Source organism: Pipistrellus kuhlii, unplaced genomic scaffold, assembly GCF_014108245.1.
Source record: "Pipistrellus kuhlii isolate mPipKuh1 unplaced genomic scaffold, mPipKuh1.p scaffold_m20_p_13, whole genome shotgun sequence".
In the NCBI taxonomy this organism is placed as follows: Eukaryota; Metazoa; Chordata; class Mammalia; order Chiroptera; family Vespertilionidae; genus Pipistrellus; species Pipistrellus kuhlii.
The window spans coordinates 46676778-46787297 of NW_023425438.1; the positions used below are offsets into that span (position 1 = coordinate 46676778).

At 48.4% G+C, this 110520-nt stretch overlaps 9 protein-coding genes and 1 pseudogene across 19 annotated transcripts in view; 5 read left to right on the forward strand and 5 right to left on the reverse strand.

Annotated features, from left to right (window-relative positions):
• Positions 1–1692: 1692 nt before the first annotated feature.
• Positions 1693–3243, reverse strand: LOC118717612 (annotated as a pseudogene).
• Positions 3244–10845: 7602 nt separating this feature from the next.
• MAT2A (methionine adenosyltransferase 2A) lies at positions 10846–29537 on the forward strand. 2 transcript variants are annotated; one of them, XM_045580959.1, is made up of 9 exons: positions 10846–11076; positions 13725–13802; positions 13897–14019; positions 14378–14490; positions 14576–14719; positions 14884–15102; positions 15318–15500; positions 15642–15775; positions 29081–29537. In XM_045580959.1, the coding sequence occupies exons 1-9, from the start codon at positions 10986–10988 to the stop codon at positions 29148–29150; spliced, it is 1155 nt and encodes a 384-aa protein (XP_045436915.1). In that variant the 5' UTR covers positions 10846–10985; the 3' UTR covers positions 29151–29537. The 2 variants fall into 2 exon arrangements, with proteins under 2 accessions (XP_045436915.1, XP_036291778.1); XM_036435885.2 differs by lacking the exon at positions 29081–29537 and adding an exon at positions 16425–18041 and having other exon boundaries at positions 10847–11076.
• GGCX (gamma-glutamyl carboxylase) lies at positions 20791–32413 on the reverse strand. 2 transcript variants are annotated; one of them, XM_036435882.2, is made up of 15 exons: positions 32270–32413; positions 31751–31921; positions 30312–30470; positions 29600–29765; positions 27761–27839; positions 26858–26964; positions 25408–25571; positions 24805–25070; positions 24539–24670; positions 24029–24180; positions 23423–23592; positions 23097–23227; positions 22682–22829; positions 22097–22292; positions 20791–21721 (listed from the first exon to the last, which is right to left on the reverse strand). In XM_036435882.2, exons 1-15 carry the CDS (start codon positions 32310–32312, stop codon positions 21529–21531), a joined length of 2277 nt encoding a protein of 758 aa, XP_036291775.1. In that variant the 5' UTR covers positions 32313–32413; the 3' UTR covers positions 20791–21528. The 2 variants fall into 2 exon arrangements, with proteins under 2 accessions (XP_036291775.1, XP_036291777.1); XM_036435884.2 differs by lacking the exon at positions 22097–22292 and having other exon boundaries at positions 21583–21721.
• A 7808-nt stretch (positions 32414–40221) lies between these two features.
• Positions 40222–43939, forward strand: VAMP8 (vesicle associated membrane protein 8). Its single transcript, XM_036435890.2, has 3 exons — positions 40222–40373; positions 42159–42317; positions 43488–43939. The coding sequence occupies exons 1-3, from the start codon at positions 40371–40373 to the stop codon at positions 43629–43631; spliced, it is 306 nt and encodes a 101-aa protein (XP_036291783.1). The 5' UTR covers positions 40222–40370; the 3' UTR covers positions 43632–43939.
• Positions 43940–45819: 1880 nt separating this feature from the next.
• Positions 45820–53848, forward strand: VAMP5 (vesicle associated membrane protein 5). 2 transcript variants are annotated; one of them, XM_045580963.1, is made up of 3 exons: positions 45820–45912; positions 52779–52916; positions 53406–53848. In XM_045580963.1, exons 1-3 carry the CDS (start codon positions 45835–45837, stop codon positions 53613–53615), a joined length of 426 nt encoding a protein of 141 aa, XP_045436919.1. In that variant the 5' UTR covers positions 45820–45834; the 3' UTR covers positions 53616–53848. The 2 variants fall into 2 exon arrangements, with proteins under 2 accessions (XP_045436919.1, XP_036291780.1); XM_036435887.2 differs by lacking the exon at positions 45820–45912 and adding an exon at positions 46299–46433.
• A 4042-nt stretch (positions 53849–57890) lies between these two features.
• RNF181 (ring finger protein 181) lies at positions 57891–59677 on the forward strand. The gene is made up of 5 exons (XM_036435889.2): positions 57891–58047; positions 58618–58745; positions 58952–59061; positions 59225–59299; positions 59540–59677. The coding sequence occupies exons 1-5, from the start codon at positions 57962–57964 to the stop codon at positions 59597–59599; spliced, it is 459 nt and encodes a 152-aa protein (XP_036291782.1). The 5' UTR covers positions 57891–57961; the 3' UTR covers positions 59600–59677.
• Positions 59678–60234: 557 nt separating this feature from the next.
• On the reverse strand, positions 60235–64658 carry TMEM150A (transmembrane protein 150A). 5 transcript variants are annotated; one of them, XM_045580960.1, is made up of 8 exons: positions 64511–64642; positions 63929–63965; positions 63153–63331; positions 62884–62974; positions 62007–62074; positions 61570–61697; positions 61190–61367; positions 60235–60984 (listed from the first exon to the last, which is right to left on the reverse strand). In XM_045580960.1, exons 3-8 carry the CDS (start codon positions 63322–63324, stop codon positions 60746–60748), a joined length of 876 nt encoding a protein of 291 aa, XP_045436916.1. In that variant the 5' UTR covers positions 63325–63331; positions 63929–63965; positions 64511–64642; the 3' UTR covers positions 60235–60745. The 5 variants fall into 5 exon arrangements, with proteins under 5 accessions (XP_045436916.1, XP_036291785.1, XP_036291787.1 ...); XM_036435892.2 differs by having other exon boundaries at positions 63784–63965; positions 64511–64640; XM_036435894.2 differs by having other exon boundaries at positions 62884–62970; positions 63284–63331; positions 63784–63965; positions 64511–64638.
• Positions 64659–67368: 2710 nt separating this feature from the next.
• CUNH2orf68 (chromosome unknown C2orf68 homolog) lies at positions 67369–71886 on the reverse strand. 2 transcript variants are annotated; one of them, XM_036435901.2, is made up of 5 exons: positions 71787–71886; positions 71619–71753; positions 71423–71541; positions 70439–70590; positions 67369–70081 (listed from the first exon to the last, which is right to left on the reverse strand). In XM_036435901.2, the coding sequence occupies exons 2-5, from the start codon at positions 71723–71725 to the stop codon at positions 69959–69961; spliced, it is 501 nt and encodes a 166-aa protein (XP_036291794.1). In that variant the 5' UTR covers positions 71726–71753; positions 71787–71886; the 3' UTR covers positions 67369–69958. The 2 variants fall into 2 exon arrangements, with proteins under 2 accessions (XP_036291794.1, XP_036291793.1); XM_036435900.2 differs by having other exon boundaries at positions 71619–71821.
• Positions 71887–74995: 3109 nt separating this feature from the next.
• On the forward strand, positions 74996–97884 carry USP39 (ubiquitin specific peptidase 39). Of its 3 annotated transcripts, XM_036435897.2 has the most exons (13): positions 74998–75328; positions 78155–78224; positions 78956–79050; positions 80427–80563; positions 81926–82078; positions 83128–83353; positions 84621–84698; positions 86708–86775; positions 87551–87739; positions 92249–92391; positions 94710–94845; positions 96563–96649; positions 97455–97884. In XM_036435897.2, exons 1-13 carry the CDS (start codon positions 75061–75063, stop codon positions 97500–97502), a joined length of 1698 nt encoding a protein of 565 aa, XP_036291790.1. In that variant the 5' UTR covers positions 74998–75060; the 3' UTR covers positions 97503–97884. The 3 variants fall into 3 exon arrangements, with proteins under 3 accessions (XP_036291792.1, XP_036291791.1, XP_036291790.1); XM_036435899.2 differs by lacking the exon at positions 81926–82078 and having other exon boundaries at positions 74996–75328; XM_036435898.2 differs by lacking the exon at positions 84621–84698 and having other exon boundaries at positions 74997–75328.
• A 6202-nt stretch (positions 97885–104086) lies between these two features.
• The window catches only part of SFTPB (surfactant protein B), a 21954-nt gene continuing 15520 nt past the window's right edge, over positions 104087–110520 (reverse strand). Inside the window, exons 5-10 of the mRNA XM_036436153.2 lie at positions 110091–110222; positions 109771–109860; positions 106282–106468; positions 105966–106126; positions 104646–104726; positions 104087–104172 (exon numbers count right to left, since the gene is read on the reverse strand). Coding sequence (XP_036292046.1) covers positions 104110–104172; positions 104646–104726; positions 105966–106126; positions 106282–106468; positions 109771–109860; positions 110091–110222 — 714 coding nt within the window. The 3' untranslated portion in view covers positions 104087–104109. The remainder of the gene's footprint in view (positions 104173–104645; positions 104727–105965; positions 106127–106281; positions 106469–109770; positions 109861–110090; positions 110223–110520) is intronic.

Sequence of the window (110520 nt, forward strand, 5' to 3'; positions counted from 1 at the left end):
CCCTGAATTGATTGAGTGAGTGGTGGGAGGGGGGAGAATGTAATTTCTTGTTTTGTTATAAAGCAAGTTGTTTATCATTTTTTAAATGTTAGAATATTTTACAAGCTACCAAATGTAAGAGAAGCTAAATACATTTATATTTTTTAAAATGTCATCTATATTGTAGTAACACTAGTTGATCCAACCTGTAGAAACCTAAAAAAAAATTAGAAACAATTCGGTTGATCTGGAGGTTAAGTTCTGAAAGTGCTTTAGTTCTGAAACTTATTTTAGAGAAAGAACTGCAGGTGGTCCCATGAGAGGTACATGCATGTACTTTGAAGCTGTGTACATCTTCCTAATTGCTTGCTGAGGTCAGTTGTTGGGAGCCATCAAAGTCGATACAAGCAACTCCATCTTAGAAAATACAACTCCATCTTGGGAGTTAAGTTTCCAACTCCTCTTACAACTCACAGTCACCAGAGATCACGTGGTGCCCTGTGATTTGGACAGAAGCTAAAGATAACCTATCGCTTAACAACACATCCTGCTCCTGAAGATCCCTACAACGTCCCCTCCCTGATCCTCCCTCCCATAGTTTGCCACGCCTTGGAATGTCCCCGCGGCAACCTCCCCCTACAGCCTGTGTGTGTGTGTGTGTATATATATATATATATATATATATATATATATATATATATATATATATTGCAGCTTCAACAATAAAATTCGGGGCTTGATCAGAACTCTGTCTTGCCTCCATTTCTTCACGTCTCCTGTCCTCTATCATTCCCTTCTAGGTGCCTCCTCACCCCCACGTTGATCTCCCACTGGTCGGGACAGTCAGTGGGGTATACAAGGCATGCTTTATGTAGCTCACTCAGGCAAGGCACAATTTCACCTAATGAACAGCCTGTAAATGCTGCAGGAGTGTTTGGCTAGAAGCAGCTGTTCATAGTACAGTTTGCCAGGCAATAAGCTGCTGCAGTTACCAAGTAGGAATATATTTCAAGAATGGGCCCCGGCTTGGCTCAGTGAATAGAGCACTGGCCTTCAGACTGAAGGTTCCATTCTGGTCAAGGGCACATGCCTGGGTTTCAGGCTCAAGCCCCAGTAGGGAGCATGCAGAAGGCAGCTGATCAATGATTCTCTCTCATCATTGATGTTTTTCTCTCTCTCTCACTCTCTCTTCCTCTCTGAAATCAATCATATATAGAATGGTTCATCTTCAAGTAGACTGTACTTGGCCAGATTCTCAGTTTGACACACACTCGTTGCCTCCTTAAGGAGAAACTGATTGATAGTTGGCACTTTTAGATCAAAAGCTAGGACTTTAGCTCAGGCCAGCGTGGTTCTGCTGCTTGGAATGTTGTCCCATAAACATAAGTCCAAAGTTCGATTCCCAGTCAGGGCACATACCCTGGTTATGTGTTTGATCCCAATTGGGGTACTTACTGGAGGCAGCCAATCGATGTTTCACTTTCCTTCTCCTTTCCTTTCTCTCTAAAATCAACTTTAAAAATAGTTTGCACCAAGCTGGTATTGCTCAGTGGTTGAGCATTGACCTTTTAATCAGGAGGTCATGTTCAATTCCCTGCCAGGGCATATGTCCAGTTGTTGGCTCTGTCCCCAGTGTGAGATGTGCAAGAGGCAGCCAATCTATGATTCTTTCTCGTCATTGATGTTTCTATCTCTCTCCTTCTATTTATTTTTTTAAAAATTAGGACTTTCAGGAGCAGTAAGGTGTCCCACAAAATAGTTCTCATTTTTAGTATCATCAGTTACACAAACTCATCTCCTTCAGGTAGATATTTCTTCATCTTTTGAAGTCAGAATAGCTGCTGTTCCTACAAGCTGCAATTTCCCTCTCAGAACAAACATGCACAAAAGAAACCTGTCCAGAAAGTTGACAGCCAGGTAGAGAATCTCAGCTCAAAGCTTATATTCTTCTCTGGCCTCAAATCAGCCTGTCCACCAGAATCATTCGAATGCCTTCTGGTTGTTTCCCTCATGAAGTACACTTTGGGCCTGTATCTTATTTTAGCTTCTCTAAGGCACTGATTAGTTTCTTCAGCATTTCCAGTTGCATTTATCACATCTATACCAAAATCTGCTGCATCTTCAGACTGAGAATGGAGAACTGAATCTACCAGCACAGGGGAAACTGTGCTAAAAATCCAGCAGGAAGTGAAGGTCTGACTTGAGAGTTTACTGTTGCCTACTTCATACACATCCTGAAATGCTATCCCATCTCTCCTGCAGCTGTTTCTGTCCTCCTGCTCAGGTTCATCCGTGTAGATATCCAATCCTTGCTTGGCTGACACATGGACCCCCCAGGCAGAGAGTGCTTTCTTTCCTGCTTGAGGGAAGACATTTTCTGATCAGAGAAACACCCGAGTGTTATGATCCCTGCCACAAGTCTTCCTGTGCTGCCCATTCTCAGTTAGCACGCCTGGCCTGGCACTGCTCTTTGCAGGGGGAATCCTGGCCGAGCTAGGCTCCTTTCATCATCTGACAAGCATCAGGACCTCAGGGCACTGGAGCCAGGACTACTCTGCTCATGGAGCTGCTGAAATGCGTTACTTTAGTCTCCACAGGCTGCTGCAGTCACCGAAGGAGAAACAGACAAACTGGATTAGTCAGCCTCTTCCACCCAGGGCTCCAAGGATGAGCGAACCTCCAGTAGGGAGAATACTAAGATGTAAGATCTTCCCTGTATTTAAGATTGAAAGGAAAGAATGTACTCTTTACTATAACAACTCTTAGCTTTTCTTTCTTCCTTGAAACATTCTGAGTATTGCCTAGTTGTGTCTCTGGTTTGCAAACAATAGTCCCTTGAATAAATCTTTGTCATTTATTTCTAGCCAAAGCCTGCAGATTCTTTTTGAGTTAGACAGTACAAATGTTAGGACAAGGGTCTCAAGGTCTAGGCAGTTCTTACTAAATACTATCTTGCTAAATGTTAAAATGTAGCAGAGCATTTTGCAGATGCAGCACAGGATGAGCTTGACAGGAACTCAGCAGGATGTAGCCAACTGCAAAGAAATCAATGTGCAATTGACCAAATAGTGTACTAGCATATAAGCAATGGCTAAGCCTCCCTTCAGGAAGGCAGAGCTTTGGATGTGGATTATGTTTTGTTTGTTTGTTGTTTTTTTTACTTACTAAATAAATAAAACTACCTTTCAACCCACCTCTCTTTCTTGAGTAGAACATCCCAGTGAACCCCTTGAGTACAGTACAAATCTGATAACTCAGTGGAACTCTTTTGGTGCTTTAATTCGTGTTTCTATTCCTCGCCTGGATATCAGGTTATCAGAAGCATACTTTATTTTTTTAAAATATATTTTATTGATTTTTAACAGAAAGGAAGGGAGAGAGATAGAGAGCTAGAAATGTCGATGAGAGAGAAACATCGGCCAGCTGCCTCTTGCACACCCCCTACCGGGGATGTGCCCGCAACCAATGTACATGCCCTTGACCGGAATCGAACCTGGGACCCTTCAGTCCGCAGACCGACGCTCTACCACTGAGCCAAACCAGCTTCGGCCAGAAGCATACTTTAATTTCTGGTGCTCTCTTGGTTTCAGGCTGGTTGTGTGACACTGATTTAGGCCCCCACCTAAGCCTCACTTGAAGGTTGAGGAATGCCTCCAGGAATGCCAAAATATCCTCGGGTGACAATCTCTGATCTGGTTGTCTGGCGTCAGGGAACGCTGGGCTAAAGGTTATGAGATCATAGTGTCTACCACACTTTAGTTTTTATCTTGCAGAGGTGAATTTTGTTCTTTGTGTGTATATTTGCATTTGCCTTGTCTTATATGTAAAAGTGCAGCTATGGGAAACTCAAATTCAATTCCCTAGATAGCCCCTTAGGGTGCACCCTCCAGAACTGGATAAAAAAAAAAGCTCTATTTATTTACTTAAAGAGACGAAGGGCTTATACAAATTAATATAAAAAATGGGTCAATTGTAGGAAACTGCCTGTCCTACCCAAGGTAGCCTTGCTTTATTTAGGCTGGGAGTCTATTGTGGGTTCAGGAGGGGCACTGTTTTTTAAGTGCAGCTTCTTTGCTTCCTAGGGCAGTGTTTTTCAACCTTTTTTGTGCAAAGGCACACTTGTTTCATGAAAAAAATCACGAGGCACACCACCATTAGAAAATGTTAAAAAATTTAACTCTGTGCCTATATTGACTATATATAAAGTAATTCTCTTGAATAGGAATCAAATAAACACAAAGAAAGTATTTTATAATTACTTTATTATGAAATATTAAGTAAACAAAATAGTGAAAAATTATAAAATTCTTGTCTTGTCTGCACCTACGGCACACCAGGAACAGCGGTTGAAAAACGCTGTCCTAGGGTTCAGCATTCCCATGATAGGATCATATACCTTACACACAAGGCTTCTCCCCTGCAACCTCCACCCTGCTTCCATCCAAGGAGCACCCAGAGCCAAGGTAGAACTCATGGGAAATAGGAATGGCACCCAGACCTTGCAGTTTCCTGAACAGTGAGGTTCCCTTCAGACTGACCTTGCTGAGGACAAGAAAATGAGCTCATCTTGCTGTGGAGGTAATCAGGGATAGAAGCAAGGATCTCTTATCTAGAAGATAAGCAAGATTGAGAGATAAAGGTTTGGCTGTAGGACTTGGGAGCGGGTCTATGGCTAATGGTGCAAAAGATATATGCTTGGGGATATATGGGAAGAATGACTAGTTTTATCTGAGCCAAAAAAAAAAAAAATGAAGCACATTCATATGCTGTTGTTTTGTTGTTGTTGTTGTTGTTTTAAATATTTTATTGATTTTGTGCAGAGAGGAAGGGAGAGAGATAGAGAGTTAGAAACATCGATGAGAGATAGACATCAATCAGCTGCCTCTTGCACACACACCCCCCCCCCCCCCACTGGGGATATGCCTGCAACCAAGGTACATGCCCTTGACCGAAATCGAACCCGGGATCCTTCAGTCCCCAAGCCGACGCTCTGTCCATTGAGCCAAACAGATCTTGGCTCGTATGCTATTATAATAAGACTCCCACTGCTTTCCTTTGTCTGAATGACAAAGGGGAAAAATTATTTGTAACATCTTTCAAAGAGTCTCATTGACATAGAGATGTTCTATGAGCAGAATTTTACCAAATGTGTCATAACATAGACCAGTGGTCGACAAACTCATTAACAGAGCCAAATATCAACAATACAATGATTGAAATTTCTTTTGAGAGCCAAATTTTTTAAACTTAAACTTCTTCTAATGCCACTTCTTCAAAATAGACTCACACAGGCCATGGTATTTTGTGGAAGAGCCACACTCATGGGCCAAAGAGCCGCATGTGGCTCTCGAGCCGCAGTTTGCCGACCACGGACATAAGACCAAATACCCTAGGAGTATTGAAAACTAAGATTACCTGACTGAATTTGTGTCAAAAAAGGAGAAAAGTCTGCTATGATTTAAAAATGTAGGTAGAATTAATCACCTGGATATATTTTGAGTAGCAGAAGCCTCAGATCAAAGCTCAAGTCACAGTTCCACTACTGATCTAACATGTGAATTACATGTTAGTTTCTTCATTTGTAAAACAGGGAAAGAATAGTACCTGCCTTATTAGAATTATTATGAGGTAAATATTAGAAGAGTGCCTATAACAATAAGTTATATTGTCATTGTATTATTGTCTCCTTCAGTGTCTTCTTTGTATCCTATGCATTCTTCCATCCCTCACTACTTTGTTGGGATCAACAAAAGATCTGATTAAGTACCAGGAGAAGAAAACAGAAGAAAAAAAATTACAAGAAGCCTAAAGTTGAGAGGATTCACAGAGTACTTGTTTCAGACCCACTACCGTGTTTCCCCGAAAATAAGACATCCTCTGAAAATAAGGCCAAGCACATGGAAAGATAAGACATCCCCTGAAAATAAGACCTAGTGCAACTTTGGGGGGAAAAATTAATATAAGACACTGTTTTATTTTTGGGGAAACAGGGTAGAACTAGCTTGCTTTTGAGGCTGAGATGCTTCTGAGGCCCTTATGGATTGGTACAATTTTAGAGCTACCTGGCCCAGATTTCTTTCTGCTTGGCCTGTATTCACCTAGAAGGTACTCTTACAACTCACAGCTTAGCTTTCTTCTGAGCACCTCCACACCTTCACTATTGCTCTTTGATATATCCAGTATCTTCCTCTTCTTCCTATCAATGGTTTCTTGCAGTGTAAATGCTTTCTTACTAACTAGAACTTTCTCCTTGATGGCAGACTGCGAAGACCTAGAGTTGTTATATTTGAGTTGAAAATACGTTTATCGAATCCCAACCTGGCCTCTTTCATAGGACTACCGCCACATTAATGTTATTTGGGTTGAGAAATCTGGAGTCTTTCATGTAGTGATTAAATTTTTCCTATGTATTTTATAACATTTCACATTCAACAAATCTCATTAATGTTAAATATGAAATAAACCAGTAACTTATCCTGGTTTATTTGACTCTAAGGGCACTAATGTGTGGAATAAAAAAACCATATTCCTGCCCTGCTGGTGTGGCCCAGTTGTTTAGCATCCACCTATGAACCAGAAGTTCACAGTTCAGGTACATTCCTGGGTTTCTGGTTCAATCCCCACTAGGGTGTGCAGGAGGCAGCCAATTGACGATTCTCTCTCATCATTGATGTTTCTTTCTCCCCCTCTCCCTTCCTCTCTCTGAAATCAATGGAAATATATTAAAATAAAAAGGAATTGGATTCCTTTCAGAATAGGATGGTGATGAGCTTCCCTGTTAGTAAAAAGCTCTCAATTAATGCTTGTGACTAAAACAAAGCAGTTCTTTTCATTGATTTTATATGATCTCCAGGGTTTCTCATCTCCTGTTCTTCTATCCCTTATATATATTTACTAGAGGCCTGTTGCACAAAGAGATTCGTGCAATAGGCCTTCCTTCTCTTGGCTTCCAGCACTTTTTCCTCTGGCACCCGGGACCCAGGCCTTTGCTCCAGCTAGAGTCTGCTGTCTTCGTCTTTACTGCAAACTCAGGTTGAAGTCTGCCATCTTCATCTTTGCTGCAGACTCAGTTTGTCTTTGCTGGGGTTTTCAGCTCCCGTAGATCCCTTCAAGCCCTACCCCCCCAGCCCCACCCTCCCTCTCATAGGAGGCATCCTGCCCAAACTGGCCACTCCATGCCTAGAGCAGCTGGATGGCACCATCTTTAGCCTTCTGATTTGCATACTCAATCTGATTGGCTGTGGGTACAGCAGAGGTACAATTTACATGTTTGTCTATTAGGTAAGATTCTTCTCATCTCCTTTCCTTCTCTACTCTCTCATTCTTTAAGCATCTTCTGTGTGACAGGCACTCAGCAACAAGGATTGAGCAAAACAGACCACCTTCTCATTGTCATGGAGTTTACACACGTAATGGGAATTGAGACATTCATTAAATAATCACCAAATATGTAATTTCAAACGGCACTTAGTGCCACCTAGGAAAACACAAAACCCTGTGAGAAACCCGTTCGTGTAGGCTTTATCCAGGAAATGGTAGCTGAAATGGGATAGTGTGGATGAAAGGGGCCACATGCTAACCTGGCCAGCTCAGGGAAGGCCTGCATGGCGGTTTTGCAAACTCAGAGACTTAAAGTAACCACAAAGGACGGTCTAAAATAAAACTTTAAGAGCAGTTATGGTGGATAGTTACGTCCTAGGCCGGTATCTTCACTGACAAGGCCAACCTTTACCTTAACTGAGCCTATTTGTCTTTTTGTATCTATGTAATAACATATCCTTGAAAAGTCTGGGTAACTTGTAACTTTCCTTTTTCTAGATCCCTTGGAGCACAACCGAATGTGCCTGGGCGGCAAGAAAGATACCACAAATTCTTTCATTGTTATTGTTATCATACTAATTGTTGGCTGTTAACTATCCTGAACCCACTTAAGTATGTATCATTTTATTTATCAAATCCCAGGGTCTCCCCCACCCCCCCCTCCTTTGTTTCCCGCCCCCCCTCCCTGCCTCTCTAATCTTATTATCAATGGATTTCATGTAACCATGTAACCCACTTACAAGCCCTCCTTTGATTGCAATGTATAAAAATAGATGAAAAACTGCCATTCTCTGGATCATTATCCCAATCTGTTGAGATACTGCTTCCTGGCAATTGTCGACGGATTGGCTCAAATCTCACAAAAATTCGTTACAGGTTTGCATGTTTTTACATTAACAGTAGGAAGGATGAGGAGGAGTTAGCTAGGCATGTTCTCCCTTTTAGGGCTACAAGTGGGCAGAGACCAGGACTGTCATAGCAATCTTAGGGGCAAAAATAGAAATTTGGGACTAGCTATGGTTATGGGAAATATTAATCATGCTGTTAAACCATGATTACCTTGTGTTGGTTAAAGAAAGGACATTCTGTCCTGGCTGAGAGTTGTATGACCCCGGGAACCTGGAAGTCAACCTTGTAATGAGGTCCATTCTCAAGGAAAGACTAACCGCCCAAACAATGGAGTCCCACCCCAGCCTCCTACTTCCCCATACATATAATCCATATTCTACCCATGTAATCTTTGTTTTACCCTGACTGTTGCTGAGGAAGTAGCAGCTACAACATATTCAGGCCTTTCAGGGTATTATAGAGATTTTAGTCTTTATCCTAACAGCAACTGGAAGCCACTGAAGGGTTATCACAGTTAACATTTAAAAAATACATATTACGTGTTACATACTATGCTAAAGATTATACTTGCATGATTTTATTTACTCCTTGAAGCAATCATATGTTATTATCCCAATTTTACAGACTGAGGACACTGAGGTACAAAATAAGTGGTAGAGGCTGGACTCCAAAATCCCTACTCTTCACCAGGATACATTACACTTGTTATGAGCAAGAGTGGGTAAGCAAGTATGCACAGCTGATTCTAATGTCCTTGGCAGGAACAGGCCCACTGTGGAGTTGGTAGCAGAGGTATCAGAGTTTAATGAGCTAATCATTGAATTTAACTAGTCCCTTTGTTCTGGCTCCATATTAAATCAAATAACTTGTAATTATATTCTGGCTTCCCATATAGATTTTTCTTCTGGGAGATAATGCATCTGACCAGCCTACACATGCCATGCGCTCCAGTTGGCAATTTTATTACTCATTGTAAGTTAATAAATTGGCATTCTGCTTTTTAAAAAAGGTGAAATACACTTAAAAAACAAAAAAAGGTGACATAGTCTTAAATCACTTTCCCCTAAAGTTAGTTTGAAAAACAAATCAAATAACATATACATTATCTCTTTTATATTGCCTGCTTTGAGTGAATACGGATATGGCCACGAAGCGTAGAGATGTGCCCTTTCTTTACCTTTGTCAAAGCTCCTAGGCACAGCCCAGATGTTTCCATTGTTTCCCAATCGCAAACTCTCCTCCCTCTTGCCGCTGGCAGGACTGTTCTGCATAATCTACCTAATTCTCTGAGGATTAGCAGCTGGAGGCTGCAAAAGCGGGTCTCCTTGGTTCCCCCGGGGGAAATGCACACCCCACCCTAGGAGCAGGCGGGTGCCTAATGACATCATTAAACCCGAGGTGAACGCATCCGGGGTCGCGACCTCAGCCGATGCCAAACCTGCCCCTGCCCCTGCCACAGCCACAGCCACAGCCCCTGCCCCTGCACGAGGCGGCGTGACGCCCGCCCTCCTTTCCACTCGCCCGCCCTCCTTTCCACTCGGCTGGCTGCTTCCTAACGGGGACTCGGCTCCTGACTCCCTGCTCCTTGTTGGCTCAAGTTTTGCTCTCTCCCCCCCCCCTCTTCTTCTCTCCCTAGAATTCCTTTAATGAGCAAAACTGGGACAATCGCAGGTGGGCTTTTTTAAAGTGAAAGCTGCATGAAACGGACCCTTTCACCTCGTCCGGGGGTCTGCTTAGTCACACAAAGGCTTTCCCCCAGAACAATGTCAGCAGTCTCTTCAACAGAATAGAGAAATGGCACTTCAACACCGACCCCACCGCCCCCTCCAGAAAAAATAAATAAAAGACGTAGGAAAAGTCAGCAAGCGCAAAGTCAGCCATGTGCGGGGCCTGTTTCTTAGAGGGAGAAGAAGCCGGAACTGAAGGATCAACAAAGGGGAGGAAGGGCCTCGTTCGGAGACTGGAGCGCGGGGTGTGGAGGGAGGACCGCAGTCGTTAACATCGATGACACAACTTTCACTCTTCTGCTTTTCCGCCATTTTCATCACGGAGGCTTTAACCAAGAAATCACATACAGGAATATATCTTTCTAGCCAGAAAAAAAACAAACGAACAAAAAAACAAAACAAAAAACCACTAGCAGCGGGACGTCCTCCTCAGGCCTGCCGGCCGGCCGCGACCCACATGGCGGGAAGAGGAAGGGGGTGCGGGACCCGAGGGCCGGCCAAGATGGCCACCGTCGCGGGGCTGCGGGCCACGCGCCGCCTGCCACCCGGGCATCCAGACGCGGGGCGGCCGGGGACGCACGGCCAAGGGCCAGAGGACAAAACCTGTCACGATTCCCGCCGCCACCGCTGGGGGACGCGACTTCGCGGACAGAGAGCCCGGCCAACGGTCGGGAGGGAGGTGCCATGTCACGGCACAGGGGAGCAGCCCCATCGGTTCCCGGTCGCCTTTCCTCTAGCGCCCCACGGGGAGGGCGCGGTGACCCCGTACGGCCGTGTCCCCACTCACGCCCGGTCAGGGGCGCTTCCTGCCGCCCGTGCGCGCCGCGGGGGAACCTCGCCCAGTGGTTCGGCCCGAGCGCCCGCGCGCGCCGCCCCGGCGCCCCCCGCGCGAGTGGCGCAGCGGCGCGCGGCGCCGGGGGCGGGGCCGGCGGGCGCGCGCCGGGCGCTCGCTATAAGTATTGGGCCGCGCCGCCCGCCGCCCAGTCCGCTCCGCACCGCCGGCCCGCGCCCTGTGGAACTCGGCCTTCTCCTTGCGCACGTCGCCGCCGTCGTCGCCGCGCCGCTCCTTCCTCAACGTCGCTGTCACTCACCGCCGCCGCCACCGCCACCATGAACGGGCAGCTCAACGGCTTCCACGATGCGTTCATCGAGGAGGGCACCTTCCTCTTCACCTCCGAGTCCGTGGGAGAAGGACACTCAGGTGAGGCGCCCGGGCCTGGCGCGGAGAGAGCGCGGGGCGGGGCGGGGCGAGGCGGGCCGTGGGGAGGGGGCCTGGCCCGGCCGGACCCGCAGACGGCGGCTCCCACAGGGGTGGCCCTAGCTCGCCGGGCGGTGAGAAGAGCGGCGGCGGCTGCGCGCCTTCCTCGTGGCGCCGCCGGTGCCCGGCGCGTGTACGCCGCTCCCCTCCCCCCTTCCTCTCCTCTCCTTTCCTCCTTCCTTCCCTCCCGGCCGCGCGCTCCGGCACGGAGAAGATTCCAGAAAAGCGAGAAGGGCGGGGGGCCGTGGCAGCTCGTGCTCTGCCCGGGGAGGGCACCATTTCCTCCTCTTCGCCATCCGGAGAGCGCACAGTGGGCGTCCCGCCCGGAGCGCGCCGCGCGCCCGGCCCTCGGGAGCGCGCGCCCCGCATTGCAGCCGCAACCACGTGTCCGCCGCGTGTGGCATCGGGGCCGGGGGAGCGGCCCGGCGCCCGTCCCCGGGGACGCGCGCGCTCTCCCGCGAATTCCTTGGCTTGGGTCGCTCCTCGCGGAGAAGGTGGACTTGCCCTTAGGCAGTATATGGTCTCCCCTCGGAGGCAACCGTCTCCAAGTAAATATAGCGCGCGTTGAAGGTTTGCCTTATTTGGGCCATGTTTGAAAAGGATGGGAAGCATAAATTAAAGCGCTAGCTGCCATTGTGTGTGTTTTTTTTTCTTCTAATATATTTTATTGCTTTTTTTTTTTATAGAGAGAGCTAGAGACATCAACCAGCTGCCTCCTGCACACCCCCCACCGGGGATGTGCCCACAACCAGTGTGCATGCCCTAGACCGGAATCGAACCTGGGATCTTTCGGTCCCGACGCTCTATCCACTAAGCCAAACCGGTTGTGGCTGCCATTGCGTTTTAAAGTACCTTTGGTGCTTTTACCGTTAGGCAGGGTTTACTTGACGCTTCCCTATCTGGGCTTTGTCCGCTGGTCCGCCATTACGGGGATCAGTTTACAGGTGAACCAGTGAAGCTATTTCAAGGAACTTGGCAATCAGTACTCAGAAACACCACCTGGTAAAGATTATTATTTTGCCGGACTACTGCTGCCCTGAGGTGTTGACCACGATGACACAGTTATCCAGTGGGGTGGTTTCAGGTCCCATTTCTCTAGTAAGTCTATTGTGCCTTTGGTTAAATTCCACAAGCACAACCTAGTATAGGAGAGGACAAAAACCCAAGGTCCTGATGAGTGAAGGTCAGGTATTTAAGTCACAGGCGTTTCTTTCTTTTTTTTTATATATATATATATATATATATATATATATATATATTGATTTTTTACAGAGAGGAAGGGAGAGAGAGAGCTAGAAACGTCGATGAGAGAGAAACACCGACAACATACATGCCCCTGACCGGAATCGAACCTGTGACCTTTCAGTCCGCAGACCGACGCTCTACCACTGAGCCAAACAGGTTTCGGCAAGTCACAGGCATTTCTAAGTTTGTAAGATTTAGTCGTGAGCTTTGGCCTTGAAATTCAGGAAAGGGGTATTGGGGGTGTTTTGTTCCTCCCTCTCCCAGTTTTTAATAAAGAGAAAATCAACAAGGATTCAGAATACATTTGGGCATTTCCCAGTATGTTCAGCTCTTGTTTCTGGACCACTCATAATAAAACTAAATAATTTGCCATTTTATTCCCTTTGTTCATAAAGTGCCCTTGCTTTCATTGTTTTAATTCTTTAATTGACATTTTTCATTGTCCTAATTGGTATTCTTCATAATCAGAAAAATGATTTTTTTAAAAAAACAACAATTTACCTTTTCTGGTTGGTTGGATTTACAATGCAAACTTTAAATTTGGGGAATAAAATGTTAAGTATTTGAAAATGAAAATCGATACTCCAAAGCTCTTTCCTAGATTTGCCTGTGAATTTGAAGATAAATCACTATTTCTGCCTTTCACTTGATTAATCTCGATTATGTGGCTATTCTGTTTAACAATGGAATTTATTTTGCTTGGTAACTTAATTTCTCAAAATGTCTGGTATACAGGAGAGACCCACTGACGTCCACAATGGGTATAAAATACATATGCAGTAACAAGTTTAAGTGTATTAATAAACACGCTGGATATTCTGCTGGCTTATCTGAATTGGTGAGCTGTGGTACAGCTATATTAAGACCATGGTGTCAAGTTTTCAAGTAACATTACATCCAGCATTTATTCTTCAGGCCAATGACTTTTGGTAAAACTGCTTTAATTATACAGCGGTTAAGATCTCCATATTTGGGATGCTACTGAATTGTACACTTGAAAATGTTTAAATTGGTAGGTCTTCTGTAGGTTTCAACCACAATTATAAAAGGAAGCTCTAGCAACGGATCTTTACAGCTGTGGGTTATAAGAAAAGGAGGCATGGCCCTCACTGGTCTGGCTCAGTGGATAGAGCATCTGCTGGGTGGCTGGGTTGTGGGCTTGATCCCCAGTAGGGGGTGTGCAGGAGGCAGCCAATCAATGATTCTCTCACATCATTGATGTTTCTATCTCCCTGTCCCTTTCTCTCTCTGAAATCAATAAAAATGTTTAAAAAGAAAAGGAGCCATAATAATGCTTATATTAACAGTAAAAGAAATTGAGCTTAGGAATTTTTTTTTTTTTCCAGATAAGATTTGTGATCAGATCAGTGATGCTGTCCTTGATGCTCACCTTCTACAGGATCCTGATGCCAAAGTGGCTTGTGGTAGGTTCACGCCATTGCTTATCAACTGATGAGAAAGTTAGCATTATGAAAATTTATAAAAGTGACATTTGAGTGTAAACCTCTCTTTTATTAGAAACTGTTGCTAAAACTGGAATGATCCTTCTTGCTGGGGAAATTACATCCAGAGCTGCTATCGACTACCAGAGAGTGGTTCGTGAAACCATTAAACACATTGGATATGACGATTCTTCCAAAGGTGTGTTTTAATGAGTTGGCTTTTCTAAGTTCTTCCCCCCCCAAAAAAAAATATTTTTTTCAACTCTAGCTCTATTCTTTAGGGTGTGTTAATCTTTAACTCCAGTTGTATAGTTTTACTATCCTTTGGTTCCAGCTCTATTTCATTCTCCAAAAGTACTAACTTTTAAGTATATTTGCCTTCTTTAACAGTACAGGTGACTCTTGAACAACATATAGGGAGTTAGGGCACTGACCTGACCAATGGCATCAGACCCCCTCACCCCCAAATAACTATCACCTATATACAGCCAAGTGGCAGATGTATTATTCAAGGATCACTGTGTTGCTATGGGCTTTTATGTTTGGTTTTGTTATAGGGTTTGACTACAAGACTTGTAATGTGCTAGTGGCCTTGGAGCAACAGTCACCAGATATTGCTCAAGGTGTCCACCTTGACCGGAATGAGGAAGACATTGGTGCTGGAGATCAGGTATTGACATAGGCACTATTTGCATATCTTCTAACATTAAATTCTGAGGTTTGGGTTGATGACATTGGTGACTTTGCTTTTTTAGGGTTTGATGTTTGGTTATGCCACTGATGAGACCGAAGAATGCATGCCTTTAACTATAGTCTTAGCACACAAGCTCAATGCCAAACTGGCTGAACTTCGCCGTAATGGCACTTTGCCTTGGTTACGCCCAGATTCTAAGACTCAAGTAAGTGGTAACACATGCTTATTACACTGGCCCAGAATATTAGTGATGTTCAATTAAAGCTAATTTTAAAAAGAATAGCATTTGTCTTTGTAACTTAGGGTAGAAAACCAAAAACAAAACTATTGTAGTAGACTGATATTCTGATGTCCTGTGTTGCCTTCAAGGTGACTGTGCAGTATATGCAGGATCGAGGTGCTGTGATTCCCATCAGAGTCCACACAATCGTTATATCTGTTCAGCATGATGAAGTTGTTTGTCTTGATGAGATGAGGGATGCCCTAAAGGAGAAAGTCATCAAAGCAGTTGTACCTGCAAAATACCTTGATGAGGATACAATCTATCATCTACAGCCAAGTGGCAGATTTGTTATTGGTGGGCCTCAGGTAAGGCATTAATGTCAGTCCAGTTCATTTTTCTGTGATGGTTACTGGTAAAAATTTGGCTACTACCACCTTATTTCTAGTTTTTGAATCCTACATGTGAATCTTCTGAGGATATTTGTTGAGTGATACAGAATATTCATATAACAAAGTTGATCTAGGACCACTTACTGGAAAGGATAAGATATAAACTGACTTAGAATCCTTAATAATTTCAGGGTGATGCTGGTTTGACTGGCCGGAAAATCATTGTGGATACTTACGGCGGTTGGGGAGCTCATGGAGGAGGTGCCTTTTCAGGAAAGGATTATACCAAGGTGGATCGTTCGGCAGCTTATGCTGCTCGTTGGGTGGCAAAATCCCTTGTGAAAGAAGGTCTATGCAGAAGGGTTCTTGTGCAGGTATACACTTTTTATGTAATGAGTGGTTAAAAGGCATGTTAGCGGGAGGGCACTCGGTAGTTATCTACTTGTCTTTTTTTATACAAATGTACTACACAAGTGTGTGAGTCTTGACTGATTCTTATATTTGAATCCTTCTAGGTCTCTTACGCAATTGGAGTTTCTCACCCATTGTCTATCTCCATTTTCCATTATGGCACTTCTCAGAAGAGTGAGAGAGAGCTATTAGAGATTGTGAAGAAGAATTTTGACCTCCGCCCTGGTGTCATTGTCAGGTAAAGATGGTAAAGCCTATTGCTAGTGAAAACTATTAAGGGGTGTGGGTGTTGTATACCAGAGATATATTTTGATCTGAGATGGTGAAGGAAGACTACTAAAGCGGGGAATACTTGAATTCCTAGAATGTGTTAGTGTTACCTTTTAAGTTGCCTTCAGGACAGGCTTATATTAAGGAAAAATCCAAAAGTGTAGTGCTCCATGGCTTGACCACCCTAGAGAGTCCTCCATACTTGATACTGGGCTTTGTGCTCATCTTACCTAAGATGTTTACTTAAGAGAAATTAGTATAGATAAACGGGATATTCAAGGCTATTGATACAATAACCATGGTAGGGGGTGGATATGTGACTTTGGTAAGTATTTCATGATCTCAGATGAGCTTTTGGTTCTTGAAATTTCTCAGAATAATGACAAGTTTTCGTATTTGTTGAGCCAGGGACCGAAAAACAATAGTTACTAATAAGGACTGTGCAAGGAGTTTGGACACCAGGGAAGTAACAAACACTTTTGCAACAAACTTTTTTCCTAGCATACACCAGAGAACTGAACTCATTTGCCAGGAGTCTTGAAAATGAGTCTTGCTGATTGTTTTGCTTAATTTTTAATTAATTGCTACATATTAAGTTACGGACTTGTATATTCCAGGGATCTGGATCTGAAGAAGCCAATTTATCAGAGGACTGCAGCCTATGGCCACTTTGGTAGGGACAGCTTCCCATGGGAAGTGCCCAGAAAGCTTAAATATTAAAAGTGTTAGCCTTTTTTCCCCAGACTTGTTGGCGTAGGCTACAGAGAAGCCTTCAAGCTCTGAGGGAAAGGGCCCTTCTTCCTAAAATTTCCTGTCCTCTTTCAGCTCCTGAGCAGTTGCAGTCACTCTAGTCAATGACATGAATTTTAGCTTGTGTGGGGGACTGACTGTAAGTTCGCTTGCTATTCTGTCCCTAGGTTTTTTTTTGTTCACCATTATAATGAATTTAGTGAGCATAGGTGATCCATGTAACTGCCTAGAAACAAACCAACAGCACTGTAGTAAATAATGCTTTGAAATTGAACCTTTGTGCCCTATCATCCAACCCCCTAAAATTCTAATTGCATTGACTTTCTCACCAAATGCTGAAAATGTCCTTGTAATGTGCACGTAAAGTACTAGTAGTACCATTATTATAGCTTCTGTCTGGCAATGCCACAGCCCTGTCAGCATGAATTTGTAATGTCTCCAACTCTATTATGGATGTGAAGCTTTTCCTTATCCTCCCTATAACATGATCCATTTCTAATTATGTAGCTTTTTGTCAGGGAGTGTTCCCTATTCAATCATTCTTGCATGTAACGCAAGTTCCAGATGGAGCTCTAGCCTGACGGGAAAAAAAGGCAGTTACCATTAAACCATCTCCCTGGTGCTTATGCTCTTAATTGCCATCTCTTAAACAGCACCAAATCAAATCTTTCTACTTACTCGGCTGTCTTGGAGGACGTACGTAATAAGGTTTTATTTAGTAAACCAATCCTATGCATGGTTTCAGCACTAGCCAAACCACCAACTCCTAGCTCTAGAAAAACAGGCACTTGGCACCCTTGTGATATACAGAGAAGTCATAGGGCAGTACCTGAGGGTCTGTAGGTTGCACACTTTGGTACCAGATAACTTTTTTTTTTTTCTTTCTAAGAAAGACTAAGTACTCCACACTGCACAATAATTCCTCCCAAGGTTTTAACTTTGTTTTGTTTTCAAAACCAGGTCCAATGAGCTTTCTGAACAGCTGGTGTAGCTACAGAGAAACCAGCTTCCTTCAGACAGCAGTGCTTTTGGCGGGGAGGAGGAAAATCCCTTCATACTTGAACATTTTCTAATTGCTTATTTATTGTATTCTGAGGTATGGCGTAAGTACAGAGAAGCCATCGCCTCAGATGGCAGCTTTTAAAAGATTTTTTTTTTTTCCTCAACACCATGATTCCTTTAATATGTTTCCAGCATTCCCAGGTAGGCCAAGGTGTCCTACAGAAAAACCTTGGGTTAGACCTACAGGGGTTCTGGCTGGTGTTAACAAGGGAGGGCAGAGCTGGTGCAGCTGGCCATGGAGAAAGCTGACTTGGCTGGTGTGGTACAGAGAAGCCAGCTTGTTTACATGCTTATTCCATGACTGCTTGCCCTAAGCAGAAAGTGCCTTTCAGGATCTATTTTTGGAGGTTTATTACGTATGTCTGGTTCTCAATTCCAACAGTTTAATGAAGATCTAAATAAAATGCTAGGTTCTACCTTAACTGTGTCCATCATTTCTTAAAAGTGTTTGATATGAATGTGATCTGAGAAAATACTCTGACCTTAATTAATTGTAATTCCACCCATTGTTCAAGGCAATCATCTCAATCCTGACTGCAGGCCTTCAATATGTTTATAAATTCATCTATCCCAGCACTAAGGAAGTTCAAGGTTTGGTTTTTTAAGCACTGCCTTTTTTGGCTAAGGAAAGTCAAAATTTCATGTGTGTCTATTACAGCAGCCGTTGCTACACTGCCAGTGTTTTGCATTATCTAAGATGGAGGGCATAAAACAAACTAAAACAGGCTCCCTTACATAACTCCCATAAACGCAAAAAGCCTCTTCAGATTCCTATCAGCCTAAAAAGGTACTAACAGGTCTTTAAAAGAGAAGTGGCCTACTGCAAACTTGGAAAGTGAGGGGGATACCTGTATTAAGGAAGTGGTAATGTTCAGTCTTGAAAATCTATAAACCCATTTTCAAATAGGTGTTGGAGGTTGCAAAGTTGAAAAGTTTCTAAACAGTAAACAGCTTCCAAGTTAGGATAATAAATGAACTACACTTTATTTAAAAACAGTGAAGGTACAAATTTCCAATGGTTACTATAAATTTGTGGCAGTTTATAAAAGGAACTTATTCCACATATCTTTGAACTATTTTTGTCTAGGAGCTGAAGTATAGATGGGCATGCGCCAGCTGGCACATGTTTACACAGCACATGTGGGAAGTCAAGTAGTGGTTCAATTTTTACTTCGACCTGCTGCAAATGTGAGACTCAAGGAATGCTTACACTTGCTTACCTGGAGGTTTAAATTTTTAGAAATGGGTGTTTCTATAATTTGCTCAGAAAAGAGCTTCAACTTTCACTACAGGGAAAAGCTCCAGAAGGTTTAGAACGCTTAGATAATGCACTGCAGTCTGAAGACATAGATATGTTGGCCAAGTAAAGGGGATCTGAAGAGTGGACCCTGCAGGATGGAGGGGCAGCAAATAACTGCCTTCCAGACAGCTAGGAAGATGTGTAAGGAGGTGCTTTTCCCTGGGGGGTGGGAGGGAAGGATTTTACAGGCGGGAAGGCAAAGGGGTATGAGTCTAGGGAGAAGAGTGGAGCAAAGGCATGGAAAGGGTAGAAGAGAATGTCCAAAAGTTCATTTGCCTTTCTGCAAAGTTTTAAAGTGACATTAATTGGGGGGGGGGGGGGGGGGGGGCAGTCCAAATGCTGGCCATAGAAGACTAAAATGCCTCTGGCTAAATGGACATTGATAACACTCCCCAAAACGGCCAGATTTTAGACTGGATTCCTCCTGAAATCTGAATAACCCAGATTTATTACATTGGACAATGTATACCAGTGTTAGGATGACCTCCCTTTCCCTCTATCCCATCCTAGCACTTCCACTGGGAAAACAAGTCAGGGAATAGCAGCACCCTTGTGGGTGTCCCCTCCCAAAGGAGAAAGCTGCTATCCGCAAAGGGGAGAGGTTGGTGGATCCGGGAACAGAAGATAGAACTTACTGGCAAAGGACATAGTGCCAAGGTACATTGCGTCAGAGTTGTGCAGTTTCCCCCACACCATTCTTGTTCAATATCTGTGGTGCCCTGGCTGGTGTTGCTCAGTGGCTAGTGCGTTGGCCTGCACACACCAAATGGTCATGGCTTTGGTTCCCAGGCTCGCACCCTCCTTGCACTCTCTAGACTGGTCACCAACTGGTAGGTCGGAAAGGTTGGTGACTGCTGCTCAAAACATCAATTCTAGGGAGGCAACCAATCCGTTAATGGCCCTGTGGCACAGCCATTGCATACAATGCCTTGTATGAAGCAAAGGGACTGACTCACTGCCAGGCCCCACGTGGCCAAACCTGTACAACTGCATGGTAGCCCTGCTCTTATCTCCCTGTAACATGAAATTAATAGATTTAAATAAGAGGTAGAACTGACAGGACTTGAAATTATAAGAAATGTGAGGAAAAGACTTGAGACTGATGACTTAGAAGGTGAAAAAAATCTAGTTGCCATTTACTAATAAAGGAGGAGCAGGTCTTGAGTTGGAAATGAAGCTAAGTTCTATTCAGGATAGGGTTTGAAAGCTCTGGGCTATCCAGTTAGAGACCTACATACAGGTCTAGGGCACAGGGAAGAAATCTAAGCATAGCCGAAACCAGTTTGGCTCAGTGGATAGGGTGTCTGCCTGCAGACTGAAGGGTCCCAGGTTCAATTCCAGTCAAGGACATGTACCTTGGTTGCGGGCACATGCCCAATAGGGGTGTGCAGGAGGCAGCTGATCGATGTTTCTCTCTTATCGATGTTTCAAACTCTCGATCCCTTTTCCTTCCTCTCTGTAAAAAAATCAATAAAATATATATTTTTAAAAAAAGAAATCTAAGCATAGCATCACTGGAAACCATAGACTAGTGTGTTCAGTAAAAAAGTGCCTAGGAAAGAACCCTGAGCCCACTGTCCAAGGGGGTTAGGTGGGGTGGGGCACAGGAAGATTGATAACAGATGCAATCTTTTACCAAAGTACTGGGACTGCCATTCTGTTACCAGACCATGAGCTCTTTTTTTAAAAACTGCATTCTCACTTCCTAGCCTAGCGCCAGGCCTTTGAACATTAATGGACCTGAGGAGTTTCCTTGTATATCCAAACTTAATTCCCTTACCCCTCACCAAGTTTGATTAATACTTTGCCTTCTCATTAAGTGCTAGAATAATGCTAAATGTTAAGCTTGTTTTTAGAAAAATACTAATACCAATCATCTAAATTTCCTTATATTTTAACTTTCTGTTATCCTCTCATAACTTCTAGTGAAAAACTTACAGGAAAAATAGATATGAGAAACTATTAAGAAGGAACCAGAATTATAGCGAAGAGAAAATTTATGCATTCAGAACCTGATCACCATCCTAAATCATCATACCTATAATTAAAACAAGTTTTAAGTTACATTATTTCAGAATGATTGTGATTCTCAAAATTACAAGAGACAGGGTGAAGGACCTTAAGTCAGTCATGAGGTTCAAACCATCAATCCATCCCTTACTAGGTTTATGTCTTTGAGCAAATTATAGTACCTCTCAATGTCAGTTTCTCCAATTGTAAAATAAGACTAATGACCATTAAGGACTAAATGTAACGTAGGCACTGTGTAAAGCACTGTGCACATGGCAAGCACTTGATGATACTTACCGTAGCTACTATTTTCATCATGGTACATAAAATCTCTTTCCCCAAGGAGCCAGTCACTTTACACCTGACTGTCCCCTTTATAGTAGAAGGACCTTTTCACGTTGCTTTTAACCCCCTCCTGGCCTCTAACCCTTGGATTTATAAAGTTTATCCTTGCTTTACTTTGTTGGCTCCTTCCTCTAAGATAACATCTCTGAATTTAAAAGAGCTATAGACAAGGAAGAAAAATATAAATATCTGTAAAAGTTTTTTCACATCTCCACTGCACAGGTAATGGTCCTGTGACTGGCTGTACCCCCACCTCAGAACTCTGAGTGGATATGCTCAGAATTTGGTTCAGGAGGATTAGAATTTGAAGAATCTGTATTTGAAGGATTCAACTCTCCAAGTGGCTCAAAGGGTCGCAAGTTTGCATAAGTCACCTCTTGGGCCAGTTGCTCCAGGGAAGGGCGACCTAATGCCAGATTTCGAAGTGAGATACAAGTCATCAGGAAGCTGAAAAAGAGGAAAAAGGCCACCCAATCCAAACTCCTGTTTCAACATGGGAATTCCTACCAAAGCCCTTATGGGACACCTGGTCCTACCTTCTCTCACAGACACAAATGAGAACTGTCTCCCAGGGGCCCCCTTATCCCAGGTGGAGGCACCCCACTCCTTATACAGTCTGGTAGGATTCCAGGGTGGGGCAGGAATAACCCATGGGGAGGCTGGAGGCAAACGGGCAGAGCAAGACAGCAGGCTGTCAGACACACATCATTTACACCTTCATTAAGTCCTTTCCTGGGACAGAGTCCCTACTGTTACTCTCACCAGAGAAGTTACCAAACCTGCAAATATCTGATGGCAACAAGTATTGTGGGTAAAACTTACCTGCGGCGAAAAATATAGAGCTTTCGCATCAAGAATCGGAAGAATCGCTCATGGAAAGGGGAGTTTCGCCGGCGTTCGATCTCCTGGAGCCTTTGCTGGCGTTTAAGAAAGGTCTGAACCAGAGGTGTTGGCTCAGGACCTCCTTTTACTTCCCCTTCTAGCAGAGGTTGCAGCTCGGGGGGTAGAGGTCCTGTTTCTGCTCAAAATCAGCAAAAAAAGAGGAATCACTGAGAGAGAGAGAGGGCATTCTCTCTCCTACATCTCCCCTTTCACCAGCTAGAGTAGGGGTGTCGAACTCAATCAGAGAAGGGGCCAAAATCTAAAATCCAGCCTAAATCGCGGGCCGAATGGTTTACTGAACAGTCATAAACTGTCATTGTGATGGAAACGCAGCGGAGTGCAGTGATGACAGCGCGGTGCGGGCCACATTGCAAGGCCTGGCGGGACGAATTTGGCCCACGGGCCTTGTGTTTGACACATGTGAGCTAGAGGCTTCAAGTTCCATTTTGGATGGCTACATCCTCATTTACAACCCTAACTTCTTGTTCTCGGGGGTTACCTCAGCCTGAATCTTTATTTACTCACCACTTCCATTCTCCACCTTCTCTTTCAGTTCTTGTAGATATGCCAGTTCTTGCTCCAGTGCAACTTCCGTCGTGTTGACATAGACGTACATGTAGCAGGAAGGACTGGGTGACACTGTGTACACCTTATGGTACTCGCCAACAGGCAACTGAGCAGGGGATAGAAATGAATATATTTCACTCTTTAAACTTTTCCTAATCGGCCTATGGGTTCCTAATACCACCCACTCCCCACCCACTGGGCATCTTTTTTCTTACTGTGTTCTGGAGTCCAAAGGAACGGACCTCCAGAATCTTAGATGAAGCAATTCACAGTCCCAGGGATCTTTACTTTTTTGAGCCCCCGCACAATGTTACTGCTGTGGTGAAACATTGAGTCTATAATAACTCCACTCATCTAAATTCCAGCAAGATACCTGCATTTTTTCTCCCTCCTGAAGAGTGTAGTTCTTCTGTTCTGCCACCAGCTCCACAATCACCTCCCCCTGCAGCAGCTGGATGCTAGTGTTGCCCAGGTCTTCATTCACAAAATTCTCTAGGTGCAGCCCTGACAGGGACAACCAAGTTCCCAAAAGCCCATCGTGAGTGAACTCACTTCCAGCCAGAACAGGCACTACCACCCCTCAGACTTCAAAAACATTCCTCCCACCATGAGGACCCCTCCCCTCTCCACCACATGCAAGGAACCTGACCAAGGAAGCAAGGAGGAGGGACAGCAAAGCCTCTGAGCTTTCTTCCATACCAGGGAAATCGGCAATGAAGACCACCATAGTATAGTTGTCCAAGCTGCTCTTGATCTCCTGTAACTTGGCCCTCCAGGGAGACAGGTCCATCAGCAGTGGCTGCAGCCAGGGGGTGGGCTGGAAGGGGGACCAGGCAGCCTGCACGATGTCCACATGAGGGTCAAAAAGCCTTAGGAAAGAAAACCATGTTTTAAAAAGGCCATAGCCACCTACCCATTAAAATGTCCAGTTCTGTTTCTCTCATCACCATTCCCAAGAGAGAGGGAACAGGGTTTCCAGAAAGAAAACGTGGCCTGTGTGAGCACGTTATGACCAGTCTGAGGCACAGAGGGGCAAGAGATTCTGCAGCACTGGGAAGAATGAGGATTAGTGGCCATCTGAGAATGGTGTTAAGTTTCTAGCAGAACAAGTCATATTACCTTTTCTTCTGGGTGATGGGGCCCCCTGCTGGAAGCAATCAGCTATGCCCACAACCAGTTCTACAGGGACATGCACCAGAGGACAGACAGCCTTTCAAGCAAGACAGCACTGGGGAGCGTGGCCTTATCATCTTGGCAAAAGGAGCTGAATTTCATTTTTCCCCCTTCCCTGCTCCCCTTGCCCACCTCTGCTGGAAGCGTTCATTGATGGATACCCAGATATCAAAGTAGATCTGGGGCTCAGTAACATTGTACTTGGGAAGCAGGCGGCTCAGGCAAGTGGCATATTGCTTCAGCATGTCTGCATGATCCTTCCATCGCCGGCTCTGTGTGAATACCTGTCCCAAACCCCCATATTAGTCCCACCTCATCGTATTGCCTCCTGGATGAGTCATGCACTGCCAATGGGACAAAGAGATCTGGTGGTTTGACCAGGAAAAAAAACACCTTGTTTTTGGGGAAGAATTTTTCCTTGCTGGGCTAGTGGTTTACTTACCTTTCTTAAATCTGATCTCAGTTTAAGGAGGTGACTGACACTGCCCTATTTCAACCCACACAAAAGAAGGTTGAACCTGGCCCAAGAAAGGGGAGTGGCCCAAATTTGTTTTATTTTACAATTGTGTTTAGGACCAAACCAGACCCCAAAGCTCAAGGAAGCTCTGAAGAACAATACATTGTCGGCATCAGAAATCTCACCCCGGGGTTAAGGTAGCCCAGCTCGCCAGTGCGGCCATCACGGTAGGTGATTTTCACGTGCTGGTGGGAGCGGGAGTGCACCATCATGTCCCAGGAATAGCCGTAGAGTCCATTTGTCCAGTTGTTATAGCCCTGAGATGGCAGGGCAGAGGAAATCAGTTCTTAGGCTAATCCCATCCTCTATCAACAAAGGGCTACATGACCAGCTATTCTTTCCCTGAGGCTATCACTCTGCACTCTCCACGCTAACCCCAGCCTACACATACCTGGGTGAGGAAGTGGGAATAGGGCAGGAAGAGCTGCTCCAGGAGATAGATGAGGGTGAAGGCAGTGCCTAGCTGATGGCGCAGCCCTGGCTTCTGACTGCCTTTGGCCCGGCTCCTCTTATACACGCAGGAAGCACTGGGCTGAGGGGCAGCCTTGAGGGGCAGCAGTTCTTGCAGCCTTTTGGGGCAGTGAGACACCAGCTTCCGAGGCCACTCAGGGGAGCAGAAGAGAGGGCTGCTGGCCAGCATGACATAGGGGAACATACCTAGAAAAGCAAGGAGAAAAGAAGCATTTCAGGAGTTCGGTTTGGGGAGATGTGGGTAATCCCCTTGACCCCTTTCCCTTAAGAAACCTCTCAAGTATCCCACTTCTGATAAAAGAAGTTCTTAAGTAAAAGATACTTACTTCCCAGAGATTCCTTACTACACAGCATACTAGCTAAGCCCAGAAGTCCCAATTCTCTCTTCCCAGCTTATTTCCACGCCACAGTGACTGCAGCAGGCTCAGTGTGGCTGCTACTCCCATCATCTCCCAGTCCCAAGCAACGCCTCTGGCAAGCCCCTCTGTGGTTTTCTGTTTCCTACCGGATGGCAGGTACTCACCAATGCTGAAAAGCTGGGAGTTCATGCAGTGGAAGTAGGACACGAAGAGGAGGCCCACGGATCTTGAGGCGTCGAAGAAGAGCAGGAAACCAGCCGAGAGGTCAAGGAGCAGTCCGCACCAGTGCACCACCAGCAGACTGGTCATCTCTTCGGACAATACGAGTCTGCGAGCACCGGGGACAGGGGTCAGGCACCCGCCCACTGGGAGCCTGGCTGACACGGCACACTCACAGCAAATGCACCCCTGCTACCCTGTCCCTGCCAAAGGAGCCTCTCCAGCGGGTGGGTAGGACTCTGCACAAAGACACCCCAGAGGTTTACCAACCACTGTGCATTTCCACGCACATTAGGTGTCCAGCTGTTTTCAACTGTCAGAAGCAAGGGCAAATTAGGGCCAATCTGATGGAGAAGTGTGGGTGCTGTGGAAGGGAGGCTCCGCATAGAGGTTACAAATTAGAAAAAATTTTAAAAGGTGAATGCTAGCCCTAGCCAGTTTTGCTCGGTGGTTAGAGCGTCGGCCTGTGAACTGAAAGGTCCCAGGTTCAATTCCGGTCAACGGCACGTGACCGGGGTGTGAGCTCAATCCCCAGTGGGGGACTTGCAGGAGGCAGCCGATCCATGATTCTCTCTCATCATGGATGTTTCTATCTCTCTCTCCTTCTTCCTTCCTCTCTGAAATATATATATATTTGTGTGTGTGTGTGTGTGTGTGTGTATATATATGTATGTATGTATTTTTTTTTTAAGGTGAATGCTTGACCAATATGATTCTGAAGTCAAACTACAGGAACTGAGAAATACCAGGGAAGAGAAAAAAGAACGAAGCAAAAAAAGAGAGAAGAAATGGGAGGAAGACAGAACTTCTGCCTTGAGGAAAGTTGGTAGCACTGGTTCTGTCAGGGCAGGGACACTGTCCATCTTCTCAGTGCACTAGCTGAGGGGTCCTGGAGAGGCAGGGGTAGCAACCAACTCATTCACCAAGTCACCTAGTTCTAGCTCTTTCCTCTCCTTTTTCTTTTTTTAATGTTTGTATTGATCTCAGAAAGAAAGGGAGAGGAAGAGAGAGAGAGAAACATCGATGGGATTGAATCATCAATAGGCTGCCTCCTGCACAATTCTTACTAGGGATCAAGCCCACAACCTGGGCATGTGCTCTGACCAGGAATTGAACCGGAGACTTCGTGGTGTATAGGTTGATACTCAACCACTGAGCCACATCTGCCGGCCGGGCTTTCCCCTTCCTTTTAAATTTATTTCCCTCCATTGCCACCCACAGCATAAGTTTCACAGGAGCAGCCTTCTGCTGAATGGGAAGATGAGTGGATAGAGGAAAGTATGTTGCAAATTCAGGCAAAGAAGGAACAGCAGCCATTACTGCAGACAGGACAGAGGTGAGTCACCCCCTCTATACCGGTGCTTCAGTGAGGCCTCTGCCCTGATGGCCACTCACTTGAAGGGACTGAAGAGCCAGTGCCGGGACAGGTTCTCCATGGAATAGCCTTCCACCCAGTCTGCATCCAGCTTTTTCACACCCGCAATGAAGTACACAATGAAAATCTGCAAACGCAAAATGCAAAACAAATGTTTAAAGATAAAGAGTACTGGAGACCATTATACTAAGTGAAATAAGCCAAGTCAGAGAAAGATAAATATCACATGATCTCAATCATTTGTGGAATATAATGAACAACATGCTAGTAAAGTGATGAACAAAAAACAGAACCAGAGATACAGAAGCATCGAACAGATTGTCCAACCTATGAGGGAAGAGGGTAAAGGGGTAAGAGATCAACCAAAGAACGTGTATGTATGCATATGAGCATAACCAATGGACACAGACAGTAGCAGGGTGAGGGCACGTGCTGGGGGGTGGCAGTGGCCAGGGAGAGGTCAATGGAGGGAAAAGGAGACTCATGTAATACTTCAAACAATAAACAAATTTAAATTTATAAAGAAAGAGAGAAAGTTCTCATTTCAGTTGAGGGACCAAGGAAGATTAGTTCCATTCTTCTATTCACTCATCTCAGATATTCACTCATCCAACAAGTATCTACTGACATCCTACCAATGCCAGGCACAGTATTAGGGACCAAGGAGAGTCATAAAGCATAGATATTATCCTCTCTCATGAGGATTGTAACCTGGCAGGGACAAAGCCCTATTTCCTTCCATGACAAGGTGAGATAGCCCAGAGATTACGGTTTTGGAAACAACAGAAAAGCCAGCCTAGCCTTCCAGTAAAAGGGAAGAAAGAGAAGATCTAGGGAGGCAGAGTAGAGTGCAATCTGCCGTGGGATCGCCACGCTGACAATGGCTGTCGAAGGACACCTCCCTCTTTCCTAAGACCTTGTACCTGGCCACGCAGCACAGCGTAGTTCCAGAGAGGCACGTGGGCATTCCGCTTCCGGGTATTCAGCAGACCATCCACAGACCTACACCAAGTAAGGTAAGGATTGAGGAGAGCTGAGTCCAGCCACATTTCTACCTTCCTTTTAAATGTGATAATCTATAACAGGACAATTCCCATACCCTCTCTGGTCCTCTGGACTATTTTGACGCCCTTTAGAATTATATGAGAAAACTGGAACAGTGATTATTTTAACTCATAACAGAAATTTAACTAGTGAGTTATAACAGTAAAAAGTTCAGTGTTTATCGTTAGTTACTTAGCAAATTAGTTAGTCCTAATGGGAAAAGTCAGTAAAAAGACTACAATGCTAGAATATGACTGAATTTAGCAAAGAATTCGTTTAAGGAAGTGTTTAAAAAGTTTGAGGTTTATATAAATAGATTAAAAATTTTTTCAATATCCAAGACAAACTGACACCTGTAGATCTGGATGCCAGGATCTAGTGCCAGAGGGTCCCCACTAACAGCCTACCTTGGGTGAGAACGGATAAACGCAGGCTCTAAGACTAGATGTGCTCTGGGGAAGCAGAAGCAAAGCAGCTTTTCAAGAAGACAATGAATGAGCCGAGAAGCTGGGGAAGGGCAGCTTACACTGGTCAAGAGCACTGGAGTCTACAGCTAAGGAGACCTCGATTCTCACTTGTGCCTCTTGCTGCTGTGTGGCCTTAGGCAAATCTTTTACTTCCCTAAGCCTTCATGTCTTCATCTATAAAATGTGGAAAGCACTATGGACCTCATGGGGTTACACTGAGGAAAAATTAGTGTTGAGCATGGTATTTGGAAATCCATCAGTAAGTAAGTGGCATGTTTTTTTGTTTTTGTTTTTTGTTTTTTAATTTTTTAGCCGAAACCGGTTTGGCTCAGTGGATAGAGAGACAGCCTGCGGACTGAAGGGTCCCGGGTTCGATTCCGGTCAAGGGCATGTACCCTGGTTGTGGGCACATCCCCAGTAGGGCGTGTGCAAGAGGCAGCTGATCGATGATTCTCTCTCTTCGACGTTTCTAACTCTCTATCCCTCTCTCTTCCTCTCTGTAAAAAATGAATAAAATATATTTTTTTAAATTTTTTTCAGGAGTATTATGCCAAAACTGTTTCTTAATGAACAGAGCTGGCCATCCTGAATGAGTAATGGTTTACAAAAGGAGTATTTGTGTGTGTGTATTAACAAATGAAACTTCATGACTGATAAATCACTGATTCAATGCTTGAGATTTTTTTACTTATACTTATCTTACTGAGATCTCATATTTGCTTATCACTTAATAACGGGAAAGATCCTCAAAGGTCGTCTGCCCTGCCACCTGGTTTGCAGATCCCTTCTCCACCTCCCCTGAACGATGGCCACCTAATCCGGAGGTGGAGGAGGTTACCTCCTCTCAGGACAGGGCTGATGAGCAGCCCTGGGGGCCTCTCCTTCTGACACGACTCTGCCTCACAGCAACTTCTGCTCTGAGCTCTATCTCTGCACCTCTGGGCTCACTCAGGGAAAGTCTGCTCCCTCTTCCACATGACCACCCTTGCAGTATCTGAAAACAGCTATGTCTGGCTTTAGTCTTCTCTTCTTCTCTCTAAGAAGATTACAGGAAGTGCACAGATCAAGGCACCTAGGGAGATACGGAAAGAGTGAAGGGGTGGGAATGGAGCCATTTTGCTTTTTGTCATCCCAAGTGCCACAACTGACTCTTTCCCCTCCCAAATCCACCCAAATTAAAGTGTGACCTCTTATCTCTGGTAAACATCCTAACCCAGCCGACCCCTCCCCTCTTTTTCCCTAGATTCATACCAGTAGCGGTTTGCATCCATGAATGTCAGCTGAAAAGCTAACAAACCATACAGATAGGAGTGGTTGTTCCATGACGTCTTGTCCAGGAGAAACACATACCAGTACGGCAGCAGGAATAACACACAGCTCATCCGGTAGCACAGGCCCAGCATCATGCCCAGTGCCCCTGGGATTTGTGGGGGGGGGGGGGGAGAGAAATAAGAGGTCAAAGGTCACCACCAGCCCAGCTCCCCTGGGACAGGCTGTGGGTGGGATTAAGAAAAGTCATCAGCCGAAACCGGTTTGGCTCAGTGGTAGAGCGTCCGTCTGCGGACTGAAAGGTCCCGGGTTCGATTCTGGTCAAGGGCATGTACATTGGTTGCGGGCACATCCCCAGTAGGGGGTGTGCAGGAGGCAGCTGGTCGATGTTTCTCTCTCATCCACGTTTCTAGCTCTCTATCCCTCTCTCCTCCTCTCTGTAAAAAATCAATAAAATATAATAAATAAAAAAAGAAAGAAAGAAAAGTCATCAGACATTTTATAATCAGGTACAACTAAATCAAAATTAAATGTTATGTTAATATTTTTAGAAAGAGCTTTGGGGTCACAGCTCAGATGACACACAGGTCAGGAAGATGAAATTATGAGTCACAAGGGAAGTGAATAAGGAACCCAAGACCATTTGTATTTCTCTGTTTGAGATAGGCCAATCAATATTCCCTGTCCCCCTCACCCAGAAACATGACGGTGTAGACAAGATACATCCAGTCAAGCGGCAGCGGCTGCAGGACATCCAGCAAGGGGAAGCGGCACACATCCAGCCCATCCAGGTACCGTCGGTCCAGGGAGCTGAGCCCCCGCTCCTGGGGGATATCGAGCACCATCAACAGCCCTGAGAGGCAGTTAGACAGGGCCATGAGGCCTCAGCAAAGGGAGCAGTAGAATATGTTTGAGTACAGTTGACTGAATCTATCTCCAAGGTCAGACTTCTTTCCTAACCAGGCTTCACCATTTATTCATTCATCCAACAAGCATTACTGAGTACCTCCTCTGATAGGCACTATGCCAGTTGTGTGATCAGCTACTATACCTCACTATGCCAATTCCCCATTTGGAAAAGGGGTCTCATAATAGTTTACAGGGTTACAGAGAGGATTAAGTGAGAGAAACATACAAAAGGCTCTAAAAGCTGTTCAGGTTTTGATAGTTAATATTTGCAAAGATCTGTCACACTGGGCTACAGAAAGTGCTCAAGGATGGGGTTTGCTTCTCAACCTTTCCCACCTCCTGGTACACCCAGAAAACAGCAGTATTTGGCCAACACATTGGGGTAAACAGAAGGGGCCACTCAGGTCAGGAAGCAGCTCCAGCGCAGGCAGTGTTTCGCAACCTCAGGACCATTGACATTTGGGGCTGGTTAATTATTTGCTGGGAGGGACTAGCCTGTGCATCAATAAGCAGCATCTCTGGCTCCTATGTAGATGCCAGTAGCCACCTATCCCCGCCCCCCACATAAGACAAAAATGTCCCGGGACATTGCCAAGTGTCTCCACTCCCCTACCCCCTGCCAACAAAAAAGCCTGAGGTTGAGAACCACTGAGCTATCAGGATTAATATCTCAGCATATCATAATCCATGCCAAGTGGGAGCTCTGGGTTAGGGAGTTACAACCAACATGTCTGCTATTTCTCTAAAGTCTAGTCCCTAATGTAATTACTGAACACCTTCATGACATAAGGAAAGCGAATCCCTGTTCCTCTGCCTCTATATTTCCTATAGCCTCAGATCAAAGCATTTCTGGCCTCCAAATGCTAATCAGAGGAGACAAAGCTGGGTCTGATCCTAAACTCCACAAATAACCTCTTCCAGGACACTGATGTCTCCCGCTGTGAGAAACGGGGAGGAAAGTCCGCTACGTAAGTAACCAAGAAATAGACAAGGTTGGGAGGCAGTGATACTCCCAAAGTTCATAAGCCCCTGATGCAAGCAATCAGGTATATAAGAGGCCTCTCTATGGGACAAGGGAAAAGCAAAGGCTAAGGATCGGAGCAGACTCTAATCCCAGTTTCCGAGTTCTGAAAGCAGGCACTTGACGGTGTCCATCTCCAATCACCTTCACATTGTCACTCTCCCGCCCCAATCACACTGGCCCCTCCCAGAAATCGAACTTACCAAAGAGAAATCGGAAGACAGCCAGGCTTGCAGGATCCATTGGCCGATTTAGCAGGGCCACCAGCCTCCCCCAGCTGGATACATCTGTCCACTCAAAGCCCAAGAGTTTCCCCATGCGGCTGGCCTGACCAGGGCCCGGGGTATGTGCAGTCTTGTCTTTCCGAACTTTATCTGTAACCAACAAACGGAGAAAGGTGTGTGCACGTATGGGGTGGAGGTGCTTTAAAATCCTTCACAAATCATCAGCCGCAACAATCCGAGGGCTTCTGCCTCCCTCATCTCTACCTTCTGTCCCGCTGACCTCCACCAGGAACACCCTGCAGGGCAGCCCCTCCTCCAGGGCGCGCCAAGGCCCCACACCTCCTCAGACTACAGCACCCCCAAACTGCAGGCTGCAACCTGTCTGGAAGCCCCATCCCCAGGACTCACAGGGCAGCCCGTCCTCCGGTCCCCGCCACTCCCAGACCAGCGCCCCTCTCCCCCTCCGCCGCAGGGGGGGGGGGGGGGCTCTGAGCCTACCTGAGGCGGGCGCGGCCCGCGGGGACGGGGCAGACATCGCCATCGTCCTGCGAAGGTAAGGCACCCACAGCAGCCACCCGCGGGTGAGGGGCAGCTCCCCTAGGCCCCGCCTCCCCGACACGTCAGCGGGGGAGCAGCCGGCCGGAAAGCGCTGGGACTGTCGTGAAAGGCCGTAAGCCGGCGGGATCCTGGCTCCCTGCTTGGCGGCAGAAGGCAGGGGGAGGGGCCTGCGGGGCGGGGCGGGGCGGGGCGGGCCCGGAGGGGTGGGCGGGCCTCGCCTCACCTGATGGTGGAGGGAGGATGCGGGAGGACGCCTCTGAGCCCTCCCGCTGTCCTTAGGCCTCTCCAGGGGGTAGTGTCCCTGTAGTGCTCCCTGATGTGAACATGTCGTACTCTCCCCTTAATGGTTGACCGCTGAGTTGAGGACGCACCTGGCAGGGGCTGTCCAGCCCAGAGAAAGTATACCAGTTCCTTTATCCGCCGGTACCTGCCAAGAACCAGAGCGGTTTGGACGCAGCAGGGAAACTGGAACAGCATCACTGAAGAGGGGATGCGGAATAGGGGTAGTGAGTAGACTGTGGCCCATCCGGGAAGATTTTTTTTTCCTTTTGTAATCCTCACCAGAGGATGTTTCCCATTGATTTTTAGAGAGAGAGGGAAAGACAGAGAGGAATGTCAATGTGAGAGACATCAATTGGCTGCCTCCAGCACCTGCCTGGACCAGGGCCCAAGCCAGGGAGGAGTCCTTGATGGGAATCAAACCCAGAACCCTTCAGTCCGCAGGCGAATGCTGTATGCACTGAGGCAAACCGGCTAGGGCGTCAGGGAGGTTTTTAGAGAGACCAGTCAACACTGTAATATCTTAACTCTCTGTCCTGGGATTGGGCAGCAGGAGAAAGAGAAGGCATCCAAGGGCAGCAGTTCTCATATTTTTTGGTCTCAGGACCCCTCTGCACTGCGACATAGCATTGAGAACCTTAAAGAACTGTTATTAATGTGGGTTATATTTTTCCATACTGGGGAAAGTTTGAATTGATTCACTAGAAAAAGAATAAATCCATTAAATATTTTATAACTAGCATTTTTGTTAATAAAGGTACGTTATCACCAAAATTGCATGAAGAGTACTTCAGAATTCAGACTGGTGCAGCCATTATGAAAAACAATATGGAGTTTCCTCAAAAAATTAAAAATGGAACTCCCATTTGACCCATTGATCCCACTTCTAGGACAATATCCCAAGAAACCAGAAACACCAATCAGAAAGGATATGTGCACCCCTATGTTCATAGCAGCACAATTTACCATAGCTAAGATTTGGAAACAGCCTAAGTGCCCATCAACAGATGAGTGGATTAAAAAAAAACAGTGGTACATCTACACAATGGAATACTATGCTGCTGTTAAAAAAAAAAAAAAAAAAAAGGAAAAGAAAAAGAAAGAAAGAAAGAAAGAAAGAGAAAAGAACTCGCCCAGCTGGTTTGGCTCAGGGGAGAGAGTGTTGGCCTGCAGACAGAAGGGTCCCAGGTTCAGTTCCTATGAATGGCACATGCCTGGGTTGTAGGCTCAATCCCCAGTGGGGGGTGCGTGCAGAAGGCAGCTGATCAATGGTTCTCTCATTATTGATGTTTCTCTCTGGCTCCCTCTTCCTTCCTCTCTGAAATTAATTATATATATAGTTTTAAAAGAACTCTTATCATTTGCCACAGCATGTATGGATCTGGAGAATATTATGCTAAGCAAAATAAGCCAGTCAGAGAAAGATGTATCACATGATCTCACTGATATATGGAACAAAATAAATCAATAAACAAAAATAGATCCAGAGACATAGAAGCATGGAGTAGGCTGTTGAACCTCAGAGGGAAGGCAGGGAAGAGTGGGTGGGAAGAGATCAACCAAATATTTTGTATGCATAACCAGCAGACACAGACAATAGGGTGGTGAAGGCCTGGGGTGAGGGGCAGGAGTGGGCGAGAAGATGTCAATGGAGGAAAAGGGGGGATCTATGTGATACTTTTAACAATACATTTTTTAAAAGAATACTTCGTATTGTCTTATGTGTAAATCTCTACTGTGAGGGCTTAACTGAAGACAGCTAGATTTTCATATCTGCTTCTGCAGTACGTCTGTTGTGAAATGGTATTGGTTGATATAAGTATGGGAGGGAAATCTGGCTTCACAGATACTTAGCTGGACTAGGGAGAAGCATTTTTTTAAAAATATATTTTATTGATTTTTTTTACAGAAAGGAGAAGAGAGGGATAGAGAGCTAGAAACATCTATGAGAGAGAAACATCGACCAGCTGCCTCTTGCATACCCCCCAACCAGGGATGTGCCCACAACCAATGTACATGCCCTTGACCGGAATCGAACCTGGGACCTCTCAGTCTGCAGACTGACACTCTACCACTGAGCCAAACCGGCTTCGGTGAGAAGCATTTTTTTTAAATATTTGTTTTTATGGATTTCAGAGAGGAAAGGTGAAGGAGATAGAAACATCAATGATGAAAGTAAATCATTGATCGGCGGCCTCCATGCCTGCAAACCTGGGCATATATCCTAACTAGGAATTGAACCGTGACCTCCTGGTTCATGGGTTGATGTTCAACCATTGAGCCACACTGGCCAGGCAAAGAGAAAAGCATTTTAGTGGCTTTTTAGATAAATGTGGATATACTTCTTTGACACACTTGAATGTGGTTTTTAAAGATTACTCAGATGTGAAAATTGAAACCATATCAATGAACATTATGCGCTATAACATTAAAATCACTGGTATATCTTGCACTTTAAAAAATATATGTACTTTAATTGAGTAAGGGAGAGAGAAGCATTAATGATGAGAGAGAATCATTGATCAGCTGCCTCCTGTACTCCCCACACTGGGGATTGAGCCCCACAACCCGGACACGTGCCCCAATCGGAAATTGAACAATGGCCTCCTGGTTCATAGGTCGATGCTGAACCACTGAGCCACGTCGGCCGGACCTAATTTGCACTTTAAATGGACATTTTACTCAAGGATGATACTGTAAAATCATGCCTGAGTAAAACACTGGAAAACAGTCATTTGGCACGCACTGTTTCCTTGAGTTATGCAGCTTTTCCAAAGGCAGAGTCTCCTCAATGTTGGGAAGCTGCCCAGCTCACAGTGCCAGATACAAATTCTAATTTTCAGATAAGAATTTTAATTTTCACTCGAAAGTTCTCATTTTATCAAAGACAACAAATACTGTCTAGTGTCTTCCTTGAAGGAACAAGCTCACTCCTTTCATTTTTGGGAAAATAGCAGTCACGTGCAAGTTTGAATAACCGTAGTTTGTTTGATGCCCTTTCAATTAAATGGAGTCAAACATCTTTTTTTTTCTTTTCTTTTTTTATATATATTTTATTGCCAGGACTGGTTTGGCTCAATGGATAGAGTGTCGGCCTGCAGACTGAAAGGTCCCAGGTTCGATTCCAGTCAGGGGCATGTACCTCAGTTGCGGGTACATCTCCAGTAGGGGGTGTGCAGGAGGCAGCTAATCAATGTTTCTTTCTCATAGATGTTTCTAGCTCTCTATCCCTCTCCTTTCCTCTCTGTAAAAAATCAATAAAATATATTTTTAAAAAAACGTCAATGAGAGAGAAACATGCCCTTGACCGGAATCGAACCCGGGACCTTTCAGTCCACAGGCCGACGCTCTATCTACTGAGCCAAACTGGTCCCGGCTGAACATCTTGTTTTATTAAGGAACTGCAAGTGAAAACAACGATGGGAAATGTGCTAGAATGGTTGACATCCAAAACAGTGACAACAACAAGTGCTGGTGTGAAGCAACAGGAACTCTCCCTCACTTCTGGTGGGAATGCAAAATGATACGGCCACTTTGGAAGACAGTTTGACAGTCTCTTACAAAGCTAAGCATACTCTTCCCATATGACCCAGCAATCCTGCTTCTTGATATTTACCCAAATAAGTTGAAAATGCATGCTACACAAAACTTATGCCCTAACCAGTTTGGCTCAGTGGATAGTGCCTGCGGACTGAAGAGTCCCAGGTTCGATTCCAGTCAAGGGCATGTACCTTGGTTGTGGGCACATCACCAGTAGGAGGTTGCAGGAGGCAGCTGATTGATGTTTCTCTCCCATCGATGTTTCTAACTCTCTGTCCATCTCCCTTCTTCTCTGTAAAAAATCAATAAAATATATTTAAAAAAATAAAAACTTGCTGAAACCGGTTTGGCTCAGTGGATAGAGCATCGTCCTGCAGACTGAGGGGTTCAGGGTTTAATTCTGGTCAAGGGCATGTACATTGGTTATGGGCACATCCCCAGTGAGGGATGTGCAAAAGGCAGCTGGTCGATGTTTCTCTCTCATCGACATTTCTAGCGCTCTATCCCTTCCCCTTCCTCTCTGTAGAAAATCAATAAAATATATATTTTTAAATAAATAAATACTTGCATACAAATGTATAGCAGCATTATTCGTAATGGCCTAAACTAAGAAGCAACCAAGACATCCTTCAATAGAATTCTCATCATTTGCAGCAACCTGGATGGAATTGGAGAACATCATGCTGAGTGAAATAAGCCAGTCAATGAAAGAGAAACATCACATGACCTCACTCATTTATGGATAATAAAGAACATTATAAACTGACGAACCAAAAGATAGATATAGAGACAGTAAAGCAACAAGTAGACTGTCAAATTACAGCAGGTAGGGTAGGGAGATCTGGGGGAGATAATAGATCAACCGAAGAACTTGTATACATGCATATAAGTACAACCAATGGACACAAAACTCTGGGGAGGGAGGGTATGTATGGGGTGGCAATGTTAAAATATGTACCCAGATAATAATTTAATTTAAAAAAAAAGACATTCTTCAATAGATGAGCAGATAAACAAACTGTGACACGTTCATACAATGGAATGTTGAGCAATAAAATGAAATGAACTTGTTAGGAACATAAGTGACCCCATCTTAAAACTAATCTGTCATCTTGACACCTGAGTGGACCTGAACCCATGACTCTCTCCCCTTCCTCTGGGTGAGTTCTGAAATGCAGACCTCTGGGCTGATCACAGTATTCCCAATAATTCTCTCTCAGGGGGAGGAGCCCTGGATGTTTCTCTCCCTGGTGCCCAAGGCTCCCAGCTCCTGATCCTTTTGATCATCACCCATTCTCACATCTTTTAACATCTGGGGGTGGAAGGTTCAGGGATCCATTCTTCTTATTGATGCCCAAGACTGTTTTCTGTATAAGTTCCCTAATAAACTCCCTAAACCAACAAGCTGGACTTGTCTGTCACTTTTTAAACTTTTTTTTTTTTTTTGGCTTGTCAGCCCCTTCAGCTTTTGGGGGCTGCTTTTCATACACAGCCCTTTCACAAAACAGAGCTATCAAGTTACTAAAAGATATGGAGGAAACTTAAATGCATATTGCTAAGTGAAGGAAATCAGTATGAAAAGACTACATACTGTATGATCCAAAGTCTATGCAATCCTAGAAAAGGCATAACTGTGGAAATAGTAAAAAGATCAGTGATTGCCAAGGATTGAGGGGAGGGAGGGCGGAATAGATAGAGCACAGGGGATTTTTGGAAAAGTAGAACTATTCTGTATGACAATATAATGTGTCATAGTACTTACATGTTATTATACACTTGTCAATGTGGTTCATAGAATGAACAACACAAAGAGTGAACTGAAATATAAACTACAGACTTTGTTAATATATCAGTATTAGCTCATCAATTATAAAAAATGTAAGATGTTAATAGAAACTGGGAGAGTGTGGCCCTAGCTGGTTGGCTCAGTGGATACAACATTGGCCTACAGAATGAAGGATTGAGTTTGATTCCACTCAAGGACACATGCCTGGATTGTGTGCTTGATCTCCAGTGGGGAGCATGCAGGAGGCAGCCGATCAATAATTTTCTCTCATCATTAATGTTTCTACCTCTCTCTCCCTCTGCCTTCCTCTCTGAAACCAATAAAAATACATTTAAAAAAGAAGAGATAATAAATCCTTGAGATATGGAATGACTCAGTAATTTTTAAAAAAATATTGTGTCTTTTTTTTATTATAAATTTTATTGATTTTTCACAGAGAGGAAGAGAGAGGGATAGAGAGTTAGAAACATCGGCGAGAGAATCATCAATCAGCTGCCTCTTGCACACCCCCTACTGGGGATGTGCCCACAATCCACCGGAATCGAACCTGGGACCTTTCAGTCTGCAGACCAACGCTCTATCCACTGAGCCAAACTGGTCCCGGCTGATTTAAAAAAATTTTATTAGCCAAATTAAATGGGAATAGAAACAGGTGAAATAAATTTTATCAATATTTTTTATTTAACTCAATATATCCAAAACATTAATCGACATGTCATCACTATACAAAATTAATAATGAGGTATTTATGGTGTTTTGTTTTGTTTTGTTTTCATAGTAAGTCTTTGAAAACCAGCATGTATTTTACTTTTACATCATGTCTACATTCATACTAGCCTATTTCCAGGGCTCCACAACCACATGTGGCCAGTGGCTACTGCATTAGACAGTGCAAGTGAAGATCATGATTTTTGACCCACCTCCACTTGGCCACATTGTGGCCTTTCTATGAATGGGGCAAGGAGTGAGGCAGCCAAACTCTTCCTGTGAAAGCAGGCTGGTATTGTTCATCAAAATTCAGGTCTGCAGCCTTAGCCAGTTTGGCTCAGTGGATAGAGCATCGGCCTGTGGACTGAAGGGTCCCAGGTTTGATTCTGGCCAAGAGCACATGCCTGGGTTGTGGGCTCGATCCCCAGTAAGCAGCTGATCAATATTTCTCTCTCATCAGTGATTTCTGTCTCTCTATCCCTCCCCCTTTCTCTCTAAAATCAATACACACACATACATGTACATATAAATAAAATTCAGGTCTGCAAAATATAATAATCTTATCTAACTGGGGATAAGATTACAGTATAAATTAGAATAAAGAGTTTCAAGATGCTACAGAGGCCTAACATTTATTGGACCCTTTAAGAAGTATTTGTTAGAGCAGCTGACATTTCCCCCGTGGAACTGTTACTTCTTCTGGGATGGGACAGGAATGCTTCTCTCCTGCGTGTCCCTGTTATTCTTCTTCTGTCTTTATAAACACCGTCCAGGAAGAGTGGATTTTCTTTGGCCTGGAGCCAGGTTGGTGGAGAAATTCTTTGCCCTGGTCCCCCTCTGTGGTCCCTAGGGAAGTTCTCTCCCCGTTTCTGTTGGGGCTCACCAATCCATGGGGGGGGGGGGGGGGGGGGTGCCCCTGAAGGGAAACGCGAGATGATGGAACTCTGAAAGGAAAGGAGGGTGAGTGTGCCATCACTTCCTGACTCACACAGACACTGTGCTGGGCACATTGAACGCCTCACCAGGTCGGCTTCAGCACCGCAAAACCCAGAGAGGTGAAGCAGTTCACTCAGGGTCACGGGTAACCCAGAGCTTTCTGATACCTGAGCCCAGGATCGCGGCACTCCAGACTTTGGGGGGTTAGTGCTTTCTGCCCATCTACAGACAAGAGAGCAAGTGTTGTCCAGCAAATGTTCATATCTAAAGATTAAAAAAAATAATAAACAAAAAACATTTTAAAAAGCAAAATTTAAAAAAATAAAAGAAGAAAAGTGTTCATATCTGCTTTCTGCTTTCATAGAAACTAGGCCTGGCAGGGGGCTTACTGTCCCATCCCAATTTTATTTCAATCTCTACAAACTGGAGTCAGATGTTTGGTCATAACTAGAAGCCGGCTGCCCTTTCTCTGTCAGCGGTACAGCTTTAGGGAACCCGGGAGGGCTGCTTCCTCTTTCTTTTCTGATTCCTGACAAGTTCGGAGACTCGGGGTGCCGGGGAGTCCTGTTGCTTTAAGCCTGAGCCTGGGTTAGGGAGGAGACGGGGAGGGCAGAGGAGGGTGCCCGCCTACCTGGGGAACCTGCGTGAGGTGTGGCTGGAGCCTCTCGGGCTGTCAGGTGGGGAGGGAGGGGGAGGCGGGCTGAGAGTTGGAGCAGGAAGTGAACTCAGGGCCGCCCTCGGAGGAGACAGACTAGGCGACTTCTGCTGCTGACTGGCCTGAGCTGCTGAGACATGGTGAGTGAGCTGGGAACTGGGAAGGGGGTGATTTAAAGACAAGCCGGAGGGACTTGGGGATCAGGAAAACTGAGAAGGTGGCAAGTGAGAGGGCTGGGCCAGCGCTGACAGCTAACTGCGAATAGTTCTGAGCTGCCGAAATTGTTGTTCCTACTCCTTCTTTAACCCTCTCCCCTCCCCTCGACCTCAGTGCCGGGAGCCTAGAGCTGGGCCTCGGTGGGGGTGAGGAATGCGAATTCCAGGCCAGGAGTTGCCTGAGGGGCCCTTCATCTCCTCCCCCCAGTTCCCGCCACCCTCCCACTCGGCCCGCCCGGCAGGTGATGTGACATTCCTGGGCTGCGCTGCTGTTTCCCAGTGTTGATTCTGGCCTCGGCTCCCCCTCTGCCTTTCACTTTGCCCTATAGACTCTGTAGTGTAGAGAAACCCTAAGAATTTGTCTCTCCGAGTCTCCCTCTTTATACACATAAGGAAGAACTAAGAGTTTGTAAAAGAACCAGAACTCAGTTCTCTGTGATAATCTTCTGTGGATCCACACCCTGCCCTGTTTTTGGAGATCCAGTGGGTCTGGAGAGGGAGGAGCTTAATAACGTTTTCTCTTCCTTGTTCAAAAACCTTATCGTGAAGCCTGGGGATAAAGCATTCAGCCGGGAGGACTGGCCCTCTATTTCCCCCAGTGCCCAGGCTGCTGTTTTTACTCAATGTCAACTTACCTGGTGATTGTTTGGCTCCTGTGCAAGCCTGTCAAACTCAGAGGCTAACAGGGGCCAAATAAGCGAGGCATGTGGCCCGCCGGCAGTGAGTCTGACATGTTTGCACATGGAGCTAAGCTAAGAGGGATTGGGGAGAAGCAGAAGTTGTGGCCCAACGGCTGGCTGTCACGGGCCTGGTGAGGAACTTGGAGCCTGGCTGCCTGTGCTCTGGGTCACTGCATTGGGCTGCCCGGAGGCCGGTGCCAGAACAGCTCTCCAGCCACCCCCGTGGAGAGAGGGAGGGAGGGTTGCACCAGGTGAGGGTGTTCTACTGACGCAGACATTTTATTGTTGTTGTTGTTAATCCTCACGAGAGGACTTTTTTCCCATTGGTTTTTAGAGAGAATGGAAGGGAGGGGGAGAGACACACAGAGAGAAACTTCTAAGGGAAGTGAGCCTGCAATTGAGGTGCATTCCCTTTACCAGAATCGAACCTGGGACTCGTCAGTCCTTGGGCTGAAGCTCTAACCACTGAACACCTAGTTAGGGCCAGCACAGACTTTTTTTCTTTTAAAAAAATATATATATTTTATTGATTTTTTTAAATTTTTTTTTTTACAAAGAGGAAGGGAGAGGGATAGAGTTAGAAACATCGATCAGCTGCCTCCTACACACCCCCCACTGGGGATGTGCCCGCAACTAAGGTACATGCCCTTGACTGGAATTGAACCTGGGACCCTTCAGTCCGCAGGTCAATGCTCTATCCACTGAGCCAAACTGAGCAAACACAGACGTTTTTAATGAGGACACTGTAGGATCTGGGCGTTGGTAAATGGTGGGGTTTTCCATTTTGCAATGTCAGCTCAGCTGTCTCCTCTGACCTTCTTTGAGGAGCGAGGAAGTAGTCGAGAGGAACCCAGCGGTGTGCTTCTTTTCATTGGCAGAGGCCCTGAGAACCTGGAAACCTTCTGTTTGTAAACAATTCAAGCACTGCAAAAAGCTAAAGTCCACCCGAGGCCTTCCCCTCCTCTGGCCTCCGATGCTGAGCCTCATTCCTCTGCCACTTGGCTTAATTCACCCCCGTGTTGCTGCCCAGGAGGAGGCCAGTGGAGGTGCCGGAAGTGACCGAGTGCGGAACCTGCAGAGTGAGGTGGAGGGAGTCAAGAATATTATGACCCAGAATGTGGAGCGGATCCTGGCCCGAGGAGAGAACCTGGACCATCTTCGCAACAAGACGGAGGATCTGGAAGCCACAGTGAGATGGGGAGCCCGCTGGGGACAAGAGGAAGGGAGGGGGGGAGGACCTTTGGGAATTTGGGCGTCGGTGGTGTTGGGAGCAAAATGAACAGGAGGGAAGTCTGCCTCTTCACCTGTTTTGGGAATTGAAGTTGGCTGAGTCCTCACTTCTGATCCTGTTCTACTCCACCGGTTGGTACTGGTCCAGGGAATAGATCCAATGACCGGGGTTGGTGGGCGGGGACTGACCCATGGAGGCATTTTCTAAGAATCCAGGCATTCTTAGGCTTCTCTCCTTCGAAGTTGGTTTTCCTTTTGAAAGCTGCCCTTGACAGTCATTTGAACCTGGCCTCCCCGGGCCAAAATATTGGCTTTGGAAAATCCCCTTAAGGCCCTTTGGCCTTCTCTGGGAGTGAAAACTGCTAGAGTCTTGCTGCGTCAGCTTTAAAAAGAAGCTGGGAAGAGAAGCGACATTCTTGGATGGAGTCCTCTGCGAGCTGAAGGCTAGAATAACATCTCCCACACATCTGCTCGACCTCATCCCTTCTCTCTCTCCAGCCAGGTGCTCAAGAAGGGAGTTCCTCTAAAGTTCAGCAAAGGCTGGTGCCTAAAGTTCTTTGTCCGCGGGGACATGCTGGGCTGGGGCTTTCTGAGTCCTATGTGTAATCGTGGGCACAGCTCTGTTGTCTCCTTGGGACTTAGTGCTTCTTTCCACAGCCCGACCTGGGGAGCATGAAACGTAGTTACTGCAGCTCCAGTTGGAGAGAAAGCACACTCCCTCACTTCCAACCACCGTGCTGCCCTGGCCCCTCTCCTCCAGCATCAGCAGTCCCCAGCGGTGGGGGCAAGGAATCCTGGCACCTCACTCTGTTCTCCTAAGGGGTGGATTGTGCTGCCCGTGTCACACCCCTGGGTGTGAGCATGTGTGAATGACAGTGCAGGGGTAAGCAGAGAAGCGGGTAGGCAGGTGGCCAGGGGGAGTCCAAGATTTCTAAATTTAAACTTGGCCCACCAGATGGTTGTGAAGGTATGTTTGTCAAGGTAGGAGGATCGCACATCTTCTGTGTAACCGTCTGTTACTTCAACACTTACCACTTACATATTTAGATGGATGGCGTGAGGGCCTCTGAGTGTGCTATTGTCCCAGTGGGAGGAGGAACTGACTCTCACTCTACCTTACCCCCTGCAGTCTGAGCACTTCAAGACAACATCGCAGAAGGTGGCTCGGAAGTTCTGGTGGAAGAATGTGAAGATGATCGTCATCATCTGTGTGATTGTTTTTATCGTCATCCTCTTCATCGTGCTCTTTGCCACTGGTGTCATTCCCTCCTAGGATGACACCCCCCTGCCCTCCTCCTCGAGACATCCCTCCCTCCGTGGCGGGCGTGGTGGGCGGGCGTCAAGCGGGGCCCTCTCTCCCGTCCTCTCCACAGGGAATGCTGCTCAGCCCTCCGCCCCTCACTCTGAGCCCTCTGCTACCCTGGCTGCCCCAGGGAGTTCCTTGATCCCCTGGGAGGAGAGCGCTGAACTGCGGCCAGGTTCCCCAGGTCCTCGGGGTTGGCTGGAGAGTCCTGGAGGGCCCAGCCTGTGGCTGGGACACTGATGGCGGCTGGAAGGCAATAAAGACCCTTCAGTATCCCTGCCTTGTGAGGTGCTTCCTCCTCCTGCCTTTGGCCTTTGGCCCTCTTCTCCCTGAGCACACCCTGGATTCTCCCCTTTGTGGCCCGAGTTGTGGGAGGGGTGGAGAGTGCGTGTTTGGAGAAGAAAGTTGAAGCCTCCCTGTTTTTTATTTTTATTTTAAATATATATTTTATTGATTTTTTTACAGAGAGGAGGAAAGAGGGATAGAGAGCTAGAAACGTCGATGAGAGAGAAACACCAGCTGCCTCTTGCACACCCCCTACCAGGGATGTGCCCGCAACCAAGGTACATGCCCTTGACCGGAATTGAACCTGGGACCTTTCAGTCCGCAGACCGACGCTCTACCACTGAGCCAAACCGGTTTCGGCTTATTTTTATTTTTATTATTCCCCCTTCTTCCATTCATTGTCACAGGCCTCAAGAACAAAACTTGTCTGGGAGCCTTGGCACATGGAAAAATTCAAAACTTTTTTAGGGTAGTGTGCAAGACTGCTAGGTGTCCCTCTTGGGCCTTGCCATGTCGCTTTATTACTTTTCTGCTGGAAGCCTTAACCGAGACGTGAGGTTTTCCTGGGCCGAGCATCCAGGAACCTGGTTAAGGGCCATCTGTCTCTCCCATCATTGCCACTTCTGCTCTGTGGCTCTGTGGTAGTCTAGGGCAGGGTTTAGAGGAACTGGGCTGCTTTTCCTTTTCTTGTGGTTTTGCAAGTTGTATTTGTCTTTTGTCTGCGCCTGCTCTTCTGGGACTTAGCAGGGACTCCGGGTCTCAGCTGACCTAAGGGGGTGCGCGTCTCTCCCCACATGTGGCTGAGCACAGTCAGTATCACAGGACAGGGCCTAGGGCCCTCCCTCCCCTCCGTGTACAATGGGGCTCTGTCTGCGCCTCCCTCCTCCCCACCAGGTCCCATTGTCACTGCCATTCTTTCCAGTGCCCAGTCTGCCTTGCTTTGGGGGAAGAATTCTTGCTAACTGTCCCTGTTACCCTCACAAGCTTTCCAAAATGGAAACTAACCTGTTTTGGGGAGGGAGGAGGAGAGCACAGGAGAGACTCATTGGTAATCTTTGCCACAATGATGTCCATCCTCTGTCTCCTCAGGCCCCTCCTGTCTCCAGGGCCAAGAAACTTGGCTGAAACCTCTTCCTTGGGACCCGGACTGTCCAGGATGAGGGCTGGGTCTGTGCTCACAGGGGCTCAACCCCAGGGAGGGAGCCCTCAAGAGGGGCCACATTTAATACGTTGAGGGTGGCAGGGGCTGGGGTGAAGAGGTGGCTTTGACTTCTTTGCAGCACGAGGAGAGCACACAGGTGGGAGATTCACCTTTGGGAGGGCTCCGGAGGGGCAGCCAACCACCAGCCTCGCACAGCCTCTGAGGAGCCGGATCACGTCAGGGCAGCGCTGCCCTCCGCCTCCTGGGAAATACAGAAAAGCTAGAGCTGCACCTTCTCCTCAATGGTCTCTTTTCTTCTTTTAATATATTTTATTGATTTTTTTACAGAGAGGAAGAGAGAGGAACAGAGAGCTAGAAACATCGATGAATGAGAAACATTGACCAGCTGCCTCCTGCACACACACATCCCCTCCCCCACCGAGGAGGTGCCCGCGACCAATGCACATGCCCTTGACTGGAATCGAACCCGGGACCCCCCCCAAGTCTGCAGACTGAGGCTTTATCCACTGAGCCAAACCGGTTTTGGCTCTGTTTTCTTTTTAAATTGAGGTGAAATTCTCAGAACATACAATTGAGCACTTAAAAATGCCCAGTTCAGTGGCAGGGAGTGCATTCACTATGTTTACTGTGAATAAACTTCAGTTTCGAAACTTTTGGCCCTGGCCGGGGGGGATCCGTTGTCTTACACCAGGGTTGCTGGGATTCCATTCCAGTCAGAGCATAGGAATGCAGAAGCAACTGATGAATGCATCCATAAGTGGAACAACAAATAGATGTCTCTCTCTCTTTCAAATCAACCGACCAGTAAAAAATACTTAAAAAACTACAAAACCTTTGGGCGGGTGGGGGAGGGGGGGCTGTGTATGGTTACAGGTGGGTGAGATGCACTCACCACGGTGGGCAAGACCTGGAGACACCTGGCACAGTGCCTGACAATGGTGCTCCTGCAGCCCCCTAGAATGAATGAATCATGCCACCCCAGTTAAGCCGGGTCTACCTGATCTTGGATGCAGTGCCACAGATGCCCCCAGAGCCGGCTCCAGGGCCCACGTGGGGCCCCGGCTGCTCCAACTCAGCCCCAATGCGGGAGGCTGGGGAGTCATCCGCAGCTGGCTCCCCCTGGCCCGGGAGGAGGCGCCCTAAGGGCCCAGGTCGCCACTGCCGTCTGCTTTCGGTTTAATTTGAACTTGGTCACGGTCGTGGGGGAAGGCGCCCCCCCTCCGCCCCGCCCTGCCCCGCCCCTCCGCTTCCTCCCGGGCTCTGGCACTGGGGCCGCTCTGGGCAGAGGAGCAGCAGCGAGCCCAGCGGCGGCAGCAGCAACCATGGTGAGGGCCCCGAGGGCAGGGTGGGCCGGGCCAGGGGCAGAGGACGAGCAAAGGGGGTGTGACACTTGAGGGGGTGGGGGGGGGTCACCCCGAGACTGCAGTCCTCGGGCGGGGTTACCTGCTGAGGCAGGGCGGGGTCAGCCCTTTAGATTGCCCTTGAGCGAGGGAGGGAGAATGTGGCCTGAGCCCCAAGCCCGCTGCCTTGGGGCCACTTTCTGAGCCAAGTGGTTACCAGCACCGGCTGGCTGCAGGCTCGGGCTGAGGTCCTGGTGATGGCCACTTGCCGGCTCTGTGACCCGGGGCAAGTCACTTAACTTCCTTGAGCCTCCCTTTCCTCCCCGGAGAAGTGGGTCGGCGATACCTGCCTTGCTCGGTAGATAGGTCCCTGGGAGGTGAAAGGAGAGAGCATGGCAGAGACCCACCTGCCTGGCACTCCTCCTGAGAAGGGGTAGGTAATGTGCTGACCGCCTCAGCTCTCTCTGGGGCTGTGAGGAGTTAAGCCCCCCGTTAGGAACCTGAGCAGATGGGGCGGTTGGAGATTGAGCCAGCCTCACGGCAGGTTTTGGGGGTGAAAGAGGAAGGAAGTTGCTTAGAAAAGTTCCACTGAGGTTATCCGAGTGTGGCATAGGCCCTCCTTCTAATCCCTATCTGGGGACACATTGCAAAGTTGAGTCATTGCCATGCCGCCACCCTGGCTGCAGATTCTGGCCTCTGTCCTCACTTGCCATCTCCAAGGCAAAGGTGGAACACGTGGTGCCAGCTGCTGCCCTCCCCTCCCCTGGGGAAGAGGGGCCCAGCAGGAAGCAGGCCTGGTGCTTGATGGTGCTGCTGCAGAGAGGCTGGCAGAGGTGGGATGGAAGGGCCCGGCTGGCGGCTGCCATGCCTGGATGGCCTCATCTCCGGGGAACTGGAGGCAGGAAGAGGAAGCTGGGCAGGAAGGTAGTGCTAAGCTGTAAGGACACGCCAGGAAACTGAGGGAGGCTCTGAGAATGGGACTGAGTCCAGAGCCCACTTCCCAGTGTGCAGGGCAAGGGATCATGCGGGGAGAGGGGTTAGCATTTGGGGGAAAGAAAGAACTCCTGAAATGAAAACTGAGGGCAGGATGATGTGTTGAGGGAAACTCTGGGACTCTCACAGGTTCATTGGAGGCAAATGGTAGATCAGAGATTGGGAAGAATACATTGATCTACCCTCCCTCCCCCACCCCATCTCCCACCCCAATTCCTCTGTTCTTTCCCTCTTGCCCCTTTCTCTGCTCACAGCTCATTCTTTTCCTTTTTCCCATCCCCCTTCCCTACCTGGTCCTTCTTTTCCCTTCTCTGATTCATTCAGTCAAATATTTCCTTGTGTTTCCGGTGTGCTGGACATAATGATGGCTATCAGGGGTAGAGGAGGAACAGTGACAGGAAAGACGGAAATTGAATGGATAATGACGTGAATTCATTCATCTTTTAGATGGTCCTCTTTCATGTACTGTCCAAAGAATTTGGGTTTTGGCCTTCTTCATATGCATACAAGTTGAGTGGGCAGCATCAAAAGGCCTGCTGAGTCGTTAGCCAGTCAGCTAAAGCATTTGGCCTCCCTTTGCCTGAACTCAGGTTAGCACAAGTGTTCAGAATGTGATCCTTGGAGTCTCCGTTGGTTCAATTCTCAGCTCTTTTCCTCACTGTCTCTGTGACCTAGCACAGGTGATTTAACCCCTCTGAGCCTCAGTTTCTTATAAAACTGGGATAAGAGTACTCTCCTCAATGAATTATTGTGAGGATTAAATGAGATAAAGTGAACTGACAGCCAGCACAGTGCTTGGCTTTGAGTAGTGTCTGTTGAATGGTGGCTGTTACTACTTCAATAGCCTTTAGCACCTGATGGAAATAAACTAGATGCAGGTTCTCAAAGGCCCATGTAAAGTTCTATACTTAGGTCCTAACAGTTTTGGCTCAGTGTATAGAGCACCGGCCTATGGACTGAAGATTCCCAGGTTCAATTCCGGTCAAGGGCATGTACCTTGGTTGTGGGCACATCCCCAGTATGTGCAGGAGGCAGCTGATCGATGTTTCTCTCTTATCGATGTTTCTAACTCTCTATCCCTCTCCCTTCCTCTCTGTAGAAAATCAATAAAATATGTTTTTAAAGAATTATAACATTCTGTATTTAGGTTAGAAACAATTAAGGGCACACATTTACCATAAAGAAGAGCTAGCTTGGATGTATATTTTGTAAAAAATATCTAAAAGATTACCGTATTTTTCGGACCATAAGACGCACTTTTTTCCTCCCAGAAGTGGGGGGCAAAAGTCCCTGCGTCTTATGGTCCAAATATAGCCTACACATATACTTTAAAAAAAAAGTTTTTTTACTTGCCCGGCTCTGTGTGGTCTCTGTGTGCTTGCCCGGCTCTAAAATGGTTCTAAATGCTGCTGTTTACTTTACAGGGTTGATTACATGTGTTTATGACTGTGATGTTGGGTTTTAATGCACATAAAATATTTTAGGACACTATTTGTTTCAGAATCTTTTTTTCTTCATTTCCCTTCTCTAAAAACTGGTGCGTCTTATGGTCCGGAGCGTCTTATGGTCCGAAAAATACGGTATATTGAGCATCAGTATTGTGTAGAGCTTGGGATCTGACTGTTAAAAAAAAAAAAAAAAAAAAAAAAAAAAAAAAGCTAGGAAAAGTTGGGCTAAATCAGTAAGAATAGCTATTATTAAACAAGTGTCTAGGGTGTGTCAGGTATTGTGCTAAAGATGCTATTTATAATATGTCACATGTCTTAGATAACATTATGGTAGATATTATTATTGTCATCACTTTATAGATGAGGAAGTGGAAGTCAGAAAGGTCATGTCCTTGGTCTGCAGTACTCAGTGGTGAATGGCAGAGGCAGGATTTGAAAGAGAGTTAGGGAGATTTTGAGAGCTTTGTTTTCAGAGGAACCAAGGGCTAAATTTGGCCTGGAAAAATCTAATGGGACATTTGAGTGTCCAAGGAGGGATATTCTGTGCAGACGATAACTGTCTGTCATAACATTTCCTGTATAACTTCCACTCTCTGTCTGCCAACTACACTGCTCCCTGCTCTCCCCCTGCTCATGTACCTGGAAGGGCTTAGAAGTGCCTCTCTCCCCCACCCATCCTCTACATTCCCTGTCTCCCCCTCCCCCCACCCCTAATGGACATCTCACCCTGATGGACATCTCACCCTGATGGCACTTCTCTTCTCACCCTGTCTGGCTGGCCTCTCTGTTCTAAGTTTTCTCACTTCCAGAAATGCCAGCCTACCACCCACAGATAAGTTATCCTGAAGCACCTCTGCAGTGTCGCCCTTGGCTCAGAGACCTATACCATCCCTCCCTCCAAATGAGCATTCTCTTCTCTTCTACAATGTATTTTATTATTATTTTATTGATTTGAGAGAGAGAGAGATGGATTGATTTTTGTTCCAGTTTATTTATGCAACCATTTGGTTGATACTTGTATGTGCCCAAACCTGCAACTTTGGCATATCAGGACAACACTCTAACCACTGAGCTGCCCAGCCAGGACCTGCCCTTCCTCTTCTTGACTTTTCTCTAGCCCACCCTGCCCCTCCACCCTTACCCTTTGCCTAGCCCTCAAGAATGCCCCAGCTCCACCCCATTCTTCAAGGCTCACCCCACCCACTCTATGAAGGTTCTCAGGAATCACCCCTCTGTGGGCAGCTCCAATACTCCCTATTTGCATCTCCCAGTGTAACTCTTTATTCTTCTCTACTTGTATCGTATATGTCTCTTTCTTCGGCCTTTAGGGATATATATCCATTTCAGAGAGGAAGAGAGAGAGAAACATCAATGATGAGAGAGAATCATTGGTTGGCTGCCCCTTACATACCCCGCACCAGGGATTGAGTCTGCAGCCTGGGAATATGCCCTTGGCCTGAATTGAACCTGGGACCCTTCAGTCCGCAGGCCAACGCTCTATCCACTGAGCCAAACCGGCCAGGGCAGGATCTTCTTAAGAACTCATTCAGAAAATATTTCCCAAATGTCTCTGTGTGGCAGGCACTAGGCTGCATTCAATGTGGCAGAGGCAGCTTGGCCTTGATCTCTGGCTGCTACCTCCTTCCACATCCTGTGGTTCTTTATAGTTGAATGGGACCAAGGAGGGCCAGAGACTTGAGCCTGAGGCCTCCATGTTCCTTGGAGCGAATGTGTTCCTTCAGGCCTGGGCCCATCTGGGGTCCAGACAGGCCTAGTGCTCAGCGGGGGAAGGAGGCTGCAGACTGCAGTGGGAGGTCCAGCCAGCACTCCTAGAGAATGTGACCCAGTGTCACCCCATGCAGGAGAAAAACAACAGCTGTAGTCTTCAGAGTAGAAAAAATAAATATCCAACGTCCCACCAACCTCTAGCAGCGATTCTCATTTTCAAATATTTGTCCAGTCCCAAGTTTTTGCCTGGGACAATTTGAATGTGTGGGTGCCTTGTACTGTTTGAACGCGGGCGACTCCACATAATGGAACCTTGTAGAATAATCTAGTCATCGTAATAGCGGTCATGATGTGGTAGAGAGGAGTACGGTTTCCCTGCTCTCTTAGTTATTCCTCCCTGTTCCTCAGTACTGCTTCCCCTGGCCGGTGAGTATACCCGTCTACCATGGTTTGCCTCGTGAAGCAAATATTTCTTTTCTAGCTCATGAGCAAATATTGACCTGCTCAGGTTTTTGAAGCCACCCCTCGAAATGCCTGCGAGGCTAGATAAACACACGGGGGTAACAGCTCTTGAAAATAAGAGTTGCTTTTGGACAGGCTATAACACAAATGACTCACTCACAGAGTCCTCGCAATGGTCAGCACTGTGCTGGTCTCCCGGGCCCTGACTCCAGGCAGACAAAAGAAGGGCACTGGGCCCTGCCCTCCCTCTGGGAGCTTGTGGCCCAGTTGGGGAGGTAGACTCATGAGCTGGGGATGCCTGGAGGTTGTGTGCAAGGATCCTGAATGAAGATTCTTACCTGAGTAGGAGGTGGCCCGCTGTAACCACCAGATTCCTTTCCTTTCTGTGGTTTTAAGTGGAATTCAGTCAAGTGCCAAAGTGTCTACTGCAGACAATGGACAACATGGCGTGGCAGGAAAGGGAGCTTGGCCAATGTTCTATGGAGAGGAGAGGAGAAGAGGGATGGGCTGCGGGGAACTAGAATGGGAGGAGGGAATTGCTGTGGTTTGTTAATCCTCTCGTATTCATCTCCCCCGACCTGTGCCTCAACCTGCTCCTGGACCTCCAGCTCTCCAACCAGGACCTCCTGCCCTGGGTCTCTCTCAGCTGCACGTGTCCAAAGCCCAGTTCTTTTCTTGTTTGTGACCCAGGCTTTTTTCCTCTCCCCTGTCCTCCCAACCTCCCCCAAATTGGACCCTGCATCTCCCTTACCAATCCTCTGAAATGAGCTGGGTACTTTTGTTGTATAAGATCCAAGCCTGATCTCGTCTGTGTGAGTTGGACACCAGGGAAGATTCTGGCTAGCTGGGAGGCCAAAGGTCAGAGGCCAGGAAGCTGAGGTTCCAGGCAGAAAAGGACTCAGCTTCGAGCATTGATGTGGGCAGGGCAGGCCAGTAGGCAGAAGTGGCCTGACCACTCAGAGGCCCAAGGAGGGAGATCTGATCTCCGTTTGTGTCTTTGTGTGTGTGTGTGGGTTAGGCAGAGGCGATGACGTGCAATGGTCCAGAATTACATGTCTAGCTCTGTGGGGTGGGTCTTTCTATCTGGCCTCTAGCCAAGTAGCTTGGTTTCCTCTTTTTTGCTGGGGGGAGCCATTGGGCCAGTGTGCCATTCTAGAACCATAGGTTAGAGGCCTATGCTAGAGCAGGAGAGAAAAGTACCTGCTTTTGTGGAAGGGTGGGGTTCTGGGAAGATCCCATCCTTAGAGGAAGCTGGCTAACCTAGGACCTGCTTTGATGGGCAAGAGGAGGGTCCTGTGAGCCACCCACACCCAGGAGGTGGGCCCTTTACTCCACACATATATCCTTACATCAGTGTTTCCCAAACTTTTGACATATGTGTACCCCTTCTATAATTTTCATAATGCTGAGTACCCCTGGTACTCATGAGAACATAGAATTAGGCGCAGCTAAGCACGGTGCAGTGCATATCCCCACCACACTCCAGTGCAACCCGTTCCCCCACCAAACTCTTCCCGTACCCCTGGGGGTACGCGTACCACAATTTGGGAAACACTGCCTTACATGAAAGATGCTGTTTCCCCTGCCATACATCACACACACACACACACACACACACACACAACACACCTAGATTTCAGTACTAGGTGAGGGCCGGGTGGGGACTTCATTCAGCCCTGACCTTGGGCTTTGTGCCCAGGCAGGGGAAAAGTTGGAGCAGTGCCAGCGGCAGGCGGACGAGGTGACGGAAATCATGCTCAACAACTTTGACAAGGTCCTGGAGCGCGATGGGAAACTCTCGGAGCTGGAGCAGCGTTCAAACCAACTCCTGGACATGGTGTGAGGCCTGGGGAAGCAGGGAGGGGGGAGGGAGAGGCCAGCGGGAGCCCTGATAGGGAGCTCATAGGCTGTGCTCAGGAGGCCCTCGGTGGGACTGAAGGGCCAGGGTGGAGCCTGTGGGTTTCTTGAAGCCCCTAGCCTAGACAGGCAATGGGAAGGCCTTGGTTTGAAGCTGTGGAGCTTCCTAAAGTTGAAAACTGGCATTAACCGAAGGTTAGCCCAAAGGCCTGCAAGTTAAGGGCTACACCAGTGTCTGAGACAAGGAGTCAGGCTGGGAGGCAATGTGGGGAGAGGGAGCAAACAGATGGAAAGGATGCAGGAGGAGACTACACCTTGCTGGGGCCAGGAAGGCTGAGGTTCCAGGCAGAAAGGGACTCAACTTCGGGCACTGATGTGGGAGCAGGTCAGGCCACGAGGGTTGGGAGGAGCTGGCTTCAGGTCTCTAGGGAACCACTAACTCCTGTCCTGTGTCTGGGGACATCTACAGAGCTCAGCGTTCAGCAAGACAACCAAGACCCTGGCCCAGAAGAAGCGATGGGAGAACATCCGTTGGCGTGTCTGTTTGGGGCTGGTGGTGGGCGGTGGCCTGCTCATCATCCTGATTGTGTTGCTGGTCATCTTTCTCCCACAGAGAAGTGAGGGCAGCAGTGGCCCACAGGCCCAGGACTCAGGTCCTGCCTCGAGCCCTGGGGGCTGACCCACTTGGGCCTGGAGAGGCCAAATGGCCACACTGGCTGATTCTGGTCCCCAAAGAACATTGGCACCTGCTCCTATCTGAGCCACCCGAGTGAGCGCCTGAAGGCAGCTCCAAAGTGTGCACCTTTGCATCTCCCATCACGCCACTGACTGGCCCTGAGGGCAACCTGCTGCACTGGCCACGCCAGGCCAGCCCCACTTGGAGCTCAGTAAACACTGCTGCTTGGTTAAAAAGTGCTGTTTGGTTAACAGCTGGTGTGTGTGTGTGTGTAGGTCTCCAGGTTGTTCATTCTGCTCTGCTTCCACCCCTTGGGCTGCTTAGGCTACCACCCCAAGGACTCCATCCGGGGGAAGTGGCCCCTTCCTCTCACTTCCCTACTTGATCCAGCCCTGCACAGACAGGTCCTTCTGCAGTGCAGGGGTAAAGGCACAACCGCCCCCAATCCAGACCCTTCACCTGGTGTTTGCTGAGTCCGTTTCCCAGAGAATGAAATCTGTTATTATTCTGATGTCTTGTGGGGTGCTCAGAGGACCAATGGGACTCCAGATGGGATGACAAAGAGGGAAGCACTTCAGGTGTTTTTTATATCACAAGGTGAGAGGCGAGGCTTTTTGTCCTCTGAACACTTCCTCCTTCCCAATTTCTCTGCCCCTGGTTTTCCGAAAGCTTTGCATCGGATCACAGATGAGGCAGGTGGTGGTGAAACCGGGAAGGGTTTCTGTGGTGTTGTGATGCAGTACAAAGGATGGCTTACGGCTTGGGGACTGAAAGGTCCCGGGTTCAATTCCGGTCAAGGGCATGTACCTTGATTGCGGGCACATCCCCAGTAGGAGGTGTGCAGGAGGCAGCTGATGGATGATTCTCTCTCATCGATGTTTCTAACTCTCTATCCCTCTCTCTTCCTCTCTGTACAAAATCAATAAAATATATTTAAAAAAAAAAAAACCAAAACAAAACAAAAACAAAAAAAACAAAAACAAAGGATGGCTTGGAGTTTGCCCTATAGGAGAGGATTTGGGCTTTTTAAAGCTACAGGGCTACACAGGGCCAAGAAGGCAATGCCTTCGGGGCCACAGGAGAGATCGTTGGGTAAAGGCCATGGAAGAAGGAAAGAAGGCCCTGCCAAGACTGTGGACGCAGAGCAACCCAACCCTGGGCGACTTAACTGCATTTCAAACTCAAGTGTGGGAAGGAAGGAGAATTCAGGGTCAAGTGTGTAACAGAAGCAGTTCCTAGTTAAGTAGAGAGAAAGGGCTACTAGAAGAGAAATAAGAACAAACCTGAGAGCTGTGTGGACCCCTCACAAGAGCTCACTGCTTTTTTTTAAAACACATTTTATTGGTTTTCTACAGAGAGGAAGGGAAAGGGATAGAGAGCTAGAAACATCGATGAGTTCTCTCATCGATCAGCTGCCTCCTGCACACCTCCCACTGGGGGTGTGCCCGCAATCCAGGTACCCGCCCTTGACCGGAATTGAACCCAGGACCCTTCAGTCCGCAGGTCGAGGCTCCATCCACAGAGCCAAACCGGTCAGGCTCATTACTTCTTTTAAAAAATATATTTTTTATTTATTTTTACAGACAGGAAGGGAGAGGGACAGAAAGTCAGAAACATCCATGAGAGAGAAACATCGATCAGCTACCTTCTGCACACCCTCTATTGGGGATGTGCCCGAAACCAAGGTGCATGCCCTTGACCAAAATCGAACCTGGGGACCCTTCAGTCTGCAGGCCGACGCTCCATCCATTGAGCCAAACTAGCTCATTATTTCTGAGGTAGGATAGTAAGCTAGGAAAATTCCTTGGCAAGTGGAAACTCAGACAGAGAGCTGAACAAATGGGTCAAGCATTTCCCGCCAAGTTACACATGGTCACGAGGGCAGAAATCCCCGAGGGTTTAGCAATGAGCAAGATTGGTGCCAGACCTCAAACCCAGGGTGGCTTTTCCTGCCTTGGCATATCGATGGCTGGTATCTATGCAGTTTAGACCTCCCTGACTTTTCCTCCCTAGAGGTAACACCTAGGCCTCAGCTGTATTTCAGCTCCGGCTTAGGAAAAAACAGCAAAATCAGATGGGTGACACTAGGACCAGCTTCGATTACTAATGATCCTCTGCCCTGGCGCCGACCAATCAGGGGAGACCACAATCCTGAAAGGATACACCTGGAAAAGCTGAGGAATATTCTAATGAGATCCTTCCCTAAAACTTCCCCTAAACCCTCAGCCTTTAAAACCCCCCAAACTTAGGACCCTAGTGTACACTCTCCCTCCCAGGAATATGTCCGGGCCTTTCTTTCCCCGGAGGCATGCCTCTCCTAAACTCTAAGGAACCCCGTGAGAATTGTAACCAGGGGAGCACTGGGCAGCGGCAGCTCATCCAAGGCTAATGCCCTGCCCCGAACCTCTCTCCAAGGCCCCATTTTCTCTGACTCTCCAGGGAGCTGACAGCAGCCTCTCCTTGGCTCACTTTTTTCTGGAGAGCCAAAGCAGCCCCGCCAAGGCTCTCTCGGATGGCTTCTTCCATCCTAAGCTGTTCCTTGTTTCACTTCCCCCAGCTTTAATAAACATATCCTCAAAAGCACCTGGACTTGCTTAGTGAACTCTTTCCCACACGATGAAGTCAAGAGCCCACACACTACAGCCCATCCAGCAGACCAGCTCCGGCCAGGTCCCTGTCTGGTAACTGTCCCAGTGAGATTATTACCATCTTCCTGGCCCTGGGAAAGATGGAGGAGAGCACTAGGCCTTCATTTAGAGGCCACATGAACTTGGGCAAGTCACTTCCTTGGCTTGGGTTTTATGTGTGTAAAAGGGATAATAATATTTATCTCCCATATCCATCAATGTAAGGGTTCTAGGTGGCAAATAAATGGTAGCTGTAAATCAAATCATTTAGTGCTGTGGTCCTCAACCCTGCCTCACATTAGAATCACATGTAGAACTTATAAAAAATACCACACCCAGGCCTAGATCAGTTAAATCAGAATCTTTGAGGGTTAAATCTAAACAGAAAAAAAAAATTTTTTTTTCCTGAAGCTGAATCCCCTCTCCAGGAGACTCATGAGTAGTCAGGGATGCAATCTATTAGATCTGATCAAATAATCGAATCGATCTCACCTCCCATGGGAAACTGACCTTTAGGTCATTTCCCAAGCCACATTCACTTTTGCATAGACCACATCCCTTTTGCTTAGACCACATCCCATTTGCTTAGACCACATCCCATTTGCTGAGACCAGTAACTTCTCCTTCGTACTTGCCCAGGATTCGCAATTCCCTGCTGAAAAAGCCTGCCTAGAGTCTAACTCCCCTTCTCTGGGTGCTCAGCCCATCTAATTTTCTGATGACCTAATAAATTAATAATTCTTTAAAAAATATATTTTATTGACTTTTTCAGAGAGGAAGGGAGAGGGATATAGAGTTAGAAACATCAAGGAGAGAGAAACATTGATCAGCTGCCTCCTGCACACCCCCTATTGGGGATGTGCCCGCACAACCAAGGTACATGCCCTTGACCGGAATCGAACCTGGGACCCTTCAGTCCGCAGGCCGACACTCTATCCACTGAGCCAAACCGGTTCGGCTAAATTAATAATTCTTTACCACTTTTGGCCTCCCGAGTACCTCCTTCTAGGACCGAGAAGTTGAGCAATGGTCTGAAGGTCACACTGATAGACAGGAGCAATTAAGGCCCTAGATTCCCCATCAGGGATACTCCCTTTCTTGGTTGAAAATGAGCCTTTAGAAAGGTGTGTGTGTGTGTGTGTGTGTGTGTGTGTGTGTGTGTGTGTGTGTGTGTGTGTGTGTGTGTGTGTGTTGGGGTGCGGGGCAGGGGCGGGAAGATAGGGGAGGATTCAAAAGCCAACTTCTGAATTCAAGAGCTCAGGAGGTGCATTAGTGCCCGGTGGGCCCCGGGCAGGGCAGCGGGAAGCGCGGACTCCTTTCTGCGCCCCCGGACCAGTGCCTCCGCCTGAGAGGCCTTCAACGTCTGAATTGCCGAGACCCTCTGAGCCGCAGAGCCGACTGAGGACACCCTACCTCCCAAACACCCGGCTTTTCAGGGCGCCCCACACGTCACTCCTCGTACCTATCCACCTGGGCTCGGATTCCAAAATAAAAGTTTTCTCATCAGCCCCGGCCCCTGCCATTGGCTTTAGCCTTTGGCCACCTGACTTACTCAGGCCAATGAGAGGTGAGAGCGTTAATACTTCCGCTTTTCGTGCGCGTAAACACCCACTGCGCCCGCCTTTCGGGTGCTCTGATTGGCCGCCTCCTCTCACCTCGCTAGTGTATTGGCTGGAGCCGCGAAGCCGCAGTCCGCGGGGTCTGGGCACTGCTGTGTCAGAGATGGCTTCCTACTTCGACGAACATGACTGCGAGCCGCTGGACCCCGAGGGGGATGCCCGAACCAACATCCTGCTGGAGATCGCGAGGTGGGTGCGCGGGGCCGGGCGGCGGCTCCGGGCGCAGGTGTCTGGGTCGGGGCCGACTGGGGAAGGCGGGTTACCCGGGGCGGCAGAGTCCGGATGGATGTTCTGGAGTTAGTCCGGAGGCTCGATTTAAGGGAAAGTGGATTCTTTGGCTCGACCGCAGGCCTCTCGGTAAGGGGTTTCGGGAAGACGAGCTGGTGGACTGGGGCAAGTCGGGCTGGAGGTGGGCGAAGGGAGCCGTGGGGGCGTGGCCGGGTGAGTGCCGGGCGGAGGAACCACGAGCTCGCCGGCCCTGTCACTTGGAATCTGGCTTCCCAGGTCCTTCCTGCGTGGCCCGAGTAGCTTCTCGGAGCCTGTTGGTTGCCTCATTTGCACAATGGGAATAAACAGCCTGCGTGGTTGGGGCTGTGACAGCAGCTGTAAACCATTTCTCGCTCTGCTCTTAATTTAGTGATTGGGGTACTGATTGGGGTAGCTGTTAACTAGCTGGAGAGGGTTTTAACCTATGGACGCCGGGTAAATTGTGGAGGCAAAGAGATAGTATGGTTTTCTGACCTTGCGCCTTCTGCGTAGGTCTCTCTTCAACAGTGTGGACTTTGGAAACCTGGGGTTGGTAGATTGGGATGACCACCTGCCTCCACCTGCTGCCAAGACTGCGGTTGAGAGCCTCCCCAGGACCGTCATCAGGGGCTCTCGGCCTGGTGAGAACACTAATTCTTTCTGCTCTTTGAGGCAGGGCTGCCAGACCTCACCCTCCTTATTGCCACTCCTCCTCCACCCCCCAAGCCAGACTGTGGACTGGCCCTTTCAGTTTTCCAGGCCAGGTTGGGGCAAGTGACCTTTAGGAGTGAGTGGGAGCTGGGAGGTGGGGCTGTCCAGCTCTCCTGATCAGCCCTCCCTCCTCAAGAGCTCAAGTGCCCCGTGTGCCTTTTGGAATTCGAGGAGGAGGAGACTGCCATTGAGATGCCTTGCCATCATCTCTTCCATTCCAACTGCATTCTGCCCTGGCTAAGCAAGGTACTGCTCACCCTGCCCAGTTCTCCAACCCCTTTATTTTTATGAACCGTTTTGGGAATCAGAGAAGGAAGAAGGGTCAGGATGAGAATTGGGAGCAGGGGATGGATATTAGCTTAGAAAGACCAGACCTGAGCTAGAACACTGCTGGTTTTTTCCCCCCCAGACAAATTCCTGCCCGCTCTGCCGCCATGAACTGCCCACTGATGATGATACTTATGAAAAGCACAAACAGGATAAGGTAAGGGCTGGTGGTAAGTAGCGAGGGTGGCTCCCTCTGGCTGTCCTCGATGCTCTCATCTCCCAACTCAGCAATGCTGGGGAGGCCTCAGGCCCCCTGGCCCTGGCTGCTTTCTCAGTAACTTCAGTGAGGAGCACCCAGATACCAGGGGCCCGAAAACAGTGTGAGCCAGTTCCATGATAGCTGGCCCATCTATTCACCCACTGGCCTTCCGCTATGTCCCCCGTCTCTTTCCTTCAGGCTCGCAAGCAGCAGGAGAAGCACCGACTGGAGAGCCTGCATGAAGCCATGTACACATGAAGCAGCTGGGGCCACGCATTGGTCCTCCACGTCCTCCTCTTGCACCTCAGACCCTCATTAAAGGTTTCTTTACACACAGTGCGGCTGCATTGCTTAGACTAGGGCCTATTGCACCTTCCACTAGGGCCCTCCTGCTGCTGGCGAAGATGGGCCTGGACTGCAGAAGGCACCAGGCTGCACATCCTTCCTTGCCAAGCCTGCTGGCCTGAGGGCACTGGAGCCCAGGCCACTGGAAAGCAGAATGTGTCATGATCTGGCACCCAGTAGATACTTAAGATGTGTTCCTTCACCCCTGTAATTTTTAGTTAACATTGAAATTCCAGGCGCTTTCTTTTTGTTCCTAACATTTTTAAAGTCATTCTTTATGTGCTCCCCACCCCCATCCCCTAAGGAATCAAATTTCAAACCAGACTCTGAGTGGGGAAAGTTTATGAAATGATCAGATAGTTGGTTCTTAAGCCCAAAAAGGGTTTCAAGCCCTGGAGGGATGTTTGGCTAGTACCTGTCATCCTTTTTGGAGGCAGCCCTGCTCTCAGAGCACCTGGCCCTCGGGACTCTCCCTATGGGTGTTCTTTGCCTAGGGAAAGCTGTCCTAAACCAGGCCCTCTGACTCTCCAAAACAGACTACAAACATGCAAATCAGAATTATTTTAATAGATATATATATATATAAAAAAGTACTAAAATTCCCACATGGTTCTGCTGTGCTACTTGCCCTAAAGAATATAAGGGGCAGAGTGAAGAATCCCAGTGCAGGTCAGTAGGCCCCAAAGTGGGCCTTCCCACAGACTAAGGTGTGCTCACCCTCCCCCCCACCCCCCATCACTCTCCCTCTTGCTGTTCCCAGCCCCCAGTTCCTGCAGCAGGAAACCCAGTGGTCTGACCTCGGCACTGGGTACGAAGGCACCTGAAGGGTGGCTGGGTGACTGAGGATGTGTGACCTTTAAACATAAAGACAGTATTGGAGTGGGGAGCTGCCAGGGCCCGCTCCTCTATGGCACAGGTGGATGTGGGATGGCCACTCTTCCAAGAGTGAGGAAGCCTATATCCCAACCGAATACTTTCTCAAAATTGTTTTTGGTACAAAATGAATGCAGAGAAGACGTGGGGAGTACTGGGGGCTGGGCCAGCCGCCCTCCCCAGCCCTCAGATCATGGCGATGCTCTCGGGGGCGCAGTTGAGGTGAGTGGAGGTGCTACTGCTCCCGGAGGACTTGCAGGCCCGCCCAGCAGGCTGCAACGCAGCCACCAGTGTCTCTGAGGAGACGGCCCCAAACTCATAGCAGAAGGTGCCGTAGAAAATGAGGATGTCGATGACAAACACCCACTCGCACAGGGCTGCCCCGTGCTGCAGCTGAGAGCTCTCGTGGATGAAGAAGACGCCGCCTGGAACGGTGCTAAGGAAACGCTCGGGAGGACCTGTGGGGACGGAAGACCGCTGCCTTCCTGGATATATAACTAGGCTGGGGCAAAGGATGGGCCCTGAACTCCCAGGAGCGGGAGCAGAGCCCACCTGGATGGTCTCCCTCGTCTTGGGCGAGAGAAGGGCTGGGCTAGAGGACTTCCTGGCGGCCCTGTCCTGGAAGGATACTGAGGATCAGGACGACAAAGGCGATGGCTGCCAGCACAATCCGCAGGTAGGCCATAGCCAGGTCCTGAGGGGCGGCGGCTCCGTGGTAGGAGAGGACACAGTGCAGGCAGACAAACAGCAGCCCGGCGGGGAAGGCCACACCAGCTCCCACGTAGTGCAGAGACTTGGCATGATCCACCTGGGCCCAGGGAGAGGTGCTGAACAGTGAAGCAGCCCTGTCCCTCTCCCCTTCTCGTTCCCTCCCAGACCCCCTTCCCCACCCCCAACTTTGAGGGGCTGCCCCTGCAGCTTGTGTCAACCCTCAGGAGCCGGAGTCCCTGCAGACAGCCATGCCCTTTCAGGGGAAGTTCAAGAGGTCGAGGGGCTGGGGAGCGGTGTACCTGAAAGTTTCCAACCACCACGAGGCCTGCAGCGTTGGTGCAGCCTGTGATGAGTGTTGTGGTGTTAATCCAGGAATGCCGACTCTGCTCCAGGAGCTGCCCGTAGAGCAGGAGGCAGAGCAGGGCCACTGGGGAAGAGCATGGGTGGAGCCGGCATTAGTGCCTTCCTCTGGCCCCGCCCTGTCCAGGAGCCCGCTTCTCTCACCCCGCCGGACACTTTGAGGGCCAGAGGGAAACGATGGGGGTGGTGAACTGGGTTTCCTCAGGCTGTGTGGGGTCAGCCTCTAGTCTTTAAGGAGCAGGGAGAGAAGTGGCCCCTTTTGCTTTAGCCCTTGGTTGGGCGGGCCGCGTTGAGCAGGGCTTCCTGTGCCCTCCTGGGGGGAAGGGTGTTGGGGTGGGCCGGACTGGGCTGGCTAGGGGCTAAGGGCACAACTCACCCATGAAAGCACCCACGTTGCCAATGAGGCTGAAGAGGCAACTCTCTGGGGGATATGTGCCGCACTTGCTGAGGGGAGGGGGCAAGGACAGAGTGAGAGGGGCAGGCGCACCAGAGGGCCCCCATTCTGGCCCACTCGCCTTCTCTTGCTTCATCTGTGCCCAATTTAAGCCACCGAGAAGGACCAGTGTCTTTCACAAACAAATGGTCCTCAGTGGTAACCCCTCCCCTACAGAGCTCATGTGTGTGACAAGTTAGCGAGGACCCAGGATTGCTTAGCAAACCCCAAGACTCCTTGGACTCCCTGAGACTGTTAAGGCCTGTAGCTGGTTTGAGCCAGAAGGTGGGCCAGGCAATCAGAGGCCTTGAGCTTAAACGCAGGTATGTCACCTGGCTGGTATGGTTCAGTGGTTGAGTGTCGACCTGTTAACCAGGAGATCAAGGTTCAATTCCATTGGCCCCAGGTTGTGGGCTTAATCCCCAGTGTGGGGTGTGCAGGAGGCAACCAATGGTTCTCATCATTGATGTTTCTATCTCCCTTCCTCTCTGAATTCAATAAAAATATATGAAAAGTAAAAAAATCCGGGCAGCTCCACTAACTAGCTATGTGACCTGAATGGACGACATAACTCAGTTTCAGTTTCCTTGCCCATAAAATAGAACAATAGCTGCCCCAATGCTGGCAGGATTAGTTGTCATACATGTAACGTGTTCCGCACAGTGCCTGGCACATAGTAATTGGAAAGCAGTACTGTTACTAAGTGCTCTTAATATAATTATTATTCCTGTGAAATCCTTTGGGTCAGGCCCGTTGGAGGGGCTTGGCTGGGAGTCTATCAGGGCCTTGGGTCTCTGATCTGCCCAGTTCCAGGCCTTACCTGATGAGGGGGACATCGTCCAGGGTGCAGCAGCTTTTGGGACCCCCTTGCTCAGTAGGGTCAGGAGAGCAGGACTCGTTGTAGGACCTGGAGGCAGGACAGAGTAGATTGGGGGAACCCTCTGGCCTGTACATCAGGCCTCTCAGAGACCACCCTCCCGGACCTCCCTTATCAGGGGCAGGAGAGCCCACGTCCCAGGGCCTGCCTGAGACAGAAGCCAAGGGGGCAGAGGGATGGTGGAAAGCAGTGGGCACGAAGCCATGCCTGGGGGGGCAGGCGCGCCAATGTCAGAGAAGAGCAGTGACCCCGCGTCTCCGTCTGGCTCGCAGCAGCCCCGGCCCAAGAGGGAACAGAGATGAAGGGAGCTTTAGAGTGAGGCTGTCTGCAGAATACGCCATACCAGTTCTCCACAGGGCACACGTGGCGGTTCATCACGGCCATGGCATACCTGTGGGAACAGAACTGTCACCCCATGACCCCAGCCCAGCCCAGCCCAGCCTTCCCCCACCAACTATTCTCTTCTCCCTCGATTCTGGCCCCGTTCATGATCATTGCCCCTGCAGGTGACTCAGGTTGGGATGGCCCTGATGCCACACCAGAACCCAAAGCAATGGCCACAAACAAGAGGCCCTCTGGAAGTTGCCCTGGCTAAAAGTATGCCTGTCAGGGCCACCTTGCTGGACAGCAGTGGTGCCAGCCTGTCCCAAGGGACTTGTCCAGGCATCAGGCCAGGGTTTGGAGACAGCCAGAGTGACTGGGGGTATCACCCTGCGGCCTGCAACAGGACAAGGGACTTTGTGTGCGCCACCAAGCTCCTGTTGGGTCCTGGCGGGGGCCCTGTCCCTCCTCAGCCTGGGCCCATTCTGTCTCCTAGTCGTCTCCCCCTTCCCCTCTACTCACACAGTCCATAGGCCAGTGATGGAGAATGCTGATAAGCTGACCGGGAGGAGGATCCAGGCGGTCATGAGGGAGGGGAGCCAGGGTTGTAGTGGTGTGGGAGGGATGACAAGAGGTAGGTGGGGAAGAGGGGGGCAGTCCCAGCTACCTTAAGATACTTCGCCAAAACCATCAACTGCCCCGGCCTGGTGGAGAGAGATGGGTCAAAGTCCAGGGTCCAGTGAGTGGTGAAAGCCGCGGGGGCACGGGGTATGGGTGGGGAAAGGAAGGTGGTCATCACCTGATTCGGAGCTCCCGCCGGCACCCGGAGTGCCCACACCGAGCTCAGCCCACGCCAGAACGTGGCCACCCTCTGACACCGACCGGGGGCCTCCGCGTCCCACCCCCAAGTCACCGGCACTCGGGGGCTTAGGTGGCGCCATAACATTTGGACAGCGAGTCCCCCTCCCTCCCCTGAGGAGCGGGGCTGGCAGCCGAGCAGCAGGAAGGACGGCCAAGGGGCCGAGTCAAAGGAAAGCCCGGGGTGGGTGCAGGCCCGGTAGACGGGCGGCCACACGCCCGCAAACCCGCGACCACTGCGCCCTGGAGAAGCGCGGCTCCCCCGGGAAGCCAACCCCGGCCCCTGCCCGGGGGGGCGCCTGGAGCCCGCGGGAGGCGAGTCCCGGGACCTGGGGCAGGAGCCTCCTTTGTGATCCCTGGAGGGTCCCGGGAAGCAGGGGCCAGTACGCACCTCCCCGGAGCGCCCAGCGGCTGCGGCGCGCTGTCCAGCCCCGCGAGGCGCCGTCCCGGCTGCGGCCCTCCGAGCGGCCCCGGGGGTTTAAAGGGCCGGCGGCCCCGCCCTCGCCCTCGGCCGCGCCCTCCCCCTGGGCCCCGCCGCGGCGCCTGCCGGGACGTGGAGTCCGAGCCGACGGTGCCCCGAGGCCCGCGCTCCGCCCAGGACTACAACTCCCGAGGCCCCGCGCCCAGTGGAAAGGGGGCGGCGCCCCAGCTTCGGGGGAACCTGGGCGTGGGGACCGTGGCGTGGGACTCAATGGCAGCTCTGTCTCCGAGATGCAGGAAGGAGAGTCCTGTGGCCCGGGTTCCTGCTGTGGAGGCTTCGGGAGGCGGGAGGCTGGGGGGTGCACCTCCTTCCAGCTCCACCTGCGATCGCCCTGGCGCACGTGGCTGAGGGAGCCTGCGCCGCCGCAGGGCACATTCCGCTGCAAGTGCGAGTTCAGGTTATCTCTCCTTCTGGCGCCGGCGCCTGCCCTGTCCCAGGCAGCGGTCTGCAGGGAAGCCTTAGCTATGCCTTCCAGTCAAGCGCCCTGGATTTGGCTTATGCTTTCGATTCCGCAAACTCTGGAGGATGCTACTCGCACCGGATGCATTTTCAAGGGAACGAGCAGACAGAATACTACTGTCCAGAATTCAGTGTCTAAAACATGTTACCTAACTGCTCAACACTTAACCAATGGATTATCCATTCTGAGTAGACCCACATGGCCAGGTGTTGGTAGGTAACAGGAAGGTGGGCGACCCAGAGCAATTTGGGAAAAGGAAGCAGACTGAGTGTGGGAATAAATTACCCCTCCAGCTTCACCAAAACTTACAGGCCAGGAGTGCCCTCTTGGTTCCTTTCCTAATTAAAAAGGCAGAAAGAATACTTCTTTGCACATACCAGAAGGTGCCCGGCGCTCTAAAAGGAAGCCCATCTTTTGTCTGTTGAGAGCCCCTCTGAGACAACACTGGGGCCAACAGATCATCTACCTGAAGGAAGCATGGGCCCAGGCTGCCAGAGGGCCGTTCTAGGGAAAGGTTAAATGGCTGGTACTGTTAGGGAAATGGAGCAGATAAACCAGAAATGGCACTGACAAAGGAGAAACCCCTTTGAACCCAGTGACAGTTCAAAATGGGAAAAGGGGCCGAAATCGGTTTGGCTCAGTGGATAAAGCGTCGGCCTGCGGACTGAAGGGTCCCAGGTTCAATTCCGGTCAAGGGCATGTATTAATACCTTGATTGATGTTTTTCTCTCATCGTTGTTTCCAATACTCTATCCCTTTCTTCCTGTCAAAAATCAATAAAAAAAATATATATTTTTTTTAAATGGAAAAGGGGGAAAAATTAGTGGAAAAGGAAACCTGCTGGAGGGCCCTTTGCCAAATCCCATCAGGACAAGTAAAGAATGTTGGCACAGAGCCATTGCTGTACAAGAACACCAGGATGAATGGACCAGCGGGTGTAAAACTCAGAGCACCTTCTGCTGGCCATGCTCTGTGCCTCAGGAAAAAGGGGAGCTTCTTTCTAATTCAGACACCATCTCTGACTCCGGCGTGTTCCCACTGGTGCAAGCCCAGTTTCTCATCTGCCCAATGTTGTCATGAGCCCTCAGCATTTCCTACTACATCAGTAGCTTTGCCATTCATAACCAACACTATATCTTATTGATCTGGGTTTGTGTTCCTGTCCAACCTTTATCCCAGGAAGACCTGCGAGAACTGGCTGTTTTAACATAAAGTGGGTAGACAGGTGCTCCAGAGCTGTGAGGAGGACTATTTGGGCTTAATATGACAGTATGAGTAAGGAATTACCCTGCTAGAGCGCCCTGAGAGAATGGGGAGTTGGTAGGGGGGAGTTAGACAAGAAGTAGGTCCCGCAGTCAAAGTCCCTTCCAGCTCTAAAGCTACGGGAGTTACACTTCCACCAGGACAGTTCTTAAAACAGGCTAAGCAAGAGACGAGATTTCAAGTGCTGATTCTGTGGTGCTGAATGTTAGGAGCAGGCATTTCATCCTCACTTCCCTACACACACAGACGATTTCACAACCTTGGCAAAAACAGTGCTGTAAAAATAATGTTTATTGGTAAAAAAAAATTACAGTCTTTGAAAAGTACCTTCCCTTCAGGATTTTTCAAATAATTTGCATACTTTTTATTCATCTACATAGCAGAAACATTGAAACGAGAAAACAGACTATATGGCTTTTTATACATTTAACACCATAACGTAATAAGTGCAACCAGTCTGTCATTCTGGCGGCTCTGAGAAGGCAGGTTTTCACTTGTAGCTTCACTCCAATCACTGGGGAAATTTGGGCTGGGTGCCTATGGCTCGTTGGCCATCAAATTCCTCAGGAACAGAACAGGAATACAAAAAGAGAGCTTAAAATATTTTGAATAATTTTCAACATTCTATGGTGATTCTCCCAAAGGCTCTGAGGTAGGAAAATAATGTCTTTATTCCTCTTTCTGTAGTAAAGCCTTCATTTGTACTTATGAGTCAGCTGGGAATCCACTACCTGACCATCCACACCAAATACACAGCAGGTTGGATACCCACTACCCCAAAGGATTTCTTCCAGCTCTACAGGCTAACAGCTAGTTGGGAGTGCCCCTTAGGGTAGACCATGGAGACGGAATCTCTCTTTCAAAGGCTCTTCCATAGAGAGCATTTATTAATGCCCACGCTGGTCTGTCCTCCTAATGTCTGGCCAGGCTCCAGATTCCCTCTCTCTCTCACTCAATACAAAAAGCTTTACATTCTTTTCTTGCGTTATATTCATCAAAGATTTCCATGTTTGCCAACTGGCTGGAACTCAAGCGTTAGTGTTTATTTTTGCACAGCCCAAGCCCTATGCAAACCTCAGCTTCCTTCTATTTGTAACATTACCCACTTTGGGCCAGGAAACACAAAACCTTTAAATCCAAGGCTTAACTCTCAGTAAGTGAAGGAACACTTAATTTTGGATGGACATGAGATATGCCTATCAGGCTACCAGACTTTTTTTTTTTAAGACAGCCAAGAAATGTATCTAGTCAAGAGTGTTGAACCTGAAGCAGCCTGCTGGAAAGCTCCAGCCAGTCCAACACTGCTGTCCCTGCGCTCCACAAGGCAGGACAGTCCCCTGTGGGACAGATCTCCAGCCTGTGGAAACGCTCCGAACGTTGTCCTTCAAGGCAAAGCACCGATTTTTGGAAACAGCTGCCAGATGTCTGAAGGTAAGTCTGGTGAATAAACTGGTCAATACCATCTTAGATCCCAGGTGACGGGTGGCGAAATAAGCAATGAGCCTGTGCTAAAAAGCTGTCTGCTGGCCGAGGGCCATCACCAGAGAAGCATCTCAGGCACGCCTGGAGCAATGGCAGCCTCAGCACCAACAGTTCTGTTCTGCAGGACAACCTTGCATTTAAGTACCAGGCTCAGTGCTTTATATGGCCAGACTGCATAAATTAAGAATTAGATTTTTCTTGAGTGAAAAATATTTTATGATATGCAGAGTGCAAGAAAAATTCTACACATTAGAGCTCTCATTAGTTTCTTACCTGAGATTACATGACAAACACAGAAAGACAATAGGGACACACTTTTCTTCTCACAAAACAGGAAGAGAGGCTAAAATCTCTTCTGGTTTGGTTTCTAAATTTTGTAATAAATCCAGGAAGCAGGTCATCCAGCAGTGAGAAGATGAACCCCAAAGTATTTCCAGACTGGGAAGTCTAAGAGTTCCAGCGAAATCCTATGTCCAAGTCAGATCAGTTGAAGAGATGGAAGATTAAAATGACTGGTGCTCGGAGCTGCAGAGAAACTGGGATGATGGCATAGGCCCCCTGACCCAGGCTCTGGAGGGTAGTTAACGTTATGTTAAAAGGCACTTTGATTCCAACTAAATATAGAGGGCAAACTTTCTCCTTTAAGAATAGAACTGAGCCCAGGACCAGCAAGTTTAAGGCTTTTGACCTTGGGCCAGCTCTGTGGGTAGGAGCACTCTGGTCTCTTCACCACCAGGCCTTTCTAATTCACCTCATGGACGTTCCTGGCACTGTAAGCTCTGGCCACCTGCACTTGAGTAAGTAGTTTAAGAGTGGCCTCAGGTGTCTTTTAAAAATTGCTGAGATGGACCAGACAGACTGATCTTGAGACCCGATGTGGAGAAACCCCTGGGGCAGGCAGACTTTGGCTTCATGAAGTCTCAGTGCTCATGGGTTCACATAAACCCCAAATTTCAAATTACAAAAAAGGCTCCAATGTATTGGAAAACCGAAGTGGCTTGGAACTGCAGCGTAGATTTCTCAGATCTTTGGCCTAACCCTGCATTAGGAAAACCGTACACTTAAGCGAAAGCACTGATACTCCTGGGATTTTTATTATAAGGATCTGTTGGGAGACTCTATACTCTTAGGAGGCAGGAAAAGAGAATGGGGCAGGGAAGAGCAGATGAGAGGTTCATTTCCTCTGAGACGTTGTTTGGGCCTCGCCCCAACTCCACAACTAAGGTTCTAAATAGGCAATTATTGCTGTTGAATTGCTCTTTGTATCTATGTTCCAGACTGTTAAATCACATGTGGAGAGGCAGTTTTAAGCATATTTTGATAATTCCCCTTTAAGGGATGAGGCTGAAAGCTAGAATTCCATAATCCTAACCAAGGCAGGTTTTGCTGCAAGAAATCCTTGCAGTTTAGTTTTGGCATCATCTTCTTAGGTCTCCTTATCTAGACAGTGTAAAGCAGTGGGGCATGACGGAAACCTGAAAAAGCTATGGCAGGGGAGGGAGACATATTTGGGAGTTGGCCTAAAAAATGAACATCTCTCACTGGGCTGCTATCAGGATTACTGGGAGAGCATGTCAGAAAGGTAGGCCCACCCCCTCAACCCCCCATGACCCCAAACCTCCAAAGTCCTGAGCAGCTGGAGGTGCAGTCACATTGGGAGGTGAGGAGTGGGATGGAACTGATGGACTTGGAGACAAAAAGATGAAGGAAAGAACTAAGAAACAGTTGGAAAACAACAACAACAACACAAGATCTAGGAAAACATGAACATGAGCAGAAGCACGGTAGGAAGGAACCATAAAATAATACGGCTCATGGAGCTGGGTGAAGCAGCAGTGCCGGGTATCCCAGGGCATATGAACTCAGTGAGAAAGCAGCATGTTGACATAAGGTTCATAAACCTTGGCTCTCCCTGGAGTCTCTGCTTCTAGAACACCAAGCTAGCCAAACAAAACTCTCAAAAATTCCAACTCAGGATAATCAATGGGCCAATATACAAGGAAGGTGGTCAGGCATTGTCCCTGCAACACCCTTTTCTAGCAGCTCTGGGGTGTGTTTGTGCGTCAAGATCAGCCCAGACTGGTCCTGGCATCTCCAAACTAGGGAGCTCCCTGGGCAGTGACTCCAGCCTGGAGGGAATGCTTTCCGCCCGGTCAGTCTCGGCTCTGGCGCTTTGCCATCTCCTCCTTGATGCGCAACTTGAGGGCCTCTTGCATGGGTGGATCCAGAGGCGTGTGTGCGGACACCTCCTCACTCACCCTTCCTGGATCATCGTCCTACGTGGAGGAAGAGTCAGGAAGCTCAGGGTCTGGCCTCTTCTGGAAAGGCCACCTGCCCTGTCCCTAGACTACTCTCTTAAAGAACTCCATTTGACTCAAACTTGCCAGTGCCTGCTATTTCCCAGGTATCCCCTGGGACAGTGATTCTCAACTGAGGGCCATGAGCCCTCGCTGTGGCGCGCTGAGGACCCCTGTGTGACAGGAGTTGTGCTCAAAAGCATTGCCCAGCAGCTTATGCCCCCGGGTGGAGCAGGCACTCCCCTCTGACCCTGAGGAAAACAGTGGCTTGGGGCTGGCAGTAATTTCTACCAGTTCCAGGGAACTTCAGGCTGTAGCTGTTTCCACCAGGCGTACCTGATACACGATAACAGATGTGACCTCTCCGCTGTCCGCCTCATATTCTAAGCAGAAGAGCTGACGGCCAGAAGACTCTGGTTCGGAGCTGCCACTACTGCTTCTTTCACGGGACTCTTCACAGTCTGGGTTGCTGGGGTGGGTAGAGCCATCTGGAAGGATGAACCAGAGTGAGAGGGAAGAGGGGAAGGCCGCTGGAGCCCTGACCACAGAGATAAAAGCCCCAGTCTTTTCCTAAGTGTGCCTGTATGTGATATGTGGTGCCAGTTTCATGTACCTCTGCATTCCTGCCCTAGGCCAGCACAGTCCTGTCACACAGAGGGCATATGATACACATTAGTTTAGTGACTAGGGTTGGAAGGTATAGGAGAGATGGACAGAGCTCTGCCCTGTTCAAATCCAGGCTCTGTCATTTATGAGCTTTGAGATTTTGGACCTCTGTGCCCATTTTTCTGAGTGAAACATAAATAAGAGCTCCTACCTTATGGGGCCTATGATAACTATGTGACAATGTACAGAAACCTAACGACACCTTAATGCTCAACAAATCTGGCGTCATATGCTGGCTATCGTAATGCCTAGGTCTCAAGGAATCTCAAAAGCCTTTTGCTGGGTTTGAGCTTCAGTCCACAATTCTGTCCGGTTCAGCTGTGCTGAGCCTTTTCTCTGTGAGGCAGTGGGAATGCGGACATACAGTATGAATGGGCACACTGGCAGACAACTTCTTGCTGGCTCCCCGCTATGTCCTGTAACACTGATGTTTAACTGGGGGCTGTCTGTCCACCCGCCCTGTTCTCCAGGAAGCAGCACTGAGCGCAGGCTGGGGAGCGTCGAGGTGGCGGTTCCGGGAAGGGCCACGATGAGCCGAGCCTTGGGAAATGAGTGGTGTGTGTTTCTCCACAGAGAGAAGGGGGCGCGTCGAGGCAGAGGGCCGGGCGCCGAGGAGCGCGCGGGCGCGGAGGCAGGCAGGGCGGGCGGCCTCACCTCGGCGTCGCGGCAGGTACACCTGCAGGTCGGGCTTGCGGGGCCTGGTGGGCGCGGGCGTGTGCCGCCTCCTCGCCTTCTCCTTGGCCGCCTGCTTCACCTTCTTGTCGTAGTCATCCCTGAGGGGAGCCGAGCGGGGGTCAGGGGCGGCCGGGCCGGGCGGGGCTGGGGGGAGGGCGGCGGGGCGGGACGGTACCGGGCGAGCTGGTTACGGCGGATGTGGTGCACGAAGCCGTGGCTCATGTCCAGCCGCCCGCCAGGCTTACAGCAGAGACGCGGCCCTGAGTCCGGCGTCGCTTCCATCTGGAGCCCTGGGCGCGGGGCCGCCGCCACTGCCACTGCCGCCGCCGCCGCCGCCGTCCCGGCCGCCCCGGCCGACTTCCGCCCCGAGAGCTCAGCACTTCCGGTCTCGCACGCAGCACTTCCGCCCCGAAAGGGCTGCCGGGCCCAGCGCCCCGCGCGGAGTTCCCCGCGCCGCTGGGCTGCGGGCCGAGCGGAGCCTTTCTTTGTGACACCACGTGGAGGAACAGGCTCTGGGCCGCCTGCTGCTACGTCTGACAATTCGGCTCCCGCGACGCCGCTCGGGTTCGGCGTGGAACCTTCCCGCCCTTCCTCTGGGGATAGGGTGCAGTGCACCTTGTCACCTGCTGCGTGACCTCGGCTGACTACTGAACCCCTCCGTGCCCGGTTTCCCCATTTGTACTCCGGGACCGGAGAGCACACGCCTCCAGAAAGCCTGTGAGGGGGCGAGGGCCCCGGCCCCAGCTCTGCGGTCGGCCAACCTGGCGCTCACCCGCTGGATGTCTTAGCTGCCCCCACGGGAGGACCCAGGGGTGCTCTGGGGTCTGAGCGTGTGCCATTTTCTTCTCCTTAAACACACACACACACACACACACACACACACACAAGATTAGGAATTCGTGGTTAGGGAAGGGACACACCGTGGTGCACCCTCACAGCCAAACGTCTCTGAGCAACCCAATGGGACGCGCTGTTGACACCACAACGTTGAATTTAAAAATAAACTCAGCGGAGGGAAACGGGCAGCGTCCAAAAGGACCCGCCCTGGGCTTCCCTGTCTCAGAAACAACAAGACGCCAACTAACTTGTGGCGACAAAGAGGACACTTTTGGGGCTGGTGGGTAGGTTCATTATCTTGATTGTGGTGCTGGTTTTGATGGGAAACTCAAGACATTAAAAGTTTTTAGTTTTAGCCCTGACCTGTTTGGCTCAGTGGATAGAGCATCAGCCAGCAGATTGAAGGGTACCAGGTTCGATTCCGGTCAAGGGCATGTACCTTGATTGCAGGCACATCCCAGTGGGAGGTGTGCAGGAGGCAGCTGATCGATGTTTCTAACTCTCCATCCTTCTCCCTTCTTCTTTGTAAAATATCGATAAAACATTTTAAAACAAGTTTTTAGTTTTACATCTATAGTTAATAGGTTCAGACATTAAATGCCGGTAGAAAGCTATTGTTGCAGGGACTGGAATGTGTGACCTGCGCTGCCTTCAGGAGACCCACAGCAATTCGTTGTGCCTGGGAGGCCTGCGAGCCACCTAGATGGTATCTGAGCCCATGTGCTCCGGGGAGAGGGCGCCAGCCCGCAGATGAAGGGACACCAGCCGGCAGATGAAGGGATGCTTGGAAAATCACTGGCTGCAGCTTTTATCTGATTAACCTTTCCCCTGAATTCCAAACCCTTTACTTACTTTCTTCTGAATTCCAAACCCTTGACCTACACTTTCCTTCTTGTAAAATGCGTGGCTTGAGATGAGATGTAAGATGGTCCCGACTGCTGGCCACCAGAATAAAGGTCCTTAAAGATGGAAGCCTTGTCTCTACTTATTGCTTCTGGTAGTGACGGGCAGCACACACCCCAACTTTCCTGCTTTCAGTTTCCCAGTGGATCCCGGCAGTTTTGAGACAATCGCACACTTAAAGTGCTGTTTATTTTTATTTTATTTTTTTAAAATATTTTATTGATTCTTTAAAAAAATATACTTTATTGATTTTCTTATAGAGAGGAATAGAGAGCTAAAAACATCGAACAGCTGCCTCTTGCACACCTCCCACTGAGGATATGCCTGCCACCAAGGTACATGGTCTTGACGGGAATCAAACCCAGGACCTTTCAGTCCCCAGGCGGACGCTCTATCCACTGAGCCAAACCAGCTAGGGCTATTTTGTTGATTCTTTACAGAGAGGAAGGGAGAGAGAGTTAGAAATAAGTGAGAAAGAAACATCAACCAGCATCCCTGCTGGGGATGCACCTGCAACCAAAGCGCATGCTTTTGACTGGAATGGAACCTGGGACCCTTCAGTCCCAAGGCCGCTGCTCTGTCCACTGAGCTAGACACTTTAAACGTGCGGTTTATTGTATATCAAAGCCCCTCAGTAGATCTGACAAAGGAAGTAGTTCCGGGTCGTGATAGTCACAGGCCGCAGCTTTATTGGTGTGACTGTAAGTCCCCCCGTGTTCCATGTTTGCACTTCCGTGTGCTACAGGAATAACCCTCTAAATGTGGCCCTAGAGGCTCCGGGCTGCTGCAGGCAGGGGATGTTTGGGGGCTGTCGTCTGGTTCTCCAGTGCAGGGGTGTCAGTTTCCAAGGCACTGACCCCCTAATCTTGGTTTGGGGGTACAATGCATTTTTTTTTTTTAATCCTCACCCAAGGACAATTGATTTTTAGGGAGAGTGAAAGAGAGAGGTAAAGACAGAAAAAAATATCGAAGTGAGAGAAAGACATGAATTGGCTACCTCCTGCAAGGCCGATTAGGCTCAGGCAAGGGAGGAGCCTGCCACGGAGGTACATGTCCCTCCGTGGCAGGCTCCTCCCTTGCCTGAGCCTAGTCAGGTACATGTCCCTGACTGGAATCGAACCTAGGTCCACAAGCCAACGCTCTATACACTGAACCAAATCTGTAGGGCCAATGTTTCTTGAAGAAATCTGGGACCCAGGGACGGCTTTTTTTTATTTTATTTTTTTTACCCAGAAATTCTACAGCCAGTAAAAAGTTCCAGTCCCTGAAATAAGCCAGTCAATGAAAGAGAAACACCACATGACCTCACTCATTTATGGATAATAAAGAACATTATAAACTGATGAACCAAAAGATAGATATAGAGACAATAAAGCAACAAGCCGACTGTCATACTACAGTGGGGAGGGGAGGGAGATCTGGGGGAGATAAGAGATCAACTGAAGGACTTGTATACATGCATATAAGCAAAACCAATGGATACAAAACTCTGGGGAGGGAGGGCATCTATGGGACAGGGGGCAATGGTAAGATATGTACACAAATAATAATTTAATAAAAAAATAAGGAAAAAAAAAGAGAAGCCTATTAACCAAAATGCAAAAAAAATAAAAATAAATAAAATAAAAAATTCCAGTCTCTTTAAGCTGGAAATTTGGGGCAAGTTGGCAGTAACCCTGCAGGTCGTGCTCAGCTGCGCACGCAGCCGCCAAGAGGCCGCTGGAGGCGCAGCACTTCCTAGTTTTCTGTGGCAAGATTTGTCCCCTTCGGTGACTCGTAGAGGGCCTGGTTGGCCACAGCGCCGCTCCTGATTGGCTGCCTCCCGCGCGCTCCTGAGTCCGTGCCCCCCGCGCTGGGCGACTTTGCCGGTAGTGGCGATGTCCGGCCGGTCCAAGCGGGAGTCTCGTGGATCCACCCGCGGGAAGCGCGAGTCCGAGTCACGGGCCAGCTCGGGTCGCGTCAAGCGGGAGCGCGATCGGGAGCGGGAGCCCGAGGCGCCGGTCGCCCGCGGCAGCCCGGTGCGCGTGAAGCGCGAGGCCGAGCCGGCGAGCGCGCGCCAGGCCCTGGCCCCCGTGGTGCCCGCCGTGCGGGTGAAGCGGGAGCGCGAGGCGGACGAGGACTCCGAGCCTGAGCGGGAGGTGCGAGGTGCGCGGGGCCGGGCCGGGCCGGGCGCACTCCCGCGTTCTCCTTTTCCCTCTCCAGCCTTTCCTCCCCGGGGGCTGGGGTGGGGGATCACACTTCACCGGTGTCCGCGACACGACTCTCGGCTGCGTCTTAAGGATAGTTGTCTGAATGATAACCACAGTTATTCAATTTCTAAGCAACAGCAACAACGGTAGCAGCTTTACTTGATCGAGTGCCTAACACGGGCTAGGTATTGTTAGTTATTTTTCAGGAGTCACCTTCAATGTTTACAAAACATCTGAGAAGCCAGACTTGCTGTAATTTTTGGAATTAGACTATTAAGAGATGAAAGGCTGGACGCTGAGCACCCGCACCTGTACTATTTTGTACTATTTTCTATTGGTACAGACAGGAGATCTGGATTCTAATCCTGACTTTGAGTCACTGTGGTTTGGGAAAACGGAGTTCAAGTTTTTGCTCTGGTGAGAGAGAGAGAGAGAGAGAGAGAGAGAGAGAGAGAGAGAGAGAGAGAGAGAGAGAGAGAAGGAGAAAGAAACAGTGATGTGAGGGAGAAACATTGATCAGTAAAACCTGCAGCCTAGCTATGTGCTCTGAGGTGGAATGGAGCAGCAACCTTTTGGTGTCCGGGAGGAAATCCCTACCAGCTGAGCCACCCGGCCAGGGCTGATGTACACTCATTAAAAAAAAAATGTTTTACAGAGAGGAAGGGAGAGGAATAGAGAGTTAGAAACATCCATGAGAGAGAAACATTGACCAGTTGCCTCCTTCACACTCCCCACTGGGATGTGCCTGCAACCAAAGTACATGCCCTTGACTGGAATTGAACCTGGGACCCTTCAGTCCGCAGGCCAACACTCTATCCACTGAGCCACTGAGCCACAGCGGTTAGGGCATGATGTACACTCTTAAATCTACCTCGTAGCAAGAATTGTGGTCCCACCGGTGTGGCTCAGTGGTTGAGCATCAACCCATGAACCAGGAGGTCATGGTTGGATTCTTGGTGAGGGCACATGCCCCACACTGGGCTCCATCCCCAGTGTGGGGCATGCAGGAGGCAGTTGACCAATGATTTTTCTCTCATTACTGATATTTCTGTCCCCCCCACCCCCCACTGTAGAGTCAGTAAACAGAATATTTAAATAATTGTGAAGAGTCTAAGATCCTGCCAATTTAGCCTGTGGCAGTTTCACGGATGCTGAAGGAAGACATGGGACTGTTGGACCTCAGATAATGTATTCCATGGGTAACAGGCAGGATGTAGCATTGGTGTCATTTCACGAGTCCAGAGAGCCTGAGTCTTTGATGAGGGACTGTGAGATCGCCTCCCCCTCCTCTGCCCTCCAAGGTGGTTCACAAACATCTTTGACAAGACAGTCTGGAGCTGTTGGTGCCTCTGGTCACAATATGTGCAGAAATACGAGGCGACCCACAACACTGTTCAGTTTAAGAATCATGAGCGCTCCCCTAGGCCCCTTCCCAGCTGTGTCTGCCTTCTTTGCTTAAGTATTCACTTCTGAGTATTTTCTGGTCACTCTGCTTTTACTAGTTATACTTTTACCTCATATATGTATTCCTAAGTAGTAGTTTTATTTGTATTTTATATAAATGGAATCACTGTATGTAGTCTCCTTATTTGCCTTTTTTTTTTTTTTTCTAGCCAGATAGGTATTCATGGCTACACAGTGTTCCATTAATGATGGACCAAAATATATTTCCCCATTTTATTTGTGGTGGATATTTCGGTTGTTTCCAGTTTGGGCTCTTGCAAACATTGCTGCTATAAATATTTTTTTAGTAAAGTACTCCTGGTACATGTGTGTAGAAGTTTCTCTGTGGGACATAAATAGAATAGATTGCTGGGTCAAAGGGTCTGTATATTTTCAGCTTTTTTTAAAAAAAATATATTTTATTGATTTTTGTACAGAGTGGAAGGGAGAGAGATAGAGAGTTCGAAACATCAATGAGAGAGAGTCATCCATCAGCTGCCTCTTGCACACCCCCTACTGGGGATATGCCCGCAACCAAGGTACATGCCCTTGACCGGAATCGAACCCGGGGCCCTTCAGTCCCCAAGCCGACGCTCTATCCATTGAGCCAAACCGGTCCTGGCATATTTTCAGTTTTGATCTTGCTGTACTATTTCCTAATAGGTTGTAACAGTTCTGACTCCCAGCAATATGTGAGTATGCTCATTGCTTCACATATTCACCAACATTTGGAATTTTCTGGTTTTATTTTTTCCCTCTGGTAGGTGTGAAGTGGGGTATCATATGCAAGGATATTTGTATTTTCTTGATTATTGATGAGGTTGTATATCTTTTCATATGTTTATGGGGTGTATTTCTTATTTTTTGTTGGGTCATCTGTTTTTTTATTGCTTCACAAGATTAAAAAAATGTTTTTATTTCAGAGAGAGGAAGGGAGAAGGAGAGAGAGAGAGAGAATAGAAACATCAACGATGAGACAGAATTATTGATCGGCTGCCTCCTGCACACCCCCTACTGGGGATGGAGCCTGAAACTGGGCACGTGCCCTGGCTGGGAATCAAACCCTGACGCCCTGGTTCATGGGTCAACACTAAACTGCTGAGCCACACTGGCTGGTCCAGATTTCTTTATGTAATCTGCAAACACATCATTTGTTGGTTATATCTGTTTCAAATATATTCTCTCAGTTTGTGGCTTCTTCCATAGTGGGCTTTTTTGTGTGTTGCCAGGCCACATGTATAGGAGCTAACCCTGATTAGCTTTTCTCATTTGTTTCTTTGTTTTCCTGGCATTTGACAGGTTTTCAATTCTCACAACCTATGATGATTTTCCCTTTCAGCAAAGAATGGCCGAGTGGATTCTGAGGACCGGAGGAGCCGCCACTGCCCATACCTGGATACCATTAACAGGTTAGTAGGACGGCAATGCACATGAACAGGTTAGTAGGACGGCAATGCCAAGAGCAGCAAAAGAAAAATGCAGTCTGTGCAAGAAGTTCTTTGGAATGCACGTTGACCAACACATTCAAAAATTTTATCCCTTTTAAAGCTTTCTGCCCAGAAAATGGTGCTTCTTGCCATGTTTACTAATGTTTGCTCTTCAATGTAAAGTGTCAGAGGGCATTTTGTTTTAGGGTTGGCATAGGCTTTTAGCTCATTTTGAATTTGTGCGGTGAAATAATGGGATCCGCAGTGTCAGTATCAGTAGCAAATTTAAATTTTTAAAAAATATATATATTTTATTGATTTTGTACAGAGAGGAAGGGAGAGAGATACAGAGTTAGAAACATCGATGAGAGAGAGTCATCGATCAGCTGCCTCTTGCACACCGCCCACTGGGGATATGCCTGCAACCAAGGCACATGCCCTTGACCGGAATCGAACCCGGGACCTTTCAGTCCCCAAGCCGATGCTCTATCCACTGAGCCAAACCGGTTTCGGCCAAATTTAAATATTTATTGACCACCACTTTGTGCTGGGAACTACTCCTCTAGGTGCCGGTGGTTTATATGTGGCTATTGGACCATCCTCTGCAGGGCGCTGGGTGAGATTGTGGAACACAGAGCCAGTGCTGCTTCACTTGGGTGCTGTCCTAGGCCTCCATCCCTGTTAATTGCTTGTGTTTGGTTTGGTTCTCTTAGGAGTGTGCTGGACTTTGACTTTGAGAAACTGTGTTCCATCTCCCTCTCACATATCAATGCATATGCCTGTCTGGTGTGTGGCAAGTACTTTCAGGGTAAGTAAATGTTTGTATTATAAACTTACTAAGTTTGCAGGTCTGCTCCAAAGAAACTAAGCTGCTGTTAGGTCTCATAATCCTTATCTTTGTTCCCAGGAAATTGGAATACTCAGAAAATCAATAGAAGGTTCTCTTATTGGTTAGAACCCAAATCCATGTGAAAGAGGGAAAGAACTAGTCACATGAAAGACTTATGTAGGAGATTTCAGAGTCTCTGGATTTTTGAATCTCTGTTGTTTTCTATACTTTCATCTTTTTCTGAGAATCCTTTGTCTCTAAGGACTTTTTCACTCTGTTTTCTGGAAATTTATTATTTCAATTCATTCAGAACAAACAAATGCTATGTACATAATATAATGGATGATGCAAAAGAAATAAAAATAACATTCCTTGCTCTTATAAGGATCTTATAATCAAGGCTAACACACAGAACAATTAGCAAACTCTATAAGACTGTAAAGATTACTGCTAAACTGTGTGGCACTGAGGATAAATAGGATAACAGGAGATGAAGTATACAAAGATCTTTATTAGCTGGAGTATTTGTGTTGAGTTCATGAAGGAGGTGGAGGTGGGACTTGAACTGGTAGGACCTAAAGGTTTGAATGAGGCGAGGGAGAGAGATTCTAGAAAGGAGTGCCAACAACGAAGAAAGGTACGTTAGGTGCAGGATTGTCCAGACTATGGGCAAATGGAAAGTCAGGACTGAGTGATGATAGACTGCTTTAGGATATGTATATGTGCATATCTATCTATGTATGCATGTGCATATATTATATATCAATATATACATAGATATTCCTAACAAAAATTTTTTATTTCCTAATTTAAAAAAATATGAAATTAACTCATGTATGTATATATACACATACACATTATATATGTATATATATATTTAAATATGTATTTATTGATTTCAAAGAGGAAGGGAGAAAAAGAGAAATAGAAATATCAGTGATGAGAGAGAATCATTGATTGGCTGTCTCCTGCAGGCTCCCAACTGGGGATTGAGCCTGCAACCTGGGCATGTGCCCTTGACTGGAATCGAACTGGAACCCTTCAGTCTGACACTCTACCCACTGAGCCAAACCTAGTAGGGCCACACATGTATATTTCATATTCATACATATGAAATTATTTTCCCCAACCAATGTCTTATGCCATCTAGGGAATAAAGTAACTTGTGCTATTCTTGCTAACTTTTGTGATGAGAGAAGTTCATGTGGGAGATTCATTTCATGGATGAAATGAATTGTACTTTTTTTGCTAATATTAACATGTTCCAGTACAAAACAATGAGAGGAAATTCAAACTTGATCTGTGTCTTTCTGGAATATGCCCTTTTCTCTACAGCCTTTCATTCTTCCTTACAGGCCGGGGTTTGAAGTCTCACGCCTACATTCACAGTGTCCAGTTTAGCCACCATGTCTTCCTCAACCTCCACACCCTCAAGTTTTACTGCCTTCCAGACAACTATGAGATCATCGATTCCTCCCTGGAGGATATCACGGTGTGTGTCCAGAGGGCTGCTTTGGAACCAGTCCTCCTGAGCACCATCCCGGGCATCTGGGATCTGCGCCCCCTCCCACCCACTCCCAACCCCCTCCCCAGTGAGGAGTCTCAGCCCCTTGGTCTGGAAGAGGTTTCTTTCCCTTTGGGGGGACCCAGGAAGCCAACTAAGGAGGGCAGGATCCATACTTATGGCCTGTAGGCTGCAGCCTCGCCATCATTCTGCTTTTACTGTTGAGGGTTGGGACTGAAAAAATATGGCTACTTACTAATTGGGGTGAAAGCGTTTTTATGAAATAGTTATCTTTCCACACTTGGAGAGAGGATGTGAATTGGGCCTGGCATAGGACAGTGCATACCAAGCTGCATTCCGTCCTCGCTGCTTTGACATGATGTGGCCAGAGTGGCCCACCTGTCCCATCTCTGGGCTCCTATTTTTTTTTTTTTTTTTAATATATTTTATTGATTTTTTTACAGAGAGGAAGAGAGAGAGATAGAGAGCTAGAAACGTCGATGAGAGAGAAACATCGACCAGCTGCCTTCTGCACACCCCCCACCGGGGATGTGCCCGCAACCAATGTACATGCCCCTGACCGGAATCGAACCTGAGACCTTTCAGTCCACAGACCAACACTCTACCACTGAGCCAAACTGGTTTCGGTTGGGCTCTTGTTTGTGACCTGTGCCAAGAGTCACTGTAGTTACGCAGAAAGTGTGGGAAGTCCTCTTGGGCTTTGTTTAATGTTGGAACTTTTTATTTTATTTTTATTTTTTTTAAAGGAAAACTAGGTGTACAGAGTGTTTGAAATACTGCTAATGCTACTTTTAGCCTATATTTGAAGTTAAAGTGGTTATGGACAGTATTTACAGAGGGAGAAACTGAAGTAAATTCAAGGTTTCAAAGGGAGTTAGTGGTGACCGCTGTCCATCCTGTGACATGGCACATGTAGCTCCAGGCCTGGGAAGGATCTGCTCCTGCCCCTCCAGCCTCAGGGGTTTCGAGGTCTCCGCCTCGCACGCTGGGTGGAGGTGCTCCTGCTCCGCTCTGGGTCCATGTGCTGGCCCTGACCCCACAGAGACCCGAGTGTCCTGAGCTTCTGGTAGTGCTTGGTCATGGGGTTGGCTGGACCTGTGTTGGAGGATAAACTTGAGATTCAGCAATGTTGGGTTAAACATAGAGGTCTCCTTCTAGATTAGTAATGTGGAGAGTCTGTATACCTATTGTTGGACGCTCTTTGGGGGTGTGATGAGACATTCATGACCAAAGGGTTTTTTGTTTTTGGCAGAAATTGCAGTTCGAAATATATCTTGTGAACTATGTAGGCAGCTCTAAAACAACTTACAATTGTCTTTTGTTTTGCAGTATGTGTTGAAGCCCACTTTCACAAAGCAGCAGATTGCAAACTTGGACAAGCAAGCCAAATTGTCCCGGGCATATGATGGTACCACTTACCTGCCAGGTATCGTGGGCCTGAATAACATAAAGGCCAACGACTATGCCAACGCGGTCCTTCAGGTATGATCAAGAAGGGTGTAGTGAGGAGAGGCGTGGCGAGGGAACACTGTGACCCTTCAGTGTATGGGCCAATGCTCTAGCCATGGAGCCATATGGACCAGGGCTTGAATACCTTTTTAAAAATATATATTTTATTGATTTTTTGCAGAGAGGTAGGGAGAGGAGAAAGATAGAGAGCTAGAAACACTGATGAGAGAGACATCGACCAGATGCCTCCTGCACACCCCACACCAGGGATGTGCCCGCAACCAATGTACATGCCCTTGACCGGAATCGAACCTGGGACCTTTCAGTCTGCAGACCGACGCTCTATCCACTGAGCCAAACCGGTTTTGGCTGAATACCTTTTTTAAAAAACTCATGTATCATATTCATGTCAGCAGAGTGTCTGCAGAATTGACTTTGTGTGAAACTCAGTATGAAAGCTGTTGCTGTAACATGAACTCTGAATGTGAGCATTTACTTCTGACTTTTAAAAAAAAACACACTATATTTAAAAAAAAAAAATGTTTTATTGATTTTTTTTACAGAGAGGAAGGGAGAGGGATAGAGAGCTAGAAACGTCTACGAGAGAGAAACATTGACCAGCTGCCTCCTGCACACCCCCTACCGGGGATGTGCCCGCAACCAATGTACGTGCCCTTGACCGGAATCGAACCTGGGATCTTTCAGTCTGCAGACCGACGCTCTACCACTGAGCCAAACCGGTTTCAGCTACTTCTGACTTTAAAAAAAAATTTTTTTTTTTTTTCCAGAGAGGAAGAGAGAGAGATAGAAACATCAATGATGAGAGATAATCATTGATTGGTTGCCTCCTTCATGCCCCATACTGGGATGGAGCCCCAACCTGGATATGTGTCTTGACTGGAATCTGGGACCCTTCAGTCCACAGGCCAATGCTCTATCCATTGAGCCAAACTGGCTAGGGCCTTCTGACTCTTTGAGGCTGTCGCAGGCACAGCTCTATTAGAAGAACTTCAGTTGGAAGAGCTTGGCTCCCAGGGGCCTTGCAAAGGGGCTTTGGATTAATCAGGATGTTTGACTTCCAGGCGCTGTCTAATGTTCCTCCTCTTCGGAACTATTTCCTGGAAGAAGACAATTATAAGAACATCAAGCGTCCTCCAGGGGATATCATGTTCTTGTTGGTCCAGCGATTTGGAGAGCTGATGAGAAAGCTCTGGAATCCTCGAAATTTCAAGGCACATGTCTCTCCCCATGAGATGCTTCAGGCTGTTGTCCTTTGCAGCAAGAAGACTTTCCAGATCACCAAGCAAGGTAAGAAGCAACTCATTTACATTTTTTGATTTTTAGGGCAACAAATCTTATTTGATGAATAAACTTCCACTTTGCGTTGAAACTTATAGTAACTAGAGTGGGTGTCCAGTGGATAGTGTGGTTAGGTTCTGCACTCCTATTTCATCAGCCTTCTTTGGTCAGATTCCCAGGAGGTCTCAGGTGGCTAGAAACCCTGTCTAATTGGTAAATTAACATGTATGGCTTGGGTGAAGACCAGGAAGCTGGGAAAAGACACCGACCCTTATTAAGCACCTGCCACCTTTGCTACTCATTTTGTCATGTTGCGGGATAGAATATTCTGATGAGCTATTTTGACTGTATTCATCCCTCCAATTAGTTGTTGCCTCGTGAGTAAAGTGGACACTTTGTAGCTCTTAGTACCTGGATCTCATGTAGTGTCCTCTGACATCTATGTCAGCTTATATACCTTTCATTCATGGTGCTAGTAGGTTTTAGAACTGCAGGGATAAGAATTTTTCTCTTCCGGGAACTCCTATCATAGTGGGAAAGATAGTTATATAAAAAGGTGACCATAGGGTGTTAAGTGCTCTGATAGAGGAAGTGAAGTATGCTCTGCGAGGGAGCGTGGAACAAGGACCCCATTGGAACATGTGGGAGGAGGGTTGGGCATCAGAGTGAGGAAGAGACACCTGAGCTTTAGGCAGAGGGGGAGACAGGTCAGGGACGTTCCAGGAAGAGAGGGTACTGTGGACAGATGCATGGAGGTGCCTGGCCCAGACAGAAGACTGCAATTAGCTGGACTCTTGTATTTCAAGGGAGAATGATGAGGGCTGAGTGGAGGTTGGGAGGGAGGGACCAGATTGTGATCGTCCAGTTTATATGCCTCTATGAGAAGCTTGGTTTATATTCTGACAATAACGGGGAGTCAGTGAAGGCTTTAAAGCAAAGATATGACATTAGATACATGTTTAAAAAGATTTTTCTGGCTGAGGAGTGACTTAGAGGAGAAGTTCAACAATAGCTTTTAATGAGATACAGGTTTGGAGTAGAGATGGTAAACGAAGGTTCTGATTGGATCAGAGAGCCTCTGGAGAGAGTAAAGATCAGAAGACTAAGAATTTGACCTTGAGCGTTTAATGGCCAGATAGAGGAGGGTGCCCTGGGGATGGGGTGGCATAGCCCAAGAGGAAGGAGGAAACCAGGAGTACGGGGTCAGGCCAGCCAGTGTGTGGTTTAGGTTGTCACACTGCTTCCAGCTTCACCCTGTCCCTCCCTTCTTTTCCAGGGGATGGAGTAGACTTTTTGTCCTGGTTTCTGAATGCTCTGCACTCAGCTCTTGGGGGCACAAAGAAGAAAAAGAAAAGTAAGTCATGTCACTTGTAAAAGTGAGCTCTGTTTTGTTTGCTTACTTTTATTTATTATTATTATTTTTTATTTTTAAAATATATTTTTATTGATTTCAGAGAGGAAGGGAGAAGGAGAGAGATAGAAACATCAATGATGAGAGAGAATCATTGATGGGCTGCCTCCTGCACGTTCCCCACTGGGGACTGAGCCTGCAACCCAGAGATGTGCCCTTGACTGGAATCGAACCCAAGACCCTTAAGTCCGCAGGCTGACACTCTATCCACTGAGCCAAATCGGCTAGGGCTGTTTGCTTCCTTTTAAGAACACTTTGCAACTTCCCATCTGTATCTAATGAACCGTTTAATCTTTTTGTGTTGGGGTGATATCTATGAACACATGAATTTTGTTCTTGAATAGGCTCCTCTCTATGTTTTTATTAGAATATGATTATAGCCACTAGAATTTTTAATATGTGGAAATGGATGTAATTGTGCTCTAGAAATCCTGGCCCTGCCAGGCTGGGCAGTGTTGCAGACTATTAAAGCTAATTAATGTGAGGACTCTGGGATGCAATGCCTGGCTTATAAGTTGATTTAATGCAACTGGATGCTGTTCCTTACCTGAGCCTGTACTTGGAGAAAGGAGGCTGGCCTCCATACAGACTCTTTGACCTGTGCTCCTTCACATCCATGTTGTCTTTGCAATGTTAGACATTTTTTATGAATGCTGATCAGCTCAGAGATTGCTCATGGAGTTAGTTAGCTCAGAGTGCTGAGTGATTTTGGAGTCCTAATGCATTTTTCTCCCTGTCTTCTTTCTGTGCTCTGGTGGTGCTGATGTTTCTTGATGTGGGATTGTGGCCTGGTGTTCCTTCTACTAGATGGCCCTGCACCTCTACCAAGTGTCCTTAGCCTGTGCACTAAGTGTCCTTAGTCCTTAGCCATCTGAGTTGTCTGGCTTCTGTCCTTGAGGATTGTAGAACCATTTTGTGCTTTCTGTCTCATTTTTTTGGTTCTGTTTTCAATTTTTTTTTGTTAATCCTCACTTGTTCTCCATCGACCTTTCTAGAGAGAATGGAAGGAACAAGGAGAGACAAAGAGATACACATTGATTGGTTGCCTCCTGCGCATGCCCCACTTCAGGGCTAGGGATGAGCCTGCAACTGAGGTACATGCCCTTGACTGGATTCGAATCTGAGACCCTTCAGTCTGCAGGCTGACACTCTAACCACAGAGCAAAACAGTCTGCTCCATTCTTTAGTTTGTCATTTTCCTTTAATGTCCAATGCATGGTAATCATTGTCTCCTTTTGCAGGCAGCATGTGGTCATGGGAAGTTCCTTGGATGTGCAGTAGGCCCTTGAGCAACATGGGGTTAGGGTACGAGACCCCCTGTGCAGTAGAAAATCTGTATACTGGTCTAACACTGACTCCCAAAAAAGTTAACTAGAAATTGCCTGCTGTTGTCTGGAAGCATAACCAATGACATAAACAGTCAACACATGTTATGTATGTTATAAGTATTATATTCTGTATTCTTACAATAAAGTAAGCTAGAGAAAAGAGTTATTTAGAAAATCAGAAGGAAGAGAAAACACATTTGTAGTATTGTACATACTTATTGAAAAACATTTGCCCATTTATTGAAAAACAAGGGTCAGCTGAATCTTGTTTTGCTTGTGATTTTTTTTTGTGATTGAATATGAATCTTTTTTTGTGATTCATAAATCTCCATACTCTGTAAATTATTCATTCATTTCAAATGCACTTAATTTTTCTCTTATGGTCCAGGCCCTGTGCTAGAGGGACAAAGGACATTTTTGTGGAGATGACAGACATAAAATTATTTACACAAAAAATTATAAAGGTACCATGTTGGCATACATTGCAAAGATACTTCTGTGTTTAGTGACAGCTTTGGATCTGATGATTAGAAGGTGTTCTAAATCAGAAATTTAGAAGTTAGGACTGTATTTTGGAAATGTTTTCTAGCCTGACAATTTGCATTTTGACTTCTGTTTGTACAGCTATTGTGACTGATGTTTTCCAGGGGACCATGAGGATCTTCACTAAAAAGCTTCCTCATCCTGATCTGGTGAGTGGGTGGAACCTGAGTCTCACACTGATTAGATTGCTGAGGGGATATAGGATTGACACAGATGCTCAGACAACCCGTGTGCTCTCTTGCCCAGGAAGAGGTTCTACGATACACCTGCCAAGTGGTGGTTTGCCCTTTAGTGAGCTTAAGTTTGGGCGTTAGTGGTTGGATAGGGCCTGCTTCTTTAAGTGGTCTGGCCAGTGGGTGGTGCAGGCATGTTTCTTTCAGAGGTTCAGGTAAGCTTTTTAGGTCATTGAAAAGCTTTAAAAAGAGTCTAGTATTTAAGTAAACTCTCTGAAGATGGAAGCCTATCCATTCTTGCATTTGTCTATTCAGCTGGTGAAACTGCCCAGTCTGATTGAATGCATCCTATATAATAAAAGGGTAATGTGCAAATCCACCAAATGGCAGAATGGGTAGTGGCTATGATGCTCACTGACCACCAGGGGGAAGACACTCAATGCAGGAGCTGCCCCCTGGTGGTCAGGGCGCTCCAGCAGGGTTTATGGCTGGTGAGCACAGCTGTCCGCCTCCAGGGCGGCACTAAAGATGTCTGACTGACATCAGTTGGACATCCCCCAAGGGCTCCGGACTGTGAAAGGGCTCAGGCTGGGCTGAGGGGACCCCAACCCCTCCAGTGCATGAATGTTGTGCACCAGGCCTCTAGTTTCAATATAAAAGAAACATAATGTGAATGTAACAAAACCTTGTTCTATCTGTGGTGGTCTCTGTGCTGCTCACACTCCTTTCTCTCCCTCTCCCCCCATTTCAGCCAGCAGAAGAAAAAGAACAGCTGCTTCATAATGATGAGTACCAGGAGACGATGGTGGAGTCCACCTTTATGTACCTCACTCTGGACCTTCCCACCGCACCCCTCTACAAGGATGAGAAGGAGCAGCTTATCATCCCCCAGGTGCCGCTCTTCAACATCCTGGCCAAGTTCAACGGCATCACTGAGAAGGTAGCCATTTGCATATTAGCCCTGCCCCTCCTCTCTCTTGACTTAAAAAAATGTTTTTTAAATTTTTAGATAGAGGGAGAGAAAGGTAGAAACATTGATTAGTTGCTTCCGACTGGGCTCTTGACTTTTTAATTTTCTTTTTAATATATATTTTATTGTTTTTTTTTTTTTTTTTTTACAGTGAGGAAGGGAGAGGAATAGAGAGTTAGAAACATCTATGAGAGAGAAACATCCATTAGCTGCCTCCTGCATACCCCCTACTGGGGATGTGCCCTCAACCAAGGTACATGCCCTTGACCGGAATCAAACCTGGGACCCCTCAGTCTGCAGGCCGATGCTCTATCCACTGAGCCAAACCGGTTAGGACTTATTTTCTTTTTATACTTTTTATAATTACCACACATATTTAATGCAATCATTATAAAGTGTGTTGTCCAAGTGAGCCTCCCAGAACCCGTGCTGTTTCTAGCTGATCTCCCCCTAACTCTTAACTTGAGTTATAGTACCCCCTCTTGTATTTCTCAAATGTCCCTTTAAGCCTTCTGCCTCTGGTTAGCATGGAGAAAGGAAGGGTATGAAGAACAGTAGAAACTCATAAAGGTAGGAAAAATTCCCATCTTTAAAAAATATAACATCAGTATTAAAGTGGGGAAAAACAAGTAAAATATAAATAAACAATTTATTCTTACTGTATCAAGTTAAAAGCTTCTTTTTATCTGCTGAGTTGTTGCTCGGTATGATTTCAGTCTTCTTGAATTTAATAAGCTTGTTTTGTGGCCTAATATGATATGTCCTGGAAAATGTTCTATGTGCACTTGAAAAAAAAAATATTTGGCCCTAACCGGTTTGGCTCAATGGATAGAAAGTTTGCCTTCGGACTGAAGGGTCCCAGGTTTGATTCCCGTCAAGGGCATGCACCTTGGTTGCAGGTACATCCCCAGCAGGAGGTGGCTGATCGATGTTTTTCTCTCATCGATGTTTCTAACTTTCTAGCCCCCTCTCTTCTTCTCTGTAAAAACTCAATAAAATATATTAAAAAAAAAAAAATCTTGCCGAAACCGGTTTGGCTCAGTGGATAGAGCATTGGCCTGTGGACTGAAAGGTCCCGGGTTCGATTCCGGTCAAGGGCGTGTACATTGGTTGCAGGCACATCCCCAGTGGGGCTTGTGCAAGAGGCGGCTGATCAATGTTTCTCTCTCATTGCTGTTTCTAACTCTCTATCCCTCTCTCTTCCTCTCTGTGGAAAGTCAATAAGATATATTTAAAAAAAAAATCTTTGGGTGAAATATTCTATAAATGTCTATAACTTAATTATAGATGTCTTCAACTTAGAACTGGTCTAAAAATCTTTGGGTGAAATATTCTATAAATGTCTATAACTTAATTATAAATGTCTTCAACTTAGAAGTGGTCTAATGTTACCTACTATATATTTAAGGCCATTTCCCATATTAATTTTCTATCTGGATGATTTATTCGTTGATGTGAGTTGGCTATTAAAATCCCCTGTTATTGTATTACTGTGGATTTCTCCGTTTATGTTATTTAATAATTGCTTTCTTTTTAAAAAAATAATTATTGTTCAGATTATTAGAGTTGTTTCTCTTTTTTCCCTCCATAGCTCCCCTCCACCTGGTTCCCATCCCAACCCATGCCCTTATTCTCCCCCTCCCACTGTCCTAATCCATAGGTATATGATTTTTGTCCAGTCTCTTCCCTCACCCCCCATTCCTCCTCTCAAGGATTGTCAGTCCACTCCCTTTCTATGCCCCTGATTCTATTATATTCAACAGATTAGTCTGTTCATCAGATTTTTTATTCACTTGATTTTTAGATTCACTTGTTGATAGATATATATTTGTTGTTCATAATTTTTATCTTTACCTTTTCCTTCTTCTTCCTCTTCTTAAATAATAACTTTCAGCATTTCATATAATACTGGTTTGGTGGTGGTGAACTCCTTTAGCTTTTTCTTATCTGTGAAGCTCTTTATCTGACCTTCAATTCTGAATGATAGCTTTGCTGGGTAGAGTAATCTTGGTTGTAAGTTCTTACTATTCATCATTTGACTATTTCTTGCTACTCCGATCTGGCCTGCATAGTTTTTGTTGAGAAATCAGCTGACAGTCATATGGGTGCTCCCTTGTAGTGTAACTAACTGCTTTTCTCTTGCTGCTTGTAAGATTTTCTCTTTGTCTTTTGCTCTTGACATTTTAATTATGATGTGTCTTGGTGTGGTCCTCTTTGGATTTCTTTTGTTTGGGGTTCTGTGCCCTTCCTAGGCTTATAAGTCTATTTCTTTCACCAGGTGGGGGAAGTTTTCGGTCATTATTTCTTCAAATAGGTTTTCAGTATCTTGCTCCTCTCTCTTCTTCTGGCACCCCCGTAATTCTGATGTTGGTATGCTTGAAGTTGTCCCAGTGGCTCCTTACACTATCTTCATATTTTTGGAATCTTTTTTTGTTTTGTTTTTCTGCTGGAGTGTTTTTTGCTTCTTTGTATTTCAGATCTTTGACTTGATTCTTGCAATCCTTTAGTCTGCTGTTGGATCCCTGTATATTATTTTTTTATTTCAGTCAGTGTATGCTTAATTTTCAGTTGGTCCTTTTTCATATCAAGGGTCTCGCTAAATTTATTGCCCTTTTCTAAAAAATTCTTTAAAAACCTTATAACCATGGTTTTAAACTTTATATCCAGTCATTTGCTTTCCTCCATTTCTTTCATTTGTGATCTGTTTTTTTGTCTCTGCATTTTGGCTGCTTCCCTGAGTTGATAGAGTGGCTTTGTGTGCTAAGTGTCCTATAGGGCCCAGTGGCTCAGCCTCCCCAGTTACCTGAGGTGGACACTCTTGGTGCATCCCTTTATGGGCTGTGTGCACAGTCTTGTTGTAATTAAGCCCTGATTGTCGTTGATATCACTGGGAGGAATTGAACTCCAGGCCAATTAATTGGCTGTGAGGATCAGCTGTGTCTACGCTGAGAGAACTTCTGTGCTGGAGACATCCTTATGGGACAAGACTTTTTCAAAAGCCTCTGTGCTCAGCTTGGGTGGAATGGCGTTTCAGGACGGAGCAAACAGCGATGGCTTTCCATCAGCCCTGTCTCAAGAGGCCCTTGGTTCTCAGTGTCCCACGGCAATTCCTGCAAGCACCTCTGAGAGAAAGCTGCCCTCAAGCCTTACCCACTTCCAGACAGTCCAGTTTCTCTCCGAATGAGTCTGGGTCCCCGGAATCTCACCGGAACAGGAGTTCAGAGCAGTTGGGAGCTTTCATCTCCCTCCTGCCTGAGAAAGCCAGCTGCACACTCAGTTGCCAGCCCTCTCTGTGCACGTGCTTCTGCACCTCTGCCCTCCACAGCTCCTTTGAGTCTTTTCTCTTTCCTTCTAGTTGTAGAATTTCCACTCAACCAGCCTTCCTTTGGTTCTAGATCACATGTGTCAAACACAAGGCCCGCGGGCCAAATCCGTCCTGCCAGGCCTTGCAATGTGGCCCGCACCGCGCTGTCATCACTGCACTCCGCTGCATTTCCATCACAATGACAGTTTATGACTGTTCAGTAAACCATTCGGCCCGCAATTTAGGCTGGATTTTAGATTTTGGCCCCTTCTCTGATTGAGTTCGACACCCCTATTCTAGATGATGATTGTTTTGTTTTTTAGTTGTAGTTTTGAAATTGTGCGAGGCAGCAGTTTAGGATGTTGCCATCTTGGTTTCTCCTTCTATATGCACTAGCTTTTAAGCATCTTGGGCTGGGTAGGTTGTCCTGGGTCCTCCACCATCCAGTCTCCTGAACATGTTGAGTGAGTTCTCAGTAAATGTTACTTGATAGATTGCACTTGACCCACAAGTCTTGGGACCTTTGAGGAGGAAGGAACATGGCAGTGTGTTGGCACCTCTGCTGGAACACACTCAGTGATGAGGGTTTCTCACTGCCACAGAGTACCTGTTCCATGAGTGCATGCATCTGAAGGCCAGGAAGTTCTTCCTTATTTTGAATTAAGTTAAACTTTTATGGTTTTAATTCTGTAGCTTTTAACATATCCTCTTTTTCACTTGACATTTTTGTTTTTCTTGTAGAAATGGACGCCCACAGTTGAGGTAATTTAGTCAGCTTTGCCCTAACTGGTTTGGCTCAGTGGATAGAGCATCGGCCTGTGGACTGAAAGGTCCCAGGTTTGATTCCAGTCAAGGGCATGTACTTTGGTTGTGGGCACATCCCCAATAGGAGGTGTGCAGAAGGCCGCTGGTTGATGTTTCTCTCCCATCGATGTTTCTAATTCTCTCTCCCTCTCCCTTTCTCTCTGTAAAAAAATCAATAAGATATATTAAAAAATTTTTTTGTCAGCTGTAGCCAAAGTCTCCTTCCTAAGCTTTATATATGATTTCTGGGATCAGGTGTCTTGTGAATTCTAAGTGTAAGGTAATTACATGAAAATCTTAAACCAAAGCAAACCTTGTGCCCCTGCTCTGGTACTCGAGCACTAATTTTATAGTTTTCTTTCTGTCTCTAGGAATATAAGACTTACAAGGAGAACTTTCTGAAGCGCTTCCAGCTCACCAAGCTGCCTCCATATCTAATCTTTTGTATTAAGAGATTCACTAAGAACAATTTCTTTGTGGAGAAGAACCCAACTATTGTCAACTTCCCTATTACGTGAGTATTACCCCGCTTCAGTTCCTCTTAGGGAAGTGAGCCTGCATTTCTTATTTTTGTTCCACTATTAATTTTGAACTGTTTAGTTGGAAATTGCAAGGATTAGAGCCTACCTATACTATGTAAGTTAAGAGTTCTTATTTGAAGACTATACTGGCAAATACTTAAAGGACCTCAAGGATAGATCTTTATCTGAAAGCAATCCCCCTTTTACCTTCTTTCCTGTTTGCTGGGAATTGTAGTCTTTCTTTCTAGTGAAAGACAGTTGATAAAAATAGAGTAGGACAGCCCTAGCCAGTTTGGCTCAGTAGATAGAGTGTTGGCCTTTGGACTGAAGGGTCCCAGGTTTGATTCTGGTCAAGGGCACATGCCCGGATTGTAGGCTCAATCCCCAGTGGGAGTGTTGCAGAGGCAGCTGATCAGTGATTCTCTCTCATCATTGATGTTTCAATTTCTCTCTCCCTCTCCCTTTCTCTCTGAAATCAATAAAATATATTTTAAAAACTTAAGAGTAGGACAGGTAGGACTCTGCCTGGCTTTGAAGATACTCCAGAGCAGTTAGATGCATCAGTTTGCTGGTCATCACGTCTTGCCCACCACAGTTGGGTGTGGACAGTGGGGATGACTCCAAGTCTCTACTCACAGTCTAAAGTTCAAAGGGAGATACTGTCAAGAAGTGCCCACTAGACTTAACGCTGTTAGCAGGTCTTGTGAATCCTTTCAGGTTCACATTATTGTGTTCCGAGTTGTGAATGCTAGCACATCAGGCAGTTCTGCAGAGATTGGAAGTATGATATAATCTGTTATTCTACCTTGTATTGTTTAAATTTATATAAACATTTGTAGGCTAAAAAAGTTATATTTTTTCTAAATTTATATAGTTAACATATTCTCTTAATATTCACATTAACTGTCAATCTATGATATTTCCCTATTTAACTATTTGAAAGTTTTTTTAAAAAATATATGTATTTTATGGATTTTTTACAGAGAGAAAGGGAGAGGGATAGAGAACTAGAAACATCGATGAGAGAGAGACATTGATCAGCTGCTTCCTGCACACCCCCTTCTGGGGATGTGCCCGCAACCAATGTATAATACATGCCCTTGACCAGAATCGAACCTGGGACCTTTCAGTCCACATACCGATGCTCTATTCACTGAGCCAAACTGGTTTCGGCTTGAAAGTTCTTAATAACTGTCTCAATACAATTTCGTTGCAAAAGGAGGGGGAAGAATAAAACTGATATCAAAGCAGGAAAGAGGGCAGATAGCTCTGTTAGGTCCTACTTCTCCTGTGTCTGGTTCCGGGAGAGGGCAGGATGGCAAGCGCTCCGAGGGCTCCTACCAGATCTAGCTCCGGTCTGATTGGCTCCAGCCCAGTTTGGAAACCTTTTTTTGCACTTAATTCCTCTTTTGCACTTAGGCTACCTCAGGTTGGTTTCTATTATTTGTAACTACTCCTCTTGGCTAAAAGAAAGAAAATCAAATTAATAAGCAAGGTCCGGCCTGGTCCGAGTGGCTCAGTGGTTGAGCATCGCTCTATGAACCAGGAGGTCATGGTTTGATTCTTGGTCAGGCCACATGCCTGGGTTGCAGGCTCGATCCCCAAAAGAGGGTATACAGGAGGCGGCCAATCAATGATTCTCTCTCCTCATTGATGCTTCTATCTGTTTCTCCCTCTCCCTGTCTTTCTGAAATAAATTAAAAAAAAAAAAAAAAAAGCAAGGTTCCAGAAAATCAAAGAAAAAAATAAAACAGAATGCCTGGTTTGCCATATTGAAGTTGTTACCATGATTAGGTGCAGTGGTAACCCACATAATCATGTGATTGGGTGTTCCATAGCCTGAGGCCGAGCCGAGTGCTGTCTGAACACCGCAGCTGCAGCTGATGCCCAGGCCAGGCAGGGGCTGGGCGGTCACCTATTGTCTCGATCCTCACTGTCTCAGAGATGGTGACTCGTTCTCATTGTAGAAGAGCCTTACGTTAGGTAACCTGCTTAAGCTCACACACAGCTCAAAAGTGGCAGAGCCCTGATTCTAGTTCGAGTCTGATTAACTCCAGGCCTACACTGTACTGTTGACTGCTAGAGAGGCTTTTAAAATGTGCTTTTCCCATAGAGCCAGCCTTTCTAGTTTGACTCATTTTTATGGCAGATTATGTAAATTTCCCCAAACCTGGACTTCCTTGGGTCTGCAAGCCTATCTATATCCCAGGTCCTAAGATAGGCTACAGTAGCTTTGTGATTCATTTGTGAAGGACAGTTTCTCTAACCTGTAGCTTTGTCTGATGTTCTGGCTTTATTTTCATCGCCACAGGAATGTGGATCTGAGAGAGTACCTGTCTGAGGAAGTGCAGGCCGTGCACAAGAACACCACCTATGACCTGATTGCCAACATCGTGCATGACGGCAAGCCCTCCGAGGGCTCCTACCGAATCCACGTGCTTCATCATGTGAGTGGTCCTGCTGCTCGTGCACAGAGAGCACAACATTGGTGCTCCTCTGGCATCTCAGAGGGCAGCTCCCTTTACTTTGCCCTTCTCACCCTGACTGTGGGATTCTGCAAGTATAAGATGTCAGCGATGAGTTTGAGGCAGTGGCTCTCAATTTTGGCTGCACATTCGACTCAACTGGGGAGATTTTAAAAATCCTGATATCTGGGTACCACCTCAGGCCAATTACATGACCACCATGTAACATATGCCTATCCGTTTTCAAATGTGGTAGAAGCCAGGGATGCTGCTAAGTATCCTTTAGGCAATCCCCACAGCAAAGAATTATCTGCTTAAAATGTCACTGAGGGTTAAGAGACTGCATTGGAGTATCTGGAGGTGGGAAGCAGGCATCACTGATGTTTTAAAATTCCCCGGGTGATTCCACTGTGCGGCAGCTTTGAGAGTCCCGGTCCCACGCTGCTGCCTAACCACTGAAAGTGGAGTCCTCGCCAGCAGCCCTCGCCTCATGAGAACGTCGCTAGAAATGCAGAACCTCAGGCCCCACCAGACCTTCTGAATCAGAAGCTGTATTTTAACAAGAACCTCTGATTGATACAAAGTTAAATTTTATGAGGTACTTGTCTAGACGTTCCCTTTCAGCTAAAAATTTTTATGAATTTGGCTCAAGCTGGAAGTGGATGAAACATGTACTTAAGATATATTTGGCATTGCACATATTATTAGCACAGGTTGTTCTAATTTGGTTAGTTTTCTGGGACTGTTCTGTTTACCAGGCGCCTGGGAAGTTCACCAAGTGCTCAATGCATGTTTATTTCGTTTATATATTCCTAGCACACCTCCAAAACTGGTGTGAATACCACCGTTTACAAGTGAGGAAACCTACCCTCATAGTTGCAGTAATTTGTGTCCTGAAGTCAGCAGACTTGGGATTTAAGCCTAGATATTCTTAACCAGGCCTAGGGCCGGGAATGGGGACTTGATATGTGATCCTCAGCTTTTGTTTAGGTTTTCTGTATTCTGAACTATTGGACTCTCTGGAGTATCTACCGTATACTCATAGGGTCTGTCTTTGGCATTTCTTAGAAGTTTGGATGAATGAGGTGGGTGAACTTCCAGAAGTGCCTCTGTCATAATCCAGAAACCTCTTTTCCCTTTGCTTATGGCTGTATGAAGTGAGGTAGGTTTTGCTGTAAAATTTGCAGCACTAGTTTTATTGACCAAAAGGAGTGAGTTAATAGGATGAATAGTGATCACCAAGGACACTTTTTCTTGACTATCACTGTGTTCCATTGGGTGGGGGTGGGAAGGTCCATTGTTCGGTTTTTCCAAAGGTTAACATGTACCTTCTAAGTGAGTGTGTCCAGTCTGTCATTTTGTGAGGGCAAACAGATGTCTTAGGTGAGGAGTAGAGGACTTCCTTCCCTTCTCTTTATTATTCACCTAAATTCTTCTTAAAAGGTATAAGGTATTTGGACTGTATTATACTTCAAGGAATCTTTGGCAGGAATTGTGTTTGCCGAAATCAACACCCAAAAAGCTCTTTAAATGGAACGATGCCTAGTAGAGGTCATGCACCCTTTTACTTAGGATAAGTCCTGCTGGGCGATGTTCTCGTGGCTGTTCTGATTCTTCTGACTTCTGACTGTGGTCCCTTCCTTGTACACCCTTTTGGATTTAGTGAGCAGACTAACCCAGCCCTTCATACTCTTTGCAGGGGACGGGCAAATGGTATGAATTACAAGATCTCCAGGTAACTGACATTCTTCCCCAGATGATCACGCTGTCGGAGGCTTACATTCAGGTGAGTTGGCCACAGACGTGACCAGATGGGTTGTGGGTCAGTGAGGAACGATGTGCATGGAGGCAAGGAGTAGGGTTGGGTTGGAGCCTCGCTTAGGCTGGGCACCTGTTGAGATGCTCTGAGGAGTGAGGCCTTGGAAGTCTGGGAGTGTAGGAGTCTCCAGGGAAGACGGGCAGGCAGGGAAGTACGGAACACTTAAGAGTGAGCAAGGAGTTTATGTGTATGGCCAGGTTAGTCTTGCACAGGTGTGTGATCTGGTTTCAAGGAGGAAGGGCCTGGAATCATCAGGACATCAGTTAGGAGTCGGCTCTGAAGCTTCCCCAGTGCTCTAGTCAAGGTTAACCCTCTTCTCGACCCCACAGCACTCTGTTCTTTAGTGGAGCACCAGCGTGTTATTCCACCTCCTCTGCTGGGTTGAGAGCTGCGGATCAGACTGTCTCTGTCTTCTCTTTGTAACTGCCCTAGTGCCTGGTGAGGAAGGAAGACTGAGACTAAGGGAAAGCTGCAGTTTTATCAAAAAGAGGGCAGACCTCATTCTAGAATGAACTCCTGGCACCTTTGTCTAAGGTTGTAGGCTTGACTATGAGTTCTTTTTCAGAAGGGAGTTTGGAATGGGAAGTAAGAAGGAGATGGAGGGAAAAGTGAAAATGGCATGAAAGGGTATTTTCTGCGAATTCGTTTCAGGGAACTTAAATGTGTAAGTTGAGCCCCAGGCTATCCATTGCCTAGGTCAGGATAGTTATTTTGTGAATATTTGTTGATTGAATACCAGCTCCTAAATATCTGTTGAATTCACTTCTTACAGATATGGAAGAGGCGTGATAATGATGAGACCAACCAGCAGGGGGCTTGAAGGAGAAGCCAGCCAGGGCTTTGCTTCCGGGGGCTTTGCTGAATATGTAAATAAACTACTGCAGTGTACCCGGCCCTCCCTGGGCCAGCCTCTTTCTGTGGGTGTTGGTTCACACACAGCATCAGAGGGCCCACCTGCCTGGGACGACTTCGATTGGTTTATTTTAGATGTTCTTTCTCTCTCCTGCCTAGCTCCCCTCTGGCTTCAGCAGCCAGAACGCCTTTACAGATTATGTAAATAATTTCTGAGTAGCTACGAGTATCTGGAGGACAAGATAATTTCTTCTAAGCCTCAACGCCTCAGGATTCTAGGAATAAGAGCATGAAGCCAGTAGCATCCTTTTTTCTCCCTAGAATAAATTAAATATTTTCCTGTTTGTAAACCAGCCTCTTGCTTTTTGTCCTTCCCTTAGGCTGTTTTTTTTTTAGCCTCACAAACTGCCTATCTACAGTCTGTCATCTGGTGGACACCACACTCGTGTCTTTCTGTCAGCTTGTGGGTAGCATGTCAGTGAGGATTGCATTTGCCTCTGAGTAACAAAATATCTGACCAAAAGCGATCGATTATCATAACTAGAAGTCCAGAGGTGAATGGCTTCAGCATTGGGCAGGGCTGTGAGGGAAGAGGGATGGAAGGACGGAAGGACGGTCAGAAGAGCAGCTGGCTATAGTGCAATTCTGAGAGTCTCAGCCAGGCCAGCGGAAGCCGGAGAAAGCTCGCCTGTCAGAAGAATCACGCAGAAATGGCTTTTGGCCAGCCTGTCATCGATGAGGAGCAGTCTGGAGAAGTGTGACCTTGGCTGAGCACTGCAGGTCTGAAGGGGTGGGAGCTGCAGCCACAGTGCTGATGGCAGTCAGTCCACTACAGCAAGTCCTCTGCCCCTTTTACTTCTGGGCCACAGTACTGTCCTTGCTTCCCTCTGCCTCCGACAGCTTCAACATTTCCTTTGCAGGCCACCCTCCTCCATCCAGCTATAAAAGTTGGGGTTCCAAAGCCATGGCCCTCGTGGCTCAGCTGGTTGGGCATCATCCGTTTACTGAAGGGTAGCCAGTTCAATTACCTGTCAGGACACATGCCCCGGTTGTGGGCTCAATTCCTGGTAGGAGGCAGCCAATTAAACTCACCTTCTCTCTAAAAGAAAAATCAATAACAATTCTTAAAATACATACATATATATATATATATATATATATATATATATATATATATTTTTTTTTTTTTTTTTTTTTAAACCGATTCCTCGTTAGGCCCTCTTTTTCTCACTGTTTACTTTTTCTGCGGGCCACTTCAGCTGTGCTTGTGGCTTCTATTTGCCACTTTAAGGGCTATGACTCCCAGCTTAATCCCAGACTTGTCTAAATTCTCGAATTTAGAGCCTACTGCCCACTTGACATATTTTGGGTGTCCTAACGTCAACTCAAACTCGGTGTTCAGATCTGAACTTGTGTTTTCTCCTCATACTTGGCCCCTTTCCAGTGGTTTCCATGTAGGTGAAGGGTTCCACCATTCATCCAGTTAAGTAAGCTAAAATGATCCTTCCACCCTCAGTTTCCTTGTCTAATCCGTTACCAAGTCCTATTGATTTTACTTGGCGTTTCTTGAGTTTTCCACTTCCATTCTCTGCTAATGTCTAGTCTAAGCTAGTGCTGGCATAGTCCAGGGCTAATCAGGAGAGAAAGACTATATAATAATTTGATCAGGGGGAAATAGAAGTTCAAGGATTGTCAGCTATAATGGGATTGGAGTACACACACATGCTGCTTTCAGGTGCACACACCAAAGCCCTTTCCTCCTCGAGTGTCTCCAGGTTCCTCCCTGACAGCTTCAGTGTCAGCCGAAGGAGAAATCTTAAGGGCCCAAACCTTCACAAAGCAGCCAAAAAGGGTGGATTTGGAGCTAAGAGGCACTAAATTGATACTTGGCACAGTCCACCTCTGATGACTCAGCTTCCATATGCCCTCTGACACACATTGAACTCCATTTCTGCCTAACAAAAGCAGCTACCCTTCTTACAAGTGAGCAAGTTTCAGACTTTTCCAAAGTTGATGCACAGTCCCGGAGTCATGTGTTTGTTGATGGCTATAGTGGTTATTCCTCAGATCCAGTCAGTCCCATTCAATATTACCCACTCTTTATTACCTAGAGACTGAGTTGTAAAGTTAACTTCCAATAAATTTTATATAAAATAAAAATGAGAAGAGAATAAATTGTTAGCATATACAAATTACCACGTGATAGATTCTCCTTTCCCCCAACTGATGGATGGAGTATGATGTACGCTGCACCCGCAGTCCGAACATTCCTGAGCACCAAACCAGGCAGCTTATATGGAATTATTATTATGTGTTAATCCTCACCTGAGGATATTTTTTCCATTGCTTTTCAGAGAGAGTAGAAAGGAGAGGGTGGGGAGAGAGAGAGAAGGAGAGAAACACATTGATGTGAGAGAGACACAGCAATTGGATGCCTCTTGCATGCGTACCAACTGAGGGCGGGGAGTGAATTGCAGCCCTGGTATGACTCATTGCCTGGGAATCGAACCCATGACTCTTCCAGGTGCAGGTTGATGTTTTAACCATTGGCCAGGACTGGACAGGTTATTTTTATTTATTTTTAATTTTTATATTTTTAAATATATTTTATTGATTTTTCACAGAGAGGAAGAGAGAGGGATGGATAGAGAGTTAGAAACATCAATGAGAGAGAATCATCGATCAACTGCCTCTTGCACACCCCCTACTGAGGATGTGCCTGCAACCAAGGTACATGCCCTTGACAGGAATCAAACCTGGGACCTTTCAGTCCGCAAGCTGATGCTCTATCCACTGAGCCAAACCGGTTTCAACTGGACAGGTTAATTTTAAATGAACAGAGCTGTTTATAAAGCAGCATACATACGATGTTCTCATTTTTTAAAAATTCCTTTTACCTTTTTTTGAGTATGTGCAGAGAAAAGTTTGGAATGATCTATAATGTTATCATGATTGTGTTGTGGATTTTAAACCTCAGTCATTAACCAGGGAATATAAATGCTACTGTCTTTATTTCTCTGCAACTGAACTAGTTAATTTTGGCTCTTAAGCCCCAGGCTTCCTATTTCCATTTGAAAATAACTCAGCCTCTTATTGTTTAACTAGAGCCGAAATTGGTGCAATGGGGGAGAGGGTGTGGGTGTGTCCCTAAGCCCAGCCTGCACCCTCTCCAATCTGGGACCCCTTGGACATCCCTCTTACAATCTGGGACTTCTGGCTTCTAACCACTTGCCTGCCTGCCTGCCTGATTGCTCCTGTTTCTGCCTGCCAGCCTGATTGCCTCCTAACTGCTTCCCTGCCAGTCTGATCAACACCTAACTGCTCCCCTGCTGGCCTAATCACTCCAACTGCCCTACCCTGCTGGCCATCTTATGACAATATGGGGGTGGCCATCTTGTGATGATATGGGGCAGCCATCTTGTGATGACACAAGGGCATGAGGGCCACCCAGGCTTTTATTAGTATAGATGTTCAGCCCCTACTGAATCCTCCTTCCCTCTCCTGGGAGTGATGTACAGATTGCCCTGCTGTGGGGAGAGGAGCCCGTGACATGCCTTGTCTGTGGGTCTCCATCCAGTTATCACTCATCTGGCCCGATCTCCACCTTCTTGTGCCCGCATTGGCTTCACACGTCTGACTTTTGCTCCTCTTAAGGTCTGGGAATTGTCAGCGCCCGTCCCCCCCCAATCATGTGACCTTGTGGGCCCACCATTTTGTTCAGAGCCGATTCTGATTGCCTCTTGGGTCTGGGTGTGGTTGCCTTCCTCTGTCACTAGGGGGCACCCTCGGGGAGGTCCTCAGGTTTGTCGCCTTGGTCCCTCCTAAGGCCGTCTCTTCACTCTCATGTGTTGGAGCCAGGCTTCTCCAAGGACCTGAGTCCTCTCGCACCACACCCCGAAAGTGAAAGCCCCTCTGCTCCTGGCCCTATCTCCTCCAGGGCCTTTTGCCTGGACTTGCTGGTCACCTATGAACGCCTCCCTCCTTCAGGGTTGGGTTCATCTTCCCAACCAAGCTTTTAAGGCCATCTCCAGCACTCTTCTCGAAGGGACAGAATGGCTTTCAAGGCAACAGTGTGCGATCCATGTACAAAAGTCTACTTAAAAGGGTAAGTGCAGAGGCGGAGGGTGTGTGTGTCCAGAAGGCCCGCCTCGGGGCTTGTGTGGCGGAGGGGTGGGAATGCATGGACGAGTACACATCCTGCTCCTGTGCGCTCCTGGGCTGGGGGATTGTGGGTGAGTCCCGCTTGTGTTTGCTCTGCGGTTTCTGAATTTTCTACCACAAACATGTATTTTTTTAATAATAGAAAATACGACAAATTCTTTTGTACATAAATGGACACTTCCAGCCAGGCATTTGGGTTTTTAGTGCTAAAGGCCTACTTATTTGTCTTACTTAAAAAAAAAAAAAATATATATATATATATATATATATATATATATATATATATCTCAATATATATATATATATCTCAATATATATATATCTCAATATATATATTTATTTTAGAGAGGAAGGGCGAAGGAGAGATAGAAACATCAATGATGAGAGAGAATCATTGATTGGCTGCCTCCTGCAACTCCCTACTGGGGATCGAGCCCACAACCTGGGCATGTGCCCTTGACTGGAATTGAACCCAAGACCCTTCAGTCCGCAGGCCGATGCTCTATCCACTGAGCCAAACCAGCCAGGACTACTCATTTTTTCCCCTGTATATTTTGAGTTTTTGGTGCCCTAAGGCCTCACCTCACACAGTGGGTGGACTCTGGGAGAGGGAAGTCAGAGGGAATGGGATGGAAGTAGTGATAAGAGGGAGAGTGATACAGCATCAGCTTCCTCAAGGAGGGGAGTGAGGCTGGCCCCTGTTCCGCTCCCTTCACAGTGAGGCTGTGGCTTCCGAGGCATCTTAAAGGACAGTGTCCACCAATTGAGCTTCAAGGAGCGAAATCATAGCAGAAATCGAATCAACCTGGAATTTCACATAACAGTTGCCCGCTCGCCTTACAAAAACAAAAAAGAAAACCCCTTAAGATGTAAAATCTTAAGCAGCAGAACATCTCAGATATGAAGGTTTGCCCAGTCACCTTCCCATCATGCTTGAGTCCTTGACCATGCTAGAGATGACCTGATTTAAAAAAAAAAAAAAAAAAAAAAGCTTAAAGATTTCATGTCTATCTTTTGTGGCACTTTATGTTCCCATTTTTATTCTTCTAAATTTTTAATTTTGTGAAAGCGTTAGAAAAATAATTGAAAAAGCTAGTGTCGTGCATACGTAGAGATGGAGGGAGGCGGGCCCAGCTTCTATCCCACAGTCCTCTGGAGGCCCCTTCACCTTGGCCCAGGCCTGCGGGATCCATGGGGCCTGGGCTGGCTCGGTGGCGGAGGCGTGGGAAGGCTGGTCTGGACTGGACTGGAGCCCCTCATCCTCCGAAGACGCTCCCTGGCCGTGTCTGCCACCCAGAGAGGGTGGGCAGGACCGACACAGGACTGAGGGGACAGGCTGCAGGCTCGTGGTCCACCAGCTTACAGTCCTTTTGAGGAAAGGAGGAAAGTGGGAGTGAAGGCTTCTCTGCAGTGAAGGTGGGGGTGGGGGAGGGCTGAGGGGGTGCCTTGGGGACTTGGAGACACCTGATGGCTCCCCCTAGTGGAGGAGAATGAGGGCCAGCCTATCCTTCCTGGGGACCTGTGGCCTGCTGATGGTAGAGCTGGGACCAGAGCTGAGTCCTCCTGTCCCCGCACACGGCTCTTCCTGTTTCAGCAGGAAGGGCTGGCCCAGCTCCTCCTGGTGCGGGGGGACCTGGGCGCCGGGGAAAGGCCCGGCTCTAGTTGACCCGGGTTCCCCTGCTGTCACTAACCCGGCCCTGTGGGGTAGGCCTGATTGGGGACAGACATCTCCCCATGTTCTCCCAGCACCTCCCACAGCGGCTTTGACTTGAGAAGGTGTCAGGAGCAGGGCTTCCCCCTCAGATGGAAGAGGTGGACCGGGGAGTGAGCCACAGGCGGGCCAGGGGCTCCCTGCTTTGCATACACTTCTAGCCCTTGCCCCCCGAAAGGGGCCTGGCTCCAGGACACACTGCATTTTCAGACAGTGAGTGAGGTATGACTACATGGCCTCTGTGCCGGGGGCTGGCTCTGAGCAGAATTGTGGAGTGGATCAAGTTTGCTCTCAGGGGACTTCTATCCACTGCTGTGTCCATCCCTCCAGGGTCACTTCCCTGCCCGAGGCCCCTGGTCACAGGGGTGCAGTGACCCAGCCGTGCGTGCTAAGGGGGTGCCACCTCTGACTTAGACGATGACAGTCAGGGAGGGAAAGGAGTCTCAGGAGGGGAGGCCCGTGACGGTGGACTTCCTGTCAACATGTTTGGGCAGCAAAGTCTGACTTCCCCTCAGTGTCAGGAGAGGTCAGCCTTGGCCTGAATCACCAAACTCGGAAGCCCAGGGAGCCCAGGCTGAGCTGTGGGGGGAGAGGGGTTCCTCAGGAGGAAGAGCTGTGGCCTGTGAGGAGTGGGACTGGCGACCCATCCCTCTCCCTCCCCGAGGTGGGGCCTGGACTCACCTGGCACGGCTTTGAGTTCTCGTCAGAAGAGGGGTTCCGGGACACACTGGAGGGGACTGAGCTTGGCCGCACACACCCCCAGGGCCTGCGCAGGGACAGCACTGGGCCTCAGGCCTGGCACCCCACCCCTCTTCCCAGCTCTGAGGGGGACCGAGGCTCTCACTCCGCCTGCCCCCGGGGTGCTCTTCCTGTGGCCTCTCAGGCCACTTCTGAGCCAAAGGGAAGTCTTGGGGCTTTAGAGCCAGAGGAGGTGGGATGGTTCTTGTCCCGGGACACTTTCCAACCCCCCCCCCAACCCAAACACACTCGGCTCCATGGACACCCACCCCATAACGCACCTCAAACCACACTCCTACTCCTTTAAGCTGCCGCCTCCCTTCCCAGACTCCTCTTTTCATTCTTTCGTGGCTCTTTCTTGAACCCTCTGAGCCTGCCTTTTTTTATAATTAAAAGGGGCAGGGATGGCTGCTCTGGACCCGGGGTGTAGGGTCTCTGAGGACCATGGGGGGCTCTGGGAGCAGAGGGAAGCCCTAGGACCGCCCAGAGGGGAGGGCACACCTGGCAGGCGGTGCGGGCATCCCAGCCCCGGGACATCAGGCTCTGCAGCTGCAGCGAGTGCTGTTCCACAAACTGCTCACACTGAGGAGGAGAAGGACACGGTGAGGGAGGGCCAGGCCCTGGGGGCGCTCCTGCCTTGCCGTCTGGCCTCTCCATTTTTCCGAGTCACTCCAGGGCTCCCCCTGACCCCATGGAGGTCTCAAGCAGCTGGCAGGGGCTGAAATTAGGTTTCTGTGGGGGAAACCCAGGCAGAGGGTCAGAATCCTAGCCACCACCAATCCCTCCCGCAGATTTCAGCTCTCAAGGAGCTCTTCCAGCTCATCTGGTCCTAGGGACGCGATGTAGTGTGCAGTGGGGGCCAGAAAGGTACCGACCAGGCGAGCAGGGGCCGAGCTGCCTCCTGGGGCCTCACTTACTCATGAAGGGAGTTCACTGTCATCGACTCAGCACTGTGACTCTGGGACCTCTCCTTTCTCCTTTTTTAAATTTTTTATCCTCACCTAAGGGTATGCTTTGCATTGACTTTTAGAGAGAGTGGAAGGGAGGGAGGGAGGAAGAGAGAGGGGGGGGGGATCATTGATGTGAGAGAGACACATTGATTGGTTGCCTCCTGCACATGCCCTGACCAGGGCCTGGGATGGCACCTGCAACCCAGGTACCTGCCCTTGACGAGGAATTGAACCTGTGACCTTTCAGCCGGAGGGCCTAACCACTGAGAAAACCGGCCAGGGTGGGATGTCTCCTTTTGTAGGTGGGTTTGTCTCCAGGGAATCACACTGAGAGGGGGGATGGGGCTGGGACAGGCGGAGGAGGAGAGAAGGCCAGGCCCCCTCCAGCTCCAGCTGGCCCTGGCGTTACTCATCTGGTGGATGACTGGCCTCTCACTTCGTCCCCGGGGAGGCCTGCTGGTCCTCTGCGCCTCGCCCTCGGTCCGAGGCCATTCCTGACCAGGGCAGGCTTCGCCCTGTTACAGCCCCATCATTGTTCGGCTCACAGCCCGTCCCATCTGAGCTCCTCCACCTCCGGGTCTGGCCTGCTCTGTGCATCTCTCGCTGGGAAGCCTTTGCTGGCCCAACCCTCCCCCTCGGGCAGGCCCTGGGCCCGAGTCCTGAGACTCCATTGCCTGAGAGTGCTAAAGGCCTACTTATTTGTTTTACTTAAGAAAAGAAAATTATTTTAGAGAGGAAGGGCGAGGGAGAGATAGAAACATCAATGATGAGAGAGAATCATTGATTGGCTGCCTCCTGCAACTCCCTACTGGGGATTGAGCCCGCAACCCGGGCATGCGCCCTTGACTGGAATTGAACCCAAGCCCCGCACCTTTTGCCTGTCGGTCCAGAAGCGGAGGCAGGCCTGGCGCACCGCCTGCGGCACAGCCTGCTCACTGCTGTTCCCCGCCCGGGCGGCCACGAACTCGCAGAAGCGGCACTGGGAGTCCTGCTGGAGCCATTCTCCGGGCAGGAGCCCGCGGGGTGTGAGACCTGGACAGGACACAGTCAAAGGCGCCCTGCAGAGGTGCTCGGTCCCTGTCCTCTCTGGGGCGGGGCGGGGGGCCAGAGAGGGCGGGCCATGCCGGGCTGGGGCGGGGATGAGCGTGGGCAGGGGCGGGGCGGGGCGGGGCGGGGCAGCAGCTCACCTGGGCCAGCGCCGTCCTCGGAGCTGGCGCACCGGAGGGCGAGGCCGCAGACCACCTGGGGCAGCAGGCGGCTCAGCAGCACGTCCAGCAGGATGACCGTGTAGCGCTCGGCCAGGCACTGGCAGATGCCGCCCGCCACCAGGGGTACCACGTGGCACACCTGAGCCACGGCCGGGGCCAGTACACCCTGGGGAGGGGCCGAGAGAGGGCGGGGTGGGACCTTCTCCTGCAAGACCTGCTCCGCGCCGGGACCCGCCGGGCACCTAGCAGACATTCCCTCCTTCCCTTCGGGGAGCCATTATGCTGCTTACAGACGAGGAGGACGAGCATCGCAGTGTCCGGGGGACTTGCCCAGCGTCCGTGGGTGAACACAGGCTCCGGCCGTGGCCCCAGCTCTGACTAACAACTGACGCTGCTGACAGGGTCACAGCCAGCCAGAGGTGTGGGCGACCCCGAGGGCACACGGCAGCTGGAGGGGAGGCGGCCCACACCTGCGCCCTCCCCCGCCTGACCCACAGGAGGGAGTACAATGACTGAAATTGCTTTTGATACATATGAATTTGATTCATTAGCTAAAGTAATACGTCACTGGACTTAACTTACTGAATTTCATATCCTTAAGGGTTTTATATTGTGATTGAAGCAGAAAGGAAATGTACAAAAATACCAAACTTCAGCAACTGTTAACATGCAAATCATATACCTCTCAATAAAGAGCATCTATGCTGATTAGTCCTGCTAAGCTATGTATAGAGGAAATTGATCAAGTATTGAATTTGAAAATAATTGCTTATGTTTAATATATTTTTTTTTTATTGATTTTGTACAGAGAGGAAGGGAGAGACTAGAGAGTTAGAAACATCGACGAGAGAGAGTCATCGATCAGCTGCCTCTTGCACACCCCCCATTGGGGATATGCCCGCAACCAAGGTACATGCCCTTGACCGGAATCGAACCCGGGTCCCTTCAGTCCCCAAGCCGATGCTCTATCCATTGAGCCAAACCGGTCTCAGCATAATTGCTTATGTTTAACAGAATAATGAATGTAAACAATTTATTATGAAAAGCTAAATTATACATCACTGTAACTACATAGAAAATATAGACATATATATAATCAAAATGCTAAGAACTTTTATATAGCCTTGTATGAAGGGGGTTTGAATGTTAATAAACACATTTTCCACTTTAAGAACTTAAAAAAAAAAAGAAATTTCTTTTGAAAGCCACATTTTTTAAACTTAAACTTCTTCAAAATAGACTCTCCCAGAGCCATACTCAGGGGCCAAAGAGCCGCAAGTGGCTCACGAGCCGCAGTTTGCCGACCACTGGCTTAGACCTTCCCACTGGCCCCAGCAGGTGCGTCCTCAGTGTCCCCTGCTCAGAGCCTGGCCCCTGCCACCCCCTCGCTCGCCGGCCTGCATCCGAAACGCGCAGGCTGCCCGGCCTGCCCAGACGCCTGCCCGCAGCCGCCGCCCTGAGTGAGACCTTGGCGGGAGATGCTGAAGCGCAGCGGCCTGTTTGGGGTCGGGGCGCGGCTTTGCGGGGAGAAGGGGAGGAGTGTGGTGTGAGGTCTGCCCAGGGCCTTACCCAGCGCGTGGAGAACGGCTCACCTCGGCTGTTTAAGCCTCTGCTCCGAGCCCACTATCCCTCTCCGAGAAAACCCTCCACCGCCTCGCGGACTCGCAGAGCAGGGACCGTCTGCCGGGCCCTCGGCCGCCTGGGGAGGGCGCTCCCGACGTGGCCCATTTCAGGGCAGGACAGCCCGGGCAGTGCCACCCCAGGCCTGGAGACTCCGGTTGGCACAGGGGGGCATCTGTGGAAGCTCTCCTGGAACACGTAGCCCCTGTTCTACAGGGACCTCTGGGTCCCCCCGTCAGACGCCGGGCTGCTGGACACTGTGCCGGGACCCTGCCCCGTGCGGCCCGGCGCAGAGAGGGGCCTGGATTAGTTAGTGAGCTCTGGGCTGGCACCTCCTGGCCTGCGCCTGAGCGCCAGGTCCCCGGGTGGGGGCAGCACAAAGGCTCTCCTCCTGACCTACAGTCCGGCCCTGGTGGGGGTGAGAGGAGGGGCGTGGGGAGGGGAGTGAGGAGGGGGGTGAGGAGGGAGGTGAGGAGGGGTGAGAGGAGGGGTGAGGAGGGGGGTGAGGAGGGGTGAGAGGAGGGGTGAGAGGAGGGGAGTGAGGCGGGTTTGAGGAGGGGGGTGAGGAGGGATTGAGGAGGGGTGTGAGGAGGGAGTGAGGAGGGGTGAGAGGAGGGGTGAGAGGAGGGGTGTGAGGAGGGGGGTGAGGAGGGGTGAGGAGGGGGGTGAGGAGGGGGGTGAGGAGGGAGTGAGGAGTGGGGTGAGGAGGGGGGTGAGGAGGGGTGTGAGGAGGGGTGAGAGGAGGGGTGAGAGGAGGGGAGTGAGGCGGGGTTGAGGAGGGGAGTGAGGAGGGATTGAGGAGGGGTGAGAGGAGGGGGGTGAGGAGGGGGTGAGAGGAGGGGGTGAGAGGAGGGGGGTGAGGAGGGGTGTGAGGAGGGGGGTGAGGAGGGGGGTGAAGAGGGGTGAGAGGAGGGGTGAGAGGAGGGAGTGAGGAGGGGTGAGAGGAGGGGTGCGATTCGGGTAGTGAGGCGGGTTGCGGCGGAGCGTGCGGAGGGCTTTGAGTCTGGGTTAGCGGAGGTGTTGATACTGAGTGGTGAGCGGTGCGGGGTGCGAGCGGCGGGGAGTCAGCGGGTTTGAGGAGGGGAGGTGAGGAGGGGATTGAGGAGGGGTGTGAGGAGGGAGTGAGGAGGGGTGACGAGGAGGGGGGGTGAGAGGAGGGGTTGGAGTGTGAGAGGGGAGGGTTTTGAGGAGGGTGTGAGGAGGGGTGAGGGGGAAGGGGGGGGAGGGGAGTGAGGAGGGGTGGAGGAGGGGAGAGTGAGGGAGGGGTGTGAGAGGAGGGGTGTGAGGAGGGGTCTGCTGTGAGGATGGGGGTTGAGGAGGGGGGGTGTGAAGATAGAGGGGTGAGAGAAGGGGTGAGGAGGGGGGTGAGGAGGGGTGAGAGGAGGGGAGTGAGGAGGGGTGTGAGAGGAGGGAGTGAGGAGGGGTGAGAGGAGGGGAGTGAGGAGGGGTGAGAGGAGGGGGAGTGCGCGAGGGTGAGAGGCGGGTGTGAGGAGGGGGTGTGAGGAGGGGGTGAGGGAGGGGTGTGAGGAGGGGTTGAGCAGGATCTGGGTGTGAGGAGGGGTGAGAGGAGGGGTGAAAGGAGGGGTTTGAGGAGGGGAGTGAGGAGGGGTGAGAGGAGGGGTGAGAGGAGGGGTGAGAGGAGGGGTGTGAGGAGGGGTGTGAGGAGGGGTGTGAGGAGGGGTGAGAGGAGGGGTGAGAGGAGGGGTGTGAGGAGGGGTGAGAGGAGGGGTGAGAGGAGGGGTGTGAGGAGGGGTGAGAGGAGGGGTGAGAGGAGGGCTGTGAGGAGGGGTGAGGATGGGTGTGAGGAGGGGTGTGGTGAGACGGGAGGAGGGGCTGTGTGGGCCTCACCTTGGGAACCGTTGCTTGCACCCGCTTGATCAAAGTCCTGCAGAGCCAGCAGATGGGCAGCGGGAAGGGTAACGTCTGCTCGGTGAGGTCCTGGCGGAGAGAATGGCGTGGAGATTGGGTGGGCACTGGGCTGGGCCTGGGGCTGGGCACCGGAGAGGGCCCCCTTCAGGCATCCTCTTTCCGCCTCCGGCCTCAGGCGCTGCCGAGCTGCTCATTTCCCTCGGGTCCCGCCCCCTCCCGGAGCCCGGGGCTCACCGCCTGGCTGTGCCCGGCTCTCTGATGCCCCCTGGGGAGAGGGTGGCCGGGCGGGGCCTGCTCACCTGTGTCTGTGGCGGAGCCCGGAGCGCCCGGGGCAGCGCGGCCGGCAGGGGGTCCCCCAGCCCCGGCTCCCGCCCCGGCTCCGGACGCCCAGCTCTGCACAAGCCCAGGCGCCTGCAGATGGCCCTGGGGTTCTGCGGAACAGGAGGGCAGTGGTTAGTGGGGGAGGGAACCCATTCCGCCAGCTGCTCTAGCCTCAGGGGCCAGGCCACTGTCGGGCCTGGAACAGGGAGGGGAGCCGCTGGCTGGCTGGGGTCAGAGCTCTGCGGAGATGCTGGGGGGCGGGGATGGTGAGGGATGCGGGGGAGGGGAGACACGGTGGAGATGGGCCGGATGGGAACTTCGGGGCAGGTGCCTGGGCATGTGTGTGCATGAGCGTGAGCATGTATGCGTGTGAGCATGAATGAGAGTATGCATGTGCGTGAGGGTGTT

What these genes read in the sequence shown, in the direction of transcription:
- GGCX (XM_036435882.2), bottom strand. Translation starts at nt 32,312, where the DNA reads ATGGCGATGTCTGCCCCGTCCCCGCGGGCCGCGCCCGCCTCAG. An exon ending in AATGAACGCTTCCAGCAGAG is followed by an intron (nt 23,593 to 24,028) that starts GTGGGCAAGGGG and finishes TTCTTTCCTAAG; the next exon opens with GCTTTTTGACCCTCATGTGG. An exon ending in AGGAGGGAGAAAAAATGCAG is followed by an intron (nt 22,830 to 23,096) that starts GTATCTTGCTGG and finishes TCCCCTGCTCAG; the next exon opens with TTGCCTGTTGGCGAGTACCA.
- MAT2A (XM_036435885.2), top strand. Translation starts at nt 10,986, where the DNA reads ATGAACGGGCAGCTCAACGGCTTCCACGATGCGTTCATCGAGGAGGGC. An exon ending in TGATGCCAAAGTGGCTTGTG is followed by an intron (nt 13,803 to 13,896) that starts GTAGGTTCACGC and finishes CTCTTTTATTAG; the next exon opens with AAACTGTTGCTAAAACTGGA. An exon ending in CGCCCTGGTGTCATTGTCAG is followed by an intron (nt 15,776 to 16,424) that starts GTAAAGATGGTA and finishes TGTATATTCCAG; the next exon opens with GGATCTGGATCTGAAGAAGC.
- USP39 (XM_036435897.2), top strand. Translation starts at nt 75,061, where the DNA reads ATGTCCGGCCGGTCCAAGCGGGAGTCTCGTGGATCCACCCGCGGGAAG. An exon ending in TACCTGGATACCATTAACAG is followed by an intron (nt 78,225 to 78,955) that starts GTTAGTAGGACG and finishes TGGTTCTCTTAG; the next exon opens with GAGTGTGCTGGACTTTGACT. An exon ending in ATTGTCAACTTCCCTATTAC is followed by an intron (nt 92,392 to 94,709) that starts GTGAGTATTACC and finishes TCATCGCCACAG; the next exon opens with GAATGTGGATCTGAGAGAGT.
- VAMP5 (XM_045580963.1), top strand. Translation starts at nt 45,835, where the DNA reads ATGCAGAAGCAACTGATGAATGCATCCATAAGTGGAACAACAAATAGA. An exon ending in TCTTTCAAATCAACCGACCA is followed by an intron (nt 45,913 to 52,778) that starts GTAAAAAATACT and finishes CTTTGTGCCCAG; the next exon opens with GCAGGGGAAAAGTTGGAGCA. An exon ending in CAAACCAACTCCTGGACATG is followed by an intron (nt 52,917 to 53,405) that starts GTGTGAGGCCTG and finishes GGACATCTACAG; the next exon opens with AGCTCAGCGTTCAGCAAGAC.
- TMEM150A (XM_036435892.2), bottom strand. Translation starts at nt 63,848, where the DNA reads ATGACCGCCTGGATCCTCCTCCCGGTCAGCTTATCAGCATTCTCCATC. An exon ending in GACATTGGCGCGCCTGCCCC is followed by an intron (nt 62,975 to 63,152) that starts CCCAGGCATGGC and finishes TCTGTCCTGCCT; the next exon opens with CCAGGTCCTACAACGAGTCC. An exon ending in TGGTGGTTGGAAACTTTCAG is followed by an intron (nt 61,368 to 61,569) that starts GTACACCGCTCC and finishes CCCTGGGCCCAG; the next exon opens with GTGGATCATGCCAAGTCTCT.
- VAMP8 (XM_036435890.2), top strand. An exon ending in CGGAGGATCTGGAAGCCACA is followed by an intron (nt 42,318 to 43,487) that starts GTGAGATGGGGA and finishes TACCCCCTGCAG; the next exon opens with TCTGAGCACTTCAAGACAAC.
- CUNH2orf68 (XM_036435901.2), bottom strand. Translation starts at nt 71,725, where the DNA reads ATGGAAGCGACGCCGGACTCAGGGCCGCGTCTCTGCTGTAAGCCTGGC. An exon ending in CGCCGTAACCAGCTCGCCCG is followed by an intron (nt 71,542 to 71,618) that starts GTACCGTCCCGC and finishes GGCTCCCCTCAG; the next exon opens with GGATGACTACGACAAGAAGG. An exon ending in CATCTGTTATCGTGTATCAG is followed by an intron (nt 70,082 to 70,438) that starts GTACGCCTGGTG and finishes TCCTCCACGTAG; the next exon opens with GACGATGATCCAGGAAGGGT.
- RNF181 (XM_036435889.2), top strand. Translation starts at nt 57,962, where the DNA reads ATGGCTTCCTACTTCGACGAACATGACTGCGAGCCGCTGGACCCCGAG. An exon ending in ATCCTGCTGGAGATCGCGAG is followed by an intron (nt 58,048 to 58,617) that starts GTGGGTGCGCGG and finishes CCTTCTGCGTAG; the next exon opens with GTCTCTCTTCAACAGTGTGG. An exon ending in CATCAGGGGCTCTCGGCCTG is followed by an intron (nt 58,746 to 58,951) that starts GTGAGAACACTA and finishes TCCCTCCTCAAG; the next exon opens with AGCTCAAGTGCCCCGTGTGC.